General features: G+C 35.0%; 3 protein-coding genes and 1 non-coding gene across 6 annotated transcripts; 2 read left to right on the forward strand and 2 right to left on the reverse strand.

The window, feature by feature from the left end:
• Nucleotides 1-3,280: 3,280 nt before the first annotated feature.
• Nucleotides 3,281-32,075, reverse strand: Tsr1 (Tsr1 ribosome assembly factor). Of its 2 annotated transcripts, none has more exons than XM_069818502.1 (12): nucleotides 31,848-32,075; nucleotides 27,904-28,174; nucleotides 24,280-24,505; nucleotides 23,124-23,324; nucleotides 19,407-19,640; nucleotides 15,331-15,505; nucleotides 10,566-10,778; nucleotides 10,245-10,465; nucleotides 7,961-8,227; nucleotides 7,610-7,720; nucleotides 4,022-4,229; nucleotides 3,281-3,538 (listed from the first exon to the last, which is right to left on the reverse strand). In XM_069818502.1, the coding sequence occupies exons 1-12, from the start codon at nucleotides 31,960-31,962 to the stop codon at nucleotides 3,366-3,368; spliced, it is 2,415 nt and encodes an 804-aa protein (XP_069674603.1). In that variant the 5' UTR covers nucleotides 31,963-32,075; the 3' UTR covers nucleotides 3,281-3,365. The 2 variants fall into 2 exon arrangements, with proteins under 2 accessions (XP_069674603.1, XP_069674602.1); XM_069818501.1 differs by having other exon boundaries at nucleotides 10,566-10,781; nucleotides 31,848-32,074.
• Nucleotides 32,076-33,177: 1,102 nt separating this feature from the next.
• Nucleotides 33,178-117,868, forward strand: Oseg6 (intraflagellar transport protein Oseg6). 2 transcript variants are annotated; one of them, XM_069818503.1, is made up of 25 exons: nucleotides 33,178-33,505; nucleotides 35,119-35,273; nucleotides 35,378-35,602; nucleotides 38,906-39,116; nucleotides 40,110-40,222; nucleotides 43,237-43,410; nucleotides 44,441-44,684; nucleotides 45,381-45,614; nucleotides 46,410-46,532; nucleotides 50,253-50,402; nucleotides 51,921-52,068; nucleotides 55,489-55,696; nucleotides 92,580-92,677; nucleotides 94,848-94,978; nucleotides 98,372-98,523; nucleotides 98,849-99,083; nucleotides 102,648-102,794; nucleotides 103,621-103,787; nucleotides 105,493-105,739; nucleotides 106,277-106,429; nucleotides 109,334-109,430; nucleotides 113,336-113,542; nucleotides 113,687-113,976; nucleotides 115,443-115,519; nucleotides 116,868-117,868. In XM_069818503.1, exons 1-25 carry the CDS (start codon nucleotides 33,491-33,493, stop codon nucleotides 116,977-116,979), a joined length of 4,113 nt encoding a protein of 1,370 aa, XP_069674604.1. In that variant the 5' UTR covers nucleotides 33,178-33,490; the 3' UTR covers nucleotides 116,980-117,868. The 2 variants fall into 2 exon arrangements, 1 of the variants encoding a protein (XP_069674604.1); XR_011330982.1 differs by lacking the exons at nucleotides 115,443-115,519; nucleotides 116,868-117,868 and adding an exon at nucleotides 109,695-109,723 and having other exon boundaries at nucleotides 33,349-33,505; nucleotides 113,687-113,825.
• On the forward strand, nucleotides 51,290-51,362 carry TRNAS-GGA (transfer RNA serine (anticodon GGA)). Its single transcript has one exon. It is a non-coding gene; the product is annotated as a tRNA-Ser (tRNA).
• Nucleotides 88,008-89,947, reverse strand: LOC138695362 (GATA zinc finger domain-containing protein 14-like). Its single transcript, XM_069819781.1, has one exon. It carries the CDS (start codon nucleotides 89,945-89,947, stop codon nucleotides 88,148-88,150), a length of 1,800 nt encoding a protein of 599 aa, XP_069675882.1. The 3' UTR covers nucleotides 88,008-88,147.
• Nucleotides 117,869-129,161: the final 11,293 nt, after the last annotated feature.

Raw genomic sequence — 129,161 nt, forward strand, 5'->3', positions numbered from 1 at the left:
GCTGTTCTTAATGTTGGTGCGTAAAATACGAGGAGAGAAAACAAAATCCAAAATGGAATAATTCTTCTCAGGTTCTTAGTCAAGTTAGTTGGATAGCTGCTTCCAAGCTTTCGATGACTAGCTCTGAAATCTTCTTCAGGGATTGAAGTATCATGGGACCATGTCTAACTGGTATATAAGTGGCAGGCAAGTGGTTGGGACTAGGAACTAGCTTCTGATTGGCCCACAGCAGGAAGCCTTACTGACCGCTTATATACAGACTAGACATGGTCCCATAGCACTTCAATCCCTAAAAAAGATGACAGAGTTAGTCATCGAAAGCTTGGAAGCAACTATCCAACTCACCTGGCTTCGAACCTGAGAAGAATTATTCCATATCCAATGTCGGGAAAGTCTCAAGTCCTACAAAATCCAAAACAATCGTTAGGGTGCATAAAAATATGCAATCAAATACGATATTTACGTTGATGCAGCTGTCATATTGAGGAAAGTTCATTTTAAATTAAATAATTACACAACATTTTACTTTCTGACAAGCAGGTCATCTTGAATGAATCAAAAGATAAAATGCAGAAAATTATAAGCAAATTGGATAATGTTACGACAGATTCTAGATAAAAAAAAAATCTAAAAGGAACTTTATCACTCGAAGACTATCCTTAATATAATGGAACAAAATGAATGTCAGCCTTGATTATTTAGGCTCTAATACTTTGTGTACACAAGAGACGGATATTGATATAATTTTACAGACTGTTACGTAACGATGTACCAACTGTAAATCATAAAATTGGTAAGAATCAGATGGTATTTTGTAAGATGTGTCAATGATTTGTCATGGGATTACAATTCTGAAAAATCACAGAAAAAAAAAAACCAAGAAGATTAACAGTCCAAGTGAGATTCGAACCTTCAACTGAACCCAGCCTCAGAGCACATGTCATACTTGCTAACCTTTAGATCTCGTCATTGGTTGATATTGATATCAGTAAATGTACAGTACAACACAATAAGTTTCACGAAACAAAACAAGATAGTGAATTTAAATTTTACAAATAGTGGCGGTTCCAGTCTTAGCATAAATAGCAAAGAACTCACGTTTAGCAGAAAAAAAATGTAAATTTGACTCTGAAGAGAATAGATTTTAACACTTTCTTGCTTATTATTCCCTAAGAAGCATGGTAAAAAGAACAGAAATGAAACACAATTAAAATATTTACTCTACCACAAAATACTGAACCATCACGTCAGGGGCGGATGCAAGGGGGGGGGGGGGATTAAGGGGATATATTCCTCCCGAAATTTTGAGAAAAATACGAAACAAGAAACAAAAATAATATTGATTTTAATTCGTGAATGTATGTAGGAATTAGAGGGTTTTCCACATAAATTCTCTTTGCTAAAATGTTAAATAAACGTATCTTTGCATTGCAAGAAATCCCTATATCTGGGATTTTTCGTGCCTCTGCTTCGCAACTCTGATCCACTGCCCACTGGAGAGTAGCACTGTTCTCTGACACTTACTACAAGAGATCCAACGCAAGAGTACTAATAATATAAAACTCGTTATGAGTGACTAAGTGGCCAGGATCCAACGGAATAAGCACCATCTTAAATCACAAAGTGATTATTTTTCGCATATTATGATATGCACCTTTGCACATGTATGGACATTGTGCCATTGTCATACATCTCTATGATGCAGTGCATGAGGTTAGGCCACTAGAGGGAACCCAAGAAGTGGAATTTAAACTGAAAGGATTCGATCCAACATCGGGATGGGAATCCGGTGTGGCTTAGTGGATAAAGCATCAGCACGTAGAGCTGAAAACCTGGGTTCAAATCCCGTTGCCGGAGAGAATTTTTCTCTGTTCCACTCTTCCATCATCATATGATGCAGAATTTCTGCACTGAAATATCATATGTACTTCGGTACATCGTAATATAAGCCATACAGAAACCAACATTTTTAGTGTCAATGATTGCAGCTAGCCATGTTTTTAGCCTGTCACATGGTTTAGCCAGTCTACTACAGTCAGAACAGATGGACCTTAAGACATGCATTGAACTATGTGAGACTCTAGAAAGAGAACTGGAAGATTTTCGTTTAAATTTTCAGCCAGTGAACCTAGAGGCAAAAAGTGTTGAACTTACTGGAATTACACTGGAAATTCCAAGAACTGTAGGGAGACAAACACTGCATTCTAACTTCAAGACAGAGAGTCCTGAAGAGTATTTTAGGCTTTCAATTCTCTTTCCCTTCTTAGACTATTTTATTAGTCAGCTCAAGGACAGGTTTTTAAATCATAAGGGAATCCTAAAGTCCATACAAACTTTGCTGCCTAAAAACATAGTGCGAGCATCAGATGAAGATTTAGAAACTGCTGTTGAGGCTATACTAAATCAGTGGCCCAATGATGTTGATGCATCACCAGAGTCTTTCTTCAATGAATTGAAGATGTGGAGAAGAAATTTCCTTGATCAGAAAACTCTTCACCTAATGCCTACTGATTTTATATCATCTTTGAACAGGTGCAATGAAATTATTTTTCCCTGTACTCACAAGGCGCTAAAACTTTTCTGCATGTTACTGTAACTACAGCAACACCAGAATGGTCGTTCTCAACATTGCAGTGTTTGAAGACTTACTTGAGGAGCAGACAGATTAAATGGACTGGTCTTGATGATAATACATAAAAATGTAGAAATAAAAGCTTATGAAGTACTGGATGAAATGTCTAAGAAGCCTCGTCACCTTCTTCTGTAAATATCACTCTGTCATTGTTTTTGTATTGCAGTCATTGTAAATATTAAAATTTAAAAATTGTGGTTTATTTAACAACGCTCGCAATTGCTGAGGTTATATCAGCGTCACTGGTGCGCCAGAATTTTTTCCCACAGGACTTCTTTTACATGCCAATAAATTTACCGAAATGAGGTCTGTCACATTTAAGCACGCTTAAATGCCATCGAACTGTGCTGGGATAGAACCCGCAACTTCGAGCACAGAAGGCAATACTGACTATGCTACTCAGGCCAACTTGTAAATGTTAGTGACTCGGAAACAAATTGTGAGTATATAAAGTTATTTATCATTATTCCATTTTTACTATCTCCTCAAATCCCTCCCCGAAAAAAAATCCTGTGGTATGGAAACATAATAAGAATTCAAGAACATCATCTACAGAAACAACTCTTGGAAATTATAGTGGGCCAATCGTACATTCAATGGTTGATACAGGTCAGTATGCCTAATTTTTAGAGAAGAAGAAGAAAAATATTCTTTTGTTAAATTCTTTATTCATTCGTTCAACTGTAATATGTACAAGATACATAAATATGTTTATGTTGCACATCTGTTAAAACTAATCCATATTAACATCATGTCCACCTGGCAGACTGCTGTAGAGTGGTGGAGGTAGCGTGACATATGGTTCATATGTCCACTTTGGAAACACCCGCTTATAAAGATTCATAAGCACTGTATCTTGAGATTTCAATTGTCCATCAAATACACACTTCATGTGGCCATGTGTACCTGAAAGTAGATACAAAAATATGTCCTGTGATACAAATTATATGGACTTCATCATTATACATTTTACAATGTAACTTGCTTTTAAAGGGAGATGTTCAACAAGGAGAAAAATTTGCATTAATAGCAATGTAACTGAATAAGTACACCACTTCCATTATTTGGGTATTTACCTTTCTTATACTGGTACTGAAAAAAAAATTCTTTAGAGTAACATGCATCATAAATCAGATTTCAATTCAAATTTAGTTCAGAGACATATACAGTACTTGCCAAACTTACCATTACTTATGGCAGTGAATGACACACTAAACTCAACTGAAATGGCGCGCGCGCGCGCACGCACGCACGCACGCACGCACGCACGCACACACACACACACACACACACACACACACACACACACACACACACACACACACACACACACAAAAATCTTAAAATATTAATATAATCAAGAACAAACATTTCCAACTAATAACTTACCCAAGGGTTCTCTAATATGCCCTCTTCGGCCATACTTTGTCCTCAACTCAACTGGTTTAAACCAACTGATATCTTCACGGTTAAAGAACATGAATCTAATAACAGCTGATCGCTTGTGCACTTTAAATGGATGTCCTGACAATACAACTCTCTTTGTTATAATGCGGTCTGGGTTAACAGAAAGCAAGTTCCCAGTTCCCACAAGTTCCTGCAGAAACAAAAACAAATATAACCATAAATACAACACTGAACTGATTACACTGAACAAACAGTAGAAACTATTTGCTCAATAGGCCATGCAGTAAATTGTAAAAGTGTCAAGAATGTGAGATCATAAAATCATGATTTCAATAGAGGCATTGAATCTTAGAGCCTTATGTCTTTTATTTAGTATACAAAGTGTAAACGACTGTAAGACAGAAATTCTTGGAAATTACCATTACTTGAAAACTGTGCACATGTACCAACCAATATAATCATCTAAAATGATTATTCTAAGTCATTTATGTGTATACTACTACGACAATAATAATAATAATAATAATAATAATAATAATAATAATAATAATAATAATAATAATAATAATAATAATAATTTGTGGGAGAATTACTAACGCAAGAAAAGTAACAGGAATGCTAAGTTCAATTTTATGACAAAAATCTTTAAGACAAGAAACCAAAAAACACATTTCCGAGTATAACTCTACCATCAAATATGTAATGTGGCTGTGAGATATGGAACCTAATAAAAGGGCAACAAAAAATTATTAACTGTAAAGATTGACTTCTAGTGAAGATCTGCTGGTATATATTGTATATATAGAGTTCGAAATATAAGGGAGATAACAAAAGTAGAAGACGAAACTATTCTAGTTGACATAAAAGATAAATATCTCTGTCCAAAGGATGGTGATGGTGGTGATAATGATTATGGTGATGATACTGATAATGATAATGATAATGTATAGCAATAATATGTATGTCTGCCTCCAGACTAGTTAGCCTGAGTTCAATTCCCGAAGAGGTCAGATTTTCGTGTAAAATTTCTATCTCGGGACTAGGAAAGGTGGCAGTACACAACTTCTAATCACTAGATTATGCACCAATATGCCTGGATTAAATCCCAAATCTCTCTCCACAGTGCATATGAAGAGATGGCATATGTCACTGTTGATAGTGATTTGTCTGTTGGTGCTATTCGACAGGAGGCACCAAGTTTCCCTTCTCCCTTCCTCATCATCATCATCTTCCTCACTCATTCCATTTACTACACTTACACATACATTCACCTTAGTACACGACGTAACTCTTCACACAGATACACATCATTCATGGTGTGACCTGCCAAAGTGGTGTGCAACTTGAAAAGGAATCACAGTCCTGTCATCTACTTGCAATATATAGAACCCGGTGGTTAACAAGAATAAGAAACCAGTCTTACTGTAGTTCATCTTTTTTATGCTCAAGATGGCATGTTAACAAAATTGGAGTTGCCTTTGCCAGAAAAGCCATTAAAATATTATTAAAACCAGTATCGAATTTACTAAGTGAACTAGGTAGTTACAACACTATTCTAGAAAAATTCTGAAAGAAACATGGAAAAATAATAAAAGCATAACAGAAAATCTCTTGGCCATTGTCTGCATATTCAGTGGTCTTTTATCTTCTGTCAGAGGGTAATGTCGTTGCCATAGTGTGATACTTTCCAGACAGATGGCTAGTTAGTCATGGAAGATGGCTGATGATATGTTGAGGAATTGTGATTAAGGGTTATAGAATGGGATAGAAAGTGGCTCATGGCCCTTTTGTAACTGGTATTATCCCAGCATTTGTCTGGAAAGACTTGGGAAGCCACAAAAAATCTAAGTCAAGATAGAATCGAACCCTGGACCTACAGAATACAAAGCAGGCATGCTAATCACGACACAATCATGCTCAATAAGTAGTAAAATTTCGAAACTAATTTCAGACTTTCACCAAAAAGCAACAATTTCAAAATTAATATTAGCCCTTGAAAACAAACTTTCAACCCTAAATATTCAGATAAAAAAACATGGAAGAGTATTGGGAGGAATATAATAACTTAAGTCCTGTAAATTGATTAGAATGGTTAGGATTACAATATTTAAGGTTCAGTACATTTTTTTTTCTGTTCAACTTTTAATTTTAATGTAAGTAAAATAATACGAGTGAAATAAGTCTGGCTCTGGCCAAATGCAAAAAGAACTAGTATTTTTTATATAAAATTGTACTGCACTATACTGTAACATACAGACACACAAGTGTGTGAACACTCTCACACAAAGAAAATACAATGCCAAAAAAAATTGAAACAAGGTATTACAGTTGCCGTCAGTAATTACAGCTGTGTGTGGCTCCTTCTGAATTTCCTGTAAGCAATTACCAATAGATCTAGATTCATTTTCCGGGCTGAGAGGCCGTGGTCTATTGGTTGGTTTTATACCAGACGTTTCGTCTGCAACTGCGGCAGACATCTTCAGTGGAGTGGTATCCGAGGTCGCAAAACTCTTCTCGGCATACCTGAGGCAACTGATCCTGTGGCTGGTTGTGCGGGCGTATTTATAGTGCAACTAGCGGGCCGAGGCCTGTTGTCGCTGTGGTCCGCGCCACTTTGTTCGCTGCTCCCGTTCTGGGTTCCGTCCTTTTGTTGTAGTGGCTTCTTATCTGTTCTGTTTAGGACTGGGTACCAACATTTGTTTAGCTTTACGCCTTCTTCCTTGCGATTAAAGTTGTTGTTATGTTTATATATTTCGATCGCTTCTCTATGTAGACGGGGGAAGAAGTGTGTCGTCGTGCTCAAGATGTCCGTGTCCTTGAATCGTATGTTGTGATCGCCCTCTTGATAGGCATGTGCTGCCACTGCTGATTTGTCGCTCCACACGAACACGGAATCCTGTAAACTCCGGCGGACAGCAGCTTATCTCGTTTGTCCTTGGATGACCTCAGCATGCTCCGGATTGGCTTGGTCGGCAGGAAGGTCAGGGACCATATCAGCAGGGTACTGAAACGTCATGAAGTGGAAACGACGACGCACTTCTTCCCCGTCTACATAGAGAAGTGATCGAAATATATAAACATAACAACTTTAATCGCAAGGAAGAAGGTGTAAAGCTAAACAAGTGTTGGTACCCGGTCCTAAACAGAACAGATAAGAAGCCACTACAACAAAAGGAACCCAGAACGGGAGCAGCGAACAAAGCGGAGCAGACCGCAGCGACAACAGGCCTCGGCCCGCTAGTTGCACTATAAATACGCCCACACAACCAGCCACAGGATCAGTTGCCTCAGGTACGCCGAGAAGAGTTTTGCGACCACGGATACCACTCCACTGAAGATGTCTGCCGCAGTTGCAGACGAAACGTCTGGTATAAAACCAACCAATAGACCACGGCCTCTCAGCCCGGAAAATGAATCTAGATCTATAGACTCCGGCCGTGAAACCCTACACTGCAAAATTACCAATAACTACACACATGCTAAGAAGAAATAAAATACATAGAGAAGACAATTTTATCAATGTTTCTGAAAGTGATTTTCTGAAATAACTTAATAAATAAAAGCATTTACCTGAGTATTATCTTTCTTTTCTTTGAACACCAAGACAGGACTTGGTGGGAAAATAATTGGAGCAAATACAGTTGCAACTACAGTCGCTTCTGGTTGGAAAAACCGTTCATACTGAAAATAAATGTAATCATACTTAAAACACATAATATAATTAAAAATAACTTTATGGTCGTTATTAAACGAGCCATTATAATTTATTGTATAAATATATCAAACATTTTCTAAGAGAATAGTTCTAGTATAACTGAGATATCCTACATTTCAGTCTGTTTCTTGGTTTGTTCATCACTCTACTAAAAATGGTAAATTACACAACAAAATTATAAGATATAAATCAATAAAGATTCGTACTTTATGTTTTGTGCCATTTGTGTGTTGACTAAAAACAGGACAAGCTTTGAATCTTCTGTAACCACAGTGGAAGATTAGCTGCTCCTTTGATTTGATTGGTTGTTGATCGTGATTTCCAAAGTTTGGTTGCTTAATAACGAAGTTAAGAACAGACATCTTCTGTTCATGAGACAGCATTCCAAAAAGGACAATGGGTTGTTTCAACCGACGTGAATTATACAAATGCTGTGGCACTCCAATGATGTGGAGAGTGACATACCAGCCAGCCTGCAAATAAAATAATATAATATATATAGGCAGATTCCTTTCATGATTATTAAAAAATTGTACAAACCCAGAAACAAAATTTGAGCCACCTGAATTTTTCAACTTCAGTTATAACATACTGCACATACTCAGTGCACTGTTTTGAAACATTGAGCATGCACAGTATTTTACAACTGGAACTTGGAAAATTCAGGTGGCCCAAATTTTGTTTCTGGGCCTCTATACATTTATTACCAAAAGCACACATAAAGTAACTGTTATGGAGTATGAGACTTCAGACGTTCTTGCTGGGTTGTGATTAAATTTTTGGATTTTGGAACTATGTTTGCAAATTAAAAAATTTCTCAATTGAGAGTACTTACAGGTTCATTCTCAGGGTAACATTGCTCGAGACCCGAAAAATTACTCACTGAATGAGTTCATTAGTCTAAAATTTTGAAGAAATTTCCAAATTTGTACCCAACTCACAAAATCCAAAAAACTACACAACAGTTACAAAATGTGCTATCAATACAGAAATAATAATTGAGCTTCACATGTAAGCAGATACATAAATATATGCTACTCTAGAATTACAGCATGTGACTAACTTCTTTAAAGGGAGAGAGAGAGAGATAACTCAGTGTCAAGTTTCATTACTGCAGTGCTGGTGAATGGTGGAGTGTTTGTAAGTACAGAAGAGAGGAATAGAATGGAAGTTTTACTGCTTCGTTTTACACTTACCAACAGTACCAAATATGAGACATATCACCTTGAGTCAATGCTGAAGCTGTTTTTTTTTTTTTCGAAGTGGGAGAACCTTACAATATGCCAACTTTGAAGTGCAGCAAAATCACAAAGATGTTTAAGTTTGTGTATTTGTGTGAAAGAAAGATGAGAGAGAGAGCGAAAGAGAAGGGAACAGAGAGAAAAGTAGGCAGAAAAAAAAAATTATATCTAGGGTATATTTCGTCCTGCACTGTGGCATCATGGTCTAAGGCATCCTGTCTAGGACTTGTGTTACAGAATATGCTCTAGTTCGAGTCCTCATGGGACTGAGTCCACCCAGCATCATGAAGCACTTGGGGAGCTACAATGGGCAGTCAAATCCAGTTACGAAAGTAAGCTGTAACCATTGGGGGGATCATCATGTTAACAACACGATACCTCTATTCTAGTTGGATGATCATCCACCACTGCTTCAACATGTGGATGTGAGGCCAGCAGCCAGCTGGTAGTCATGGGCCCTTAAAGGACTGTAGTGCCACGGACTATTATTATGGGGTAAATTTCTGATATCTGTGTACATAAATAAGCGTTAAGAAATTTAACACCAAATCACCACATAATATGTTTTGGATCTCAATATTGTTCTAAGACATAAAAAGAAGCTTGCTTCATCAATGTTTGGGAGAAATGAAGTTTGACTCTCTAAGAGCAGTGATTACAGAGTTATGAAAAAGCCAGTTGGAACAAGGAAGTCTAAAACTTTGTAGTTTTCCTGATATTTTGTCGATTAGTAATTGAGGACCGTTTTTCAAAACTTGCTAACTGAAAAAAAACTAAATTTTAAAGGAGAGACAAAAAACTGAATGAAGACAAATAGGTTATAGGTGCAACCATCACACTTTGACACATTATAATGAAGAGATATAATTCAATTTTACTAAGATAACTTTAACATCATGTAGAGGCCTGCTTTATGTTAACGAATCCACCAAAATCTCAATTTTGCAAATTTTGCAGTTAGCAAGTTTTGCAAAAACGGCCCTCAATTTAAAAAAGTGCTTTGACTACAATTCTTCTGATTTATATACATACTATATATTAATTTCTTCTATGAAACAAAATCACGACGAAGTTTCAATAAAGTAAAAGGAAAGGTCAGAACAAAATAGTTTCTCAAATATGTTGATTTGAATGGAAGAAACTGAAAAAAGAATAAAGTTTTATCTTCTCCAAAATGCTAAAAAATAACAAGAACGAATGAAGTATTAAAATTACACTGTTTGATAATGAATGGAATGAAAAATCTTACTAATGCTCCTTCTCTATCTTCATCTTTCATAACTCTCTTTCTTGTACGATCAAAGTTCTCAAACTGAAATATCCTGGCATAATCCAAAGGCAGATTCTCTTTGGGATCCCATGGTGACGTTCTAAATGACTGAAGGCCACGATATTTCTGGAAACGAATTCTTGCTGGAGTATCCTTTGGTGTATCACGCTCATCAGGGAAGAGCTGTTCCATGCGTGCCTCTGGAAAATATACAAAATACAATGTTAGCTTAATTTAATAACAAGTACTTCAGTTTCAAACAGAGACTACTGTTAACGATTTCATTAATTTGTTACATACCTTTAATCTTTTTCAATGTTTCTTCTTCTTCTGCAACGTCCATTTTCTCATCATATCTTTCAGCATCAGCACCAACATCAGTCACTGTCAGAGTATCATATTCTTCCTCTTCTTCTTTACTCTCATCTCCTTCAGAACTGTTCCCTTCACTCATTGCCTCCATATCAACATTCATGCCATCTTCTTCCTCATCATCATCTTCATCTTCAATTTCTTCTGAAGAAAAAGCATATGGAAAGAGAGCATGACACATACACTAAGTTCAACAACAATTAACTTTATATATCAAGTTTCCTTATGAAGTCTGAAACTCCTGACTAGTTGTGACTAATGACAGAACAAACTATTTTTGTTTTGGACATACAAATCTAACATTTTATGATAATTTAATTTACATTTAAATCTGTAATCCATTCCTCTCTCACCCTTACACATTCATTCACTCACCCAGTCACAACTAGAGTTAATACCAGCTATTATAATACATTCTTTGATGTATAATAATACTTTTTCCCCACATCAATTACAAGCACTCATTTCTGAATTTGTGATGAAAAAAAATATTGACAAAATTTCAAATGATTATTGTAACAACAATATAAGCCACAGCCAAATACTAATATTATTAGTTGTTATATCATCAACCAATTTAACTTGTGTGATCATCCCCAATGATGCCATCTCCAATCGCCGTGGGCATAAGGGCGCCAAAGTTGCATATAAAATTAGTCATGCTGCATAGCCTCTCTCAGTATTATCTCGGCATTGAGAGCAGCTACAAATCTGTGCAAGCACTTGTTTGATTTGTAATCACTTCAGCAATATCAAAGTGATAATACACACGTACAATACACTTTAAGTAAACTATAGTGAACAATTTGTTGTGAGCTGGAACTAGTTTTGGAATGTTGCTTCATATGAACAGTAATTAATTACTTCTTTTAACATAGATGCTTGCCCTTGCCCTTCATTTGTAAACCAAAACAAAACTTTCAAACCAATACAACTGTAGTTTCATTCTCGAAACTGGTGATGTATTCTACATGTCTGATACAACACATAATTATTTTTAGCATTAAAACCTCACACAAAATAAATACCTTCATCTGACTGGTACATCTATTATTAGGCAGTACATCTTAGTTGATATGAGTCAGAGGAAGAACAGTATTATGTTGCTGTCTAGTGCCTTGCATTTGGCAATGAAGCCATTAGCAGTCGTGCTTTCCAATACTTTTGAACTGTAGTTTCTTCTGATCTTAATCCTTCACAGGTCTTCAAGTGGTCTTCATTCATTTCTGCTGGATCGTTACACAGGACACATATGGGTGAAGCTGAGATACCTATTCTGTATAGATGACTTGCGAGACAGTCATGATTTGTCAATAGTTTGAAGGCTGCAACTGCTGTTTTCCTTGGTCTCTGGGGGATTATATCTGGGTTGGAAAGTAGTGTAATCCATTTTTTGTCTTTAGCATTTGATTCTATTTCTTGTAGGTATGAATGAGAAAATTTTGTAGTGATCAAGCATTTTATTGAGGAATATGAGAAATTAAATTTAGACTTTTGTTTTATTGTTGTGCCTTTCTTTGCAAATGTGTCTGCGGTTTCATCCCCCATGACTCCACAGTGTGCTGGAATCCACTGGAGATGGGCAATCTTATTAACTTTTTGGAGTTGTGTTAACATTTTGTAGCATTCTCTTATTTTTGTTGACTTCTTTGTAGCATTTGAACATATTCCCTGAATTGCAGCTTTAGAATCTGAGGTAGTATTATTGTTTGTATACACCTGAAGTTATCACTGAACCCCTGGAGACTAAGAATGGACTAAGGCAAGGAGACTCCTTAGCGTGTCTATTGTTTAATTCGTCCTGGAGAAAGTTGTCCGAGATGCTGATATCCAAGTTTATGGGTATATTTTTATAAATCTATACAGCTATTAGCCTTTGCTGATGATACAGATATTGTAGCCAGATCAGAGAGAGAAATTAGACGGACATTCAGGGCCATAAAAAAATTCAGCAGAATCAATGGGTCTCAAAATTAATGAAGATAAAACTAAATATATGACAGTAAGTGGTAAATATGGTAAACATGGAGAACATGGAGAATCTGAGACACACATTGTTACTGATGGGTATAAATTCGAGAAAGTACAAAGCTTTATTTACCTTGGATCATTAGTAAACTGTAACAGTAACACCACAGAAGAAATTAAAAGAAGAATCCAAATAGCCAATAGAAGTTACTTTGGTTTAAAAAAACAATTTAAATCTAAATTGCTCTCTCGTGGAACTAAATGCAGAATTAAAAAAACAATTTAAATCTAAATTGCTCTCTCTTGGAACTAAATGCAGAATCTATAAAACATTAATTAACCAACTCTTATGTATGCCTCTGAAACTTGGGCTGACAGAAACTGATATCCAATGCCTTTATATATTTGAAAGGAAGATATCTGGTTGAGTGTAAGAGAAGGCCTTAGGGGCTTAACTCTGCCAGGTTAAATAAAGCCATTATTATTATTATTATTATTATTATTATCATTATTATTATTATTATTATTATTATTATTATATTATGTAGAATTTTTGGCCCCATTAATGATGGTAATGGATGGAGACTAAGATATAACAATGAGTTATATGAACTCTACAAATCCCCTGACATTATACAATCGATCAGGATTTCAAGACTAAGATGGGCAAGGTATATAAGGAGGATGGAAGAGAACAATATAGCCAGAAGAGTATTGGAGTACAAAGTCGAGGGAAGAAGGAGAGCACGACAACCTAAGCTTCGATGGGAGGACTGCATACAGAAAGATGTTCAAAGACTTGGAGTGAAGAATTGGTGGGTTGTAGCCAGAGATAGGGAGAAATGGCACAGAATCCTGAAAGAAGCCAAGGCTCGACTCAGGCTGTAGTGCTACCGATGATGATGATACACCTGAAGTCTGATTAGTGAACTATGTTACTAGTCAACGATGTATGCAATGGAGGGAGAAAGGAACTGGCCACCCTACCCCATTATCTTCTGGCTTATTTTCCTCATGAGTGAGGCCTAGAGACGAAATTCCATGCAAATGCATGTTTTTATAGGAACATAGGACATAGCTCAAACTTAGTACTTATCTATTTCATTACTTTCTTGTTCCAAATATGTGTACTTTTTCCGTGCATATTTGCATGTTTTGCTCTTTTTGGAGATAAAAACATGCATAATGCATAATGCAAATATACTAGGGGAAAGTTGTGTCTTTGGCACCGGTTCTTAAATAGCGCCTGTGTATATTTTCAGTGTAAAACTGAACTGAGATGCTATCTACTGGACATTTATGATCTATGTTATTAGATCAATTTAAAAGAAGTCCGCTAGGCTGATTCATTTTTCAACAAAGTTTTGTAGCAGATTTGAGGTATGTACACATAATATACTATATTTTTTAAGCAAGTATTATATGGTAGAAACATTAACACAATTATGAAAGAAAAATCGGAAACATGTTTACAGGTTAGAAAGTAAAGAAATGAACATCAACACTAGGTTCCTAAATCGCACCTCTATGGGGTCGCTTAACTCACACTAGTACGATTTGTGCGAGTGTGTGATTTGTGCGATTCACAGGTTATATCATGGTTGGTATTCCTCAATTTTTATTTATTTACTTACTTGCTTATTTATTTATTTATTATTTGCTTATTTATTTATCATTCATTCATTTAATTGATTTATTTATTTATTTATTCCTTTATTTACTTATTTACTTACTTATTTCACAGATCACTCAATAATGGATAGGCCTAAATGCGAGTATGGGAAATGAAAGATGCAAGCTGGTCGTTTTAGATAATTTAGAAAGAGAAAAGTAGAGTTGAATAAGTGCTGTAAGAAGTACAACATCCCCCAAAAACTTTTCTAAGACATTTATGGGATGAGGTTCAAAGGGGAAGTAATCGAAACACCAGAGTCCTAAATAGAAAAGAAACTTTGCCCAGAGAAGCTGAAGAGGAATTAGTGAAGGAAACTACTGGAAAAAAGTGGTACTATATGGGTTCATGAAACACCATCCAGAATTGAGTTTGCAACAGCCAGAAAAAGTGTCTATTTCCCGTGCCAAAGGTTTCAATAAACAAAACATTCAACAATTTTTTGACATTCAGGAAAAAATAGTTGATTAAAATCAGATTGATGGACTATGTACATATGTGTACGAGTCAGGCTTCAGTATGTTCAAAAGAGATCTCCAAACATTGTGGCTTCGAGAGGAAAGCATCATGTGGGGGCAATTTCAAGTAGCTAGAGGGGCATTAATACAACCATGTGTGTTGTAAGAGTGCAGCTCAGAACTTTGTGCCACCTATGATAATATTTAAAAGACAAAGGATACATCCTACACTGGCAACTGGTGCTACCCTTGGAAGCTTGATCGAATGTTCTGAATCTGGTTAAATCAACAGCGAATCTCTTTGTAAAATGGCTAAACTGTTTTATTAAACATGTTAAATCACTAAGTAAAGAAACTTCTTCTTGCTCTTAATGGGCATTCAACACATTCAAAGAATTTGGCAGCTATTACAATCGCATTTTTACATTTCATATTTTTTTCTTTACGTCATGTATTGACAAGAGCATGGGATTGACTGAGGCAGAGTTTATGTTTCCAGTACCTTTGACAAAAGGTGGCTATGAGCAGTGTAACATGAAATAAGTAATGTATGCTTTCGGTAAGAGCTACAGTCTACACTTAGATCATATCTCACCTGCATCACTATCAGGTATCCATGCTGCCTGATAGTCTGACATTCCCTTTGGTACCTTCTTCACTCTGCGTTTCTGAGCTTTAGATTCTTCCTCAGCTTCTGCAAGTTCTTCCTCAGTGGGCCATGTCTGCTCACCCTCCATAGGATCTGGGATGTTCTCACTCTGAAGTGACACCTACACATTTAAGAATAACATTGAGAATTTCTTTCATAGAAGGTAAGTCAACAGGAAAGAAATTTACATTGCTTTGCATACCTAAGCATTGTTGTTTATAGTCAACTGTCCAAAGACAGGTCAGAACCTCACAAGTGATACCAACAAGGCACCACTTATGAGGCAACTAGGCCAAGAGATAATAAGGTAGGGTGACCAGTTCCTTTCCCCCTCCGTTACATACATCACTGTCTTTCCTTTATTTGATATATCCAAAAGGTGGAATTATTATATGATTATTATATTATTGAATAATTCAAATCGTTTGTTAGTGGAAATGAAAATTTGAAACAATTCCATCTGAGGGGAATCTTAGATATAACCGCCACAGTGGTCTAGTGGCTAGAGTGCTGGACTTATAGTCCTGTGGACTGGAGTTCAATCCTCAGTGTACCCCCAATTTATAACTTGTGTTGGGCAAGCCTGCGGTCCAAGCAATACAGTGGTTTTCTCCAGGAGCTCTGGTTCCCCATATGGCATCCCAACAAATCTCCAACATCATCTCATCTCAACGCAGGTGTAGCATAGACCAGCCTCCCATGGCGCACCCTAGGCAATGACTCTTTTGGTAAACTGTTCTACACAGCTGGCTTCATATGAGTGAATGACAAAAAGTCAAGTACCCGCTATTACAAAAAAAAAAAAAAATCTTAGATCGCACTGTTACTTGAGGCTATAATACTACTTTGCTGTTGAACTAAATTTTGCTCAGGATGCATAATGGGAAGGTGACTGTATCTTTTGACGTGATGAGGCAAAATTTGTAATAGGTCATTGTTTACTGTTTGTTCATTTATTTGCTATTCGATATGATACAGATGCTTTTTGACAAACAAATATCATATCTGCTATGACATATCTTCACACTACTGTATTTAGGTTACACCATAACTTTCAATTACATTTTTCTACCCTTTAATTTATATTTCCTCTTATATTCTATTTTATATATTCTTTGTTACTATTATTAAATTAATCAATTAGCTCTACTCTACAGGTCTAATTCCACTCTTGTTCTCAGTTATCACTAATATGCTTTCTCTCACCTCTTATCCGCCTCCTTTAACACACTCCTTTCTATATTCTACTCCAAATCAACTCACTATACTTTGCTATCCATTCCAACTCAATCTACATTACACAAATAAATCCCAATCGTTTTCTTATATGACACTTCACTCGCATTAAGTCTCTTAATACAATTCAGTTCATTCTAATGCTCTTGCCTGATATTTGAACTCTCATTTTTCCCATTTTTAACTGCTAGATTTGCACTCTTTTCCAAGTTCCTAATCACTCTTATTTACATATTCCATTTCCCCACTACATATCTAGTTTCTTTAATAGCTTATCCATTCCTTCCATCATTTCACACATCACATTCCATGTCAAAGGTTCAGTCCTTTCTGTACTGTTCATTTCTACCATATTTCTGTCTTTGTTATTCTCTTCTACCGTATTACTGTTTTTTTTTCCCATCACCATTTCTTTTGCTACTTCACTTTCCTTTCCTGTACTTTCCTTTTCACTTTCACTTGCCGAGTCTTGGTTTCCACTTTTTATCACACCCTTTTCACTAATCCTTCCCCCCCCCCCCCATGACTCTTCCCGACTGATTTATTCTCTTCTTTTTCACATTAATCTTCTTTCTTGCACCTGTGTTCTTTATGTCCTCCTCCTTATCCCTATTCGAGTCTGATGTTCTAAGCAAGCTCATATTAATCTTACGCAATACACTTCTAACATTGTTTCTGCTTACATCAGCTTGTCGTTCTTGCTTGTTTACACTTCCCCACTCAATGTCCTTGGGTGGGTTCCTGAACATGTCAAACTTTTCTTCTCTCGTTACCATATTACCTGAAACCACCTGTTGTCTAGCTCCAAAATATGTATGTACTTTTTTTCATCATTCTTCTTCCTTTTCTCGAATCATGTTGTCTTTACCACTTCTTCCTTCTGTTACAATGTCTTCTTCTTTCTCTTCTTCCTGATCTGCCCACTGCAGCATTTGCTATTTAGACCAACACACTGACTTTCCTGCCAGAAATGGCAGCATCGAGAAACAACCAATTTTGAAAATAACGTTTGAAACAACTAAACTGAAAATATAAACGACACTTTTGAAAGAAAAGTAATTCAAAATCTCAAACTTTCCCAGGCTAATTTTTTTTTTTTTAAGACTTTATACAGGCAACACTGTTTGGGTGCTCATTTACTAAGTGCATAAAATGCCAACGTAACAAGCACTTCATTGTTATCTAAGCCACTATATAACACACTATATAATGTCACAGATTGTCACAAAGACCAAAGGAAGGACTGTGTGATAGTCAAGGGTGGTCATTTTGGAAAACTATGTTTATAAAATACTTGTAAATTAAAGATACCATAAAAAAATTGAAATACTGTATATACTAGAATAATCTCCACACCGTAATTTTATGGAAAGAAATCTTGAAATTTTTTTTCACTTTTATTGTAAAGAAAAATTGTTACATGATGTAATTATTATATTGGTAGGTTAGTAGGTTATTTCACGACGCTGTATCAACATCTCAGATTATTTAGCATTTGAATGAAGCGAAGGTGATAATGCTGATAAAATGAGTCCGGGATCCAAATCCGATAGTTACCCAGTATTTGCTCATATATTGGGTTGAGGGAAAACCCCGGAAAAAACCTCAACCACTAACTTGCCCCAACCAGGATTCGAACCCGGGCCACCTGGTTTCGCGGCCAGACACGCTAGCCATTACTCCACAGGTGTGGACTATTATATTGGTCATATTACAACACAATCCTAGCGATCCAGATTATTTTTCGTTCTTTTTATTAGTGTTCTAGATTATTTTCAGTTCCATTTTTTAGTGTTCCAGATTATATTGTATTCCTTTTTAGTGTTCCAGATTATATTGTGTTCCTTTTTAGCGTTCCAGAATTTTCATGTTCCTTGTTTTATCTTTCTAGACGATTTTGGGTTCCATTCTTTAACGTTTCAGATTTTTTGCGTTCCTCATTTTACCTATTCACATTGTACCTACTGCTTTCTATTTTTTTAATGTTACAAAAACTCCTTTGCATTTCATTTTTTAGCACCTACAATAAAAGAAAAAGAATTTTAATTTCGCGACTTGCATGAGTAAGAACAGCAAAAACTGATAAAAAAATAACTTACTGGTACCTCATTCATCATCATTTTCATCGTCGCTGACAAAAGAGCTGTTGGCATCAGAATCGTCATCATCGCCATCTTGCCACAGCACATTGCCTTTGTTCCATGCAATGAATTGGTAAGCCCACACTTCTTAAAGCTCTTCTCCACCAACGGAAACTCATTTGAGTCCCAGGCAGTCTTGATCCACTTATAGATTTGCGCAATTTCGGGTCACTTGATTTTACACTATCGTTTCAAGGTCAGGGTACTAACCTTGCTGCAAATAATACCTGCACCCCAATTTTCAGCTGCCAATTTTTGCAAAAAATATGCGGGGATTATTCGAGTATATATGGTAGTTTTAAACATATTAAAATTGTTATTAAAAACTTTGTAATAAGAGAAGTATATGAGAAAGCATGTAGGGTAGCAGTTTTTATCAACATGTTAGTAATATTGTTATTATTCCGAGAATTAAATAACTTAAGGATATAATTTCAAGAAGAAAAGAAAAGAAACAATAACAGTGATGATAATAAAAATGACACTGTAATATTAATATAATAATAAAAACTTACACATTTTAGTCATTCTGGACATTTAATTCTCTGTTAATACAAAAAGAAATACCATATGTTCAGACCTAAAATTACCTTCTTATTGTTTATATATATTAAATATTATTCAATATTTTCTGAATAAACATACCTGTTTTGCTGGATCAGCAGTTTCCAAGATTTTCACATCTTCCTCTATCCTGTCATCAACGGACATATCATTATCTTTAGAAAGTTTTCTTCCTTTTTCCAATGGATGTGGATCCTCTGGAGCTTCAATGCGGGACATCTGAAAATCTCCCCAACCTGGTATGTGCACAAGAGAATTGACAGACAAGGGCTGACCTCGAATATAACCAGATACTTTTAAAGTACCCAGAGAACCCTAAAAACAAAATTCACACAGTCAATTAAAAATTCAGAACATTACTGTAACACTACTGATAAAGAAATTGAAACCATTTCATTCTCTTTCAGAAAGAAACTACACAAAATTCCGTCAGCAAAGATCTTAGAAATTATCTTCACAGACCATTACAGTAGAAATTGATCATTACTGACACTCATAAATGACAACAAGCTATTTGTTGCAAAAATATATGATTATATTTGTCAACATATCACCTTACAGCATGAAAATAGCAGGATAACAATTGTATCCCACAGCAATAACCAACAAGTTCTTATGGTTCTGATAGTGTGACGACTATGCACTCCAGTCCCAATCTCACATTAAATAAATCATGACTACCCCTTCATGATCTTGATAAAGAATATTTTATGTTTGCAGTCGATGCGAAATGAATGAAGTAAAATCTTACTAGATTCCTTTTCACAATGCCTTAATGGCTCTGGTGTTTAGCAATAAATGAATGGACAAGAGTACACATACAGAAAAACAATGTAGTCCAAACCTGTTGTTGTTGTTGTGGTTGTGGCGGCAGTGGTGTTGGTGGTGGTACTAGTAACAGTAGTTTAGATGATGAACGTGATGGAAGTAATGGTGGTTTAATTGTATGTGAGGAATACTTTCTTGGAAAGCATTATACCTAGTGGTATCAATTCACCTTCAATTAATAACTCTGTATGCAAAAACATTCGTATAGTAAGTCCCAATAATTCATTATTGAGCAAGTTACCTCAGACATACATTTGAGACTCATATTCGGGAGATCCCGGGTTCAAACCCTGGGGCTGGCCAACCAGATTGAGGTTTTTTTCGTGGTTCCCTCATTCTATGATATTATATATGTTCAGTAATAAAGGCAAATGTTGGATTGGTACCCAATTTTCTCGAAAAACAGACCCATAATCCTCTGATAATAGTCATATTTCAGTAATCCAGCTATTGTAATAGTTGCATCATTATACAAGAGATGCGTCTGTCACATGGGAGTTTAAATGTCTGGCTCAGAGACAGGTGCTTTGGTCAGGGGTTTAAGATGCCGTGTTATTGAGAGCACCTCGGTGGTCTAGTCTAGGTTTAAGTGTCCAGTCAATGTGGCAGATGTCGTGTTGGTGAGAGAGCATCTCAACAGTAGTCAGGGTTTAAATGTCCAGCCGGCATGATGGATGTTGTGATGGTGTTGGATGTCTCCGGGTTAGATGTCGAACTTCAGACAAAATGCTACCACATCCACAGTAAAGTCGCGATATGACCATTGTAGTTAAAGTGACCATAAATAATAAAAAAAAAATCATTCTAAATGGTGACCAAGGTCAACTGGATAATAAAAAGCGAAGGATAATCAAAAGTCATATTTCAGATTGTGTCTTTGGAAATGATATGTAAAATTCAAATGCAAATTCAAATGAAAATGTATCAAATGTTATATGTAACCTATATTTTAGTTTGTGCTATTTCGAATTTATTTCATCATTCAATTGACATATACAGTACTCTGTGGCTTAATTTTCCAGAATCAATAAATCAAGTCGAAAAAAGAAACAGGCTGTGTCAGAGGGAATAATTCAGAATGCTTGACAAAGAACAAATAATCAAGACTTGCCAGTACTTAGTAGCCCTATACATAACTCTACAACAAACAGGTACCTCCAACAGGATAATGCTGCATGTTATGTTATCTCTTCCATGTATGGCTCGACCATCACCGTCAGCACGTATTTTGTTGCTTTGGGCAATTCCTTCACATTCTTATCAATAGGTCGTAGCGCCATCAAAGAAGTAACCATGGAGGGGAAACTAAGCATAGTAGTTCTGTTGCTCGGACGGAGCTGGCACTCGGGGATAAGTCGCAGGCCTGGGAGGTCGCTTGGATAGGTTGCTAGTTTAAGCCTGACTTATTTTAGTTGTGACCACAAAGTTGGTCTCTAGGCTCTGGATCTCGTCAGAGGTAATGTATTCGGAGTGAATGGCTGACTGATAGAACTATATACTGTAATAGATATTCCTCATGTCTACTTGTCTGTCACCAAGTAGACTAATTTATGTACAAAATTCTCTTTTTTGTGTCGTACGAGAAGGCAGATATTTAACTGGCTAATTGTAGTCAGTTAATGATCAGATACTTTGTTCTGAAAGTTTCTACACCTGTTCAATTATTTCATATTGTATTTGGTTTCATTCTATCTCAATATACTCATTTATTGCTTATTAATTCATTTAATTAGTATTTCTAAGTTTCTATCAATTTATATTTTGTCATATATGCTGCCATAGTGAACTAGAGGCTAGAATTGTTTATGCCTTAAATTTAATTAACTTACTTGTTTTGTATTATACATATAGCTCAACTTATGAATGATCGTTTGCGTTTGTAAATTTAATAATCTGATTGGCTATGTATTGTATACTTTTAGTAGAGCCATCAATGTAGCTCAGTTGGCAGACTCGCTGGGCTGCTGATCCGGAGCTGCGTTCGGGCTTGGGTTGGATCCCCCTTTGGTCTTTGGTTTCTTCCGAGGTTTTCCACAGCCATGGGACTGAAGCCGGATGGTCTATGGTGAGTCCTCGGCATCAACCCCTTTGATTTGATTACCCCCCTTTGATTTGATTACCTGGTTGGGTTTTTCCGAGGTTTTCCCCAACCAAAAGGCAAATGCCGGGTAATATTTTGGCTAATCCTCGGACGTCACCTCATCTCACTACATCTCGCCAAAATATTGTAAAAAATTGCACAAAATTGTAAAAATTGTAGAAAATTACTAAATTGTAAAACTGTAAAAATTTGTAAGAATTGTAATTGTAATATTGTAAAATTTTGACTTGTTCCACATCTTAAAGCTTCATTGCTCATGTAAGATCTATGGAATAAAATAAATGAATGAATGAAATGAGAGCGCCGGACTTATAATCCTGTGACTTAGGTTCGATCCCATGTACCCCCAATTTATAACTTATGTTGGACAAGCCTATGGTCCAGGTAACACAGAAGCTTTGATTCCCCTGTGGCATCCCTACAAATCTCCATAAACATCTCATCTCATGGCAGGTATAGCATAAATCAGTCTCCTATGGTGCTCCCTGGACAATGACTCTGTCAGTAAATTGGTCTACACATCAGGGTTCATATGGGTGAATAACATAGGTCATGTACCCACTATTAGTTTAAAAAAATATTTTTAAAAAATTGTCATATCAATATAGATATTTTATTTATTTTAAATCCAGCTTGGTCTTATGTTGTTACTTCCACTGCGCCATTTTGATAATGCTCATCACCTTAACACTTTGACAAAGCAGATGTGTCCCAGTATTGCCGGTATGAAACGTAGGACCCTAGAGAGGCACATATCACTCTTTCAATCTGATGGTTGAATGTGTTCAAAACCTACCTGAATACACATCCTGAAAAATTCAGTGTATATAGTCTTGTCAAATGTATTAAATATATATGCATCAATTTACCTCACTGTCTGGGGTATAATCCGCGACTTCTGCCACCAAATGGGGTCTCTTATCACGATGAACAACAACACGCTGCTTCTGACTCCCAGCACGACGCAGAATGGTTAATCCATCATAAGATCGACTCAGAGTCAGGATTTTTTCATCTGGCAACCAACGTGATATTGCTTTTTGAAGATTTTGTTTTGCATCATGTCGTTTCTGTCAATTATAAGAATGCAAAATGTTCAATTTTAAATTTAAACACTTACTCAAGTTCAAAAATAAATATCAATATACACTAACTCTGCAACAATCAACTAATATTCTATTTCTTTTTAGCAATGCAGAATTATAGTAAATGCAATTTTATTGCATACAAAAAAAAATAAATTACAATTACATACAAGTATCACTGTAGGTAAGACATACGTAATAAAAAATAACACTCAGATTTTAAAGACAAATACACTTGCAGATGTTTTCCTATTGAAATCATTACATTGTAGTTTATTTCTTCACTATTACAAGAGTCTAGATATGTACACATGAAGGAAGGAGAGAAAAACAGATATAAACAAAAATAAATATAATATGTGCTATAAAATATAAGCAATTCCACGCAATATAATTATAATATAACAGATATATCATACTAGCACAATTATTTTATTCCTTGATGAATCATGTAATAAAAGTCATTGCAAGATTTCTGTCAGTGAAACTTCTTTAATCCTGTAGAAATGTTTTCTCTATATAGGAAAAGAATACAGTTGCTAAATTAACATAAGCATTAAATACAGTACTAAAAGAATAACATTTCGTTCCTAGTAGTCCTTCTAACACACCAAAATGACATTTCAACAAGGCAAATATCAATAAAAGTAAATATTTCTCAGTACGAATACTGTACGAAAATATCCATTAAAATATATATGTACGTATTTATATGCACAATAAAATGCGCGTAAAAACAAAAGTGTAAAAGACTAGCACGTCTGTATATGCTTCAGAATGTTATATACACTTGTGTACAAAATGTATTTTGCATATAAATCCAGGTTCTAATTAATACTTATTTAAGCAAATATATTTCTCTTTATTGCATGTTAATAACAATTTGATGTCAACTAACAGGCAATTATTTAAATATGTGAATGACTGTGTGCTTTATTACCTTTGGTGGTAAGCTTTCCAAGTCCATAACAGCCACAATGGTAGAAGGCAAACCTTGGGCAAAAGATGCTTTTAACAACTGTTCTCCCACTTCATCAACACCATTTTGCTGGCAGGATGAGACTAGGAGAAGCGCTGTATCTGCCACTTTCATTGCATCTAATGTGCAATATAAATCTCCGCGAGGTGGAACCATTATTGTAAACCTCTGTTTGAGCCTTGGAATACTAATAAAAACAATAGATTGTTAATGGCAATAACAACGATTAATCATGAAATAAAACTACGTACAATTGAAGGGTGAGCTCAAAAACCAGCTAACAAGGGAATGTTCAACACTGAAAGGTTGGGTAGAACCTTTAAATTTTGTACAGTGAAAGGTAGCATATATAACAAATTTTCTGAGAATTTTTTTTTTTCGAAATCGACCTATAAGATAGTACATAGTATTTGAAATATTAGTAGTAGTTTGGAAGCCATGATGCTGCTGCTTGGAAGAAGGCAAGGTCTGTGTTGCGAGGCAATGGCAGGTAAGTAAGCAGCCTGACATCGAATGTAAGTGTCTGTAGCTACAGAGCTACAGATCTGTACCTGAATGCACTCAGCCTCCACCACCCTTCGCAGAAGAAGTGCGTCCTGACTAGTCTACTACATCGCACCATAGTCATATCCGATATCAACAACTTGCCTGCAGAAATGGACCATCTTCGTAGAACACTACAACAAAATAACTACAGCCGGAGAGACATCAACAAAGCCCTTAAACAAGCTACCACGAGAAGCAACACAATAGACTTAGACAGCAAGCAAGAACCGACAAAGAAAGCTTTCATTCCATTCTGCGGGAGTGTCTCACACAAAATAAGCAGAATCCTCCAGAAGCTAAATATCAAAACCATCCATAAACCACAGAGCAAAATCCGGAGTCATCTACGTCAGGTTAAAGACAGTCAGGGCCTAAGGACACCAGGGATTTACAAGATTCCATGTGAGTGCGGCGAAGTATACATAGGGCAAACTGGCCGCACTATAGAAGACAGAATCAAAGAACATAAGAGGAACCTGAGGCTCTATTACCCGGAAAAATCTGCAGTGGCGCAACACAGCATAGAAAAGGAGCATAAAATACTATTTGACCACACCAAGGTCATTAACAAATCAAGCCACTACTGGGAACGTACAATCAAGGAGGCCATAGAGATTAAGCTGGAGAAAAACAACTTTAACAGGGACGGTGGACTACAGCTCAGTCAGGCATGGACACCGGCCTTGGACCAGCTTAGCCCTCTTACAATCAAGGTCATGAAGATCACGGGCCGAGGACGGCAACCAATTCCAACCGGCGGAACAGGGCTCGCCGCCCGCCAAACTTCACACAGGAATCCCGGGAGGGGCGGAGCTTATGAGGAATGACAATTCCCGGCCCCGGATTGACCAATCCGCCAACCAATCCCGTTTCACCTGAGACAGCCTAACATCTATATAACCTTCGACTTTCTGTTCGGACATCACTTCCCTGAAGATGGCTGCAGAGATAGCAGTCGAAAGCTTGGGGCATTCCAAAATCCTAACTCGGCTGATATCCCGCGAAAACATATTAGCGAACCAACTCCGAGACAGCCTCAAATCATACATACAGAGCTATAGTTTAATTTGAGAGAAACTGAATATCATACTAGTCTAATTGTTCCCGTGATGGAATCTTTCACCATATACTGAGCAATTACCGGTACTAACTTGAATTAAATTATATTAATCAATTAAAGAAAATCTCAAGTTACTACTGGAAATACTGCTTACTGTTAGCTATTTATTTTTGTGTTTCAAAGAGAGAGGGTTACATCGATGCGTAATTCCTAAAATAAAGGCAAGTTATCAATTTGCCCGGTTCGTAAATGAATACAAAATTTACATTGTACAGTACTTAAAATAATTTTGAGGTTTGAGGTAACTTCACGTAGCTAAATGTATTGAAAATTACATAAGATTCTTTAAAGAAAGTGTTTATTTTTCATTTATATAATTATTAAATTTATTTTACGTTGAACACAAGAGACATAATATGAAAAATATAATACATAGTAATAATTGTTGAGTCATAGCATAATTGATTACTACAATTTATCATCTAACATAATTTCTCCTAACTTCGTCCCATCCTAGCATATATTCTTATGGGCAATAGTTTAAATCATTGGTTCTGAAACATAAAAAGTGAGTCCATTAAACATATTACTGATTATAAATATACTATGTAGGATGCAGCAACACAATTTTATTTGCTATGCGTGGTGCGATAAGAATTTGTGCTTTCATCACTGCATCACAGTTTCTTCTCTTTATGTTCAGTGAGATTGTAGTAGGATGTATAAACAACCAGAAGGGGTGGAAGGACAGAATAAGAGAAATAAAGAAGCTAGTAATAGGTTCTAAGAAAGACAAACCTGTGTTGGTGGGCTTTATATTGTATTTGTGTACTTATTGTAAAATATACTGTTATAGGTTTTATTTGTGAGGCCATGCAACATACCTTACCAATTTAAAGTACTATGAAATAATTCCATGAAATCAGTTCATATTTTATTCGTAACGATGGACCCTATTTAACTCTGCATTTACAGATATTGAGCTCCAGCCTTGTTTCTCCCTTGTCTCTGTCACATGCTACACTCAAAAGGCTCCGCAACTACTAGATTCACAGTGATATTCAGAACATTGTTTTAATACCTTGCGAATTTATATGGCGACTATGTTGAAAAAATAGTGTCACTATCCAGGAATGTTTTCCAGGCAATAAATAGTTTGTAACATTGTTTGTGTTTTTTGTAGCCAATCGGAAGTTGATTTCTGAATAGCCCTCATACATACAAGGAGATGGAGAAACAAAATCAATCAACATAGTATTACAGCAACTTCTGCTCAGGCCTAAAGCCTTCCAAAAAGCAGTAATTGCAGATGACTCACAAGCGGCAATCCAATCCATTACTTCAAATACTCAGTCTATATTCAAACTATAAAATAAAGCAAAAGAAATACTAAAACTCCTCAATAGACAAGGAAAATCAATAACATTTCAATGGATCCTAATACATGTTAACATTTCCGGGAATGAAACTGCAGACCTACTTGCTAAGAAGGAAGCGGCACTTAATTCTACTTCAACCTCACTGATCACAAAAATGGTGAGAAGACTAGTAACAAAGCAAACCCATGATCTATTTCACGCAGAAGAATTATTCCAGGGAAAAATTTGGAGAAATATTAAAGAAATATGACAAGTGAACAAAACCAAACCTAGAAAAGAAGCAATAGCAACCCTCTGACTAAACACTGAGCATGACTATCTAGCATCACATCTATATCACATGAAAATTTATAATTCTGAACACTGCACCATTTGCAAGGACCAAAGCATTAAATGTCGAAAACTGGATCCTAATCTCCAGGAGACGAAAAACCTCTCAAAACTGTACTGGAATGCCGGAAGACTCATGGATTGAATCCTTACATCTCACCATTAGACAACAATAACATATATATATATATATATATATATAACCACCATGCCGGCAGAGTAGTTACCAAACTTCCTTCTCTTTAAACTCTTAAATAGCAGTTAACATACCTTATATGGACATTTCCTCCACTACTTTGAGTAACAACAGCTTCCTCATCTCCTTGCTTAAGAAATTCAAGAGCACCAAGTGGATCAACATCATCACAAAGAGGAACAATTGCTATGAGAAATGGTGCCGTACTTGCACCACCTAAAGAACGTTTCTTGAATAGTATCTCTTCACGCTTCTTCTGTCGCAATTGAATTGCTTTGTTCCTCCTTTCTTCTTTTCGCAATTCGTGCCTTGCTTTCTTTGTAAATACTTTGGCTGAAGTTCGACCTACAAATATCATTTAAGACAAACATTAATAACAATTAAGTCATTAAGCATTAACACAATGTCTAATTAATCTAACATTTAGTACATAGGCCTAATACATATGCAATAAAATGCATTAACCTACATAGCTATAAACTATGGACAACAAATTACGTGACTAGCAGCAGACTTAGGGCTAACAATGAAGTCAGTCTTATTGAGTTCTAGTAATAAGATGAAAGGCTTATGATAATTATAAAAAAGAGTAGTATGCCAGTACATCTTTCACTACACTTTCCAACAAACAACTGATAATCTGCAACATTTCTTTAGAGAAAATATTTCATGCAGAGAATGAATATCAAATGCCATATACTATTTATAGGGCATTCGATAAGTAATGGCAACAATGCTGTAAATCAGTGCTTCTAGGGGCGACCATTGAAATCATGTACTACATAATACAGCAGCGATTATTTCATAAATTTGCAATATTGAAAGTCTCAAAGTAGCCATATTTTGTAAATACAGTGGGTGTTTCTGATTTGTAATAAACAATACAGCCCTAAAAGTATGAACAAAGGTGCTTCATAAAAATCAAAGTTGCAAGAGAAAAACATGCAACTCAGTACTTTAGGGCATTACAAGAAGCCTGTAGGAGAGCAGTCCTACCATACTGAACTATTGCAATCAAGAGTTGACATCCGAAGGGCTTTAGATTGATCAGTGAGAGAGATATCCAGAAATGCTGCTGCAGATGGAGAGATATCCAAGAATTTGGCAACATATTGTTGACATGGCAAGGGACTATATTTTAAGTATGTAATGTCAAAAGTAACCTAAAGAAATTTAGTGTGAAACAGTAACTATGTTGCTATTACTTTTCGAATGCCAAATTATTTTCCCTTACGCTAAAATTTACAATCACAATAATATAATAAGCACGAGGTCTCAATAAACAGAGAAACACCAGATACCAGACATCCGAGAAGAGATATGAATAATCGCTAGACACAACTGCCCCGCAGCTCACCTCCATAGGGTCAACATCCTGCTACCTCCTATGTGTGTCTTGTGAGGCGAAGGAGAGTCAATTATGGAAGGGAACGTGAATATGCAGTACTCTAAACAATGTCAGGGACAAAATGGACACTCCTAATGATCTGTAGGCCTACTGGGAAGTAAGAAGATGAATAGTTTCGTACCAAGTGTCTTGAGCATTAGATAAATAAATGAACGAACAAACAAGCAAATAATACAGGGCTTCTGTTACATGTACTGACCACTAGCGTGGTGTTTTGCTTCTCGACAGCTTGGCATGTCGCAGCCAGCCACACTCATATGTTAACCCTACTAATTAAAACATGTATAAAATCATACCTCATAGAAGATGCTGAAAATGTCGTCCTCCCTCAGATTTTGAATTGAGAAAACACATTCTGATTGACATGCTTAAGTTCACCCACTGTAATGTTTCCGATTTCATTTGTTCTATTAATATATACAATATTAAACCTCACAATAATTAAAATGCTCAATTTAAGAACAATAAAGAGTAGACAAAGAGTGCTTTCCTATCACGAAGAGAGATTTCTTGTAAATGATGTGGATTTTCGGAACAACCAATAGCGAGTGTTTTGGTTGTTTACAAGACCAATCAAGTGTAACCATGCCTCATCTGAAAAGAACATGATCTGTGGGTCGATTAAACCTTTGGTCACTGATGGAAAAAACCACTCACAATAACACTACTGGAATTCTTTGTTGTAAACAATGGGCACGTGTACATTTGTAAGGCTTCAGCTGTAACAATTTTGTTGCTTACTGTGCAGATGACACAAACCCCTACTTGTTGTGCTAATTTTGGGAGTGATTTTGTTGGCGACCGTTCAAGATGTGTACCAATTTGGTCTAATTTTTCCTCTGTTAAAACTGTGCATTTTCTCGTGTTTTTTGTTTTACACTGAAGCAAGATCTAAATCTATTTACAATATCATTAATTGCAGTTCTGGAAAGAAGTAATTGACCAGGAAATATTTGAATAAATTCCGCACGAACATAATGAGCTGAATCGTATTTATAATAAACTTCACACACAAAAATGCATTGCTCTAGAGTCAGTTGTTTAACCATCTTCGCAAACGAATGTACACTGCCCTGAGAGAACAGCATATTTATACTGGGGAGCGCTGCTTGCCACGGCTGAGAAGCAACACACCACACCAAGTGTCAGTACATATAATAGAAGCCCTGTATAATAGATCTACTTTTGGACTCTAACCATTCTTCCTTCTCTTTTTTTTTTTTTTTTTTTTCGAAGTTCCAAATTTGTCATTTTGTTATTTATTTCTCTTTTCATTGCTTACCATTTCATTGCATACCAAAACATCGCAAAAATTAATATAATTAGCCTACAGATTACTGCAAACTCCAAAAGATTAATAGATTAAGTTTATAATAGGCTACAAAGAAAGTTCTAGAGCAAATGAGTTTGCTTAAAATCAGTACACATTTTTAATGATATAACTGCATTCACCACCTCTAAATGTCCATGCATTATTACTGGTATGTCATTAAATGACATTCATCCATATAGTATTCGTGTTATTGTATTGTATACCATTTCCACTGAAATTAAAACTTAATTACTAAATGCCAGTATGTAAAGGAATACGCTTGAGGTAATTATCTAAAACTGATGTAGCTCAATAAGGCCGACCTATGATTAGTGGTCAAAAATGATCTAGAATGCATGGAATTTAATGAGGGCTAATAGGTTAAGTTTGATTTCTGTGTATAGGCCTGTGAAAGGAATAGAGTTCTCAAGATTTATTCTGTAATAGGCCATTATATTGAGCTTGTAAACTAGATATTCATCATATTTCATTATAAATATGCAATATTTGGGACATATGTTCTACCATGTCTAAGTTTTAATATGACAAAATATAACGCCAAACTCTTAAAGTGGGCAAGAAACTGGCCACCCTAGTCCATTATCTGCTGGCTTAGTTGCCTCATGAGTGATGCCTTCTTGGTGTCACTTATGAGGGTCAAACCTCTCTTCGGACAGTTGACTAAACAACAAACTCTGAAATAGAGTCTACAGGTAAGCAAACTGTTTCAGCATTAGTGGTCATGTCGTATCGAACCTTGAACCAAAGGAGAGTTGAGATATGCAGTGTACTCCGAAAAATTATTCCTGGACCAAAGACGTAAATGTTTACAATTGTGTTACCAAAGCAAGGCGGATAGCAAGATCCACCACCGAAAACACAACGGGATAGCATGGGAGGGGGGAGGGGGAGTTGAATGAGGTAGTGACATTCTTAGACAATTGTGAGTATCTGAAGGTGTACCAAAAGCATAACCTAACCTAACCCATCACTAATTCAAACTTAAGAAAAATTGCCCGCCTTTTCTCTATGAGGATAAATTTCAGAATACGGATTCCTTCCTGTCCCTCTTAATTCATAATTCCAACCTTGTGCACACAAAATAAATTATTGGCACTGAAAAGTGCCTTTTCGTAAACATGATGATGCACATACGACAAACATAGACAAATCTGCTCTTTTTAGTACTTTAAGATATAATATTTTCAGTGAGGAATCCGTATACTGAAATTTTCTCTCAAATATAAAACAGTATACGGAAATATGAACTTATATAAAAAGCTAAGGTTATATCATACCTTTGACCGCATTACTAATCGAACCTTTACTCCTATGTCTGCCATGCTTATGGGCTTTATTCTGTTGTTTAAGCGCTCCTGGGCGATGTCTTTCCTGAACTACATCTACAGCCATTTCATAATAGAAAATATGTGTCAGTTATTTTACAAAAAGACCTCAAAATTAAACCATCACACTATAACATAGCAACATGTGCTCGTAGAATTCGTGTAAGTTCGTAAATTACACGAATCTCGAGCAAAATTGCCAACACGAAAACTAAAACTACCGCTACCAGGTTCGCCAACCCAATTCTTAAAAATCCGCTAAATGTTCATAGACAGTGTTCTGAACTTCAGAAGTCGCCAAATTGATATATCGTATAGGGCAGCGGTCATCAGCACAGTGCACTCTCGGGCTAGCGCCTCTTACCCGCAGGTCTCTTACAGCACCAGCAAGCATCCCTAGCTGCTGGCGGGTATGCTTCCTCCCGCACGACAGTGCATATTGCGATACACTGCTTATCCGTTACCCATTTCAGCGAGTGCTGACGACCACTGGTATAGGGGACGGATTTTAGCATTTATTTGCATGTTTTATTTCTGTGTTCAAAATCATATGCTACCATTATTTAAGTCCGTGTCAAGAGATTTAAAAATTTCAAGAGTTCATGCATATTCCTGCTATTAGTGCATATAAATGCATATTTAATAAGTTCAAGGGAAAATTGTTCCGGGGCTGGGTATCGATCCCAGCACCTTTGGCTTAGCGCACCAACGCTCTACCGACTGAGCTACCCGGGAATTTCATCCGACACCATCTCAAAATTATCCTTTTTATCCTCATACCTCAAGTGGGCTGACAAGACGCCAGAAACTCACATCGAGTGCACACAAACTCTGTGTAACTTGAAATTGTGGTCTTCTATTAACGTACCTAGAGTAACGTATATATTATGCAAATTTAGCTTTCAGTTAAAGCTCCCTGTGAAGCAGACTTGAATAATTTGAAGGGAAAAAATTGTTCCTGGGCCGGGTATCATCCCGGGACCTTTGGCTTAGCGCACCAACGTTCTACCGACTGAGCTACCCAATAACAGAACAATCAACGAAGGTTGGCGATTTTGTGTTTTCTTATGTTGTCACTTGTCAGTAATATATGATGGTGTAACGGCGGATTTTCCCTTCCGAAGTCATCGGCACAAACTTAGCACTTGTTTTTCCGAACTTTGAACTAGGAGGTAAAATCTAATTTTACTCTCTTATACTATAAATTACTATTATCCTGTGTTGAGTATAATGCTATAATTTTATTCTTACGTATTTTACGATGGCTCACTCGTAGTTTAGCGGAATTCTAATGTATGACATTGGCATTTCGGAAGGCGTCATGATGGATGCCTAAGTTTGTTTTGTTATGGTTAAACGTCACATTTAGACATGTAACGCGACAGGGATGTATGTGATATTGTTTATTTAAATTTCTGTATTGTATTGCAATTAATGGAATGGTTTATCACTATCAGTGCATATTGTGTACACAACTCTTTGAACTTTGTTTTTATGGTTAAACTATAAAACGTCTTTGGTTGAATGTATATCGGATATGGTCAGACGTCAAATCAAAGGCGCCTCAAAATAAAAACACCAACAATATATAGGAAATGGCGAATGAAAAGGTATGTATAAGTATAAGATTAAGATTAGGTTAAACGAGCGACTTCCGCCGATTTTGGAATAGACACCGACGCACTTAGGTTAGGTTAGGTTAGGTTAGGTTAGGTTAGTTTAGGTTAGTTTAGTTTAGGCTTTTATTATCCCGTCAAGATGAAGGTGAAAGCGATTGAGCGTGATTTTTTTGTTTTCTATGTTGGCAGTTCAAGTGCGTCGGTGTCTATTCCAAATCGGCGGAAGTCGCTCAATGCTCGTTTCACCTACGATTCAGTAATACACATGCATAGGTTTCTCTGTTCGTAATGAGCTCAATTCCCATACTGGGTTACTGATTGGATGATCGTTCACCTCTACTGAGACACGTGGACGTGAGGCCAATAGTCGGCTGGTCGACCTTGGCCCTCTATGGGTTGTCGCGCCCAGGATTATTGATTTATTACCAAAGCGAGAGAATTTAAATATTCGCTAAACTGGAGAATATGCTACGGTAGCTTTGAACCGTGCAGTTACAGTTACGACCAAATTTAACTAAATACACGATGTCGCCAACATAAGGATATGACGTTGATCTGTGGCATCGTTAGAAGGAGAAATTTGTTTTTTTTTTTTCTCCCTACCTCCTTCGTTCTGAACATTACTGAGAGATAGCACCACTGTTAGCGACAAGCTGTATTTGCGTAAATATTGCGAGTAGATTACGTGGCTTAGTTGAGGGCCTCGCGACAGGAACAGTTTTGCTGTGGCACATGTGCGGACCTCCCATGCAGTGGCAGCCACCTATGGGCGCGCTTCCAAACAGGAGCAGGGGCATTTCCCCTAAAGGTTTAGGTGTGTGTGTATTAATCGAAAAAAATGTCAGATAAACGTGCGTCCTATTCTCAATATTTTCTAGCCCCTAATTTTCGATTAGTACACACACACCTAAACTGGACTCTAACCTTAGATGAAATGCCATTGCCCCTGTTCGGAAGCGCGCCCGCGGTGAATAATTTCATGCTGCTAAAAGTTTTCTTTGTAAAAGAGGAGGTATTTTCTCTAGACCACAAATAAAACAGCAACGCGTTACTAATTACATACTTAACACTTTGGTTGTGATAACCTACTTTAAGATCTTACTACATCTGTATTTTCATTTGGTGCATTCGAAACACCTGCCATTCTACTGCATAACCCTTGCACTTCACTAATGGAGGGAATTATTTAAGAATGTAGTCACGAATTTTACTACCACCATTTCGATTGTCTTTTGTTTGACATAGCTCGGTACAGCCCAGTGATTAGTGGCCAGCAAGCAACATTGACTACCGACGTTGATCTACCTTGTGTATTATCCAGTTGTTCCTAAACATTAAAATTCATTGTACATTATATTAAAATGTGATGTGAATATTCGTAGTTACGACAGAGTTCAGTAAAAGTAACAACTAGATCGCGGTTGTAATTGACGAATGTGTGATGCTGGATTGAGATGAATCATAAATGTGTTTAAAATTTTCGTTTTTATTGACTGAAGTGTACTTTGTCACCATTAAAATGTTCATGACCGCTGTGAAAATGTTATATTTCATATTAATACAACTTTTGAACATCTTAATTTGCTCTCATTCACGTATTTCAGCAACTCTTCAGGTTGGAACAACCTCATGCTCCTGGAGACACATTTCTGAGTTGGCAGCGTGGTAGTGGAGGATTTTTCGCTACTACTGGCTTTGACCAATCTGTGATCATTTTCAACCATCATGGCAAGAAAGTGGAACATATCAGGCTTCAAGGGTGATACAGAATTTTTTACTCACTTGAATCTGTTCACGACTGTGCATTGATATTATAATTTTTTCTTAGTAGTAGATAAAATGTTAATTTTTCTATGTTGACAGAACATGCACAGGGTTTGGCTGGGATGTGGATGGAGATTTACTGGCCATCATAACTTCAAACTCACCACACATCACACTGTGGGATGCCAATACTGGTAAAAAGAGTCAGGTAGACACAGGATTGCGAGATGCTATGAATTGTGTCATATGGTCAAAAGTGGGTTCAATGTTAGCTGTTGGTACAGCTAGAGGCAACCTTGCCATCTACAATCATAACACTGCAAAGTTAGTATATTTTCTGTGACCATTATTCTACATCTGTTCACATTCGAGAAACTAAAAACAGTTTTAACATATAAAAATAGCATGTTTAAAGTGATCTTTGCCACGTGGAATATTTTAAAATTTTTCACACCAACTTTTTAGATTTTATTTAAGGCCAACCAAAAAAAATTAATTAAAAGTTTATTAATTTAAAATACTACATTTAATATGTTCTCTGAATTATAGTAAATTAAAGTGACATTATTTAATATCTAAATATAATTATGCAAACTCTAAATTATAGTAAACTTTAAATTATAGTAAATTAAAGTGACATTATTTAATATCTAAATAGGCCTATAATTATGCAAACTTTAAATTATAGTAAACTTTAAATTATAGTAAATTAAAGTGGCATTATTTAATATCTAAATATAATTATGCAAACTTTAAATTATAGTAAATTAAAGTGACATTATTTAATATCTAAATATAATTATGCAAACTTTAAAACAATAGGGTCGACTCCTGATGATTTGCAGTAATTAATGTACAATCTTCTGCAAAATATCGAAAACCGCAAATTACTCACACAATTTTTTTGTTATTATTTAAAGTCCACTGAAAGTTACTCTGACGGGTTTAATTACCAAAATACACTTGAAAAATCAAGTGAAAAATGTGAAACAGTGCCAAACATTTTGAAACATTATAATTTACAGTAATGCAGTGGGATAAAATCTTAAAACAAGAAACAAAGTTTTCAAAATATCATAAGACACTTTAGTTTAACAAAAATAATATCATCTTTTTTTTTTTCTTTCTTAAAGGATGGTTGATTTTTTTTTTTTTTTTTTTTTTTCTGATTTTAGATCGCAAATTTCTTGAGAGGTAGGGAAAGAGCGTAAATGGAGTAAAAACCAAAATGACAACTTTAATTCACTCCCCCCCTCCAAAAAATATATATATAAAGCAGATTTAGAACAAGGAAATCGTGCATAGACAACATTTTGTTTGTGACAACTGTTAGAAAAACGTAATACTGTACAAAAAATGTAGAAACTCATTTAGTATTCACATATTTGAGGAAAGCTTATGATACAAGGTCTAGAGTGAAACTTAGGAAGAATGGATGTAAACAACAGTCAACAGGCGCACATTCAAACAGTTACAAACTCCTATACTGTTACCTGAGTTGTAGTTAAGATACAAAATGTTGTGTCTGGTTCATTCAATGCTACTGAAGGCTTACTTTAAGACTGCAACTAGTTACCAATTCTCTTTAAAATATATCTTGTTAATGTTTTCAAGCAATGGAAGAGGAAATGCCAAACTGTGGGAATTCACATTAGTGAAACTCAGCTAGGTACACATTGCTTTTTGTTGATAATCAGATTGTTATAGCAGCTGATGAAAATGATGCTAGGTACCCTACATAATAAGAAAACTGAAACGCGAATATGAAAATGGTGATTGGAAATAAGTCTGGAGAAAACAAAATATCTCGTAATAGGAACTGACAGTGCAGAATTGGATTTATGAGCAAGTTGTATACAGTAAATTGTGAAAAATTTAAATATCTTGGTGCCATCTTTTATCATTATCCTGGATTAGAGAAATATATAGAAAACATGATAAGTGAAAGAAAAAAAGCAATTTAGCAGTTCAGTGGATTATGGTAGAGTAAAGAAATAAAAAACACTGTTAAGGAAAGAGTATATCATACAATAGTACTAAAAGGAATTGTCCTCCAGAATTCTGAAGTCTGGAAAGTAAATTACATACGAATAAAAACTGCAAGTATTAGAATACACGTAAATACATTAATGAGCAGTTATAGAATGTCTAGGCTAGATAATATTCCTAATGCAATTATAAACGAAAATGTTTGTGGAGAAAGATACCTAGGATAAAGTAGAGAAGGTTTTTATGATATGGTCGCCTTAAAAGAATGGAAGAGAAAAACATTGGCCAAAATGAATGTGGAATTACATATCTGTTGGAAGACAGAGGAGAGATGGACAAAGGAAGACAGATGGTGGAACAAGCAATGAGCAGCAGGGAGCTAAGGGAAAAGGATAATATAAACCAAGGTGCATAGCAAATTGAATATAAGAAATGTTGAATGCTGTAAAACATCCACACTGTGGAGTAATGTTATAAATACTGTATATTAGGGAGGTTCGGGCTTTAATCCCGAGGATTGGCTGTCCTGATTTGGGTTTTTCGTGGTTTCTCATGGGTCTCCATGAATATTCTGGTATAGTACCAATTTATTGGCACAATCTTAATTAATTCTTTACCAACACTTCTCATCTATCATGCTATCTGCCGTGATAGACAGCCACCTGTCAGTCACCTGACAAAATATGCTCTCTATGGGTATGTCTGTAACCATGCCAATTGTAGAAAGCCGTAAATAATCTCTCTCTCTCCCTCTCCATCTCCCTCCTCTGTGTGTGTGTGTGTGTGTGTGTGTGCGCATGTGTGTGTGCGCATGCGTGCGTGTTTATATATATATATATATATATATATATATATATATATATTGATTTTCCAACTTCTTTACTGTGTTAATATTTAGGAATTGTAAAAAATTATAAAAAGAATTGTAATTGTTGAGATGTTATAGTAGTAATCATACTTTCTTAAATATTTTTAATTGATTAACGTCACCATATTCAATCTCATACTAGATTATTTAGTGTCACTGGCAGAAATGCATATAGAGTGTTAGTTGGGAGGCTTTGGGGAGGCCGAGACGTAAATGGGAAGATAATATTAAAATGGATTTGAGGGAGGTGAGATATGATGATAGAGACTGAATTAATCTTGCTCAGGATAGGGACCAATGGCAGGCTTATGTGAGGGCGGCAATGAAGCTCCAGGTTCCTTAAAAGCCAGTAAGTAAGTAAGTAGGACCTGGTGATAATGAGTTAGTATTTGGCGAGTTGAGGCTGAGAATTCGCCACGGGATTACTTCACATTCATCTTATAGTTGGGGAAAACTTCTGAAAAAACTCAACCAGGTAATCAGCCCAAGTGGGAATTGAATTCATTCTCGAGTGCAGCTTGGGATCAGCAGGAAAATTTGCCACTGCCTGAGCAATGCCAGTGGTTACTTTTCTTTTAATGCATTGAAAATTCAGCATCAACATTTTTACTTACAATTTTATTGGGCTTCGAGGGAAAGTTCTAGTATATTAGTTTGCTCAGTTTAGAAGTATTTCGTTTAGTAGAGGCTGGTTTAGAAATGAATGCTTGGTATTTTACTTTTTAGTGCTGAGATTGCAGCAATGTTATTATTGATGGTTCTTTGTGCAGGCGGATACCAGTGCTGGGAAAACACTCAAAACGTATCAATTGTGGAGCTTGGAGTGCTGAAAACCTGCTAGCTTTAGGATCTGAAGATAAAACACTATCTATCAGCAATGCAGAAGGAGATACCCTAAGGATAATTTCACTTCGTTCAGAGCCCAGTGACATCCAGTTCTCGGAGATGAAGCTGGATGAGAGGATGGGTGGAGAAAATACGGTAACATAATAAAATAGAATAGAATCAAATAGAACTAGAAGTGGATTAGATTAGTCCAGGACATTTTCATCCCTGATAGGTTCTTTGTGCCTATTCTTTAACACCAAAAGGACGAAGTTATTTAAACAACCGAATTTGTTAACAAGACAGTTTATAAAGACCCACAATTAAATCAAACTAGTCCATCAGGTTGTTACTATCAGGATATTAAACTATTAATGTTATGACAATAGAATTATAAAATATTTAGTTTTGCTTGTCATTTTTTTTATGTATTGCTGTAATGTAGTAGATAGTCTAATTTTATGCAAATACCTATCATATCCTCAATTTTTGGGAAAGCAAAAATGTCCGTATTTTTTTATCCAAAATAAATTATGACAACCTTATCTTGGAGCATACTAAAATCCCAGAAATCTCCTAAAATGATTTTGGTATAACATTATTGTTTTGAGTCATGTTCTTTTTAGCAAAATAGGCTGTGTTATTGCCAACTGAGTGTCATCTTCTGTTCATTAGGGTCCTTTCTGCAATTCCCAACCAGTTGGAAATCTGCGAGATATTGAGAGAGTTTTTTTAAATGCTTTGACTTCTGTGTAGGTCGAGATTTTTTTAGATATATAAACTGAGGCTTGTAGTTGCAAAATCAGATACATCACTTTTTTTTTTTTTCGAAATGAGTTAATGTTATATTTCATATCTTCATATGATTCTACAACTGCTATAGCACTGTTATGCTCCAAAGCCAGCTACATCACATGGATTGGTATGATGAAAAATAGTATTGGCTGCAAATACTTGGTTCCTTGCAAACGTTTTTCCTTCATACTGAAAAATTATGTTTTAGTGATGTATCTGATTTTGCAACTAAACGCCTCAACTCCTCTTAAATTCTGACAAATATAAATTTCAGAGAGACTCCTTGACTCCTTGTAATAGAATTTGCGGAAACCAGAACAGACACTCTTTTGACCTCTTGCATGTATGTTCCAGGTGAGTGTACTTGTGGGACGCAAGACTCTCTTCCTCTATAATCTGCATGACCCTGACAATCCAGTGGAACTGGCATTTCAGAATCGTTACGGATCTGTTGTGACATATAAATGGTAAGCTTTATGATAAAGTCTGCAGAAACAGACTTTACAAATTTCAGTTATGTATGCTGCTTCTGTCCACTTTTTATACAAATGAAAACCATTTTGCCATATTTTCTGCCTTACACATTCTTTTTTCTGCCAGATCCAGATCTTTTCTTTGTTGAAGACCTTCCAGAACGTAAATTGCTATCAAAAGATTACCAGTCTTTTTTTTGGAAAAGTACACAATTTTATCTGGACTTCACTGATTGAATCACCTTGAAAGCCCTATTACTTAAGCCTATACATATATTTTCTGTAGATGAATGTCCAAGTTGGAAGCAAAAATGTATTCAGATTCTGTGATCTACTTGCTTGGTCATGGTGAATGCGATGGTCACACAGTACACAAGTTGACTCAACAACATCTCACTGCTGACTGAGTACTGCCACAGAAGAAATATTGTTCACACATTCGTATTAAGATTTTCTCTGATTAATTGCCAAGTTACTTCAAGACCTTGTTGCTGGTTCTTGAGATATTCAAGTGACTAGATACTTTCTGGACAGATCTTGTTCACTGTTGTGAAACATTTGTGCATTGTGTGGCTACTATTTCAACCTAGTTAGATATGTCTATCTGATAACATTGCGTTACTGGACCATTAATTGACAAAAAAACTGAAGTATTAGGAAGAAGCTTTTTTTTTTTTTTTAGCCATTTTGTCACAGCAAATCTCGAGAGCCAAAAACCTTAGTAATTATCCTGAGCTTAGGAATTATTATTGCGAAAGAAACTGTAGAAAGTAAACATGTGGATTTAGTCATGGAGTATGTCATTGTTGTATCATTCACTGACCCTGGAAAATGCTGAGCGCAGAATGACATGTTAATATTGAGGACAATGATAATGATTAGGATATTATTTATGACACGAATGATACTATGACAGTGACGATTTGATGAAGAAGGCATAAAGAAGAAGATGATGCAGATTTGACATCTTACAAGCAAACGTTCTGATGGGGGCAATTAAAAAAGTTAAATTTTTTTCTTCCACCATGTTAATAATGTCAAAAGAAGTGCTTATACAAATTTTGGCCACTCAACCACAATTATGAGGGCCGTAAAAAAAAAAGTTCGCCAGGAGCTGCTAACAGAAAAAAAAAAAAAAACACAGTTTCATTAGACAAATTTATTGGAACAGACACAGCAATTGTTGAGCTATTTTTCAACATACTTTCCATTGGAATTGAGACATTTCTCATATCATGGGATCGACAGTAAGAGGTGCAGACGGAGTCAAACGCTGGTTCCAATCTGAGGCAGCTGACTTCTACGACACAAAAATTGATCCTATGGTATGACAAATGTCTCAATTCCAGTGGGGGATATGTTGACAAATAGCGCAACAATTGCTGTATCTGTTCCAATAAATATTTCTATGCAATTGTGCTTTTTTCTTATAAACGGCCCCAGGGAAAATCACTTTCTGGATGGCCTCGTAATTGCGGTCGAGTGGCCAAAATTTGTATAAGCACTTCTTTTGACATTATTAACATGGTGGAAGAAAAAAATTTAACTTTTATATCTGCCCCCATGAGAACGTTTGCTTGTTAGCTCTCCTATTCTTAAAGAGGAATAAAACATAGAGGTGACGAGTAGAAAGAGGACGAAGATGATTTTGAATATGATGATAATTCATATAACAGGCATAATTTGAAATGACTAATAGAGATAAATGCTTAATTTTTTGTAAAGAAACAGTCTGTTCTATGTGCTATTTTTCTCTTGAAACTACTTTATATGATTATATTCATTCATTCATAATGTTCTGCCCAAGGGCAGGTCTTTTACAGCAAATCCAGCATTGATTATATGTAGGTACCTTATTTACATTTCATATTATGTTCTCAAACACAAACTTGTTTTTATGTGTTACTTTATCGTTATTATTCTTTTTTTTTATATAAAATTTCATGATGTAATTATACTAATTTGATTTCACTGACCAATTCGTTGTCCTTTGTTCCATAGTATTTAATATTCAAGCATTCAACTGTCATAACTAGAGTCCTGCGTTTGGTTACTTTGAGTACAAGTTAGGTGTGCATGGATCATATTACCTTTGCTTGGAGCAGAGAGCTCTAACTCGTGTCCCCGATCCGTTTTATGTGTTTACTTCTGCTTATTCGTGTGTTTGCTTGTATAGGCACTGAACAACGAGAATACTACTCACGTACAAAATATACTGTCACGTGGATTTGATAACAAACTAAATATTTATTTAAAGCCACCTTATGGCAACAGAAGATTATTTTCACAATAAGTAAAACGCGTCTAAATTCTAGATTGGCCTACTTTTTTTGTTTCACAATATATTTTTCATTCAGGAAGTAAAAATCAACACATTATTTTTCTCCTGTTTACAGAGTTTTGAATATTTAAATTGAACTTATTAAAAATATGTAACTATCAAAGTGAAAAAGAGTTTAGAAGAAAATAATATGATTTATTGAAAAGATTGAAATTTAAATATTGACAATTGAAAATGAGTTAATACTGAAATATGTAAAATATATTTCGACCCTGAAGTTTCAACCTTTGTTAATTTAGAAATGTGTTGGCAAGTTTTTTTGTCTCTCGTTGTAACTGGACACAGCCTATGTACATACACACCATAAATAATTGCATAGCATAAATAAATAAAAATGGTGGAAATTACAATAATAAAATAAATCACAGAAAGAAATATTTACACCAACTACTTGCTTCGAGTCCCTACACATTACAAGTGACTGTAAACATTTAAAATGTTTCATGTGAAAAATTTCTTCTTCTTCCTGATAAAATACGTTTTCTCCTTTCTTAATGAAGTGCTCAGTACCAAACCCTTCTATTAGAGCACTGATCTCCAAGCACCTTTGTTTTGTTTTGGCCAGAATAAGTGTAAATATATAAATTCTTTCTTTAGTTTCATTTACAAGGATTTCTATAAGGAACGAAGGTTCTGAAAAATTAATTTTGATATGTGTCTGACACAGGTTTGGGGATGGTTATATCCTTTTGGGATTCAGTGCTGGCTTCTTTGTGGCAATATCTACACATATCAAGGAGGTTGGACAAGAATTGTTCCAGACAAAGAACCACCGAGAATCTCTCAATGATATTGCTATCTGCAGTCAACTTGGAAAAGTGGCTTCATGTGGTGACAATCAGTAAGTAGTAGTAGTAGTAATAGTAGTGATAGTGGTAGTGATAGTGATGGTGGTGGTGGTGGCAGGGGCAGTGCCAGTAGCGGTGGCAGTGGTGATGGCAGCAGCAGCAGTTTGGTGGATAGGCCTCGCTCTACTCACTCTCTCTACCATCAATGAAGGGGAAAATGCTACTGTTCATCTCACTAACGTTCAACTAATTGTCCTTCAACATAGTGACGAATTCTATTATTGAAAATATTTACCGATAATCTATATTTCATTACTGTTTGACACATTAAAAAGCTACTGACAGCAAAAGATAAATGTTTTCTCCACCGCTACTTGCTACTCTACAGCATATACAAAGGGACAATCTGCACTGTGTCACTCCTCCTTGGTTTCATAATACAAACTAACATTCCTTAATTTTTAATTAATTATTAGTTGAAAATATTGTAAGAACAACATTAAAATATACTCAAACGTGTAATTGTCAGACATCTGTGTAACTGTATTTTATATTCACTTATGTACTTTAATATTTTATTTTCTTGTGTGTACAACTTGGGAGTGCAGGTATAAGAGGTAACAGTTGCCGCTCTGTCACTGACAGACTCAAGACAAGTAGAAAGGAAAAGAAATTCCTTCGCACACTCTCAACTTTTATGAAATGTCGTTTAATAGTAGTAGTAGTTGTGATGGTAGTGACAGTGACAGTGTTGGTAAACTTGAAAAATAAAATATAAGTAATATTTATTTATATTGTTATAAGAAATCTCAGTTTAATAGAAATTTTACATTACTTCCAATTAGTATCAAAGGATCTTGTCATCAACATAATGTTAATGAACTTGTCAGTTATTACAGGCCATATTAATTTTATTTTTCCATTCATAAATTGCACTGTTTAAATATAAGTTAAAAAATAGTATAAAGAGAGAGAGAGAGATGGAACATATTGGTGTTTGGTATTGTTTGAACTATCAGTGTAATAGAAACCAAATAAATTTGGATCTTCTCTGTGTTTGTAACAGTAAATATTATGCTGCAGGGTGAAGATACATGACATGGCAAACCTCCAAGAGACGTCCAGTGTGATTACAATAGAGGAGGACGAGATAGAGCGACTCAGTTGGAGTGAAGATGGTCAATTATTAGGAGTTGTGACGCGCAATGGCTCCATTTACGTATATTTATCTCAACTTCCTATGGTGTATTCTGTTTATGGAACACATCTCGCTGTTCTTACAAGTCTTACTGAACTCACATTATATAGTTACGAGCAAGAAAACAAGGTAAGACATAATATAACCAAGGTAGGGATTATTCAAACTTTCGACAAAGCGAATAAAATATGTTGTTGTTGTTGTTGTTTTCTAATGCCAGGCGTTTGACAATAAAGTCATTTGACCTCTTGCACTCCAATATTTTTCAAAGATATTATCATGGCCAGCCACTGAAGCACAGATTTTGAGGTGTTCCGAATCCATTTCTTGGTTTGAGTTGCACAAAGCGAATGGAATATATATTATAGTCAAAGTTGGATGAGCTTTTTCATCAGTTAATCTAATCATAAGTCTCTTCTTTATTTTACCTTACTTTATACTTTTTTCCCCATATATGTTTTTTCTTTTTTTCTCTATTGTCTCTTCTTCCTTTTTCATTCATTCATTCGTTCGTTGGCTTCATTTGAAATTTGTTTTTTTTTGTGTTTTAGTTACTATATTTTTTCTTTTTTCTCCTTTTTCTTTCATTTTACTGTATCTTCGTTTTTATTTCTTTTTTTCTTTCTTTCTTTCTTTCTTTCTTTCTTTCTTTCTTTCACTCATTCTCTTTCATTGCCTCTCTCTTCCTCCATCTCTGTTGCTCTCTCTCTCTTTCTACATATCTGTGTGTGTGTGTGTGTGTGTGTGTGTGTGTGTGTGTGTGTGTGTGTGGGGGGGGGGGGGGTTTTTTTGTGTGTGTTTAAATAATTGTGTTATGAATTTCAGAGCAAACTACCACCACCCACATTATGTTTTGATCTGCCTATTGAGCCAAGTTTTGTCTCTCTGGGTCCTTACCATTGTGCTGCGGGAATGAATAATCGTGCATGGTTCTTTGAATTGGGACAAAACAAGCCTTCACTTCTGCGAGACAGAGAATACTTGGGAACTATAACCAGTATGAAACTGAGTGCAGACTATGCTTCAGTCTTATATGAAGGAAAAATTCAGCTGCATATGGTGAGCTGCATAATACTGTAATGTATGTTTGGTAAAAGATAACTTACAGAAACAATTCTGCCCAGAAAGTTAAAGGCAGTTTACCAGGCAAAGTGAGTGAAGTTTCACCACTTAAAATTTGTTTTAGGGTTTCCCTTCTTCCCCTCCATTTTTAATTTAAATCTCTCTTAAAGTCAACTTGGCCAATTTTAAGGGAAAAATAACCACATTTACACATATACTGTCTAGAACCAAAACGTTCAGCAAAGCATTCATTCTTGTTGATAACAAGTCTGTCTCTTTTGAATATTAAACCAGCAGAAATGGTTTCATGACGGATTCCTACACATTGTGTTAATAATAAGAATAAGAGAATTTATACAGGTTAGCAAGAAGAAATAAAGATCCAGAAATAAAGTAGACACAAACCTTTACCTTACCCTTCCATTAATTGAAATTAATAGCAAATAAAAAATCTAAGTATGAAATAAATATACAGTTAAACGCATTAAACAGACTCGTACTACTACACTACAGTACTGGATAGACTCACTTTGGTACCAGAATTTCCAACAAAGGATGTCATAGTCCTTTTCAGTTTTATTTAGCAGCCCACCCTATAAAACAGGAATTTTCTAACCTCCATAATGTAGTGTTTGTAATGAAAACAGCTCACTCAGGAATAGAAAGCATGTATATCTCTATGTGACAATAAAACCGCCAGCCAGTGAGTGTCTGAAGTGCGATAAAATATAGTGCTTGTACAACATATGTTGCAACTCTGACTGCTGTTTGTATGAAGATGTGTTATTGCAGATTGAGACACCAGATATGAGCAATGAAGATCGAGAGACTAAGATATTTCCAGATCAGCACTCACAGAATATGAATATTACATCACATGCTCTCACAACTGACTTCTTGATATATGCATCTGATGTAAGTTATACCAAGTTATAATATTTTAATAACTTGTATGGTAGTTCTATTTTTCATGATCTAAAACTAATATTACAGCACCAGTCCTTGTAGTTCGAGATTAAGTTTTGTAAAGAAACTTCTGTGATAAAAGATTACAAGTTATAAAACTGTGAGAAAAAGAACCTAATCATCATCATCATCATCATCATCATCATCATCATCATCATCATCATCATCATCATCATCATCATCATCATCATCATCGTCAGCAGCAGCACCGCCAACACCACCACCACCACCACCACCACCACCACCACCACCACCACCACCACCACCACCACCACCACCACCACCACCACCACCACCACCACCACTACCACTGCCACCATCATTACCCATTTTCCCCCTATCTATATATATAATTTGAACTGGTAATGGAAATTACGGGAAAACGGCTGAACGGATTTTAATAAATGACCCCTCATTTTGAAGCTTGGAACCCAAAGTTTTTCAGAAAAATAGTAGTTTTCAGTGAAATATCAATTTTCCTACATTATTTTCCTATTTTCCAAAATCCATCTTTCTTCAGTTTTGAGAACTAATTGCATTTCAGCACGGCCGTGATTTCAGAATAAAACAAAACACGAATTACAATAAACAATAGCTATTACACGAAGCCATGACCTGCAGGATTGCTGACATATCTAGTTCAAATTCAATTGGTTATTAAAAACTTGAAGACTCGCTAGTTTACAGGTCTGATTCTGCGGTGTGTAATTTCCTGAGTACAGCTGTGTATTGGATATTGAAATCTACAAAACCTGTAGTGGTTTGATTACATTATTACCGTTAGCAATGAAATTTCATTATAGTTAATGCCAATGTGTGATTATTTTTCATTAATTATACATATTAATGCTATACTTATGATATGAAAGTGAAATGTTTTGGGGTTATGTAAGTAGATATAGATAATGTGTTAAATTAGATCTTCATTTCTATAATTTACTGAGTGGCGGCTATTATATATATATATATATATATATATATATATATATATATAAAACTTACGTAAGATAATAATATTATTAAAAATCAAATATTTTTATAGTTATTAATCAAGTGGGGTTGGTTTTTTTTCATATACTTAATGAAGTGTGGTGTAGATATTTATATGCGTTATTCTCTTCAATATTGGCTCGAGAGAGCGCAAAAATTACAGTTCCTAAGGAAAGACTGTATTACTTACTGAGAAAATAAGAGACCTACAAAATTTTGTAGTCTCTCGATCATTTCAGCAAGATCTCTTAGCAGGATAAAATGATTTTACCCTCTACATTTCAAGCTCTACATGCAGCAGCTATACCAAAATGCTATGTCTATTGTTCCAAACCATAGCAAACCTGACTTTTACAATCCACTATGACCTGAAATAGCTATTGCTTTACTCCCACATGAAAAACCCACTGATCGCCTCTTTCATTGTTACTTCCGTTTTCGCGTTGAAACTCAAGAAACATAGGATACATAGGTTCAAGAAAAAGTTGTTGTTGTTTTCTAATGCCAGGCGTCTGACAATAAAGTCATTTGACCTCTTGCACTCCAATATTTTTCAAAGATATTATCATGACCAGCCACTGAAGCACAGATTTTGAGGTGTTCCGAATCCATTTCTTGGTTTGAGTTGCACAATGGACAGTTAGGGGACTGATATATTCCAATTCTATGCAGGTGTTTGGCCAAACAATCATGGCCTGTTGCCAATCTAAATGCAGCTACAGACGATTTTCGTGGTAAATCGGGAATTAACTGTGGATTTTGATGCAGAGAGTTCCATTTTTTCCCTTGGGATTGTGTTATCAAATTTTGTTTGTTGAAGTCTAAGTATGTAGATTTAATAAATCTTTTTACAGAGTAATACGTAGATTTAGTAACAGGTCTATAAGTAGCAGTGCTGCCCTTCTTTGCTAAAGCATCCGCATTCTCGTTTCCCAGGATTCCACAGTGGGATGGTATCCATTGGAATACAATTCTTTTATTGAGTGATATTAATTGAGAGAGCATTTTAGTTATTTCTGCTGTTTGAGATGAAGGTGTGTGTTTAGAGACTATTGATAGAATAGCTGCTTTGGAGTCTGACAATATAACTGCATTTTTAAATTTACTGATGTGGCATAGAAGATTCCTGAGACTTTCACTTATTGCAATGATTTCTCCATCAAAACTTGTTGTTCCATACCCAAGAGATCTATAAAGTGAGAAGAGACAGCATGTAACACCTGCACCGGCACCTTGTTCTCTGGAGATCAAGGATCCGCCAGTGTATAAATGAAGCCAGTTTTGTGGAGGGTATCTAATATTAATTGTCTCTAAAGACAATTGTTTTAGTATTTCAGTGTTTACTTCTGATTTCAGTATTTCTTCTGTTAAATTTAGATTATATTCCATATTTAATAGAGTTAAAGGGTTTGGTTTAATTTGTAGGTTTTCTTTTAAATTCGGGATATTGATTTTCTGTTTTAATTCTTGAACAATGGATATGAAACTTTTTTGAGTTTTCAATCTACAGAGAGGACTGTATGAATGCCAATTGTTTCCTGGTAATCTAATAAGTTTTTCATATTGAATCAGTGCTTTTTCTTCTATTGTCATTTTGATGCTGTTAATATTAGTGAGGAATCTCATAGAATCTATTGGCGTTGTTTTGATTCCACCAGTAATGAGTCTGAGAGCTTGGTTTTGAAAAAAGTAAAAAAAAAAGAAAAGAAGAAGTATTGGACATAAAAACCATTCAGAGGGAGTATGTTTCATTATTATGGAAGCAAATAACTTTCAAAATGTCAGGTATTTTTCATTGAAGATAAATCTGAAAAATTTTTATTTGAACGTCTATTGAACTTAGTTTGCAGCATTTGCTGCACAAGCCACTAGTTTTATATATTTTGTAGATAGGTCATCATTGGCCCGAGCTATCTTCTTGAGAGAAATATTGGTCTCACAATTGTTGCGATAGTCCCATGTCCCCTGACCTTCCGTTTAATCTTTGTATAACCAATTCTGATGGTTTAATTTGTACAAGATTGTGTTACCAATGTGGTTACTAGTCATTGCCTGATGGTCCCAGTTTTATTTTGGAATATTCTCTTTTGAATGAGTGTTCTTTCAGGCCTTGTGAGCCCTGTCTCTCGTTCTGTTTTCGTACATCAACTTGATCTTCTGGATTACAGAGTGCTATGGTACCTGCCACATCAAAGTGATAACCCTCCAAAGGAACTGTATGGAATCTGTGGATTGTAATTCCAAAATTTAAATCTAGACATAAGAGCTAATGAGGAAACTCGTAATTACGTGTATCAAATAGTATTGCCTTTGTGATAGAAAGTATATTGAGAATTCATGAGAAAATGTACAGGAATTTTGCTAAGTATATAAAAAACTGAAAAGGATGATAGTGTGATGGTTTTAGAAATTCAGATTGTGTGATCTACGTACATTGCTCTTGTATGAGACTTCAGATTTTCAGGGTGATTTGCTCGTAATTGGATTGAAACTATACACATTGCCAGAAATCTCATCACAATTACATTTCCATTACTAATGGAACTTTGGAAATTTCGGGTGGCTTAAGGAATACTTAACTACCCAAGCAATCTTCTATTTATAATTTATGATATTGCTTAAAAGGAAATAAATTGTTGTGATGAATAGACTGCTACTAAATATGTTTTATTTTAACAGATGGGGCACATTCATTATTTTTTTCTGGAGGACTGGAAACTGGTGACAGATTTTCGACATACTGTTGGTATTCGTGAGTTGTATGCTGATCAGACTGGCAGTCGTTTATTGATTGTAGATGACAAGAGTGAAGGCTATGTATATAATCCAGTAAGTATTTCGTCACTAATCAATGTTTGTAATCTTCATCTTACGATGTTTGGGTGACGTATATACGTCCGTTGATGTGACATATTAATGAATTAAATGCTATTATAGTCACAATCATGCCATAGTATGAAAGAAAAATTTCACAACCTCGAGCGGGAATCGAACCTGCGACTTCCTGGTCTCCGGTCAGGCGCTCTACCACTGAGCTATCGAGTTCGTCTCTATAACAGAGTCGCCAGTATGAAAGGATAATTCCGAGCCTTTGGCGTGAGACGAACTCGATAGCTCAGTGGTAGAGCGCCTGACCGGAGACCAGGAAGTCGCAGGTTCGATTCCCGCTCGAGGTTGTGAAATTTTTCTTTCATACCATGGCATGATTGTGACTATAATAGCATTTAATTCATTAATATGTCACATCAACGGACGTATATACGTCACCCAAACATCGTAAGATGAAGATTACATTTGTAAAGTTTCTTTCCAGCCATAAGCAGTAATGACTAAGATCAGACGCTATGGACAGTACTCTATAACAGAGTCGCCAGTATGAAAGGATAATTCCGAGCCTTTGGCGTGAGACGAACTCGATAGCTCAGTGGTAGAGCGCCTGACCGGAGACCAGGAAGTCGCAGGTTCGATTCCCGCTCGAGGTTGTGAAATTTTTCTTTCATACCATGGCATGATTGTGACTATAATAGCATTTAATTCATTAATATGTCACATCAACGGACGTATATACGTCACCCAAACATCGTAAGATGAAGATTACATTTGTAAAGTTTCTTTCCAGCCATAAGCAGTAATGACTAAGATCAGACGCTATGGACAGTACTCTATAACAGAGTCGCCAGTATGAAAGGATAATTCCGAGCCTTTGGCATGAGACGAACTCGATAGCTCAGTGGTAGAGCGCCTGACCGGAGACCAGGAAGTCGCAGGTTCGATTCCTGCTCGAGGTTGTGAAATTTTTCTTTCATACCATGGCATGATTGTGACTATAATAGCATTTAATTCATTAATATGTCACATCAACGGACGTATATACGTCACCCAAACATCGTAAGATGAAGATTACATTTGTAAAGTTTCTTTCCAGCCATAAGCAGTGCTGACTAAGATCAGACACTATGGACAGTACTCTATAACAGAGTCGCCAGTATGAAAGGATAATTCCGAGCCTTTGGCGTGAGACGAACTCGATAGCTCAGTGGTAGAGCATCTGACCGGAGACCAGGAAGTCGCAGGTTCGATTCCCGCTCGAGGTTGTGAAATTTTTCTTTCATACCATGTCATGATTGTGACTATAATAGCATTTAATTCATCAATGTTTGTGTGTATTATAAAATATCGTCTCAGAGCAATGATGTTTTTACTTCTGATCATTTTTAATATATGTTATTTGTTTTGAAATAAGTGAAAAATTGCTACGGAGTATATTGAAATAAATTATTATTCACAGTAATTTGTCAACTACAGTAAGGTTGTAATATAACAATTTTTATTAAATATTTTTTTCAGATAACTGATGAGATGCTGAAAATATCAGACTTTCCTCCCACCTGCTCTGGAGTTCTTTGGGATTATCAGTCTCAAGAACGTGATGTGTTTGTGGCTTTTGATGATACTAGGGTCATCACTTATTTGTATAACAAAGACTCTGTTCAAGGTTCGTTATGAATAAATTTATTCATGTTGCCCCAGAAGTGTTATGGTCCATAACATTTCAGAGTTGTAGATATTTTTAGATGTAGCATTATACCATTTAATTGCCATATTTATTTCGGTGTCAGTTTACATTGTGAGGTCTCATGTATGAGTATAGTTTGTTTAGATTCCTTCTTCTTTACTGAAATGTATCTGCCTGAAATATAACTCATTCATGTAAGTTATTTAATTGCTTTAAGAAAAGCAGTTGTATTTAAGTATGACAAAAGATTTCTACAGCATTCAAGATGATGCGATATTTTAGGGTTTTTATGCTTTATAAATATTGGAACGTCATAGTTTCACGTTGGTTTCATCATCACCGAAGGCAAGAGACATTCAGTGTTTTAGAACTATGCATCCACTTCATCATCAGGAAAGATAAGTGTAGGTAGTTCCAAAATGCTCAATATTTCTAGTTAGATTTCCTTTTTACATCTATTTACAATTTTGTTTTCTTAATTTCAAGTTCTCAGAATGTATAGTATTTAATATACACTGTGTCCACACTAAGAGTATACAGAAATAATAGCTTATAATTTCACAACCATATATTATTTATTTCTTAAGATAAAGCTCAATCAATAGAAAAACTCTCCAAGATTTCGTTTCATACCTTTTTCATGGCCATTATTGTGTGCATTGTTTTGTTTCAAGCTTATTGTTGCATGGCCATTGTTATGTGAAATGTTTCGTTTCAGACTTATTGTTGCATGAATGAAAACTTGAATTTATCAGTCTAGTACCTTGTCAATAGGGCTGTGGATGGTACAGCAAAAGGTTCAGTGCATGCTCTGGTTTGCAGAATTGAATTCAGTTACACGTCTTGAGTGACACATACGGAGGAAATGGAATGTGGATCCTCCTACATGCAAATCCATTTACGAGTGAGATAGAACTCTACGAGATAATGGAAGCTTGATTTCAAAGACAGGGAAACATTCTGTAAAGCATGTGGCCGAAATGACTGTGGATCAGGTGCGTGAATCATTTGCTAGAAACCCACATATATTAATTAGGCAGGCTAGTAGGAAACTGCAGATTCCTCGTTCAACAGTTCACAAGATTGTACACAAACGTCTCGATGTGCGTGCTTACAGACTTCAGCCCTGTCATCAACTCAAACCAGATGATTTTTTTGCATGGGGATTTATTAAAAATTTTGTGTACAGCAGAAAAGTTCATAATTTGATTGATTTGAGACAGCGTATCATTCAAGCAGTTGAGCTTATAACACCTGATATGTTAGTGAACACCTGGCAAGAGGTTGAATATCGTTTTGATACCTGTCGAGCTATAAATGGTGCTTATGTTGAAGTGTACTTACAATTAGTGGAAACAAAAATTTTTTTAGTTACTCTATACAATGCAGAAAACATTTATTTAATAAACCTTATCCAAGTTACGATATAAGCTGTTATTTCTGTATACTTTTAGTGTGGACACAGTGTAAAATTGTAAAACTGTACTTTAAGGGCAAATCGTAAAACAGCGACCGCTAAGCTCCACTCACGACCTCTTTCCACTTTTCCCCTACAAGCTCACCACACACTCTAGCAGGAAAGAGTGGAAATAGGGGTTTAGGGTGGGGTGACATATAGTGGAGGAAAGTGGAACAAAAAGAGTGAATGCGGCATCTACGAAGCAAAAGAGGAACTTCGTCCTGTTTCCCTCTCCAGCCTCTCCTTCTCTCTTCATGTCTCTCTCTCTCTCTTTTTTTTTTTCTTATGACTTTGCGAAGGGTAGTATTCGATCCGTTGATCTTCCTAACGAAACGCATGCACGCTTTTTGGTCACGCTTTAGACCTCTCGGTTACCGAGACGAGTTGGTGGTAGAAGGGAAAATGAATCTATTTATGTTCAAGGGAACTGCCATAACGTATTGCAGAAATGCAATGTGTGTCGTTGGATATGTATTAGTACATATGTGGTTGTTGTCTAATGCACATTAATTTGGTTGTATTGTGTTGTGTTGTAAAATATGAAATACGTTTGAGGTGGTAGGCAGTGATCCACCAAAGCGGGGCAGATAGTAGAGAGAGACAGTAGAGAGAGAGAGAGCAGGTGAGTGAGGTGCCGATCGGCGAGGGTGGGGATAACTTCCCCTACTGGCATTCGCTGTTTTACGATTTATCCGGGAGAGGGATGATCCTTAAATAGAGGTAAAAAATATATTTGTTTTATGAGTTTTTACATCAGATCTAAGAAAGATCGGTCTCTAAAAAAGGGTGCCCTCTTAATAGGAGTGGTCTTTCAGAGAGGTTTCACTGCATTTTGCATCCAAAAAGGCAAATGCTTTTGCTTAGGAAAGTTCCAGTTATATATTATAATACTATAAATTAAGTGATATAATTAAAATTTTAAGTATAAATTAAAAGAAAAAAGAAAAGGGCACTAATTTAAAAAAGAAAAGAAAAAGTATATATACGGAAAAAGTTAAGTAATGGGCAGTTTTAATTTAAAGAAATGTTTTATTTAATTCTCTTATTGAAAATGTTACGGATATTATTAAGATTACTTACTTACCTCTGGATTTATTTTAGTAAACTGATTGTATAATCTTTGTCCATAATGTAAAGAATGACCTATTTGGTCAAAATCCGCATTGATAATTCCTTATTTATTTTTCAATGTATTTGGATAATCTATTATATAAGATGTTAGAGAAGACTTTATACATTATGTTTAATGGACTAATTCCCCTCTAAGTAGTACATTCTAAGGTTTCTCCACATATTTTAAATTGGACATATAACAAAATTACCCAGTCTTTAGGGAAGATTTAATTCAACCATCATATGAATTTGTTTAAGACGTTCTCTTTCTCCTTGTTTTATCAATTTTGTCTTCAGGCTGTAAGATCCAAGAGCTTTACTGTACTTTAATTTGGATACTGTTGTTTGCTCGCTCGTTCTTCAGAGAAGATGGTTGTTTCTAAATACTATTACTGTTATAATTATTATAATGAATATGATGATCATTATCTCACTATGTTTGTGGCATGTAAAAACTTTCATCACATCCAGCTAATTTATGTTTTAAGGAAATTATTGTTAATATTCTTTTTTTCAGCTACCTATATAGTTCTTGTATTCAGAGTCAGATGACTAGTGTTTAACTACCATTGGTGTCCCCTGGTTTGTAAAAGTAGAAACAGTGTAAAATTTCTCTACTGGTCGTCTTTCTCAGTATCATTCTATCATAAATGGTTGTGGATTACACTCTACCTCAGAAATGCAATATTAAACTTTTTCAAATTAGCAGAATTTCTGAAAATCTTTAGTTGGCTGAATATAAAGGTATTAGAAACTAACCAACACTTATTATTGTAAAGATAAGTATTTTCATTACATTTATTGCTTTTCTAAAATTATGTATACAGGATCGAGTGTGATAAATGCTGGAACAACCAAACTGCCAGTGAATCAAGTGCCCTTACTTCTTTATGGAGGTCAACTTGTACTGGAGACTGCTAGTGGCAAGTTAACACAGATGACATTGTCTACACATGAGGTTTCTGGCACCAATATCCACGATATTCACAAGGGAAGCTTGGAGTTGGCTCTGAATAAGCAGCTTAAATTGCGAAGGTACACTTAAATTGTAAGGAATGATCTTCCAACAAGTTTCTAATTTTTGGAGAATATTTAGTATTTAGTATTTATTTATTTAACCTGGTAGAGATAAGGCCGTCAGGCCTTCTCTGCCACTCTACCAGGGGATTACAACTATAATATGAACAAAAAAATTACAATTAACATTAAATTTACAATTACAATTACAATACAAATTAAAGTGCGACAAGATTACCTGATTAATGAAAGCTAGACATTTTATCATAGAAGTTAAGAACAAAGAATATGTTTGTATTTACTGAATTACAAATTAAACCTACAGTAACAAAAATCTATAGTAATGAAATTACCGGATATTGAAATATTTTGTGATAGATTAAGAGAACTATTTACAAGAAACCATGTCTGAACGAGTCTCAATTACTGACCAAGTGCCTAGTAAGTTTGCGTTTGAATTCAATTTTATTTCGACAGTCCCTGATGCTAGCAGGTAACGAATTCCAGAGTCTTGGCAAGGCTATTGTGAAAGAGGATGAGTATGAGGGGGTGCAATGGGATGGTATTGTTAGTATTGTTTCATGGCGAGAGCGTGTGTTCAGATTGTGGTGGGAAGAAAGGTAAGTGAAGCGAAATGACAGGTACGAAGGAATAGAAGAGTTCAAGATTTCGAAGAGAAGGAGAAGTGAATGTAAATTTCTTTTCTTATCTAGTTTAAGCCAACCTATTGTTTCCAGGGATGGGGTAATATGATCATATTTACGAACATTGCTTACAAAACGTACACACAAGTTATGAGCACATTGAAGTTTCGTTTTGTTGTCGCTGGAAAGGTCAGTCAGTAAAATGTCAGCATAGTCAAAATAGGGAAATACAAGGGTCTGCACAAGGGACTTTTTTAAGCAAGAGGGAAGATGAACATTTATCCTTTTTAGCACATGGATATATTTGTGGACAAAACATAATGTCTTTAGCTGCAAGAAGTACTCGAGGCACTCACTTCCTTACCACCTACTGTAAATATCAGTGAACAACTCTCTCACAACTACTGTCTATTGTAAAAATCATTGAGAAAGTTGAGCTGCCTTCAGGTGTGGTGTGGTACACTGGCGTTCAAAGATATCTGATCTCCAATTTTCTGATCATGTATGCGAACTTTCTAACCATGAGATGTCGGAACCAAAGATATAACAAATTGACAAACTTTAAAATAGTTCTGCTAGTTCTCTTGGAACGGGTGAAAAAGTATTCGGGAAAATATTGATGTAGATTAAGAATAAATTATTTTCATAATTGATAATATCAGCGGTTTCCTGCTAAATCTAGTGTTTTTGCTATCATCAGAGGAGAATGAAATTTTGAATTTTATAATGTGAGTATATTTCTGTACTATTGACAACACTGACTGTCATCTTCACCACCTATTCATAGAAGTAATAACTGAAGAAGGTACACTTACATGAAGAAATTATCGGTCACAATTGAGTCAGGTATCTTTGAACACCAGTGTACAAGGATGTTATGTTTTGTCACGAACTATAGAAGGAAAGCACAATGTTTCTCCTCCCACCTTTTCATAATAGAGCAGAGATTAGTTGAGTGGGTTATGATGATATTTACAGTAAGGTTTGTTGTAGATACATTGGTAGTGTCAGTTTGAAGTGCTATCTTTCTTTGTTCTTTGGGTTATTCTCGTGAATATTTATTATTATTTTTGCATTGGTATTCTGGGCTAAAGAGAATTCTCATTACAAGTGTCACGTTAATCTAAGTTAAAGTTTATGATCCTCTTCTTTTCGTCTCCTCCTCCTCCTCCTCCTCCTCCTCCTCTTCCTCTTCCTCTTCCTCTTCCTCTTCCTCTTCCTCTTCCTCTTCCTCTTCCTCTTCCTCTTCCTCTTCCTCTTCCTCTTCCTCTTCCTCTTCCTCCCCCTCGTTTCTTACCTCACCCTCTTCTTCACTCCCCCTCTTCTTTTCGATCGATCAGTATATATGCCATTGAGGAACATAGAGGACACGAAGATAGAGCTTCGATACTGGAATGAAGACATTTCAGTTATTCTTAGGAAAGACTCATACTCAACTTGATAGAGGTTGAGTAGAATCCAGATCCATTCTCGAAGTTAAGATGGTATGAAAGATTGTGCTTTCACTGAGCTTGAACCAATATTCATCCCGTCCATAGTCTGTAACCCTACCGACATCCAGGTCGGCTCAAAATTTAAAATTCAGGTCTTTAAATTGATCCATTGTGTGCCCCATCTATAGGAATTAACCAGGTAACCCAAATGCATGGAATATCTGAGTATGTGGTCATTTTTAATACACTTTGGAGCCAAAAAACAATGCTCAAGTTATTCGCCCTCCTCATATTTCAAGTTATTTTTTCCAGCAAAGATCAATAGCATGTATGAGTTTTTAGGCTTTCACAGTGAGTGTGATCAGAATTAGTATTTTAGGTATTCCATTGTGTTCTGGAACTTGCCAAACTTGACGTTTCAAAACTACATACAGGTTCCATCATCAGAGCAAAAGGTAAGACCAGAGTAGGTGACTTCTCTGGTCTTACCTTTCGCTCTGTATGTAGTTCCAAAACTTTTTTTTTTTTTTTACGGAGGAAGGACCTGAAGACTTGTACTGCAGCCGAAGGCTTATTGTGCTTATCACTCCTATTCTGTAAATGATTGAGTAGCTGAACAGCTGCGCTCTTGTACAAGTACAGCATGCCGCAGCTGGGTTGTTGTATGAATGATGATGATATGTGAATAAATTGATTATGGCGAAATGAGTCTGAGGTCCAACACTAGAAGTTATCCAGCAATTCTGCTTCAATTAGTTGAGGGAAAACTCCAACCAGGTGTAACTTGTTCCAACCAGGATTTGAACCTGGCCCACTCGTTTCACAGCCAGACATACTAACCATTACTACACAGCGGTGGATTTCCAAACGTTGGAAATGTCAAGTTCCAGAACACGGTGGAATACCCAAAAGCCAAACTGTGAGCAATAGCCTATATTTGATATTTCAGTTTGTTCAAGTTCGTTTACAGACCTTTCATTCTGGATGTTTTATAGTGCATTATGTGTGAAGTGCTTTGTGTGGAGTGTGGTACTGTATGGACATTACGATGAAGTGAAGAGAAACGGCTAGAAGTATTTGAAATGTGGATATGGAAAAGAATATGACGTGTGAAATGGAGAGACAGAATAAGAAATGAAGCTGTGCTAGAAAGAATGGGCGAAGAAAGGATAATGTTGAAACTGATCAGGAAGAGAAAAGGAAAACTATGAATGAATGTGTGACTAAATCGGAGACCTCTGATTGAAATTTATTCCAAAAACTAGAATTAATTTTACTGATTAATTTCCAACTTCTTTACTATGTTAATATTTAGAATTTACCTTAGCTGACTAGTTTCGAAGTCTTGTTCTTCATTGTCCAAAGCCTAGTCAGGCCAGGTACTGGAATGAAGACATTTCAGTTATCCCTAGGAAAGACTCATACTCAATTTTCTCTAAGCCCATTCTTAATTATTTTCAAAAGTAAGCTGAGAACTGGAATTTATTTTACTTTCAAATAATCCTTAATATAATAATTGTATTTAATGTTTCTTTTCATCACAGTGACTAAGAATTTATATAAATTGATTACTATGCACAATGAAATTGCAGCTCTTTGCTTGTTTCATTCACTGTGAAATGAAACAACCCAGAACTCACCACGAGGAGGTGGCTGCATGTCGAGTTCCGCCCTGCCCAACCCAACCTCCCAACCAGTGAGCAAGAGCATCTAGTTATTCATTCTTGTCTGGTTATCAGTGAACCAATAACAAATAAATATTTATTTTATCCAATCTGGTATCTTTTCAATTACATTAATGAAAACTTCATTATGTTTCTGTATCACAACACAGAATGTCTTTATTTTTCTTTCTTTCTTTCTATCTTTCTTTCTTTCAACTCATTCTGACTATTTTGTATAGGTTCAGTACTGAGAGTTTATTTTACATTCAAATGATTTTTGTATATAAATTGTATTTAATGTAACTGTCGTCACAGTGACTAAGAATCTGGTATGTCCATAATACCTTTCATTTCATTGTATTAATAATCGTTTATTCTCTCTCTTTTGTCTCTCTTTCTTAGTTCACTCTTATCACTGTCTCTCCTGTCCTTCAAATTTTAATTTCTTTCTGTATCAGCATTGGTAATTTACTTTACATTCAAATAATCTCATTATACAATTTATTGCATTGACTGTAGCTTTTCTTTATAGTACCAAAGAGCATGGTATACTTTTCATTTCAATGTTCATTTTTTATGTACTTACTTTATTACTCTCTCGTGTATTCATTTATCTCCCTTTCTTACTTCATTCTTATCTTTTCTTTCTTTCTTTCTATAAGCCCACTTCTGATTTTTCTCGTAAATATGTCCAGTATTGATAATTTATTTTACATTCACATAATCTCTTTATACAAAATTGTGTCTAATGTAACTTTTCATTACACTGACCAAGAGCTTGGTGTGTCCATATTACCTTTCATTTCATTGTTTCTTTTTCATGTATTAACCTTTTATTTCTCTCTCTTTTAGCTCTCTTTCTTAGTTCACTCATGTCTCTGTCTCTCCTTTCTTTTATTTTTCTTTCATTCTCTAAACTCATCTATGAGCATTTTCGTAAGTATGTTCAGCATTTAATTTATTTTACTTTCATATAATCTCGTCATACAATAACATTGTATTTATTGTAGCTTTTCATTACAGTGACTGGTATGTCAATAATTTCACAGCCAATTTCACTGCTTCTTTTTCATTTAGTTACCAGTAATCCTTTCTTTCTCATGTATTAAGCCTTTATTTCTCTCTCTTTTGTTTTTCTTCTTAGTTTGCTCATAGCCTTGTCTTTCTTCGTTTTCATTTTTCTTTCAATCTCTTAAGCCCATTTCTGATTACCTATATTCAAAAGTAAGTTCAGCGTTGGGAATTTAATTGGCTTTCAAATAGTAATTGTAGGTTTATTTAATGTAGCTTTTCATTACAGAAGCTAGGAAAACGATACTGGTATAACCATAATACCTCTCCTTTTATTTATTAATCTTTTATTCCTCTTACTTAGATCACTGTTTTCTGTCTCTTCTGTTTTTTATTTTTCTTTCTTTCTTTCTGTAATCCATTCCTAATTATTTTCAAAAGTTCAGCATTAGGTATTTATTTTTCATTAAAAATAATAATAATAATTAATTGATGAACTAGTGGACTTGCTCGTGTTAAATATGAAATATCTGTCTGGCTTACAGCTGTTTCAGTGCTTCACACACCATCATCAGAGCCTACTAGATCGCGGCATCATCTCTTTTATTTATTGTATATTTATTACGGCTTTTCACAACACTTTCATTTTATTCTTTCTTTTTCATTTATTAATCCATTATTTCGCTCTCTCTTCTATTTATGTTTCTTAACTCACTATTCTCTTTGACTTTCCTTTCTTTCACTTATATTTATTTCTCAAAGCCATTCCTCATTATTTTCGGAAGTGAATGAGTTCAATATTGAGAATTTATTTTGCATTGAAATAAAAAATGCTGAAACTTTTCATTACAGTGACTAGAAACCTGGTATGTCCATAATACATTAATTCGTTTCACTGTTTCTTTTTCATTTACTACCAGTACCAGCAATCATTTATAGTTCTCTTTTTTTCTCTCTTTCTTAGCTCACTCTTTTATCCATCTTTCCATGCTTTCATTTTTCTTTTTCTCTCTGAGCACTTTACTTATTTTCAGAAATAAGTTATCACTTCTATAATACACTTTTTTACATGTATTTGTTTATTCCTTCCTTCTTATTTTTGTATTGTGTGGTACTTTCTGTCACCAATATGCTATGCAATGAAAATATGAAAGTACAAATTAGTATTTTATATATGTTTAGATTTTCTTTTTTGAAAATATGGATATTATAATTTATGTTCTCTATTCACATTTTCGACTATTGGACGCTTTTTCACTATTTTATCGATTATTATTTGTATATGGGAGAGACAGAGAGAAAGAGAGACTATACTGTAAGTTTGTATGCTGGATAGCTCAGTAATTCACAATTTTTTAGGATGTAACATTTCAAAATTTTTACTTAACTGTATTGACATATTTTGAAATATGTCTTCTCCTCTTCTTTAATCTTCATACTTAACCTATATTGACATATATTGAAATATGTCTTCTCCACTTCTTTAATCTTCATACTTAACCTGTATTGACATATCTGGAAATATGTCTTCTCCTCTTCTTTAATCTTCAGATCTTGTCTTAAAATTAGTGTGTCAATTTATAATTTTGTTCTGTGTTGTGTTGTGTGTAAATGTGTATTAAGTTTATCGAATTTTGTTAATGTTTCTGTATATTTTGTTTTTAAGGTGTAATAATATATTATACTTACCAGTAGGTACCAATAAGTACCTACGGTACTTAAGTTTGAAATTAGTGTGACAATTTACAATTTTTGTTCTGCGGTGTGTAGTAGTGTATTAATGTTTAACCCATTTTATCAATGTTATTTGGTTTTAGGATGTATAACTTCTGTTCTGTGGTATGTAGTAGTTTCTTTTTAGGGTGCAGTAATATAATTTTATACTTACCAGTACTTAATATTTAAGTTAGTGTGACTGTTTATAACAAACTTTTGTTTTATGATGTGTAGTGTATTAATGTGAAGTATGTTCATCGCATTTTAGCAATGTTCTAATTTGTTTCTAGGATGTAGAACTTTTGTTCTGTGGTGTGTAGTGTATTAATGTGAAATAAATTCATTGCATTTTTATCAATATTTTTTATTTATTTTTTTTTTTTAGGATGTAGAATTTCTGTTCTGTGATGTGTAGTAATTTGCTTTGATGATTTAGTAATATTACTTATACTTTACTCATACTGACATATCCTGAACTATGTCTTCTCCTCTTCTTTAATCTTCATAAATTGTGATCGGTATTACACAGATCTTGACTTAAAGTAAGTGTGATGGTTTATAACTTTTGTAGTGTGTACTTAGTGTATTAATGTGAAATATGTTTATCACATTTTGTCATTGTTCTGATTTGATTCTAGGGTGTAGAACGTTTGTTCTGTGGTGTGTAGTGTATTAATGTGAAATAAATTCATCGCATTTTTATCAATATTTTTATTTGTTTTTAGAATGTAGAATTTCTGTTCTGTAGTGTGTACCGGTAGTAATTTGTTTTGATGATTTAATAATATTACTTATACTTAACCCATACTGACATATCTAGAACTATGTCTTCTCCTCTTCTTTAATCTTCATAAAGTTGTGATCTGTATTGTACAGATATTGACTTGAAGTTAGTGTGACGGTTTATAACTGTTGTAGTGTGTAGGCTACTTAGTGTATTAATGTGAAATATGTTTATCACATTTTGTCATTGTTCTTATTTGTTTTTAGGATGTAGAACTTTTGTTCTGTGGTGTGTAGTAGTCAATGTTTAGTTTGTGGGATGTAGAACTTCTGTTCTAAGGTATGTAGTAATTTGTTTTTAAGATGTCGTAATATAATTTTATACTTACCAATACTTAACTGTTAAATAGTGTGGCGATCTAGTATAACATTTGTTCTGTAGCGTATCATGTATTAATGTAAAATGCAGTATGTTCATTGCATTTTGTCAATATTTATATTTGTTTCTAGGGTGTAGAACTTCAGTTCTGTGGTGTGCAGTACCAGTATTGGCAATTTGTTTTTAATATGTAGTAATGTAATTTTATACTTACCAATACTTAACTGTTAAATAGTGTGGCGATTTATAACATTTGTTCTGTAGCGTATCATGTATTAATGTGAAATGCAGTATGTTCATTGCATTTTGTCAATATTTATATTTGTTTCTAGGGTGTAGAACTTCAGTTCTGTGGTGTGCAGACCAGTATTGGCAATTTGTTTTTAATATGTAGTAATGTAATTTTATACTTACCAATAGTTGTTAACTTTTGAATTAGTGTGGTGATTTACAACTTTTGTTCTGTGATGTTTAATGTATTAATGTGAAATATGTTCATTGCATTTGTCAATGTTTTTATTTGTTTTTAGTATGTAGTAAAATAAGTTTATACTTACCAATATTTACTACTTTTGCTCGTGTCTTTTAAATTAGTGTAACAATTGACAACTTTTGATCTGTGATATGAAGTGTATTATTGCCTCATGGCATATTGTTTACCTATTGATCAACAATTTCAATAGCATTTTTCTCATTCTAATTTCATCCATTCTCAGTATTATTCTGATCGTAACTTGCCTCATGGGATATTGTTTACTTGTTGATCAGTAATTTAATAGAATTTTCCTCATTGTAATTTCATGCATTCTCTGTATTTGATCGTAACTTGCCTCATGGCATATTGTTTACTGTTGATCAATAACTCAATAGGATTTTCATCAGTTTAATTTCAGGCATTCTCAGTATTTGATCGTAACTTGTCTCATGGCACATTGTTTACATGTTGCCTCATGACATATTGTTTGTATGTTAATAAATAATTCAATAGGATTTTGATCATTCTAATTTCATCCATTCTCAGTATCAGTGTTTGATCGTAACTTGCGTCATGGCATATTTTTTGCCTGTTGATCAATAATTCAATAGGATTTTCCTCATTCTAATTTAATTCATTCTCAGTATTTGATCGTAACTTGCCTCATGACATATTGTTTACCTGTTGATCAATAATTCAATAGGATTTTCCTTGGTTTAATTTCAGACATTCTCAGTATGTGATCGTATGATCTCACAACATATTGTTTACCTGTTGCGGCATGGCATATTATTTACATGTTAATTAATAATTCTATATGATTTTCCTCTATTTCTAAGTTCATCCATTCTCAATATTTGATAGCAAGTTGTCCCATGACATATTGTTTGCCTGTTGATAAACAATTCAATAGAATTTTCCTCTTTCTAGTTTCATCCATTCTCAGTATTTGATCGTAACTTGTCTCATGACATATTGTTTACATGTTGCCTCATGGCATATTGTTTATATGTTGATCAATAATTCAATAGGATTTTGATTATTCTAATTTCATCCATTCTCAGTATCGGTGTTTGATTGTAACTTGCCTCATGGCATATTGTTTACCTGTTGACCAATAATTCAAAAAGATTTTCCTCATTTTAATTTCGTGTATTCTCACTATTTGGTCGTAACTTGCATCATAGCATATTGTTACCTGTTGATCAATAATTCAGTAGAATTTTCCTCATTCTACTGTAATCCATTCTCAGTATTTGATCGTAACTTCCTCGTGTCATATTGTTTACTTTTTGATCAGTATTTCAATAGGTTTTTCTCCAGTCTTTTTTGATTCAATGTCTGTAATTATTTGAACGTACCCTGATAGCCTATTTTGTTTATATCACAGACATGTAATATTTCATGTATTTTGGAGCATCTCCTTTTTTTCAGAAATATGTGCATTCAAAAGTCTTCAATGTAGACTGAACATGGTATCTCGAGTTATCTTTCAAAATTAAGATTTTTTTCTTAATTTAGTTTTAATTTTTGATTACAGATATTAAATTTCAAGAAGTTCTCAGCTGGTTTTGTCTCATTTCTAAAGCTTGGTGGTCTCAAATTTTAATTTATATAGGATTCGTCGTTACAATTGCAGTTCGTTTATGCCATTTCAATTCTTGTGGTCATGTATACCAGTAGATTCTCTGAAATAGTGTTATTGAAAATTGTAGCTTGCAGTAAAAATTAAGGCGTTGTATCTTCAAAATTGATAGAAGAAAATGTTACAAACTGTCTGATGGGAAGTTACAGTGGCAGCTGCTTTTGTACCATTGAATAATAATACCTTCTTCAGCAAATATCTACCGGTATGCTGTTAGTTCATTATGTCTTCATATTACAAGAAATTATACAGAGTGATTCGTAATTGTGTACTATAAAGTATTATAGAGCTACTCTATATTTCAATACAAACAAATTTTGTCATATAAACATATAGCCTTGATGGCTTTGTTATCGAGATATGGCATCACTGTGGGACGCGCGAGTTGGCATTATGTCGAAGTTATTCACGCATCAGTTGCTCAGACGACACTCTACAGTACACAGCAAGTACAATTATAATTATTGAAGAGAGAGAAATGCTACAATCAGTCAACAGGTGCTGTGTATTTGCACTTTCTGCAGACTGAATTACCACAACAAACAGTACCACTGTCAACAGGGTTGAACACTTGGCTACTTTAAAATGAAGCATCTGCACATTACCGTCGTGCAGTGAAACGTCATTTGAATAAACGGTATCCAGGCAGATTGAGTGGACGCAATGGGCCTGTTGCATGGCTGATGCAATCACCTAAACTCAGTCCCTGCGACTTCTGTTTATGGGGTCACATGAAGGGACTAATTTAATCTCAACGACACGCACGAGAGATCATCTGTTGAATGGAATTATGGCTGCAGGAAATACAATTCGGGGCATTGTTCAAAGAGCAAGACATTCATGACAGAGGCGGGCGGAAATTGTGTTGTGAAGTGAATATTTCGAGCATTTTCTGTGAAATTGCATTATAAATAACCACGTCATTAAATAACACTCTCAGAAAAGTAGCTATTGCTTTTGGTCTAACTGTTCCAATCATTATCCCCATAATGAAGCAAGCACAACCATAAGTTTATATGAAAAAATATGTTTCATTTTTTGTATAGAATACTCTACACTACTTAATAGTACACAATTACGACTTATCCTGTATTACGAACTTTTTCCTTATGGCTTCAAATTATATTCTAAATTTCTAGAGATACCGGTATATAATGCTAGTAGATAATTCTGTAAGTAGTTCTCTACTTATCGTCATCAGTAATGTAAAATATCTTGTAATTTTTATTTTGAAATGAATTTTAAGTGTATTAATAAGTGGAAAGTATGAATGAACCAGTAGTTGATTCGTTAAGATTCTTATAGATTACTTTGATGCAATTACAGAACGAACTTTAAATTAATGTTCTGATAAAATAGAGAATAGTTCTCAGGTCAGAAGTGAGAATGATTCTCTGCTAGGCAGAATAAACGTCTGATTTTAAATAGTTTGTCTGAACTACCCATCAAAATCTTTGTAACTTTCTTCAATAGTAGAACACTACCTAATGTATTAAAACTGGTTAGGGTAAACATCAGCTAAGCTGCCAAATGCATTACGGTGTATATTGATTGTGGAATTGAAAGTATACACTAATAAACATATGATTATAATACTAGATAAGATTCGTTTTACATGACTTAGGCTATTACAATTAGTTTTAAATTGGAATTGATTCCAAGCAGATCTGTGAGATTTATGGTGGATGACTGATATAATCAGATAGGTCTATACATATAGGTCTATCCTGTGTACAGGTTTTGAAATGGGGAAAGACTGTGAGGTAGGAATAGGCTCATTAGTTTCCACAATTTTTTTTTTTTAATTTTTAATTACAAATAATAACGTATTTCGGAATATGTATGATAAGACTTTCTTGTGTTAAATTCTAACGTACCTTGTTTGCATGTTTCGACCTATTTATGGGTCATCCTCAGAACTGGTAGTTGTTGGTCTTGGCACCTCTTGTTTTGTTTCCTGTGAGGGTGTGTTCGTGTGGTATAATGTAGAGTCAAAGAGTGTGTGTGTTCAGAATTTCGTTGGGGTGTGTTTTCATGTGTCTGTATATTTCATATTGTTCTAGTGTGTTTAGTTTCTGGCTTTTTGGTTGGATGTGTAGTATTTCCATGTCTGTGTTGATGTCTCTGTGGGTATGGTTAGCATTTGTAATGTGTTCTGCATATGTGGAGGTGTTTTGTAATTTTGTTATGGTCGTCATGTGTTCTTTGTAACGTGTTTGAAATGATCTGCTAACCACACCCACAGAGATATCAACACAGACATGGAAATACTACACATTCAACCAAAAAGCCAGAAACTAAACACACTAGAACAATACGAAATATACAGACACACGAAAACACACCCCAACGAAATTCTCAACACACAACTCAATTTCAGAACACACACACTCTTTGACTCTACATTATACCACACGAACACACCCTCACAGGAAACAAAAACAAGAGGCGCCAAGACCAACAACGACCAGTTCTGAGGATGACCCATAAATAGGTCGAAACATGTAAACAAGGTAGCCTACGTTAGAATTTAACACAAGAAAGTCTTATCATATATATTCCGAAGTGATACAGTGTTAAAAGTTCTGTAATCAAGATGAATAACATATTGGCTACTGACACTAATTGTACTGGCGTTACATAATTTTGTTTCTGAATGCTGTTTTATTTTAATTTATTTGTTGAAACCTTTTTATAATGAACAGTTTAAACTTCAACACTCCCCATGGATTTGCAGTTATTTTCTCTTCGAGTAATTTTATTTCCCCTGTAAACTTACTCCTCACTTTCTCGGATATATCTTTACATATCTACAATAATATGCTTACCTGTATATCATCTTCTGAATCTCTTGTGAGGCACATGTAACTTATACGTTGAATTAAAATGAGATCATATGATGCATATTACTCTGTCAATATTGTATGAATGTAGGGTACATTATTGTTCACTTAAGTTACGATATGTAATATCTCATCGAATTATACTTGTCATCATCATCATCTGCATACTGCTGTTTGGAATGAGTGAGAGAAGAAAATCAAACTAAATTGATAGTTGGTAACAATAGAAAAGCCACAGGCAGACATTTACCCTAAATCTCAGGACAAAGCATTTAACTGGTTTTCTAATGCATATAAAGTTCTAAATATCCACTTTCTTTTCTGCTACCCTTACTTCAAGTAATTATGATCTGAAAATTTGTGTTTGAAGTAACTTTTTATTTATTATTTATAAAATCCAAATTAATCAATTTTCATTTAAGCAATTGAATGGAATTTCGTCAGTAGATCTAATTGTAGTAGTATCACTTCATGAACATAATTGAAGCATTCAGAAGCGGAGTGATATAAGTGACATTTAAAATAAAGTAACATAAGTGCATATTCTAAATCTGTAATACCACTCTTTCTGAGAAAAAGTGATTCAGGTGGTGCAGTACTAATCAGTGCTGCTCTCTGTATATATATATACGGTATATAAATTTTTTTTTAACCAATAGCAGGTACTTGACTTACATCTTTCACCCATGTGAAGCCAGTTATGTAGACCAATTTACTGACAGGGTCACCCAGGGTGCGCCATAGGAGGCTGGTCTACGCTACACCTACGATGAGATCATTATGGAGATTTTTTGGGATGCCACAGGGGAACCGGAGCTTCTGCAGAAAACCCCTGTGTTACCTGGACCACGGGCTTGCTCAACACACGTTATAAATCGGGGGTTCACCAGAGATCGAACCCAAGTCCACAGGGTTATAAGCCCAGTCCTCTAACCACTAGACCACATTGGTGGCACCTTTTATATAACCAGTGCCGTAACGGTACTGGTACAGTCGGGGTAGTGTCCCGTGGTCCCTACCATTTGTGCTTGAGTGGGGAGGCCATTGATCATTCGCGAATGCTTTGTCTCTCTCTGTCAGCCATGGGCGAAGTAATGGGGGGGAGGGGCAAAGGGGAACAGTGTCCCCCAGGTCTGAGTGATATAGTCCTACTAAGCATACCGGTAGAGGTGTAACTGCAAATTTGATGAAAAAATGAAATAATGAGATACACTGATACAGCAATGCTGTGGAGTATTTTGCACCTAATAGTAGAGGTCGTATCGAGGCTCTGAATACCTTGAAAATTATGTACAATTAGGAGTATGTGCATTTGTGTACATTTATCATAGGCGGAGAGAGAACTGTTTCCTTGGGGGGGGGGGGGGCAAAGCAAAACCATAGAATCCCCATATAATGGGGTTATGGGGGGACATCATTTACCTCCTCCTCCTCCTCCCCCCATTATAGCTTGACCGTGGTACAGTTTATCGGAATATGATCACTTAATAAAGGTATTTTCTTGGGGCATGTTTCTTACAGTGTTACATCCATATCTGCAATGTTTCGGACCGAGTTCTGTAGGACTTAAACTTTAGGTCTACTACAAATTATAGTAGGTCATAACTTAAAACAATCTCCCTCTTTTCCTTTCTCGTACAGAAATACATGCCTACATCAATAAAAGTACGTAACAGTGCTAACAGAAACTTTTTTATGTGAAGCTTACCTTCCTGAAGATATCATAAGAAATGTAAATTCTAATTATTTTATTTAATCTCGTCTTTAAGTTTACACATTATACTGGAATCTCTTTTCGTTTTTCTGCATTGTTATGCATACATCTCCAAGTGGCAGCCTGAACACCTGCAGACTTCTAACACATGAGTACTGGCTGTGTGCTTCCATTCCTCAAATGAGTTATAGGAATTCTTATACATTCAGAAATTTAAAATAAATATTATAGTCCAGATACATGATCTGAAGACATTAATTCATCAATTTAAGCACAGAAACTTAATCATAAACAAAAGCAAAAAAAGATCTTTTGAATTCAGTATTTTCTAACAGTAATAAAAGAAAGAGGTTAGACAAGTTTGGGGGGACAGTGCCCCCATGCCCCCTCATAACTCCGCCTATGCATGTTATGCTAAGATTTTTAGTGCAATTATCTCAGAACTAACTAGATTGCAGTTATCCCCTCTGTATACTTAGTAGTTCAGTATAGGCTACTGTCTCTCTCTCTCTAGCATTAGGTATGAAGAAAGCATTTTTTTTCTTCCATGGCGCTACAGTCTGTAAAGGGCCTAGACCGACCAGCCGGCTGCTGGCCTCACGCCCATATGCCGAAACAGAGGTGGACCATCATCAGAATGGAGGTATCATGTGGTTAGCACGATGATCCCCCTGGCCATTATAGCTAGCATGAAAAAAGCATATTTTTGCAAATTAATAAGAAAATCAACGTTTATGTAAACATTATGTTTCTAAGTAATTATATGTATTCATTTACGCGATTTATCTTTTTATGGTATGGGTAAGAAAGAAGTGGGAAATGTCTGGAGAGAGTCCATTCAGTTCACTTCATGTGACAATGAGTTCGTGAGACAAGCGTTCCTTTTTTAAAAGTATAAAACAAAGTAGAAGTAAATGTATTAGTAATAATGAAGAGCCTGCGATATATAATACCGTACTATGGATAATAGTGTAAATGTTGGTGCATCTGCTATTATTGTGGGTGATGACATTTAACGTACAACTAGTGACCACATAAGAGATAACAAATGGCGAAGGGGACAAATATGAAGCATCCTACAGAATCAATTATGGCACAGCTCTCTACTTCGCACAAAGATCTTAGGATCTTGTAAAAAAAATCGACTATTTATTTGATGCAATTGACATTTTACTCTTCTTAGCTAAGCAAGGTAAAGGTTTCAGAGGACAGAATCAATTTTCATTTTTTAATTGTGTATGTATAGATATGTATTGTCCACCATTGTGGAGTAATGGTTAGCATCTTTGACTGTGGAACAAGGCGACCTGGGTTCAAATCTCGTTTGGAACAAGGTACCTGGTGCGATTTTTTCCGAGGTTTTTCCTCAACTAATTAAACTTTGGGTCTTGGACCTCGTACTCATTTCTGCTCATTTCGCCATCATTTATTCAAATGTCATTGACATAATTATCATAGCTCAGGTTAAGTTCATGGTGCAGCATGCTGTATTCCTACAAGAGTGTGGACATTCAGCGACAAATATCATTCACAGAATAGGAGTAGTAAGCATAATTAGTCTCTGGCTGCAGTGCAAGCCTTCAGGCCCCTCTTCCATCAAAAAAAGATATGTAGGTACCGGCTTATTTGTCTTTTTAATGTTTGTGGGCACATTCGTATCTTCATGACAAGCTAATTTATAAATACATATTCTTATTTTATCGTTCTATTGTGCTTCCCCCAAGGAAGTCGTTTCATCATAGTCATGCAGTGAAGATGAGGAGTTCTTGCAACCGGTACTGGTTTCATACTGTTTGAAGGGTCTATTACGAAAGACGCAATTATTACAAAATAATGATTTGCGAGAAATGTTACTGTTACTGGGAAGAGGTGATACTAAAACTGACTATAGTAGCATTCCTAGCAGATGCTGATCTATAACTATGTTCCATAGGGTACTCCATAATACCGTACATACATTGATGTTTAATGTATGTTGGCAGCACTGTCATCAATTTAAAACTATAACAATGTGAAGTAGTTACGGACAATGAGTTGACAGTTTTTAGGCCTACATGGTATTTTCATTCTTATTTAGATTAACTTACCGTAATCATAGAAGTATGGGTAATTCTCCAGAAGAACTACAGTAAAGGAGGCACATTTTCCTTTCCCTTTATTAATTACCAGCCTAACATGCCATTTGGTTTCAAAATTTATAATTTTTATTCAGTCTTATGTAAAATTTCCTCCTTGGTTTCTTTAATGTATTTTATTTTGTCCTGTGACATTACAAATACAACTGTTACAAAATATTATATCTCTTTCGTTCAACTAGAGGATAAACGAACATATTTTGTTATCTTTTTTTAGTGCTTCTTATAAGCTTACTTTGTATTTATGTTTTTATAGACAACATACAGTAGAACCCCGATTATCCATCACCCTATTAACTGATTGGTGGATTTATCCTACTGTCTTTCTCTCCCTTTTTTTCCTACAGAAATATATGGAGTATGCTACTGTACATTATAGTAACAAGTTATTTTTTCTAGAGAGGGCTATTACAAGACTTACCCTTACACAGAATGGTCTACTGTTCGAGTTGTCGTACTGTATAACTTCTATATAAAATGTCTTCCACGAGTATCAAAAGAAATCGTGTTGTGCTAAGTATAAAAAAAAGTGCAAATAACTGCGTGGTTTCTGGAAACGTCAAACTGTGGCTCATCTCAGAATACGAGACTGGAGTTACAACCGTGTGCAATTTAATAAAATCAAGGATGACGTATATGAAGTATGTAAATCTACAATACGAGACCTCCATATTTCTCTTTCCACAGACAGCCATTACAAGAAATTTCCTTGTCCCCTAAAATCCCGTTGTTAACAACCAGACTTATATCAATGAACTTCTGATCCACTACCTAGCTTGTTCAATACAAGACCATGGAGGAAATTACGAAAGTGTAAGCATTATTCACTAAATTTACGAAAATCTTTTATGGTACAGATTATCCGTTCAATCCACCTCCTTCATTACCATGGATAATAGAGGTTCTACTGTAGTTTGTAAAAATTATATTTTATTTTATTGATTTATTATTATTTAAATATTTCTTTGTAATTTTTTATTCAATCTGATAGCCTGTATATCTTCTAGGTTCACTGATCAGGTCATAGGGCATCAGACAGTTTAACATTTCCATAGGGCATATTGTAAACACATTGATTGAAGACAATTTTCAGTCTATGACACCCTTCTAACAACTGAAACTGACCAGTCGACCATGATGCTTCATTGGGTGTTTGCTTTCTGCGGAGTCAGAACACGTGGCAGCCAGTCTACTGCATGTAGTGCAGAGCAGCTGACCGATCACACGTATATCATGACTGTCACTTGGTCGTTTCTATTGGAATGCAGAGCTCTAGTCTGGACACACATTCAATGAATATGACCAAGATTTTGGCATAATAGAAAAACGTAAAGCATTGAGGCTAATGTGTATGTACCTGATCATTGACAGGAAGTAATTAAAATTTCCAGTAAAAGCAGAGATGTGTTGGCAGTAATTTAACAAAGAGGTTGCAAAAAAATAAGAGTGAGGTTGGCAGCAAAGAGGTAAGGAGCAAGGGAAGGGGAAGCAATGTTTACCTTACAACAACAACAATAATAATAATAATAATAATAATAATAATAATAACAACAACTTCTTACCTTTAAAATAGGTTCCAAACTGCCATTTCGTTTGCTGATAGGTTCAGCTCAGCTGTGGGATGCGCTCAAGTATCAGTAGCAAGGTGATTATTTTTCAACCAGGTTAGCTTAAAATGGACCGCATCCATTCTTTTATGGGTTTGCCGATAATTTTAATAGCCATTAAACTGAACAAGTGGGAGATTATATAAAGTGTCCGCTGAATTCCTATATTTTCAATTGGTCGCTTTAGCAAAATATAGAATAGGAGATGGTTAAATTATTAAAAAAGTACGTTTATTTTATTGATTTTTTCTGGCGAGCTATTTTAATAAAGGCCTGGGAACAAATGTAAATATTTAACAAACGGCCCGGCAAGCCCTTGTGAGCTCCTCCAGCACTTCTTTGAGTAAAAAGCTTGAAGTTATCAAAATGAATGAACCCGACTTTCGGGTTTTGCCTACATGAATGTCATGACTCAGTCTTCTGTCCGAATTGATTCAGAAGCGTAAGTCTAAGCAATAAAACGGCGAGAAATAAGATGGATTAATGTAAGAAAAGAATATCCGTTTGTAATCTACTTCAAGACAACTCTCAATGAAGAAATTAAATTTTATAGAACTGATATTTCAAAACTACGTTTTGGAAGGCCTCCACATATTGATCTGTACCAATTGTACAATGGTCCAATAAAGATACCTTTTGTTAAATTAAAAAAACTTGCAAAACCTAAACAGCTACTTTTACCCATATATATTACACATTCTTTGAAGATCTAAAGCATGAGGATGGCTCTTACAAAAAGGATTGCAGGAAGTCAAAGAGGAAGTGAAAGAGAATGTTCAAGGAATATTTCTTGCTGTAGACAGCCTGCAGAAGAGCTTGATAACAGAAACAAAGATATTGCAACAGAAAGAGGTGTGAATTCATCAGCTGAGGATAGTGATATAATGGACATCGACTAATGTTGAATTTAATTGAATGTTAAAAGAATTTTTACTTTACATATGCATGGGCCACATGGGTTCGGGCCCAGGATGGTAAACTTGTAGGGAAGGCAAAATTTTGAGAAAAGAAAAAATTGTGCTGAAAATAAATTCTTGATATTTCCCTACTTCGCAGATGCCTGCTTTAGATAGTAACATATCATCTTTCAACATTGGTCTTCATAATGAACACAGTAATTTTCCAATTACAATCGCAGACTCAGAATCAAGCGAGCCATTATCATGTCTGGACCAAACTAACCAGAGTAACCTTTTCCAATGGAGAAAAATCAATTGTTGTTACATGTCACTTTTTTTTTACAATGTGACTGCTAAATATTTGACATTTGCATAAGTTAGTTGGTAGGAAGGCACAACATTTTTTCGAGCCTATGGGTGTAGTACTACCCAATTATGGGGTTGAATTTAAGTATTTTGTGTTAAACATAATAACCATAGTGCCCAGAGTTTATTAAGACAGAAAAAAGATTTAATGTTACGAGTAGTATTCTTATTATAAATATAAATAATTCTGAAAACCATTACATTTATATTATTTTTGCACTAAAACATTTTCATGGCAAAATAATACTTGTGATTTTAAGCCTTTCTTTTCCTGAATGAATTTAGGATAGAGACTTTATTTGCAATGTTTGGAAAATATAGGTAACAATGTATACCATTGCAGAGGTATAACAGCATAACCCTGTTACCGTACTGATTTTTTTTTTTACTTCCTTTTGAACAATACAGTCGTTTATCTCAAAACTAACAAAATGTCACTTATCTCACTTTGCTTCTGAATTCCTCAGTTGTCTCCGAATCAATATATATAATTATCAGTTAGTGCTACATGACATTGAGTGTTACACCTTCAGCAAAAGTGTTTTCCTGTTTATTCATTCAATACTGTAATTAACCACTATAACTCAAATTTTTCACCTTCATTCGAAAGAACTTACAAACACTGCATTCCAGCACACTTACCACCACAAATCAGTCCTATTGTAATATATTCCAATAAAGGGAAATGTTAAGTTATTCTTCTCAGAAGTTATAAAAATCAAGAGATTAATAAAATTATGTTTAAGATTAGTAACAGAAACAGCTTTCCTGTGTTAATGTGAAACTTTGTTGGTAATTTACCTTGGTTGACTAGTTTCGACTTGATTTGTAGTCATCTTTAAAACATACATAGAGAAAACTGTTCATATAAATCATGATTCAAGTATAATATCTATTATCTCACATACGGGTAATCACGTTTATTAGCGATCATACTATGATGCAGTATTTTCCTATAAAACTGAAACGTCTGTTGAGGAGAGGCGAATTATTCTGTCACTTCTCAATGAAGAGATAGCAAAAACAATTGGAAGTAGCAAATCTACTGTCCAAAGCATAAATAAAAAAATTATAAATTATATTTTATTTAACAATGCTCGCAACTGCCGAGGTTATATCAGCGTCGCCAGTGTGCTGGAATTTTGTCCCACAGGAGTTCTTTTACATGCCATTAAATCTACTGATACGAGCCTGTCGCATTTAAGCACACTTAAATGCCATCGACCTGGGCTGGGATCGGACCTGCAACCTCGGGCACAGAAGGCCAACACTATACCGACTGCACCACCCAGGTTGACTACCAAAGCATAATATATAAGGTCAAAGTAAAACAGTGTCAGTAAACAATCGAAGAAGTGAATGTCCCGAATAACTTTCTTCACGAGAAGAGAGATAGGTATGTAATAAACTTAGTTAAGGAAAACCCTAAACTACATCTGAAATAGCAGCTCAAGTAGAAGAATATTTTAACAATCCAGTAACTTCACAAAAAATAAGAAGGGTCCTTAATCATGCTTGGTGCAAAGCTAGGGTACCAAGAAAGAAACCCCACATACGGTAAGTAAAATAAACAAACAAGAGGTTACAATTTGCAAAACAGTATACAGAAAAAAATAATGAGTTTTGGGAGTAGGTAATGTTTACCGATGAAAAGAAATTAACTTTTTTTCACAATGATGGACATATTTTGGTTTGGAGACAGCCTAACACGGAGTACAATGAGAAGAACCTCCTAATTACTGTGAAACACAGGGGTGGTAGTGTTATGGTATGGGGGTGTATGGCCGCTTCAGGTGTAGGGGAGTTAATTTTCATAGAGGGAAATATGGATAAATTTCAGTATTTGAAAATCTTAAAAGATAATTTTAAAAAGTGCAGAAAAAACTAAATCTTGGTAATTGATTTCTACTTTCAACAAGACAATGACCCCAAACATACGACAGTCATTGTTCGTCTGTGGTTACTTTACAACACTCCCCACACATTGAAAACACCTCCACAATCTCTGGATACAAATCCTACAGAGCATCTGTGGAATGAGAGAGTCCAAGGTGAGAAAATATCATGTACCGGTAATAAGCAAGTCGCAATTGAAACACCTACAGCAGGAATGGAGAAACACTGGGTCAGAAAATATACGAAAGCTTGTTTTTAATGAATATTTAAATACTTATATAGTCACAATCATGCCATGGTACGAAAGAAAAACCTCACAACCTCGAGCGGGATTCGAACCTGCGACTTCCTGAACTCCGGTCTGTGTAAATGTAAACTTCATCTTACGTAAGATGAAGTTTACATTTACAATGTTTCTTTCCACCCATAAGCAGTGCTGACTATATCAGACGCTATGGACAGTACTCTATAACAGAGTCGCCTGTATGAGAGGAGAATTTCAAGCCTTTGGCGTGAAACGAACTCGATAGCTCAGTTGGTAGAGCGCCTGACCGGAGTACAGGAAGTCGCAGGTTCAAATCCCGCTCGAGGTTGTGAGGTTTTTCTTTCATACCATGGCATGATTGTGACTATATAAGTATTTAAATATTCATTAATATGTCACATCAACGGACGTATATACGTAATCTAACATCGTAAGATGAAGTTTACTTGTTTTTAACTCTCTCTGTACAAATATTTTTGTCCATCCATGTCTGTATATGTTCAAAACTTTAATCAAGTCGAAACTAGTCAACCAAAGTAAATTACCGACAAAGTTTCACATTAACATAGGAAAGTTTTTCCTATAACTAATCTTAAGTGATAAAAGTGTGTAATCGAGATATGTATAGGTTAATATGTAGTAATTTTCTACTTCAGTAACTAAATTTCGAATTATTTACAAATGAACTCAACAAATAGATTATATAGTTGCAGTGTACTGTCATACCAGTATAGCATTATAAAGAATATTTTGGCTCTACATTGTATTACAATAACATAAAATTTTATCACAAAAAATTAAACAATTAGTTAAAATAACACGTGACTAAATTGAAATATCACAAATGAAGGGTACACGGGAATAACGATCAAGGTCCATTTTAGAAAGTTTCGAGAAAAACGAATTTTAAAGTGTAAGCACTTAATACTTTGTTATGTGTGTATTTAATAGAAATTGACGTAGTGGAATGTCAAGAACGATGATTTCTTATTACTAGCTAGACCATATGATAGTACTTCCTTTCCACTATAAGATAGCATTATTAACTCAATTTCGATTTTTGATGGACCTTGATCGTTTTTCCCGTGTTCCCTTCAAATATCTTGTTACAAGTTGAAAAGATTTTCTTCATCTGCAGAGGGCAAAGTTTTAAAGGTACATATCAATGTGAGGAATGACTCAGAATACGGTACTGCTTAAATACAATATCGTTATTGCATTATTTAATTATTTAATTTTGATGCAAGGAACATCTTTTTTATTTATTTACTCACTCACTCACTCATTTAGCTATTTATTCATTCATTCATTCATTATTCATTCATTCATTCATTCATTCATTCATTCATTCATCCATCAATAAAAAAGATGTGTTTTTAATTATTTTTAAGTTATGCAGTCTTTTTGTATACTACATACAATATAAGCACTTAACAGTATTCTGAAGTAGAATATGGCACAATGTAAAAACAATGGGAAACGTTTTTTATTCTATTTGTTATTATTTTATTTATTATTTATTTATTCATCCATTCATCTGGTAGTTGACTAGAGTTTGAGTTAGCCATTAATTTTACTAGTTAATATTGCACAACTTAAATTCTAATAAATACCTTGAAAAAGTAAATTGGATGAACTTGAACTTGACAAAACAGCTGAGACTGAAGCTTCAGTATGAAATAATTGAGATTCCAGCTTCTTAAAATGAAGCGATGATCACAAGCATGAATCTTTGTAGTATTTAAATCATGTTGCTCCACAAATAATTTTTGTTATAAGTATTTGTCTTTCAGGAAATATAATTCGCACATACATTATTATATTGAATGCATTGAGGCGAGATAGAAAGCTGTAGCAAAGAGCAGATTGTTGCTGGGCAACAGTACACAATAAATGTAATGTGCTTTTGTTATTGTACCATTGCCTACTACATACTAAAAACCTCGCTCATCTGACAAAGCCTTCTGTTGCTTATTAAGTACCTAATGATTACACTGTACTACAAACAGAAATCATCAAGAAAATGGATATGTGGATATCACTGAAACCGATAGCTGATTTAAAATGTGTAATTAGTTTTCCTCTGTCATGTATAGGTTTTAAGATGAGTCATATTTTATGTCTATTTATTGCGAAAAATTGAAGAATTCAAGTTTGAGAATTTTTAAACCTCCTACTAAAACTATTAAAAGACGGAAAAGTCCTTACTCCTACAAAAATATCTGCAGTGAGTATTTGCTTAAAGAAATCGAGCAGGATGCTTCAATCAACTAGTAGTAGTTGTTTCTGATAAGTATGCGGTGATGCTTCACAATACCCTACTGTGGTGTAGGGGTCAGCATTCTGGTTTCTTATGCAGAGGGCTCGGGTTCGATTCCCGGTCGGGTTGAATTTCCTGGTTGAGGTTTTTCAGGGTCTTCCCTCAACCGTAAGGCAAATGCAAGGCAATTCGGACCACAATATCCCTGAATATCACGGGCCTCATTCATCACCGAAATCATATTCATAACAAATCAGTAATACATATACAGTCGCCATCTAGTTCATAGCAATAGAACCAGTCTCAACAATAGTACACAGGCCTTCAGATTTCACCCAAAAACTTAACTCGCGATATGACCAAAGATGTTAAAGCGAGTATAAATAACAGCGAGGAAAAAAAAAAATACCCTACTTTCAAGATGACAACAAGTCTTCAGTATTCAACTTGAAGTGCAATGTAGTTGTTTATAAGGTGGATTAGTCAATTTTAAAGCGCAGTTTAATTTGTTATTCTTATTAACACAAATTGTAGATGAAATTATTAGGGATCATCAGTGTGGTTTTAGGCGTAATAGATCAACTATTGATCAGATATTTTGTATTCTACAGATAATGGAGAAATAATGGGAGTATAAGGGTACAGTGCATCAGTTATTCATTGGTTTCAAAAAGGCATATGACTCGGTTAGGAGAGAAGTTTTATATGATATTCTTATTGAATTTGGTACCGGTATTCTCAAGAAACTAGTTCGAGTAATTAAAATGTGTCTCAATGAAACATACAGCAGAGTTCGTATAGGTCAGTTTCTGCCAGATGCATTTCCAATTCATTGTAGGCTAAAGCAAGACGATGCACTATCACCTTTACTTGTTAACTTTGCTCTAGAGTATGCCATTAGGAAAGTCCAGGATAACAGGGTTTGGAATTGAATGGGTTACATCAGCTGCTTGTCTATGCGGATGATGTGAATATGTTAGGAGGAAATCCACAAATTATTAGGGAAAATACGAGAATTTTACTTGAAGCAAGTAAAGAGATAGGTTTGGAAGTAAATCCCGAAAAGACAAAGTATATGATTATGTCTCGTGACGCGAATATTGTACGAAATGGAAATATAAAAATTGGAAATTTATCCTTTGAAGAGGTGGAAAATTTCAAATTCCTGGGAGCAACAGTAACAAATATAAATGATACTCGGGAGGAAATTAAACACAGAATAAATATTATGGGAAATGCATGTTATTATTTGGTTGAGAGTCTGCTGTCAAAAAATCTGAAAGTTAGAATTTATAAAACAGTTATATTACCGGTTGTTCTATATGGTTGTGAAACTTGGACTCTCACTTTGAGAGAGGAACATAGGTTAAGGGTGTTTGAGAATAAGATGCTTGAGCTAAGAGGGATAAAGTTACAGGAGAATGGAGAAAGTTACACAACACAGAACTGCACTCATTGTATTCTTCACCTGACATAATTAGGAACATTAAATCGAGACATTTGAGATGGACAGGGCATGTAGCATGTATGGGCGAATCCAGAAATGTATATAGACTGTTAGTTGGGAGGCCGGGGGGAAAAAGACCTTTGGGGAGGCCGAGACGTAGATGGGAAGATAATATTAAAATGGATCTGAGGGAGGTGGGATATGATGACAGAGACTGGATTAATCTTGCTCAGGATAGGGACCAATGGCGGGCTTATGTGAGGGTGGCAGTGAACCTCCGGGTTCCTTAAAAGCCACTTAGCGAGTAGTGAGTATTAACACAAATAGTATAAGTCCTATCTATTTTATTCGGAAAGAAGCTAGGTGTACCAAAGACGCTAGGCCTACTTGAAATGAATTTTTTAAGAAAATCAGAATATTAAGGTCTTATTTTTGCTTAAGTCACTTTAGTTTGTTGCTTTTACTAAAGGAGTAACTTAAGGTTTTTACCAACATGAAATATATAAGTTATAGTGCACTCTTTAAGTTTTATTTTTTACTAATTGCGGGTATTTGACTTTACGTCATTAACCCATATGAAGCCAGTTATGTAGACCAACAGAGTCATTGCCCAGGGTGCTCCATGGGAGGTTGGTCTGCATCCGCGATGAGTTGATGATGGAGATTTGTTGGTATGTCACAGGAAAACCGGAGCTCCTGGGGATAACCCCTGTGTTACCTAGACCACGAGCTTGAAAGTCTGTTCATGACCCAAATAAATTTTGCAATGTATGTGGATCCTTTACAACAAAATCTCAGTATGAATGAATCACACTGGATCTGCAGAAGATATATACGTTTTATTTTGGGGATCAAGATAAGGATTGGGCCTATCATATGTGTTCCACATGCTCCAATGGTTTGCATGATTACTTTATCAAGAGAAAAGTAACAATTCATTTCACAATTCTTATGGTTTGGAGGGAGGCAAAAATCATAATGGTGGTGATGTTGATTATGGCGATGATGATTGAAGTTTTTGTTATGTGAACACAGGGTCGTACGCAAGGAGGGAGGAGGTTGCGTGTTTGAACTCCCCTCCCCCCCTCCCCTTGATTAAAAAAAACACATTTAGATTTGATTTTTAATCCATAATCATTTTCCTTTCTCTAATAAAATCTAATCGACATAAAGCATAGTCCTCCTACCTCTTCTTCAGTATAATCTTTGTGCTTGGTGCTGTGGCACATTCGAATTATAACAATTCTGTCTTTATTATATAGAGACCTACAACTAGTATCGACCTTGTAATAAAATGAAGCTGACACGACATGAAATTTAACTTCTTCTGAAATATATTGGAAAGGTTGTTTTGACAATTCTGTAGCACAGATGTTAAATATTGTGCATTATCGATTTTAAATTCATTTTAAGAGTAATAATAATAATAATAATAATAATAATAATAATAATATTTATTAATACTATACACTTGAGCTACATTAGGCATTGCAGCCCGAAAGAGCAGAAGCTCGTGTTCTGACTTTATTGTGAAATGTTCGTTTAACGTTTTGTACATTTGACAGTTCATATTTTTAATAATAATAATAATAATAATAATAATAATAATAATAATAATAAATAATAATAATACACAAAATTTAAAATACCAATAATGTAAATTATAAACAATTTTAATAATAACCTCCCCTTGACAAAATTCTGCATGTGCCACTATGTGAACATTAGTGGTTTTAATTTCTATAGAATATGGTATGTGAATACTTTACATCAGTTATCATTCCTCCTGACAGTGACTACATACCAGGAGCTAAGACTTCAACACCACAAACTTTGTCAAGAAGATGAGGGATGGGTGGAGTGGAGAAAAATTCTCTCCAGCACCGAAACTCGAACCCGAGAGGATTCAATCCGGCATCGGAACTGGAATCCGATGTGGCTTGTGGCTTAGTGGATAAAGGGTCAGCATGTAGAGCTGAAAACCCGAGTTCGAGTCCCGGTGCTGGAGAGAATTTTTCTCCACTGCACCCATTCCTCATCACATGGTAACACAGAATTCCAGCACGGAAATATCATACGTACTTCGGTACATCACAGTAATTTGTCAGGAAGATCTGAATGACCTTATAATAGGTCTTTGTCTTTCTAAACAAAAAGCAGAGTTGCTTGCCTCTAGACTAAAAGAAAAAATGTTCTGAATAGGCATGTTGAATTGCCGCCTTTTTAACGAGAAAGCAACCATGTAGGCCTATTGAGGAAGTTCTTCACTCGTGTCTATATTACAAGCTTGAACACCATTTTTTCTGTGAAATATAATTAACCAAACAAATGCATATCTTTATAATTAAATTGAGTGTGATCTTAAAATGCGTTGTCCATTTTTATGAAAGGGCTAGACTAGCTTTTGACGCCTAGTAAATTTTTTTTATCCTCTGGTCTACACATATTATTAAAAATATTGTAGCGTTTTACATTCACTACCGAAAATAGTACCCAAGGATTATATAAAAAAATCATATCCGAAACGTTTCCTGCCCCTGTAGTTCTAGTAAACGGGGTTCTACTTAAGGCATACTGTAATATACCGGGTAGTTACAATATTTAACTCTCACTAGGATAAGTTTCAAAATCGACGACATGAAATCCTGTCTTGCCGATGGGAAGTTATTACTACCTCTCGAAGTAATAGTTTAATTAATTTCGGAGAAATGACAGCGATCACGCCCAGTGAATATTTATAAATTACCAACAAATATTTTAATTCTGGGTGTATCTTTAGCGATTCTAAGACTGGTATGAGTTGTTGTTGTGTAGTCAACTGTCCGAAGACAGGTCTGAACCTCACAAGTGATACCAAGAAGGCACCACTTATGAGGCAGCTAGGCCAGGAGGTAATGAGGTAGGATGGCCAGTTCCTTTCCCCCTCCATTGCATACAGTTCAGACTAGCTACATAAAACACTAATCAGACTTCAGATGCATATAAACAATTGTTCTTCCTCTGACACTTATATCGTCAAGTGAGATGTACTGCCTGATAATAGATGTAGGCTATCTACATATCAGTCAGAACCTTAATCAGAGGTTAAATATGTAGTGAGATAATTTAGATTATGGAAGGGATGGACAAAAATAATTGAACTCAACGTTTTGGAGCAGCTTGATAAATGTGTTTCCGTAGGGAAAAAAATGGAAACCCAACCATTAGTATAGCTTCTAACTATAAAACCAGGTAGGAGAATCATACGGTACGTCAGTTATTTTGTCTAGTGTTGTTTTGGCAAGGAAGCTTTGATTACGTGATCACTCTTCTTCGTGTATTTTTAATGTTTATCTAAAGACCCTCAAGTAAGCAAGGGAGGAAATGGCCAAGACTCAATTATTGAAGTAAATTATGATGATGACGACTACGATGTAACCATGACAAAACTTTCGCTATATGATCTAATTATCATGTCTGTAAAGTTCAGACGCTTCTGAAATTTACTTGCGAAATTCAACTTAGTTTACTGTATCTAACAGTATTAACTTTCAAACATCGAACATTTGCGGTACATTAGTGGTAAAATTATCGTGCGTATGAACTTCAGATCCTTCAGTTAATATCCCTTAGAGCCAACCGTGTTCTCCAGGGTATTAATAAGTTCTGTGCAATTCAACAAGTCTCAACTATCGGGTTACAGAAAGGCTTTGTTAATTATACAGCGCAGTTCACGTTAAGGAATCCATCATTTCATAAATAGAACGTGTTCCTTGATCCAAACGCATGTAGTACTTGGTATTTAAAAATTGTTTCTCCTGTTACCGTACTTCACAGAGGTGTCACAGACTTCTAATTCCACACTAAAGCTGCATCTACACGGTATTCGCGTACGCATGCAATCTGGGAAGAATAATGAAAGAATCAAGTTCAAAATGCGCGTTCAATTAAGATGCATGAAGATTTTGTGTCTGTATGGTGCGTCGTTTTGAACGTCATCTTCACTACATATACAATATATAAATTAATATTAATTATCAATCTTGCATGCATTGCTTGAATGCGTAAAGTTCAAAGAAAAGTTGAACCGTACAGATGAACCTTAAGGCATACGTTGTTGAGAAGCTGAAAAAATGCAAAAAACAAGAAGCAGTGTTGTAGGTCTAGGTTTATGCATGCGATGTGACCTATAAGTTAAAATGTGTATAAATAATTAAAATAAAATATTATTTATATACTAGATCTGATTGATAACTTTATTTAAAATTTTGTCACCTTGTTTATGGTATATCTAGGTTTTTTCATAAAAACTATTTCTGTGGTATTTAATCTTGTTTTCGAAATGTCCAGATTTCGCTACCATATGCATATTATGTATGGACATACAGCAACAAAGTCGAAACTATTAAATCATAATCATCACGATAATGATGATGATGATGATAATAATAATAATAATAATAATAATAATAATAATCTTTCAGGGCCGTATTCATAGACATTCTTAGCGTGGGCTTCTGGTGGATGATCAGCGAACTAACGTTTTTCGTATTCATAAACCAGTGTTAGCGATATGATATGATATTAACTCCGTACTAGTAACAAGTCGATAACCGAGGCTAGTTTAGCACGCTCGTAGCGCGGGCTAGCGAAATATCTATGAATAGCACCCTCAATGATTAATTATCAAGGTTTGTTTCAGTCTCATTAATTTGAATTAAATTTATTCTCTCCATTGCATTGCTTTTTTGGTCTATCAATATTTTTTTTTTACCTTTTTGTTCATAATCTAATACAGTATTATTTTTGATACCATATACGATTTTCGGACATTCTTTGAAGGCGTCCCCTCCATTCATTTCTATATTGCTCTATTCTTTCATTAATTTGAAAATATTTAATTAATTTCTGATATCTTTACTTATTTTTTTATCCAAGCAAGCATATTCAGCTATATTTAGAAATTTTATTTCAGCTGCTTCTACCATTCTTTCTTCTTTTCTATTTATCAAAATCCATATTTCGGAGTCATAAGTAATATCGGAAATCATTACTTTATAAAATTTAAATTTAGTTTCCCATCAGGTATTTTCAGATATTTCTTTTTATTCTTTATGACTTTGTGCGTCTTGATTACGTCATTATACTTTCTAGTGAAAATTGGCGTGATAGATATAGGCCTATCAGCTAGTGACATAATCTCTGTGCTATATGTCTCTAAGGAAAAAACCGGTTATTGTGAATCTAAATTCGCGCGTTATAATGATCGGATGTGTTATTACAATATTCGGCGATATTTTATCATTCCAATATCTAAAAACAGTTAACAATACTGATTCTGGCAATATTTTCAGCTCAGCTTTCCATTGATCAGAAATTTGGAGATAGTTTTTCACAACAATCTGCACTTTACAGAGTGTTCCACTATATGTACAAACTGCACGGGTGAATAGAGTACAATGAAACAAGGTGAAACGTTCTAATGAACATAGATCCGGAAACCAGTTGTTCCCAAAATTATGTCTCGTCAGTATATTATGCTTGGAAGTAACATAACACCCGATATGTACTAGAGGAAGACAGCTTTTAACATGTACTCAATATGACCACCGTTCATAAGGCAGGAATCAGTACATTTCCTCATTGACAATCGTACGTTTTCGAATATCCCTGATGAGTCTCTAATGCCTTGACGATCATTGACAATACATTTCGAGTGTTCGTTAACATTATCAACAGGGATGAAATGCACAAAACATATCAAATATCCCCCCCCCCCCACAAAGTCCAGGGGATTGAAGTCGGGGGGACCTGGAAGGCTATGGTGTTGGTAAACCACGGCCAATACATCTATTGTGAAAGCTTGTGCGTAAGAATTCTCGAACGTTCAAATGAAAATGAACCGGTGCTTAAATGAGGTTGCAAATGTACGACGTGTATTCAGTAGGTGGCTACAGTTTTGACATATCTTGTAAACAGTTGGTTTATGGACCTATGTTTATTGGGCATTTCTGCCTTGTTTCTGCCTTCTAGTCACCCATGAAGTTTGTACTTGTAATTTTGAAACATTCGGTATATTGGGAAAATAAAATAATGTGTAAAATTCGAATTAATCGTAGTTAATTTCTTACAGAAAATTAAACCCTTTTTGACAGTGTTGAACATGGCATTCTATTCCCATGAATGCAACATCCCGAAAATCTTGCATTACCGGTAATCATTGTCTTGTGTCACCCCAACCATATTCATTGTGGAAGTAGGATCATAAAGGTGAAACTTAATTTATTAAGGAATGAACTAGGCCTGTGGACTACTGCTATGCCGAAGAATTGGCATAGCTTCTTTATTGTCACAACATTGTACAAAAACAAAATAATTGGTATAAAAACAACGATATGTTGCACTACCTCACTGAATATTTACAAGGGAGCTAACAGATCTAAATTACAGAACAGTCAATTGTTTTGCATTTCCTTACGTTCTGATAAGTACCACAACAAAGCCCAGTACTTGAGCAATTGACATCCTGTCTTACTAAATATATATTATGGACCTAGCGTTCTTGGCAGCCACAATGATTTTATTTAACATCATGAAACAAATTATTTGAGAAGTGTAAAGTTTATATGATACACTTTTTTTATTTTATATGCTTCAATTAGAAGTGAAAGATTTCATCACTTCTAGAAAGCAAAATGTTTTTAATAAGTTTTTTTATGTAATAATGTTGAATCAGAAGTCTATTTCTCAAATGTTATTTGTACACGCGATTCCAGCTATTTCACAATAAGTGAAATACTTAAAATGTTCATCAGTTCTCTCCACCTTACATACCTGAGCACATAATGTTCAATAATGATCTTATTATTAGTGAAATTTATCCTGATATTTTATATTTACAAACTGTGCAAAGTGGCAAGATTGTGTTAAATATGATGTAATATTTACTTTATTTCGTAGAATATGCTCAGTCCTACAGTGTTCACACTGTTTTTCTCTTCTATTCTGTACCCTCTTTATTATGTTAGAGCTGCGGGATGATTCAGCAGTCACTTCTGAACATTATGTGATCTGTTTAAAATTTAAATTATTTCATTTAGTTTTAGTTGACCTGGCTACTTTGAATGATTCTCCACCTTTGCGAAAATGATGGTCACTTATGGGATCCAATCCTTCGTATTCAGTGTTACTATCATCGTAATAGGCATAATCATAAGCTTCGGGAGTTTTTACGCCTGAGTTTGTTCCAGATGTTGGCTGCTGCGAAGGCTTTGCAACTTTCTTGACTCCACCGTTGGCAGGGACATTTTCGTGACGTGGCTTCACCGTCGTTGGACTTGCAGAATACGCGTTGTAGTTACTGTTCCTCTATTGATAGTTTGTTGTTGATGATGGCTCTTTGCTTGACGATGGTACAGATGTCTGTTTTGGATAGTTCTGAGACACAGTTGTCTGTGGTCTTCGCATTGTTGGATTCGTTGCTGAAACACTAAACAGCCTTGGTGCAGGTGTTGTCTGAGAGTAGTAGTTATTGTTATCATTTGACTGTCTTGAAGAGGAAGCGTCAGAAGAATAAGTTTGCGTATTTGTGTAAGAAGTTGTTTTTGGAGTTGTATTGCTGTTGTAGTAATTATTGTTGTAATTCTGAGAAGATATATCAGATGCAGTAGTGGACGTTGTATAATTGTAATTATAGTTCTTAGTCACTATTGTACTTGTCTTAGTATTGGTATTGTAGTTGTTTTGGAAGGTATTGAAGCTGCTAGGTCTGTAATTGTTACTCGGCGCTGTTTTCAGAAACTCGCCATCTGTTTTATCATCAGCAGCAGCAAAATCATCATTGTTGGTATTATTACGTCCAAAATTGTTATTATTGTTATTTGTTCTCTGATAATCGTAGTTGTTGTAGTTATTATAATCTTCGTTACTAGATCCTGATTGGTAATTGTAATTCTGAGCCTTAGACGTTGGGGCCAATGTTGTTGTGGACACAAAATTGACGGTAGATTTAGTGCTCGAGTAATCTGTGCTCCTCTGATTGTAGCTATTTCCAAATCTCTTGTTGTTGTATGCATCATACGTAGAAGGTGCGAATGTTGTTGGAGAGTAATTTGTTGAAGTACTCTTCGAATAATCATTGGTAGACTGCGTTTTCTGTCCATTGTTGTTATAGTTTGCAAAGTTGTAGTCGTTGTTTGAGCTCACTGGATAGTTTGCTGTTGTTGGATAATTATTTGTTGCAGAATTTGATGTTCCTGCTGCATTATTGTTTGTGTTGTACTTCTGAGTGTTCCTTTGTTGTGATTGATAATTATTGTAATAATTTGCTGTTGTGGCTTGAGTTGTTGAATAATCTACTGGCTTCGGAATTGTTGATTTCTGGGCATTGAAAGTATTGTAATAATTAGCGGCATTGTAGTTGTTGCCTTGGTTGTTAGCATTGTAATTAGTTCCTTGACTGTTAGTATTGTAGTTAGTTCCTTGAGTGTTAGCATTGTAGGTAGTCCCTGGGTTGGCGTTGTAGTTAGTACCTTGGTTGGCATTATAGTTATTAGCATTATTTGTCGACTGCTGATAGTTGGTGGCAGCATTGTTAGTAACTGGCGCCAGTGTAGTGGTAGTGGTAGTTTGAGCATTATTTCTTTGAATAGTGTTGTAACGTGGTTGATAATAGTTATTGCCAGTTCTTGCGGTTCTGTCACTGACTGTGGTGGGGTTCTCTGTTGAGGGGTTGTAATAATTGTTAGTGGTGCTGCTTGTGAATGGTGCTGGATTTTTGTAACTGTTTCTCTGATAATTTCCTGCGTTGTAATTTTGTTGCTGATTGGCAAAATTATTTCCATTATTATTGTTATTGTAATTGTAGTTATCATAATTGCTTGAGCCACGGTTGTTTTGACTATAGGTTGTTGATGGTATTGTCGTTGGCTTTTGAGTAGGGTAGTTCTCTCCTTCTGGCAAGTCGTTCGGTCGCTTCACAAGCTTCCTCACTGCCACTTTCTTCTTGTTTCCCTTTGATGGACGCCTGTAGCTGTTGTCGCTTGAAGTCTTCTCTTTACGTTCCCTGTATGTTTTGTCTTCATCTTCATCATCTTTGCCTTTGTTTGAGTTGAAGAAATTGCTACTGCTGCTACCTCTGTTGACCAAAGAAGTACAATAAATTAGCATACAAAACTCTCAACTGCTTCTCAAACAAAGCTACAGATATCACATGGGAAGCGAAGGAAAGAACCTTCTCCTTCGAGGAATTTGTAGTATTAAGAGGGTCGAGTTTAGGCAATTTAAGGTGGTAGCCTAGCCTCATTAATAATGTGCCTATCTGTACAGTGATCCTTTGTGCTAGGAAATTGCTAAGCCTGCGAAGCTTCATGATTTGAAAATTTAACTAATAACTTCATTCTTTTAATCCTGAAGTCGGTACAGATATGAAAGAAGCTTACTCATTGTTCTTCAGGATCACGTTGATAATGATAATGAAATTGACTTAATGTATGTACTTTTTTGTTTCGTGTTAACGTAATGCTTCTTAGAGGATTATAAAACATGTTTTATTGAAGGTATTTTAACGACTTTTTTTTAATAAGGACTTTTATCAACTTGGGTGAGATGATATTTGGTGAAGGTAAGCCGATTGAAAGAGAGGTTATAGACTAATTAAAACTAATTTTATTGAATTAATATAGATATACTAAAAATTGTCATTGTTGATCAGTCTCTCAACTTCCCGATTCATAAAATTAAACAAGAATCCATTTATTATAATATAGTTTATGTTAACATTTCGAAATTAATTTAATTCCTTCCGTTGGAACAAGAAACAACTTCTCACCAAAGAAATAGAGAATACAGGGATTATAGTCTTGACAGGACCTATGAAGTTTGAAGTAGATAAAGTGGAATCGAGTACCTCCGCTTCCCTGATATTTTCATAGCACTGTTATTTCATTATTGTCACAGTATCTCGAACTAAATCATCGTTATTACAAAACCATTCATTACCTACGTCACACATGCCTTTCTAATAACTTGCGTTTAATGGAATTTACAATTAATAGTGATGACGATGATAATGATAATATAATAATAATAATAATAATAATAATAATAATAATAATAATAATAATAATTAATAATAATAATAATAATAATAATAATAATAATAATAATAATAATAATTAATAATAGAAAAGTCACCGAAAAGGAATGGGTACCTGAGAAGAATAATTACGCTGTCCTTTGAATGAAGAGCATCATTACAATTACAATCGTAATAATTATCATAATCATAATCACCATAATATGAGATCAAGATAACTGCTAACTACTAAAAGGATGGATACTGAAATGGGATAGGACAATCTTTCCTTTTGAATTCAAAGAAGAAAATGTTAATCACAACTTTAATTTTACCATTTTATCACTACCATCATTACTAGCGCAATAATAATAATAATAATAATAATAATAATAATAATAATAATAATAATAATAATTTATTTTTACTTATTTATTTATTTCGAATATTAATGTGCAAAACAACAGCACAAGGCCAATTACAGTTTAGCACAAAATAAAAAAAACAAAACAAAACAGAACAAATGATTATGAGAATGAATGACAGAAAATGACAGTGAGATGAAATACAATCATATAATAGTCAACAATAATTATTCACCAAATGCAACAAAATAAATGGCAATATCTAACAAATAATAAAATGTATTAAATAATACTTACTTCCCCACTCACCCAGTACGTATAGATGATCTGATAATTATCAGAATATCTATTAACGAAAACCATAAATACAATAATTTACTACTTAAATGAAAATAACCAGTTTCATAATTACGTTGTTTTGATATATTTAATATTCAATGCAAAATTAATGGTACCAGTAACAATATATTTTTACAAATCTCATTCACAAGTTCATAAAAATATCTGTGAGAATGTACTACTGAATTAAGTTATAAAATGCCGTAGTTTAAAGGATTACGTTTGAGAGAGAGAGAGAGAGAGAGTGTGTGTGTGTGTGTGTGTGTACAAAGATATATATATATATATATATATATATATATATATACACACATGCATGCACGTACACGCGCACTCGTGCGCGCGCGCACACACACACACACAAACGGGTTATTACTCATAATAAATTAATTAATGAAATAAATTATAAAAAAGACATTAATGAAGTGATGTGGGTATGGTTGTGTTTGTATGTGTATGTATGAATGATTTGAAGTCAAGATCGCAGTACAAATTATGACTATTGTACTTCCCCCACCCCTTAATTAAATCGTATTAGCTTCATTTCCACTGTATTTTATATCTTCTCAGTTTACACATGTAAAATGAGAAATTTGTTACCAGTAACTTTGCCACCATATGTCAAAGTGTATGTCATCGTAACAAAGATAGCAGTGAAGGAATTTTGAGGAAGGCAATATCTTCTAGGAGAAGGAGGTAAATCTGATACAAGTTTTCAATTTTGTGTTTTCAATCAAAACAAGAATTAGAAAGAAATTAATTGTATGTGATTATTATTCTCATTGTCAGAACTAATTGTAGGTATTATCATCAGGGTCATATTACACAAGACTTGAAGGATCGCCTACTCTGTTTGATTTTTAATGCCTAGCTAGCCCAAAAACTAGATATCAGCCTAATGGATCTTGTAAGTAATTCCGAAATGTCAGCTATATTAAGTCTCAACACAGACTTGTAAAATTCAAATTTTTTTTCACCATAAAAGTCTAATTTCATAAATTGAATGTGCTTATGTTTGCAGATTCACTGAGGCCTGGAAGACTTGTCAGGTCCTAAATAGAAAAGAGACTTGGGAACAGCTGGCTGAAGCTCTGATGCGAAATCTTGAGATTGAATTTGGTGAGTATGTGTTGTGCTCCAAAGCATATCGAGTCTCTACAACAGTCTTTCAATAGATTTATTCCTTAGTGCCCTTCTTCAGTATCTCTGGGTCTTCCAAAAACTCTGTGAAAAGAATAATTGAAATTATGAAATGCTTCGAACCGTGTAGTTCAGTTAGTTGGGACACCTACCCAATGCAAAGAGTTTAAATCCAATTGGCCAGCATCTAAACTCTGTTAACAGTCATAGACAAGCACAGCTAGTCTCCATAGTAAGTATACATGTCCTTGAACTGTGAAAAATTCTCAAGTACTCTACTCACAACTCTACTACATATATATCAAAATTGTGAGATCCACTTTACATGAATGTAATTGTGTATAATATATAAAATGACCTTCTGTCCAACACACGCTAACACCACCACAATAGAGAGACAACAAACAAGAGTACCCTAATTTGTAAACAAGGATATCACCACAGTTGCAATGTACATGGCGGACTTAAGTAAATAATGACGGTTTACTATCATTTAAAAAAACATTAGATTCACGGATAACATTTTTTTCTAAGGAGAACACAAAAGTTACAGAAAAATGTTATGGAACTTTTTTGTTCAGTAATTTATGCTCCATCACCAGAATTTTTTGGCTGTTTATATCGTTTACACCCTGTATATCACATACTTTATTTGGATACAGTTGGCTATCATTCAAACTTCTGTAATACAAATTCAACGAATTTTCTCGAGTCTTCATTGTTTTGAAGATTGTAATATACACCAAGATAAGATAAAACTTCGGTTTCTCTGGAGGAAAACAGGCCTTAGGACCGCATGGGTTCCATCCAAACATTATATGTGATAGTCTAGTGATTACAAATACTGTCTACCTTATTGTAGCATCAGTTAGTCGCTCATTATTCACCATCTGGAACTCAGTTGACTTGAAGAAGCCATCACATCAGCTATGGGCATCTCAGGAAGTGATTTTTTTACTTGTAACTACTTGTACTCCAATACACCAAGTGTAGTGTTTATTTAATGGTCAAGATCAATCTTCTTAATGTATCCAGCTTTTTGCTGACAACATAAAGTCCACTGTAGTCTATTCAGTTGTTGTTTTTCACGAGAAATGAGGGGTATTTATATTTTCACTGTTTATTTAATGGTGAACTTAATAAAATTTCGAATTTTCCCAAAATCAAATATCGATAACGTAAATGCCTCCTTTAAGGACGAAGCAAATGACAACAGGGCAGTGTCCTTTCTCATTGAGACTCATACCAATGTACAATCTCAACAGTGGATTTTACATTGAAAATTCAAGCACATTAGATTCAAAACTATATATTTCTGGCAACTTTCCTCTTTTTCCATTTTTTTACTATCTGCATTAATAACAGAGTTTGTCTCAGTCGCCAGACTTTTGAATCACTCTGTATTTAGTTCTCTCTTTTATCTTTGTTCCATATTTTATCTGTGATAGTATAGCCTCCCTTTTACTTCAGGAAATAATTTTTTTTGTGAAAATTAAGTAATGTCCCATGTAAGGCTAGAGCTTCCTACATAAAGGTGGCCCTGGAGTACTTAATTGGTGGGCCATTCCGAGGAAGTGTTCTTACTTCCTAATATATCGTATTGCACTCTTATAGGTAGATAACATCTTAAGTCACACACTAATTTAGCACTTTGCACTATGCATAGCACTTTTAAACTTAAGTCTTCAGTGTTCACACTAAATTATCACTTTTACTATGTGTAACTTTTTCACTTAATTGTGCTGTTTCTTTCCTAGTTCTTTCCACTTCCTTCCATCTTTTATTGTTCTTAACCACTGCTTGCTTGCCTCCTTAGAAAACGTGTCACCCATTTGAGCCTTGGTCTTCTTTGCCCTCTTTTACGTAAGTAGGATCCCACATGGTACCTATAAAATGGAATCTGTTATTAATACTAATTTCAGTATTTAGCCATTACTTATTCTAATTTGCATTCTGATGATTCATTATTCTCTTTTAATTTTAATTCATGCTGTGGGTTTCTTGTACCTTGTATCTGTTATAATTAGGCCTACTATCAATATATTTGTGACATAAAAACTTTTTACGTATTTTTCATGTGAAAAGTAGAGTGACATTGAGATAAATTGATATTGTTTTAAACGTATTTTTGTTACCTACATTGTTTTAGCCATTCGTGTCTACAGACAAACTGGAAACGTTGGAATGGTGTGGTCTCTCCAGTCAATACAAGACATTGAGGACCAGAAGCTTCTAGCAGGACATATAGCCATGTTCCTGAAAGACTTCGACACAGCTCAGGTATGTGTAAGTTTTTAGGGTAATAGGTAGCGCCTATATCGACAATACTACAAATCACGAAATTCAGGTATGCATAGCTTTGAAAACATTAAATTTTTACATGTTATAATATGTTGGGGTTTCGTAACAAGCTATTTTTTACGGTGATGTGTTGTTAGCCCTTCGCTCAACCCCCAGGCTGGAGGACCACCCCTTATTGGCTGTCCACAACTGCTTATTCAATATATTCGCAACTACCCTCCATATCTGGAGGCCGTCTCTTCTATCCGCAATCTGATGATGCGTATTGAAATTGCAAAAGAAAATTTAATTTTAATGTACATGTTGTAATTGGTCCGATAAGCAGGTATCAATATATTGTAGGTAAGTAGTGGCCATCGTTATGCTTAATTTAAATAGATTAAATAATGGATTTGAAATGTTAGTAATTTGTTCATTTAAGAGAGGGGTTTAAATTAAACAGCTTACGTAACCCTCCAAGTGAACCAAGGCATATGCCCCCCCCCCACCCTCTCCCTAGGTCATAATTATGATGTGCATTAATTTGTATAACCTCATGTGAACACAATGTATTGCGTCAGTTTATGGCGATCTATGTAAGCAGCATAGTGCTCCAACTGCTCTTCACTGTCACGAAAGTTTATTACGCCATACATATGTTTTATTCAATATTTGCATTTACAAAACAACATATATTCACAATAATTATACAACATGAGAAATTCTTTTCATAATAAACCGATTGTTTTCTACAGTTTTTACGTCGGCTTTGACTGACACAACGTGAGATCCACTTCCATATGGAAGATCATGTTCTGTTACTCGAATGAGGCGAATGAAGCCACAGGCATAATGTGAACTGTTGCGTTGATGCTGTATGAACGCAGGAGCAGTACAAGTGGCGGTCCGGGCTGCAGGACTCCACTGGCCTCAGTCGAGTAATACCTGCTTGTTGTCAACAACATGCTACTTTATACAACAATCCGCATAGATTCTTATTTTAACTGTCAACGTCAGTTAGTGAACTTGTTAAATTTAATTATATTTAAATATTTAATGTGTAATCAATTGAATATTTATTTTCTTGTACAACCACTTTAGTATTCATGTCCTTTGCACAAATGGCGTATTCATAATTGTCTTGTTATTATGTATGATCTGGTGAGGGTTTATGTTAGCCGAAAACGATAATCTGTATCTATTGTGAAATAATAATGCAGTTATTTAATTAACCTTGTATATTGTAAATTGATAAGCATAACGACGCCCACTACAATATATTGCAAAAAAAAAGCTGATAAAATACAAGTCTCCAGGTATCGATCAAATCTGAAGATGAGATTAGTATCTGTTCACTAGACTTTGAAGTCGGCCTGGGTAGCGTAGTCAGTATAGTGCTGGCCTTCTGTGCTTGAGGTTGCGGGTTCGATCCCAGCCCAGGTCGATGGCATTTATGTGTGTTTAAATGCGATAGGCTCATGTCAGTAGATTTACTGGCATGTAAAAGAACTCCTGAGGGACAAATTTCTGGCACACCAGCGAACTCACATAACCTCTGCAGTTGCAAACGTCGTTAAATAAACCATAATTTTTTAAAAACAACTTAGGACCGGAATTGAACAAATTTTTTGGCAAGATGAAAGTACACATAGTGAAAAAAAGATTCCCAAAAAATATTCACATTCATTTTTCACTACAGTCTCCCCTAAGGTAGGAGGAAGGTATATTTTTGGTCAAAAATGAAAGGAAAAAAAAAAAAAAAAAAAAAAGATATTTTTGTCCTAAATTATAGCAGAGGATATGCTAGTTAAATTCCACCTCCCTCCCATGCCCTAGCACTGTAATAGAGGCCATTTTTAAATGTCTGTTTATGTCATGCCTCATTTTCCGTCACTCGTAACTTTTCAATATAACTTCGTATTTAATGGGCCTATTACTCTACTCAAAAGTTTACGAATTTACAACAGGTGGCAGTATTAACTCAAGAGAGTATGATCATGATGATCCAGAATTTCATTTTATAAAGGAAGAGCATCAGTGTGAGGCAAATTACTCCAGCACATCTCAAGGGATGGAGATGACAGCAGGACTGACATTATGGCGTAGATCTGAAAAGCAGGATTTTGCTACACTGCGTTGCTGAGTGATGGTGATGCAAAAACTTTTACACAACTTCAAGAAAATAAAGTTTATGGTGATGCAGTAATTGAAAAGAGGAATGCATGAACCATGTCGCGAAAAGAATGGGTACTGCCCTCAGAAATATTGCCACAAAAGAACAGGTAAAAAATCCCCAGTTGCTCTCAAAGTAGTAAAGATTGACAGAATCACTAAATATTATAGAGATGCAATTTGTAACAACGTTGGAGACAGGGACAAAATGAAAAGATCCAACTATGCCATTCTGGACCACTGTCGATCAGCAGATCAAGTTCCACGACACATTAAATGTCCTGTTAGAATATCTGATCCTGACGGTAAGAGAAACTGGTGTTTCTATAATAGAGCCATTCCAGAGGAAAGAAAACCAGTTTTTCACACTCAAAAAACAATGAAAACTGCACTCTCTGAAAAAGTGGTAACCAAAATAATACCTGTGTTTCAGAGATTGACACCAAATTTATTTTTAGACAGATACTTGTTAGATAGAACTCAGATTGCAAATTAGTTCTTCATCATATGATTTGGGTACATTGTCCGAAGACAACATTTGTTACCAAGAGAAGAATCTGGCTGTATCTCAGTACAATTTTGGGTGTGCCATAACAGAATTGTCAAAACAAGATCACCTATGTATCTCACTTGGAAGAAAATCCATTATATTAGCCAAAATGCAAGACTTCAGAACTGAATACCGGAGATAAAAACAGTGTATAATAGCCCACAACATGTACAAGAAGAAACTAAAACAGGCTAAACTGCTTGCAGAATAAAGAAAAAAAGGAAGAGGAAGGAGAAACTTATGGACCAGGACAGTTTTAGCTGAGGTGTGGTAAGTTGCGGATTTAATTAGGGAACAACAATTATTGGAAATGATGATAGTAGAAGACGACAGTAATATAATCGAAGCTTCATTGTATTGATATCGAATTTTGAGAACACTTCCTAACATTCTATATATTTTCGACATTGTATGAAACATTAAAAACAGCTGGTACAAATGATTAAATTGTGTTCGAAAATTGTAGGCTATAATTCTGTTGCACATTGCCAGTAAAGTTAAAAATTGAATAGAATACGAAATTTCTGCGAAATTGACTTTCAAAAATCTCCTTTTGAAACAAATTAACTATATAAAAATTATTGTACTTGCATATTATCTTAGATGCGTAGTTTGAAAACATGATTAACAAGAGAAGAATTGAAATAATTGGTGGGTGATTGTGGTGTCAGGATTGGTATCTCAAGTCAAGTCAACCTGTGGCAGCCTTGAACATGCGACGAGATCTACTACAGTGGGACCAAGCACTTCAGTTGGCTGGGAAGCTAGCTCCGGAACAGATACCATACATTGCACGAGAGTATGCCCAACAGCTTGAATTCATGTGAGTACCATATTCCGTGTTTAAGACTACGTTTCCTTTGATAGACAAGATATTTGTTTGCAGATAATGCATGCAAGTGGCTAACATTGCTGCTATTGTAATAATAATGATGACGACGATATTAACAATAAAAGTTCATGGCTACTGAATTTATATACGCAGAGTGTTTCAGAATTTCAAACTGGTGAACTCAAGCAAAATACATTAATTAGTCTCTCCTTTATATCAGAAACATATCTTCTTATTAATAATTTGATTTATGAAAGGTGCTGGATTTCCTATCCCTAATACACATATTACTAACTTGTTGTGTCTTGTGATTCAGGGGAAATTATTCAGAGGCACTGAGTCATTATGAACGGGGTCTGCTGGAGGCACGCCCTATCACAGGTAGAAAGCACGATCCTGATCAGGAGAACCATAATATTCAGTGTCGAGCAGGAGTTGCCCGCACTGCCATTCGTTGTGGTGATATTCGCCGAGGTGTTTCTATGGCAGCAGATATGTCCAGTAGCCGTCAACTGAAGCGAGAGTGTGCTGACATTTTAGAAGGCATGAAGGTAGAATTTACTTATTTCGTTCGATTCTTCTTGCAAATATGAATATGACAAATTCTTGATTTTGTTTCCAAATGGTGACTGGGTTACTGATTTTACATATTTTCTCTAGCATTTTGTTATTACTTGTTTCTGAATGTAGTTATTCTCAAAATAAACAAGAAAAGAAGAGCTATCAGTATGCTTTCATTGACTTGTATTTAACACGTCAAAATCACAGTTACTTCGCATTTAAAATCCATGTTCTTTATCAACTTCAAAATTAATTAACAGTGTCCAGCAATATCTATCTGACTGCATGAGTTTAAGCACAATTTTTTCGTATGATCTTCAGTTTTCTATGTTGGCACTTGGTAAAGAACAGATGATATAAGGGCATTAATCACAGTGATGACATCATCTTTAAAATTTCTTAATGTTGGCAGAAGAGGTAAAAAATTACGTTAATGAACTCTCAGCAGTTAGTTACTTAAGATTTGTAGTGAGAAGGCAGGACATACAAAAGCTAGTGCGTGGAACAATAGATCCAAAATATATGTTCTTGTTAGGTTTAGAGAAAAATTAACCAAGCCTGGTAAGTATAATACCTGTCTTCAATAATGATAAATGCTTTTTCTTCTCTCTGGAATCTTGTTTTAACTTATGTGTTATTCTTTCCTTGTTTATTTTAGGCAAGTTCATATCATTAATAGGTGATTGTTGTTTTAACAAAAATCCTAGTTTATCATGTAACTAATATTATTTTAACTTGATCTGTTATTACTCTTGACTTTTTTCTTCTTATTCTTCTTCTGTAGCAAGATGTGGACCTAGTAGTTTTGTTCGGGCATCGCCATGTCTTTGGCAAACTGATGTAACACTTTTTATTGCTATAGAAATGTAAGAAAGCAGTAGCTTTGATAAACATGTCTCATCTATTCAAAATACTGTATATGTTTGTGTCCGTTTTCTACTGCACTTGTTAGTCATTGCTATTGAATATTTCGAGCTTTTTCCTGATATTTTCACTTTTGCTAGTGTAAGAAACAGTAACGTGCAATGATGTTTAAGTCGATCTGAAATCTGAAATATTTTGCGACAAGTACTGCCCATGCACAAACTCACTGGAGGATGTTAGGAACATTTTTCGGAACTGCCTGTCATTAGTGACAGTTGGAGATGAGTTCATAGTTCATTATGAAAATATTTGCTTGTGCAATAAGTTGTCAGTGTGCTATCCTGAAGATTAAAGTAAGTCATATTTTCTTCATCACCTTCATAGCTCAGGGGGTAGAGCGCTGGCTTATGATGACTGCGGAATAAGATTCGAATCCCAGTGATGATGAAATCGTATTCATTGTGGACAAACCCATTGTTTCTGAGAGGTTTTTCCCTTTTTCTCCATCATTCCATTTCTGTCCATTTCATTATTCTTTGTCTTTACAATAGCATCAACTGACACAGTGTCAGTAGATGTCATATTGACTGATGTACAGGTGGCATCAGTCTAAGGATGTGTAGTATGCTTTCTGAGGATAAAAGGCACTCTAGTGCGACTTCACTGGAATCTTAAGCCTACATGGCTTTCTGGGGATAAAAGGCACTCTAGTGAGACTTCACTGGAATCTTAAGTCTACATGGCTTTCTGGGGATAAAAGACACTAGTGAGACTACACTGGAATCTTAAGCCTGCATGGCTTTCTGGGGATAAAAGGCACTCTAGTGAGACTACACTGGAATCTTAAGCCTACATGGCTTTCTGGGGTTAAAAGGCACTCTAGTGGGACTTCACTGGAATCCTAAGCCTACATGGCTTTCTAGGGATAAAAGGCACTCTAGTGAGACTACACTGGAATCTTAAGCCTAGATGGCTTTCTAGGGATAAAAGGCACTCTAGTGAGACTTTACTGGAATCTTAAGCCTAGATGGCTTTCTGGGGATAAAAGGCACTCTAGTGAGACTTCACTGGAATCTTGAGCCTACATGGCTTTCTGGGAATAAAAGGCACTGTAGTGAGACTACACTGGAATCTTAGTCTACATGGCTTTCTGGGGATAAAAGACACTCTAATGAGACTACACTGGAATCTTAAGCCCATATGGCTGAATAGACATAGCTGAGTAACGATTTCTACAAAAAAGCAATTGTTTAGACTTCAGTAAACATTTCTAAGTAAAGGAGTGGTAAGACACAATATGCCTATCCGAAACTGTGGTGCTAGCCTTCGGCCAACTTCTCTGTACAAAGGAAAGAAGAAGAAATCATATTTACTGAATAGATAGTGCTAATACTAGAATCGTTTTCTTGAACCAAAGGTAGCCTATCCCTGTTTTTGTCATGCTTGAAGACTACCACCACATTTCAAACAGGATTGGTGAGCTATTGCGTGGACAGTGTACTGTTATGTTTGAGAAGATATGACTTCGAATTTTTATGGCATCTCAAAGAGTTGCATTTTATTCTTTACATAGTCACGTATTTCATCTGTTGAAGCTGTTCTTTAAGTGTGTTTTACAATCTGTGCCTGATAGATAGTGCTATGACTCTGACAAAATTCCGCTATGTTCCGCTACACAACTAAAAATAATGTAAAACATAACCAAAATATACCTTACAGTGAAATTTACTGTACTTGTTAGAGAAGGTGCAACTTCAAGGTAGTTATGACACTATTGATACCATTTGTGATGTGGTCATCATTGTTGATTTATAGTATTTGTTATGCAATAAATTATATTAAAAGTTGGAAAAAATTGATAAAACCACTTCAGATAAAAGTAATGGAACATGATAACTGAAGAATGAAGCAAATCTTCGTCGGACAATGGTATAATTTAATTTCACTTTTTTCAAACTGATACATACTTTTACCAAACTTATTGATATGATCATCAGTAATTGAGTATATGTCAATTAACAGTTCTTTTAAATTAGTAAATCTAACTTCCTCCTTAGAAGACCACTAAGTGTTTGGGATTTTAAGCTATTTTTCTTTTTTGCTTTTATATTCCCCATCACAGAGAAAAACCTTTCTACATCTGCTTTTCCATGAGGCAACACTAGACAGTTTAAGTAACTTGTCATTATTTGGAAAAACGCACTCATTATTTTTCGAGTTTTTTTCTACATAAAAAATTGTAAAAGGAAATTGAAAGTAAAAAGTCGCTACATTTCCAATGCTTTTCAGTTCTTGTCTCGTCTTCTCATAGGGTTTAAATTCCACTACAATTAGCAGCACTGCTGAGAGAGAGTTTCTGTATGCTATTTTTAAATATACATAACCACATTTTCCTTGATATTTGATACATAATATACTTTATTTTCTCTTGTTTGTAATCTAACAGTAATTTAATTTTCATTTAATTTAGTAGTGTAGTGTTTTTCTTCTTTATCATTCGTGATAGTATTGTAAGACATTAAAATTCACAGTAATGTATGAAATAATATTGATGTCTGTCAGTATACTTTGTAAATTTTATATCTACTAAATAGTGAATAAAGAAGTGTTAAAGAAATTGTTTTTTATTAAATTAGACAATTTTCACAAATATCATGCTAACAATGTTACTGTTTTTATTTCTGATACAGCAACTAAATGATGCAGCAATGTTATTTGAGAAGGGTCAGTTCTACGATAAGGCTGCATCAACATACATCAGACTAAAAAATTGGCAGAAAGTAGGTGAACTACTTATTAACATCACATCACCAAAGATTCATCTGCAATATGCGAAGGTGAGTCAATTTGATATGTATTGTGTCATTGTGTGAAGTACTTGTTTACTATTTTATGATTTACTTTTGATGTATTATACAAAATATCCTGTAATTATCTATATATTTTATTTAGTTTTCTGTATTCTTTATATCCACTTTTCATATGTGTTAGGATGTATGTAAAAACTCACTGTTATCGTTATGGTTGTCTATCTTTTCGCATAAAAATATGCACTTCCCAGTAAATGGTTTTATGGCACAATCGAAAAAATTCATGCCTCATTAAAATCATTCAACTTCTTCTCTTGTCCGTCATGAGTTTTTATCATTTTTATTTAATAAGTTTCAACAATGTGTCAATAAATCTCTTACAATGATGAGTAGGAATTTCTGAGGTACATACATTATCATATCTATCAGATGATAGACGACATTAAGATATATGAATCATATGCGAAGACTAAGAGGAAGGCAGAAAATAGGAAAGATTGGAGGATGTTGGGTTTGCAGAGAAAGACCTGACCTTGGGCAGAACGCGCGTGCGTACGTGGTTTTTTTTTTCGTCACCTATGTCTACACCATGTTTTCGTGATGTTCCCTGGCACTACCTCATTCTAAGGTACATCAGTAACTACATTATTTTATTCACTGAAATGATCAGTGTGCTATTTATTAGATAAGTGAAGTCTGATTCGTGGAAATTCTGCAAACTCATAAGAACTAAGATTTTTATTAGACATGAATTCTTTCAATAACAATTTATATATAAAGTAATATACTAGATTCTAGAGATCCATTACTTACACATACATAAGCCACTGAAGTTTTTCTGTTTCTTGTTCAGGCAAAGGAGGCAGATGGGAAATATCATGAGGCTGTCAAGGCCTATGAGATGGCTCGTGATCTTGACAGTGTTGTGCGTTTGAACCTGGACTATCTGAACAATCCAGAGGAAGCTGTGCAAGTGGTTCAAGAAACGAAAAGCATAGAAGGCGCCAAAATGGTTGCGAGGTAATAATTTATTACAAATCATTATGAAAAATAAATTTCAAGGCTTTTAATGACATTAAAAAGACGTTTCTGATTTATTTTAGAGATTTCATATGTTTAACTTTAGCACACTGATGCTCTCAAACTATTTGGGTGTGATAAATTTAAAATATTACTATATTCTCAAGAATTACTTAAAATTTATTTGTACCCTGTCATCTGTGCTTTAACAATTTCAGATATAGTACCGTATAGTATAATCAACGAAATCTGAAAATATACTTATTTCTAAATTGTACTTTAATATTTTCATTGCACAGCACATTGATAACAGGAAGTATCAAGCAATACAAAAAGAAGAAAAGAATAAAGGTAATAAGGAAGGATTAACAAATACACGTAAAATAGTTATTTATGGTACTTGTGAGGTAAGTGCATCTTTATTGCGCGAGTGGAAAGATTTAAGCACGAGGCGTCAGCGCAATAAAGATCTTGCTCACAAGTACCATACGCAATATTATCCATGACCATAACGAAAAATCATGTTTTATAAAAGAAAATGCGTTGAAAATAAGTCCTCACATAATCACATATCATGGTATGGATTTTAGAATCGATACGTGTACTAGATAGGTTATGATGTAGGAGGCCATGATTAGTGAAGAATGGTATGTAAGGGGTTGGATAAATAAATTATAATTAATTATATAATTTTAATATACATTTTTTCATTTTAAATGTGTATTTTCGTCTTTTTGAAGCTTCAGGGATTATTTAGAAGTGTTCACAGGACTAATGTGATTAAAATAATTTCACATTTTACTTCTGTAAACTTAAGAGGCATATTAGAACGTAATAAATCATCGTGTCTGTTTAGCTCAGTTGACTAACGTGTGTAACGCGTGTTGTTATGTGGTGTTATAAAATTCTATACATGCAACTTCGTAGGTTCAAGTCTCCTCGCCTCCCAAAAGGTAAATTATTACAAATTAAAAAAAAAATACATATTAGATATGAATGCAATGCACAAATTACGATGTAGTATATGGAGAAAAGAGGAGGAGATTGAGTGTATGTATAATTAAGAAATGGTAATAAAGAAGTAGAGGTAGTGACATCTAGTAACTAATATATTAACTTCTTGAGTAATAGTTGAATGGAAAAGTATACGTGTGTGCCCGGGTACTAGGAAAATACTAATGAACTGTGAGATAAAGTTCACACAGTGAGGTAAAGTCTTTATCTCACTAGTGGAATAAAGTAATGTTGAATAAAAGCCTACTTTACAAACGCAAAAGTATTTAGTAAAGGCATGTTTTTCGTTATGGTCATGAATAAAGAATTTTACTATAGAAGTGACAACTATATTTCACTACCATAATGAAATACACTTAAAATATAACTTGTAAAAGAAATTTGTGCTGGTGGTGGGTGGTGGTAGTGGTGGTGGTTGTGGAGCTTGTGGTAGTGGTGCTGGTGGTGATGGTAGTGATGGTGGTGATAATGGAGCAATTTTGAAATGGACAGACTCCACCTGGGTTCATATTACAATCACCATGGTGAGAATGAGCTAATTGATATTTATGTAGCATAGCATCAGCGTAAACAATTAGCATTTAATTTAAGCTTCTTGAAATGTTAATTAATATTAATAGTTACCGTAACAGACGTATTCTGTAGGACCAAAAAATTAAACTTCATCGTAGATTTTTAAAATGTGTTTCAGATTCTTTCAGAAGCTTAATGACTATCGCTCAGCTATACGATTTCTGGTAATGTCTCGTTGTCATGACGAGGCATTTCAATTGGCAAGACAGCACCACCAGATGGAATTGTATGGTGAGATCCTGTCTAACTCGTTGGAGTCTGAGGCAAGGCCTGATGACTATCGCAGTTTGGCTTTGCATTTTGAAGGAGAACATAACAGCCTTCTGGCTGGGAAGTATTACTACCATGCAGGGGATTATAATAAGGTAAGAACCGAAAAGTACAGTAAACCTTAATGTACACTGTATTTAAGGATGGTTTCGCATTGCAGATATGTTTACTATGGACGAAAAGTGGAGCACACATCTAAATCTATTACCGCAGTATACTGTAACATTATTTAGTAAATGATAGAATTCTCTTTTTGAATGCTGTGGGTGCTTACTGTTGTTATGGAAGAGTTAGGCTGAGTGAGGCTCATAGCAGACTGGAAGTTGTTCCATGAGTAAAAGTTGTTTGCTTAGAAACAAAACATGTAAATATTGCAGATACTTCGTACTTGATAATTATAAATCTTGTTATCACATTAACGTTGCAGATAGTATGCCTGTAAGGTAGGCTATTCCATGTGACAGTTTTCAGTTTGCAACATTGTTTTTGTCAGAAATTTAAAGAATATCACAATTTACAGTGTTATAAATTAATCTTGCGCCTAGATATGATATGACACATTAAGTAGTGGAATTTAAATAGCACATGTCTGTGAAAAAGTACATGTGTTATAGTTAGAATTTCTTTTTCAGGCATTGAAGCATTTGATGCAAGTAATGAAAGCTAATTCAGAAGACACGGAGGCAATCTCCTTGGCGATTGATGTTGTTGGTGTTGCTAATGATGAACATCTAGCAAATCAATTGATAGAATTCTTGTTAGGAGAAACTGACGGCATCCCAAAGGTGAGTCATAAACATATAAATGTACGTGCAGTAAAGTGTCCTTATTCACTCCCAAGACAGTATCCACCCGGAGATTCGAATGGGGGACTATTACTACGAAATATTTTGCTTTATGAGCAGATTAAAATCATTCCTTTTAAGGACACCCTGTTTTTGAGTTGGCGGCTGTATTATCCATATTCAACCCCCAATATGAATGGAGGGCCATATCTGTGTTTGATCAGCAAGTCTGTAAAACCTAGCCGGGAGAACTTAACTGTGTCAACCAACTACTCCCACCTCCGCCTCCTATGGGATGCTTCTCTACATTGTGAGAGACCAACATAGGCGATTACCTGTTGGTCCATGAGAGATTTAATTTCTCTCCTACAACCCATTTCTGAGAGATATTCCCTAATCCACCACGTGAGTACATGCCTTCTAGGGGTTACTGACTGGGAAGAAAGAAGGAAGATAACTTCTTTGTTAAATTCTGAGCATTAGATATACATTTACACTAAGAGTTCATCTTTTGTTTATTTCAGAAGAAATTATTTAAGAATTTAATTTTAGTCTCTCAGAGTGAAAAAACCACAATATGTTTACATCAACAAATTTTTTAGATAAGGTAGGACCAGAGGAAAGAGAAAGGTAGTGGAAGTAGTTGTATAATCGTGAAACATTATCTTACATATTATATATTTATTATTTTGTAGTAATGAGACATAGTTCCAGTGTTACCCATTCGCTAAGAGAAAAAATCATATACAGTAGAACCCCCGATTATTCGAGCTCCGATTAACCGAGGTGCCATATTATCTGAGCCAAATCTGTAAGTGTAAAACAATAAGTTAATTTTTTTATGCAGTACAGTCTTAGAAAAAAGTTTTGTTGCACAGATACTTTATAAGTCCCAGAAAGGAGGCAGTGTGCCTGATCAGACATACAACGAAACAAAACTAATTTTATACCTCAACTAGTCCTCTTGTGAACCAGGTCGCTCGTCCTCTGATCATGTGCACTGCCCCCTTTCTGAGACTTATAAAGTATCTGTACAACAAAACTTTTTTCTAAGACTGTGCATACTTCTTAAAAGTTTTGCCGTGAATACCGTGGTGCTGACGATGACGACTTCACAAAAAATTTCGATAAGTTTTCATATGTAGATGGTCTAAATTCTATCGAAAGAACTCTTCTGTATATTGAACAGCAGGATGACACTACATCTGTCGACATTTTGATGCTGATACAACTGCAGAACATTGCAGCAAAGCAGCAAGGTACCACTATGAAACAAAGAACTTTGAAGAACTTCTTTCAGAAAGTTTAAAGTGTTAAATGTTATACAAAGTGACTCAGTTTTTGTTACAGTGCAGTATTTTCTTAAATTTTCATTTAATTTTATTGTAACGTCAATATATGTAGACTACAGTAATAAAGTAAAATACTATAATTATTTACTGCAAAAATAAGTGTAAAAATGTTTTCCTCTATTTTTATATATGAGAAGATTTTTAATGATACTGTAGCTTACATTTATTAGCAAAATTTGTCCTTGCGGCTGTCCATATTATTGGAGTTTTCATTTATCTGAGGTGGCGTTGATCCACATTACTTCGGATAATCGGGGTTCTATTGTAATTTAAATTTGAAATGCTTTTGTAGATGTATTTAGTGCTTTACGCAAGATATAATATATGCACTGTGTACTAAGAAGCACAATTATGGATAAATAAGCCGTTCAGAGCAGAAGTGGTGTAAGTCAAAAATGGGTAATGAGGGTTAAAGTAAACATTCTGTAAAATACAGCGCAAAGTAGCAATTAATATTCAATTTATTTAAACTATTAGTAGTCAGTGAATAGCACGAAGGACATATTAACTGCTACTTTGTGCTGTATTTTACAGAATTTTTGCTTTAAACCTCATTACTCAATTCTGACTTAACCACTTTTGCTCTGAACAGCTCAAATGTGACTAAGCAGTGTTGAATTTATTCACTTATATTTAAATATCAAAATACTATTTAGCAATAAGAAAGAAAATTATTTAGTTTGCATTCAATGCCGTCTGTGCTGGCCATGCAAGCATGTCTTAATGCACACCGGCTCAATTTGTGTGGTAATAATGCATATGAAATATATTTTTTATTTTTAAAATCTTAGTTTTAAAAAATTAAATAAAATTAAGATTTACTCCAAATTGACTAATAATTTTCTTATTGATTCTTTAAATGACATGACTAGGCTGCCAGCCAGAAATGTGTATCAGATATGCTTGCTTTCATGGATCAGTGACCCAGACATATTCTGCGTTATACAATGCTCAAGACCAAAGCTGACACATGTTTAGAACAGTTGATTTCCGACTTGCATTCTGATAAGGTGATGGCTCTTTTAAACTCTATTTCTGTTTATTAAATTTTACTGTAGTCCAGTATGATAGTTCATAGATATGCCACTTCACAAATTCACACTGAACACAGAATTCTTATATATGAACTTTGAGACATAAGAGGAGAAAATCCATGTAGATTGTATGCCTCTAGATTAAAACATCCTCATGCAAAAATTTTGGATCTTTGAGTATATACACGGTTTAGTTCAAAATAGTATACCGGTATTATTAAACAAGTTTATAATGTTGTACCTTATTGCACGAGTCATTGTTTGAGGAATGAGTGAAGCGAGTTTAATAAAGAAATAACATCAAATTTTTAATGATGGGTAGTTTGATATCATGGCTTATGAAGAAAGAGATTGCTATAACAACAATAAGCACGAGTTCTTACTCCTTCACGAATGATTTCTGTTTATAATTTTGTACAAGTTATTTTACTATCAGTAAATGTAAACTTAAAAAACATAAATCAGACCTGCAGAACTTCTTTTCATTACTGTATTATGTGTGTGACTTATTCTTACAGGACCCTAAGTTCTTATTCAGATTATATATGGCACGACGCCAGTACCGAGAGGCTGCCAAAACAGCTATCATTATTGCCAATGAAGAGCAAATCAACGGTAAAGTAGCATTTTCAACTGATGATTGGGTTGTTTTACTTACTTTCTTGTCATTTCATTGCTATAAATATGGTTACATTAGCTCTCCGTTACTTTATTACTATCAATATTGTATGTCATAGCACTGTTACATTGCACTGCATTATGATGCTAATGTTGTTTAATTATCTTGTCACAATTGTGAATGTATTATCTGCATTTGTTGCATGTGTATTCCTGTTCGGGCTGATTACCTTTCCCATTTGGGCTGATTACCTGGTTAAGTTTTTTCCGAGATTTTCCCCAGCCATAAGGTAAATGTCAGGTAATTTATGGCGAATCACAGCATCACTTCATCTCGTCAAAAAATTGTAATCTTGTAAAGTTTTGACTTGTTCTATATCTTAAAGCTTCAATGTTAATAGGTGCCTACTCTGACTCCTGAATAAACACATCTAATGTCAGAGAAGCAGTTTCAAAAAGTATAGTGGACGCCATTCAATATATTTTAAACCAAAGCTTCAATACGTTAATTTGCAAGAGTGTGATGTGCCCCATTTAACTATTGGATAAAACTGGATGTTAGAGGGTAGGTTCCTTTCTTGATTATACATGTCTCGATCCAGTCTGTCACATCTCCTTCTTGGGCATCATTTATTTTTCGAACTCTTGTATGTACAGGATGTTTCACAATTATAGGTACAAACTGAAGGGGTAAAAGAGGATAATGGAACAATGCAAGAAGTCCTAATAAGCATAGGAAACCAACCATTTCCTACATATGACGTCATCACTGTAGCCTCCAACTGAATACACTTGTACATTTGTAACTTCATTTACTTACCTGACAGACTTCATGGTCGAGCATTCTATTTTTTCCAATATGAGCAACACGATCTTTTGGATGATGTACGGCTTTGTGAAAGGCATTTGCTGTGGTACATGCATAACAGAGTACCGACTCACTTTCATTAGAATGTTCGAGAGTTCTTTCGCACAAGCTTCCACGACAGGTGTATTGTCATGGCTTACAAAAACCTATGGCCTCCCAATTCCCCTAACTTCAGTTCTCTGGATTTTTTTGGGGGGATATTTGAAATGTTTTGTATATTTCAGCCATGCTAACAATGATAATGAATTCTGGGAATGCATTTTCAGTGGCTGTCAATGTTTTAGAGATATGCCAGGAATATTCGAACATTTACAATTGACAATGATCTACGTAAAGATTATTCATCATATAATCATTGTAATAATCACAATTGACAATGAGGAAACGTGCAGATACTTGCCTTATCCTGAACAGTGGTCATATTGACTCTTTCTTTCTCCAGTGTGTTTCATATGTTACCGGTATGTTACCCCAGAGCATCTGTACTCACGAGACATAATAAATCCCCATATATTTCGGAAATGGTTGGCTTCCGGACCTATGTTTCTTAGGATTTTTTGTCTTGGTTCTTTGTCTTTCACTTACCATTGCAGTTTGTACCTAATATTGTGAATAATCTTGTACAAGGTGAGCCAATGAAACGGGTGATTTTAAAACTTTAATAATTATTGCACTGATTACTTTGAAACGAAACTTTCACTTTACATTTAAAGTATATACAATCAGTGGCGTAGCGTTAATGTAAGCTAAAAAGCTTAGCTTCCCCAGTGAATAATAATTTCATAATAAACCTACACTTTATGAAGAAAATTATTTATTAATTTTAATAGAATTTATATTTATGCATTAAATATTCTGATGCGGCAGCTCAGGATAATTTGTGATGCTGCAGTAAACAAGAAGCCTGCACACACACCAGCTTCCAAGCAGACTGGTTTCTTCTGTGTAATCCACCCCGCAGATTTTCCATCCCTTTCTAACTAAACTACCCTAGTCGCAAGGCTCGCAAGAAGCTAGATTTAACATTTAAAATAAGTAGTTTCCGAGTTATCCCTTTTCGTCAATCGTGTTCAGTTGAAGTGTTAGTGTGCATTGTGGCTGATATAATAAATACTGAGCGAAATAACAGTTCCTGACACTAATTTACTTGAATTTTTTTTGGACAATTGTATTATCAAGACTGACTTACGAACAAAAGTTTGATTTAAAAAACAAATGACCAACTCCCTTGCTGTCAATGAAGGACACAACCAAAAGACAGATGCATACTTACGTAATGATACTAATATTGTGATTTCTCTAAGTATGACAGGGAGTGAGCTAATTTTATACGTTTACATGTCTATTTGTTAAGAGATATGTGTAAACTGTGAAATCATATTTTACTACGTATCATTTGAGGTCATGCCTTATTGGTGTTACTTACGATGTTCCAACCAATCTTCGACTGCTGACTTGAAATTGACTACTATTTATTTTAAGACTGTATTTTTGTAATATGTTTTCTCATATTGCATGAAAGACAACTTGAGTTAGCTTCCCTGCTCAAAATTTCATGCTACGCCACTGTATACAATAGCATTTATCTGTCTCATGAAATTCTTATTTCCTGAACGCTACATCCTGCAGGTATGACCCATTTCGTTGCACACATTCCAAGTCTAGCCATGTGACTGATCGCACCATCATGTTGAAACTACGTGTCTCTATTGATGAGAGAATTAGCGGCAATTTGTGGAGACAAAAATTCTTGAATCATTTGGACATATCGCTGTGATGTTACAATAACAAATGTTCCGTTATCGTTCTCAAAGAAATAAGGACCGATGATTCCAAATGACACTATTGCACACCAAACTGTGACTTTGACACTGTGTAATGGTTCCTCATGCATTTCATAAGGATTAGTTGGTGACCAGTATCGAAAGTTTTGTTTATTGACGTATCCAGAGAGATGAAAATGAACTTCATCTCTTATCAGCTTATTGTGGACAATGTCTTCGTTAACATTTAGATCAAAGAATTCTTGGCAAAAAGTCATGCGGTTTACTTTATCAGCATCTTTTAATGTCTGCACTACTTGAATTTTGTATGGCTGCATGTGTAAGTCCTTATGTAGAATCCTTCGTATACTGGTATTTGACAAGCAAAGTGAAATTGTGTGATGATGGGCAGACTATGGATCATAGCAACTCTTACAGTGTTGATGTTTTCTGGAGTACGTACAGATCTTTGTTTACCTGGAGACTTTTTGTTTAATGCATAACCAGTTACTTCAAAGTTCTGAATCTAGATTTTTATTGCATGGGCTGATGGTATCAGATCATTACAATGGATATTGTAATGACGTTGCAATAACTGTTGTGCAGCAAAGGAACTATCATTATTTTTGTAATATGCCTTAATAGCAAAAGCATGTTGTTCACCTGTCCAACGATTCATTATAAACAAATACTATCGAATGAAGAATATATTGTTGCATGTAACAATTAAAATACCCGACAACAGCTGAAAAGACACGAATCTGAAAATCGCCCATTTCAATAGCTCACCTTGTATAATACTCGTAATATGCATATGTATATACTCAGTTTAAGAAGGGAAGTTCACATGTTTGCATCATTTATGTAATGCTGTTTTTGGCACCTGAGTCCATTAGATTATATTGCACAAGGCAGAGTAAAATACTTATTTTTTAAATACTCTTTGTATTATATAGATGACTAGATGATATGGCTATTGAGAAACAAGGTTGAATAAGAATTGTGAAAAAAGCCAAAATATCCACCCCATTGCCACTTTGCTCACCATAAATTCTATGGATATTAAATTGGGGTTCCTTTTTAAGGGGCTGTCATGTGGCTAATTGAGCTAATATAGGTTCTAGTTCCTCAGATGATAGTCTGGAACCAGAAAGTCTTCTGAAACATCAAAGGCAATTCATCTCACAACAAAATCTAAATTATAAAAAGCTAAATCTTAGTATAACGTCATTAAAAGCCTAAAATGTAATAATTCTTACTATTATTTGCAGGTAATTATCGAAACGCACATGATGTTTTGTTTGGAATGTATCAAGAACTGCGTCGTAATGGCATCAAGATTCCTACAGAAATGCGTTCAAACTTAACACTTCTACATTCATACATTCTGGTGCGTCTTCACGTCAGAAGGGGTGAGCACCTCAAGGGTGCACGTATGCTTATAAGAGTTGCCAACAATATCTCAAAATTTCCTTCTCGTGAGTATCTTTTCAAATATAATTACAAATAATCTTTACATTCAATAATTATGGAAGGCAAAGGCCCTATACGTGTTGTAGTACTATGCAGTAAGAAAGTATATTCAGTAATACTTTTTCATAAATATTTTATTCTTGTTGCAGATATTGTTCCTATCCTGACATCTACAGTTATTGAGTGCAGTCGTGCTGGACTGAAAGCATCTGCTTTCAGTTATGCTGCAATGTTGATGAGGCCAGAATATCGTTCACAGGTGGACCCAAAGTATTCGAAAAAGATTGAAGCTGTTGTGCGTAAACCAGGGTCAAAATTATCTTCTGCGAGTGAAGAAGAAGAGCCAAATGCACCATGTCCATACTGTGATGGACCTGTGCCTGAAACAGAGCTTAACTGCCTCCAATGCAAAACCAATATTCCCTTCTGTATAGCCACGGTCAGTTTAGCAACAAAATTTGTGCTCATATTCATTAATTCATAGTTGTCTGCCCAAGGACAGGTCCTTCACTGCAAACCCAGGATTCTCCAATAATTACTCTTTTTGTCTTCCTCTTAGTCTGCGCATATAATCCATGCATCTTAATGTTTATCATCTGATATCTTCTTCTGCCCCAAACTTTTCTCCCGTTCACCATTCCTTTCAGTGCATTCTTCATTAGGCAATTTCTTCTCAGCCAGTGACCCAGCCAATTTCTTTTTCTCTTCTTGATCAGTTTCAGCATTATTCTTTCTTCACCCACTCTTTCTAGTACAGCTTCATTTCTTATTTAGTCTGCCCATTTCGCATGCTCCATTCCTCTTCATGTGCACATTTGTAAATGCTTTCAGTCGTTTCTCTTCACTTCGTCGTAATGTTCATATTTCGGCACCCTACAATGCCACATTCCACACAAAGCACTTCACTAGTCTCTTTCTTAGCTTTTTCCAAAGGTCCACAGAAAATGATTTTTCTATTAAAAGCTACATATGCTCGTGTTTATATATATATATATATATATATATATATATATATATATATATATATATCTCTGTGTGTGCACACACACACATACACCTCTCTCCCCCCTCCTCTCTGCCCCAACATCATGTTCATCCACCAAAATTGCAGTTGGACTCTCCAGGATTAGAACTCAAGTTTCCAGTGAGAAAATCCATCTCTCTTAGGTTGCCAGGTTTTTGTATTTTACCCACATTTTTGCCAGTCTCCTATCTTATTTATTTAACAATATTTTCTCCTATATATTATATTTTTATTTTATTTTAAGTAATGTAGTTATTATAATTACGTATTTTAAGTGTAATCTACAATGACAAATTCTCATTAATTTTCAACCTGTTTTGTTAAGGAAAATTTCAATTGTAAAATTGGTAACTATTAATAGTGCTATGAAATTTATTTTAAATTACTCTTACGTTCAGTTACATAGCATCCTCCTAAAGGTAAAACATATTGATAATGTCTTGATGGAACGATTTTGACAATTATTTTCAAAGTCTCTTGTATTTTCAGTTTGAAAATCTGACAACCCTAATCTATCTAGTGAAGAATTGGTACTGAATTACTGCACTGAAACTGCATATGTACTTCGGTACATCATAGTAATACCTAGTCTATCTAGCCATTTAGCTAACATTACACTAAAATGTATATTATTTAAGCAAGTCTAAAGCTATGATTTCTTTAATACAGAAGGCAGAAAATATACAAGATTGAAGAATGCTGAGTTTGCAGTGAAAGATCTGCCCTCAGGCAAAAAATTATGAATTAATTAGTTAATAATTTTAATTATATTCTTGATATTTGTAGTTGTAATTCCTTGGTAGAGCAGAAGAGAAGGCCTGTTGGCCTTCCAGGTTAAATAAGTAAGTACTACTAAATAAATAACTACTACTATTTTTCAGGGACGTCACATTGTTAAAGATGATCTCACTGCGTGTCCAAACTGTGATTTTCCAGCTATATTACCAGAACTACAGCAGTAAGTTACTTTTCTTTGTCATAACTGTAGTCCTTCCTTGCAAGAAAATCCTTGCATATAAAAAAGTTAAGTTCTTCTGGTGGGATGGAGACACATTTCTAGTGCTGTTTGTTGATTCAGTAGAATAGTACCATATTAAGGAGACTTTCTCATTAGCAGAAGTCTGCACTTGGTTTGTTTGTAATTTTCACTAGCACATTGCAAATTGGCAGATTTGATATAGTATTACATTTATTTAAAGAGAATTCCTCGTCTTAGAAAATTGACCTAACTTCACTGTTAACTCGATATATTTAAAAATTATTATAAATTTTATTCACTCATAGAAATATAAATACCTCTGATTGAGGTTCTGGCTGATAATGTACATCTGTTATCAGGCAGTCCATCTCACTTGACGATATGTGTCAGAGGAAAAACAATTGTTTGTATGCATCTGAAGTCTGATTAGTGTACGGTAGCTAATCAGTGATGTATGCAATGGAGGGGGAAGGAAACTGGCCACCCTACCCCATTATCTCCTGGGCTAATTGCCTCATAAGTGGTGCCATGTTGATATCACTTGTGAAGTTTAGACTGTCTTCAGACAGTTGACTAAACAACATAGAAATAGGTATGTTATTGTGTTCAAAGATTTTATAAAAAGAAAATTGAATAGAGAGAAACTGTAGAGCAGCAATGTGCGAACTTCACTCGCTGGGGCAAGCCCAAGAGCAACCGTTGGCAGTACACAGCCTTAACAGGTTCAGACCACCATTACGGCCTGCACCACACAGCACTGTGTGATGTCATAAACCTGCACGAGTTAACTGCTAGTGTATTGTGCATGCTACAGTGAGCTTGCTGTTTTCCAATAATTCAGCATCTGCTCATCACTACTGTAGAATGTCATTGCATTGGACATGAAAACAATAATTGTAATACAATAATATGACATACAAAATATAATCGTAATACAATATCTCCAAAATTTTTGGTAATGAACTAAATTTTTTCAGTAGAGATGAAAGAGAAAACTACATATGGATTCACGTAGGCATATAAATTAAACTTAGTGATACCATGTTATTATAAAATTGACAATGTACAGTCTGCGTCACCGTTTTTGGCATGTGAAAAATGTAATGGGAATGTTAAGTGTGAGTGTTTTACATTTGCCGCAGTCAGTCTGATAACTGTGTTTGATAAATGGCTGATGTGACGTGTATAGGAAGTGGTACCATTCTCAGCTGCACTAGCAACATGCTCACAAACTGGGCACTATATATCTAGGACACACGCCAAAAGCGCTAACGCCAACTGTAATTATGATTATGGACTTGATAGCTTCCAATACTTTTCTTTATAGGATTGTGGAATCTGGAGAAGCATGTCCCATGTGCTCTGAAACCATTGTTGCTGATCGTCTTACAAAGATTTCAGATGTGAAGTCCTATCTGTATCAAGAGGGTGAGGACTGAATACGGAGGACGATGATGTTGCTATCACACAATTAACTTGTAGAGACTACACGAGAACACCATATCAAGCACTTGCAATGTTTTATTATATGTTGACATAAGTAGGGCTCGAAATGGACGTTTTCAGGAACTGAAACACACTGTTATTTTCGTGGACATGGTGCTGTTGATGACAACAACGACGGAATTAATGACTAGTGAGATGTCGCCGAATACTACCATGAAATATTTATGTGCACACATCAGTATTAATATTATAAAAAAATATGTCTTCAGAAATTTTCATCTCTTTATTATGTTTACACAGACGGAAACCACAAAGGGTAGTTACTTCATTCAGCTGAAGAAAAAAATACATATATTGAATAAAATTCACATGTTTTTAATCATTTAGTTTGGCACATATATTATTACTAGTGAAAGAAAATGATTTTCGGCCATACACTTATGACTGAAAACTTTGTTTCACAAAGTCTGAAATAGATACTCAGGTTGCAATTTAACAATAAGAAATTCGACTCACGGCTTAGCAGTGGCCTATAATATCATATTCAGCGAATATGGAATGATAAAGTGTTGTTGAGACATAGTCCTTTTAATTTCATTAACGCCATGCTATTATTCAGAATCTTTGTCATACTCAATGCAGAATCAAACATATCAAGGGCATGCTGTAGGAGTATTATGAGTGTCGTTAGCATTTTTAACAATTTAATTCATTTTATTAAAGATATATTAATTTGTCCTGCAGAATTTATCTGTAATATTGACACTTAATATTTTAGGAGAAAAATTCGCTCCGGTGCCGGGGATCGAACCTGGGTCCTTGGTTCTACGTACCCAGCACTCTGACCACTGGGCTACGCCGAATTCAATCCACAGCACCGGATCGAATTCTCCTCCTTCCATGTATCCCTTTGTGGCCTGACTCCAAGTTAGGCATATAATATGTTGACGTGTATCCAATGTCAACTGCCATTATACTAGGAGCACACTCAACTGAGTGACTTGTTGGCCGGGAATCCGTAGTTATTTTGCATTGCTAGCTAAGAGAATATTGTAGATATATTAATTTGTCCTACAGAATTTATCTGTAATATTGACACTTAATATTTTAGGAGAAAAATTCGCTCCGGCGCCGGAGATCGAACCCAGGTCCTTGGTTCTACGTACCAAGTGCTCTGACCACTGGGCTACGCCGAATTCAATCCACAGCACCGGACCGAATTCTCCTCCTTCAATGTATCCCTTTGAGGCCTGACTCCAAGTTAGGCATATATATGTTGACGTGTATCCAATGTCAACTACCATTATACTAGGAGCGCACTCAACTGAGTGACTTGTTGGCCGGGAATCCGCAGTTATTTTGCACTACTAGTTAAGAGAATATTATAGATATATTAATTTTTCTGTAATATTCCCGGCCAACAAGTCACTCAGTTGAGTGCGCTCCTAGTATAATGGCAGTTGACATTGGATACATGTCAAGATATATATGCCTAACTTGAAGTCAGGCCTCAAAGGGATACATCGAAGGAGGAGAATTCGATCTGGTGTTGTGGATTGAATTCGGCGTAGCCCAGTGATCAGAGCGCCTGGTACATAGAACCAAGGACCCAGGTTCGATCCCCGGCGCCGGAGCTAATTTTTCTCCTAAAATTTTAAATTTAATTCATGTTTAATTGAAACATGTATTGAAAAATCGTGATACCAAATTAAAATAATCAGGAACAGAAATAACGATTTCTTATGAGACAGAATAGAAAGATCCCTGAATTCACAAACCATTCTGGCCCACTATGATCCATTTCGAACCCTGGATGTAAGTTATTTATATTCATTATAATTATTGCAAATAAACATCTAATTAAGAAACCAATGTATGGATTTTGAAAAACCCAACCAATAAAAAAAATGACAACAAATGCAAGTACACAATGAAATGTCCTTCACCATCATTATCATGAAATATTATTCTGGCATTTTACTGCTACATGATAAAATTACATCATTCTTACAAGATTTAGTAATGTGATACAAGTTTTCCGGGCTAAGATGCTGTGGTCTACTGGTGTTGTTACTACCAGACGTTTCGTCTGCTACTGCGGCAGACATCATCAGGTATCCTTGACCTCAGATTTCATTTGTTGTATTGTCGTTAACTGTTAACTGTCATTATGTTTTCTACGGACCAGTTACGTAATTTTTTAAGGAATTTTCCACTGTTTTTAAGTTCAGTGTTTTTATTATTTTTTGGTTTGGAGGTCCACATTACTAATTCATGTGCGAAAAGAGCATACTTTACTCCAGATTTTTTTATTCGTTGTGGTAGGTCATTGATGTATTTATCGAAAGTTGTACCAAGAATTGCACCGTGTGGTAATCCTCGGTGAATCTGTCTATATTTGGATTTACCGTACTTCTGTCATACATGGTTGCAATAAAACGTTGAGTTAGAAAATGAGGAATCCAGGAAAAATATTGTAACCTCGTATACCTAAATCGTATAGTTTTTAAAATAATTTTGTTCTAAAAATAGAATCTATGTACTTTGAAAAAAAAAAAAAAAAAATATATATATATATATATATATATATATATATATATATATATATGGATGTGAGATGGATCTGTAATTTTTAATTTCAGGTGCAGATTTGTATTTTTATTGTGCTTTCTTCCATTCAGTAGGCACTATAGTTTTCCAAGATAAGTTAGAAAGTTTTAAAAGTTCTTGTGTTCGCGTAGGCTTCCGCTGCTGGTATACATGGTGTGTGGATAAGCTTCAGGGCTTCTACCGCGTTGTCTTGGTGTTATTGGCTGACGTTTCGACTGCTGTGTTGTGGCCATCTTCAGAGCAGTTGTTGGATAAGGAAATAGTCTGCCATTAGCAGTTTTTCCAAGGTTTTTAAGAAAACTAGAATGTATACTGTATTATCTGAGCCTGGTGACTTCTTGTTTTTTTACATTATTTATTGCAATATTCAGTTCATTTATACTTAACTTTTGGTTAAAATAGTGTTTTTACTGCTAGAACCAGATTTAATATGTAGTTTCAGTTCATTTTTTAGCAATTTTCTTTTTTCAGTTTTCTTTTTAGCTTTTGCTAATGTATGAGCATTAGCATAATGTTTATTGAATAATTTTATTCTGCTATATCTTTATTCTGTGGAAGGATTTTGTTATTGTCAACAAAAGGTTTCAACACTATCCTTACTAACGTTTATATTACTCATATGTATGAATTTGTGTGCTTTTTTTTTTTGCCTTCCTTCCTGTAATCCATGTTCTGTAAAAACTTAGTAAAATGATTTTTCTTTACAGTGTTAATTTCTTTTTTTGAGCACAGCACACTTTTTACGTCAGTTTTGAATATCAGATATATTTCTTGTATTTTCCACAACATTCTTAGCTGCGTCTCTTTCCTTTTTACGTTTTTCGAAAAAGATTTGACAGAACCCATATTTTCTATAATACTTTGATTGATTTTCTTGGCAACATTTGATGAAGCTAGCAAGATGGGAATGGCATATCACAAATAGGAGATTACGTATTGTATTACGGGGAAGGAAACAATAATCATCAATTAGGAACAGGATTCTTTGTTCATAAAAAAATAAAATAAGCAATAAAAACAGTCGAATTTATCAGTGATAGGTTATCATATTTAGTACTTAAGTGTAGATGGTGCGATATAGTTATAAATGCTCACCCTCCTACAGAAAAGAAAGACAACGATATAAAAGATAGCTTCTATGAGGAATTGGAACATACTTTTGATCAGTTATCTAGATATCATATGAAAATTTTATTGGAGATTTCAATGCTAAAGTAGGACGGGAGGATATTTTTAAACCAATTATTGGAAAAGAGAGCCATACGTAACTAATAATGACAATGGAGTTAGATTAGTCAACTTTGCGACATCAAAAAATTTAATTGTCAAAAGTACAACATTCCTCCATGAGGATATACATAAATATACTTGGACTTCTCCAGATCGATTGACACGCAACCAAATAGATCACATCTTGATAAACGGAGACATACTAGTATAGTAGACATTCGAACTTTTAGGGGGACAGAGTGTAATTCTGACTATTGTTTGGTAATTGGAGAATTAAGAGAAAGACTATCAGTAGCCAAGCGAGAAAGAGCAACAAGTTAATATTAGTAAATTCAATATTCTGAAATTAAAGGACGAGGAAACTAAGCAACATTATCACGTCGAAATTTCGAATAGATTTGCCACTTTAGAAAGTTCCGACGAAATTGAGAAAGAGTTAGATGTTAATAGCATGTGGGAAAATATCAGAGATAGTATCAAAATTGCAGCTGAGCAGAGCATAGGTTATTATGAAACTAAGAAAAAGAAACCATGGTTTGATGAAGATTGTTGCATGGTAGTAGAAAGAAGGAAACAGGCAAAATTGAAATTCTTACAGAATCCAGTTGAGGAGGATAGAGATAAATATTTCAATGAAAGACGGGAAGCAAATCGTACGCTTAGGAATAAAAAGAGAGATTACTTGAAGGAAAAACTGAATGAGGTAGAAACAAATAGTAAAAATAAAAACATTAAAGATTTATATAAGGGCATAAAGGAATTCAAGAATGGATATCAGGCAAGGGTAAACATGATCAAGGATGAGAATGGTGACTTGCTTGCAGACTGTCATTCAATCTTGAACAGATGGAAAAACTATTTTGGACAACTCCTAAATATACATAAGCCAAATAGAAATGATCGGGACGAAATTGAAATACAAACTGCTGAGCTATTTATACCCGAACTCACACTTTCTGAAGTCGAAATTGCGATAGAAAAACTGAAAAAGTACAAATCTCCAGGTATCGATCAAATTCCAACAGAATTAATGCAAGAGAGTGGAAGCGCATTGTCTAGCGAAATTTATAAACTTGTACTTGCTATTTCGGCAAAGGAAATTGCACCAGAACAATGGAAGGAGTCTATAATTGTACAGCTGTCAAAAAAAAAAAAAGTGGCCGCACTCGTGAACAGCGAATATTTTGAAAGTCCACTTCGGGTCGCGGTGATGTTACACGATGCATGTGCTTGTACAAGCAGTTCCGTAACTATGAAAGTGTTCCATATCTGCGCCTCATAGACCAGCGGTAGAGTGCTTGTTTAATGATTCAAAGGTTGTGGGTTCGGGCCTTCTTCAAGTTTTCATTTTATTTTTTAATCGTTCTTTAGCGATGTAAATGCTATTCAAATTATCATTTATATTTAGTTATCATTCTTTATGGATATCACGTTATTTATATTTTGTTATCGTTCTTTAGAGATGTGAATAAAATTCAAGTCATCATTTGTATTCTGTTATCATTTTATAACGATATGAATAACAATTATTATTATTGTATCTCCAATGGGGGTTAGCCCTATTTTACATATGTATGTTAAGGCCATAGTTTCATACACAAAAAAAGATAAGCATAAAGAGAAATGGAAAAGAAAATTAAATTAGCTTACACGATGTAAACAAAACATAAACAATCCGTAAATAAGGCATTGTGATTGCAAAACAAATATCAGGTATCAATTTGAAACATACAAAAACATTAACAACACACATATGTAACACTTCTATAACACAAATATACAGCTTTCCATACCATACATCATAAATTAATACACAATAGTCACACAAACACAATCAAATTATAATTACGACATTGCGACGACATCAAGCATCCCATAACTGACTCACATACATAACAAATCAAGCATCCGTTACAACACATACACTTCAACATAGTAACCACACTTTTAAAAGTTACAAATTTGGCTCCAAGAAGAATAAATAGGACACTGTTACTAATTACTATTCTTCTACAATTTCTTAAATACATCTGTAATAAATCTGTGACATTCCGGTATGAATAATATTCACGTTTTTTATATTCTGTTATCGTTCTTTAGCGATATAAATAATATTCAAGTTATCATTTATATTCTGTTTTCCTTCATTAGCATTATAAAATAATATTCAAGTTATTTATATTGTTATTGTTCTTTCGCAATATAAATAATCTGTATTTTATGTAAGTGATTATTATAACACAAATAAACATCTTTCTTTGTAAAATAGGTTATTTTATTTAGATAATTAAATACGTATTATATAATATTAATTAAACAAACCGATATTTATCATTTATATTCTGTTATCGTTCTTTAGTGATACTGTATAAATAATATTCAAGTTATTTATATTGTAATCGTTCTTCAGTGATATAAATAACACAAATTTAATATTAGGTTTGGAAAAATCCAGTTGCATAATACTGCTATTAGTTTTTCTTTTTGTATTATTACATTATACTATCTTGAACCACAATAAAATGAAAGGGAGTAACGAGGAATTGAACCTGAGACGTTGACATCTAAATTCCGACGTTCGTCCGCTGAGCTACGAGGGCAAAAGTGTGGAAACATTTTCGGAAAAATTGGCCCAATCACACTCTAAGATTTTCTGATAATTCGTAGAAGCTAGTCCAGGATGCGGGGGGCAAAGGCTAATTGAGATTTCCCGGTCTCTGATCGGGTCAAACATCCTGATAGAATTAATATTTAACCCTTGCCGTGACTTTCGGTGAAGTCCGGAGGGCCCAATTAGCCAAATCTACTCTCCTCATCTGCACGCTTGGGCCCCCTGGAATTTAATAAGATGCGAAAGAGATATTGGTGTGTGGAAAGCAACGGGATGTTACCGCATTTAGGCCTATCCTTTCCAAGAAAAACTGCAAACATGAACAAAGGAAGCTTTTAATAGAAGAAGAAGGATCTTCTGCGGACCTCTGGAAAAAGAACTAAGGAAGAGACTAGTGAAGTGCTTTGTGTGGAGTGTGGCATTGTATGGGGAAGGAACATGTACATTATGACGAAATGAAGAGAAACGAATTGAAGCATTTGAAATGTGGATGTGGAGAAGAACGGTGTATGTGAAGTGGACAGACAGAATAAGAAATAAAATTGTGTTTGAAAAAGTGAGTGAAGAAAGAATGATGCTGAATCTGATTAGAAAGATAAAAAGGAATTGGTTGGGTCTCTGGTTGAAAAGAATAATAGACGACATTAGGATATGTGGATCATATGCGGAGACTAAGAGGAAGGCAGAAAATAGGAAAGATTGGAGATTGCTGGGTTTACAATGAAAGACCTGTCCATGGACAGAACACTTATGTATGTATGTTCAGGATGCCTGGAATATCGTGTCTAAGAACAGTCACTATTTGCAAAGACTAGTCGATTCCATGCCCACTCGACTGCAAGATGATCGAGATAAGAGGAAGATAGATTAAATATTGAATTGTGGCTTTTTGTTTTGTTTTTTGAACGCTTAATTGTTTGAATGTTTTAAGGCCGACGCCAGTAAATTTGCTTTGTTTATGCCACGAAAGATATTTTTATTGAGAATAAAATATTTTTTCTTTCCATTTGCAGCCACAATATCATAATGATAAAGTCATGGCATAATATATTAATGAACCTGATATTAATTACTAAAATAATCGTAAAAGAGAAAGGAGCCATTATGTATAGTTTGTCTCTCAAAAACAGAACAAAAAAAGATCATAAAAAGCACGAGGTTGTAGTCGAATGCAGGCCCTCACGAATAAGAGGCCTGAACGCTACCATTACGCTATCGAATAACACACAGAATACTTCAATTATAACTGTAGGTATCAGGCAACGTGGTCCAACAACATGTAACATCGCCTGTCTCCGAATTGTAGCGAAGATACCCGAAGGGAACTTTGTTTCAGGAGAGCGGCCACTTTTTCTTTTGACAACTGTATATATTTTTAAGAAGGGGAACAAGACTAACTGTGGTAACTTTCGAAGAATATCACTTTTGTTGACGTCGTACAAAATTTTGTCGAATATCCTTTTGAGAAGATTAACTCTATATGTAGATGAAATTATTGGGAATCATCAGTGTGGTTTTAGGCGTAATAGATCGACTATTGATCAGATTTTTTGTATTCGACAGATATTGGAGAAAAAATGGGAGTAAAAGGGTACAGTGCATCAGTTATTCATAGATTTCAAAAAGGCATATGACTCGGTTAAGAGAGAAGTTTTATATAATATTCTTACTGAATTTGGTATTCCCAAGAAACTAGCTCAATTAATTAAAATGTGTCTCAGTGAAACTTACAGCAGAGTCCGTATAGGCCAGTTTCTATCTGATGCTTTTCCAATTCATTGCGGGCTAAAACAAGGAGATACACTATCACCTTTACTTTTTAACTTCGCTCTAGAATAAGCCATTAGGAAAGTTCAGGACAACAGACAGGGTTTGGAATTGAAGGGTCTATGTGATGACGTAAATATGTTAGGAGAAAATCCACAAACGATTAGGAAAAACACGGAAATTCTACTTGAAGCAAGTAAAGACACAGGGTTGGAAGTAAATCCCGAAAAGACAAAGTATATGATTATGTTTCGTGACCAGAATATTGTACGAAATGAAAACATAAAAATTGGAGATTTATCCTTCGAAGAGGTGGAAAAATTCAAATATCTTGGAGCAAAAATAACAAATATAAATGCAACTATGGAGGAAATTAAACGCTGAATAAATATGGGAAATGCGTGGTATTATTCAGTTCAGAAGCTTTTGTCATCTAGTCTGCTCTCAAAAAATCTGAAAGTTAGAATTTATAAAACAGTTATATTACCAGTTGTTCTGTATGGTTGTGAAACTTGGACTCTCACTTTGAGAGAGGAACAGAGATTAAGGGTGTTTGAGAATAAGGTTCTTAGGAAAATATTTGGGGCTAAGAGGGATGAAGTTACAGGAGAATGGAGAAAGTTACACAACGCAGAAATGCACGCATTTTATTCTTCACCTGACATAATTAGGAATTTTAAATCCAGACGTTTGAGTTGGGCATGGCATGTAGCATGTATGGGCGAATCCAGAAATGCATATAGAGTGTTAGTTGGGAGACCAGAGGGAAAAAGACCTTTGAGGAGGCCGAGATGTAAATAGGAGGATAATATTAAAGTGGATTTAAGGGAGGTGCAATATGCTGATAGAGACTGGATTAATCTTGCACAGGATAGGGACAGATGGTGGGCTTATGTAAGGGCGGCAATCATCCTACAGGTTCCTTAAAAGCCATTTGTAAGTGAGTAAGCAAGATATCGGGATTACTTCCTCAACCTGAATAATGAAGGAAAGTTGGAGGATCTGCTTTTCTATAGATAACCCCAATAACTGTGGTGTTTATAAAATCTTCTATAACCTTCCCAGTAGAATTTACATTTTTATGCACCCCTCTTTTGGAGTAGGCCTAAGCATTAAAGTTTCCAATCGACTGTAAATTCCTTTGATCTATAACTAGTATCTAAACGTCTTCCTTTCATTGTCCTTAACAACTTAAACAATGACTTTATTCAAGCAGTGAATTAAAATTGTTTAAATCACTCTGTCCATGACAACCAACACAATAGCAACAATAAAATCCATATATTTATTCATTATTTCCTTCTAAATCATTGAAAGAAATATTTTATTTCGTGTAGAGCTGGAGACAGTTTTTCGTATCCTTTAGTTTTGTTGCTAATTTCTAGTTTGTCCCTTACTCAATTGTTTAATTTAAATTTCAAAATTGAAGTAAGTTTCATTAAAAAAAAAATTATAACTTCTTCACAAACAACACATTACAAAGAAAAAGCATACAATTTAAAATTAAATTTAGATACCAGTAATGGATAAAATAATGTGTAGCACATGAGAGTAGACAGATTTTATATCACCTCGGCTTCGTTTCAGGCACTAAACTTTCCACTCGCGCATAGTATCTAAATTTACTCTCTTATACTATAAATTGCTGTTATGTAAACTTTTTTTCTCAAAACAGTAAGCTGAAATTAATATCGATTCCAGGACACTCATCCGTAATGGAAAAGTAGATTCCTTAGAAAAAGAAACCACAATTATTATAACTAATCTTACTTCAGTTCTCACTCCAATTAAAGTCAGTACCAGTACCACAGATATCATAAATACTCAGCTTATTGAATACTATTCAGAAAACAGAATACATGCTACATACATGATTCAAAACAAACAACCCTGGTTTTATCATTCAAAAACTTCCAAAGAAGAAATATTAATCAACAACATTCAATTAAACCAAGCCTTAACTCCTAAGCATTTATTCCAAATCAAACAATCTGATACACCACTCTGCAGTTTCGGGAAAATATGAACCATCAATAATTACATTTTACCAAAATGTATAAACAGTAGTAATGAATGAAAGGAATTATTACAAGAGATACCGGTAGTGGTCTAGTGGCTGGTCTTAAAATCCTGTGGATCCAGGTTTGATTCCCAGTGTACCCCTGATATATAACTTGTGTTGGACAAGTCCGTGGTCCAGGCAACACAGGGGTTTTCTCTGGGCGCTCCGGTTCCCCTGTGACATCTAAACAATTCTCCATCATCATCTCATTGTGGGTGTAGGGCAGATCGGCCTTCTTTGGCACACCCTAGGCAATGACTGTCGGTAAATTGATCTACATAACTGGCTTTATAGATGAATGATTAACAGTTAAATACCCGCCATTTGTAAACATACACACAAAATTAAAGATCATGATTTTTTGCTTGTTTATTTAATGACGCTTTATCAACTACGGGGTTATTTAGCATTGATGGAATTGATGATAGCGAGATGGTATTTGGCGAGCTTGAGGCCGAGGATTCACTATAATTACCTGACATTTGCCTTACGGTTGGAGAAAACCTCGGAAAAAACCAAGCAGGTAATTAGTTAAAGCGGGAATCGATCCGATGCAACTCCGGTTCAGCAGCCAAGCATGCTATGGCCTGAGTTACTCCGGTGGCTGAAGGTCATGGTCCTTGGGATGTTCTGACATGAATACGTGTGTAAGTTCGATCCAGTATTAGGCCTATGATGCCATCCCAGAAAGTCGACTGAAATATTTTCAGGCGAGATTTGTCGCGCCTATAACTTCTGAAGTACAAGATATATTCCAATGAAATTAAGGGCGATGGACAAAGGAAGAAGCAATGTATCCAACGTGACCTTGAGATGGAGCAGGTGACGTTATCTAGCGAAATGGCTGGTCACGTGACAGCCGAGGCAGTGTAACACGAGAATGCGAAGTGATAGAACGTTCGCAGTGGTTTCAAATGATTCGAAATGAAGTTACAATCTCAACTGAGCAACAATCAGCAATCAACTGGAAAAATTCGCGGGTGAAGTTGAGTGAAGAGAGAAAATTCACAATGTCGTATGTGCAGCGCAAATGGGAACGAACATATAAACAACGGGTAGCAACCGAAACAGCATGAAGGTTACTGGTACTATAGCAACCGACATGTTTACTCTCAATGCATACAAGATGGCTACTTCCAGGAGTCCAGCATAGCGAAAATATACCGGGTTTTTTTTTATCTAGAAAAAAGAAAATGCAAAGAAACTATATAAGCTTGCAATATAAGAGTATTGAAATCAATATTTATATGATTAAAAAATAGAGACTTGGAATATTCTTTTTTATAGGATGGTGGGCTATGGAAAAGAAAAAATAACATGTCAGGTAAAAAGTCATTCGGTAAATTTTGGACTTAGAATGTTTGTCAATTCAGATCTTCAATTCTACCAGCGACGCACTCACGCATAATACTTGCGGTACAGTAGTGTTTTCGATACAGCCTACATTATTTTTATTTTTTTTTTTTGTAATCCTCAACCCGAATTTTAAAATAGCAAAAGCCCTTAAGAAACAGCTCCAAATGTAAAATTGAACTAAACCAAAACATAAACACAGATTCATAATATAAAACACTTATTAATTACATATTCACAAAACTGACGCGTAAATGATGATGATGATGATGAATTGTTGGACTGTCACGGGGAACTTTAGTACTGTACTTGGAGAAAACTCCTGCGTTGCCTGGACTACGGGTTTGCCAGCACAAGTTATAAATTCAGGGTAGATCGGAATTTGAACCCAGGCCTCCCCCTGGCTTATACCCTAGATCATATGCTTATGCCCAGCGCACTGAGCCACCATGGTGGTTGCAGTTTTTATATCCGCTGGACTGATATCCAAATTAATATCATTTGATGTGTAATGTTATTAATATTGCTTTTCGTTTACGCAC

This window comes from Periplaneta americana, chromosome 2 (assembly GCF_040183065.1).
Source record: "Periplaneta americana isolate PAMFEO1 chromosome 2, P.americana_PAMFEO1_priV1, whole genome shotgun sequence".
Lineage (NCBI taxonomy): Eukaryota > Metazoa > Arthropoda > Insecta > Blattodea > Blattidae > Periplaneta > Periplaneta americana.

Excerpts from the sequence above, each read along its gene's own strand:
- Tsr1 (XM_069818501.1), bottom strand. The coding sequence starts at position 31,962 with ATGGCTGTAGATGTAGTTCAGGAAAGACATCGCCCAGGAGCGCTTAAA. Across the intron at positions 23,325-24,279 it reads TGGAAAGCTTACCACCAAAG|AAACGACATGATGCAAAACA; the intron begins GTAATAAAGCAC and ends TATAATTGACAG. Across the intron at positions 3,539-4,021 it reads GCATATTAGAGAACCCTTGG|GTACACATGGCCACATGAAG; the intron begins GTAAGTTATTAG and ends ATCTACTTTCAG.
- Oseg6 (XM_069818503.1), top strand. Across the intron at positions 50,403-51,920 it reads AAGGCTATGTATATAATCCA|ATAACTGATGAGATGCTGAA; the intron begins GTAAGTATTTCG and ends TATTTTTTTCAG. Across the intron at positions 99,084-102,647 it reads ACATTTTAGAAGGCATGAAG|CAACTAAATGATGCAGCAAT; the intron begins GTAGAATTTACT and ends TTTCTGATACAG.
- LOC138695362 (XM_069819781.1), bottom strand. The coding sequence starts at position 89,947 with ATGCTAATTTATTGTACTTCTTTGGTCAACAGAGGTAGCAGCAGTAGC.